Source organism: Scyliorhinus canicula, chromosome 2 (assembly GCF_902713615.1).
Source record: "Scyliorhinus canicula chromosome 2, sScyCan1.1, whole genome shotgun sequence".
Taxonomy (NCBI): Eukaryota; Metazoa; Chordata; class Chondrichthyes; order Carcharhiniformes; family Scyliorhinidae; genus Scyliorhinus; species Scyliorhinus canicula.
This window is the reverse complement of record NC_052147.1, coordinates 87,750,875-87,895,053: the sequence shown is the minus strand read 5'-3', so window position 1 is coordinate 87,895,053 and position 144,179 is coordinate 87,750,875. Positions and strand designations below refer to the sequence as shown.

The 144,179-nt window shown below is 47.6% G+C and overlaps 1 protein-coding gene across 6 annotated transcripts; it reads right to left on the bottom strand.

Annotated features, from left to right (window-relative positions):
* Window positions 1–49,600: 49,600 nt before the first annotated feature.
* On the bottom strand, window positions 49,601–142,341 carry mideasb (mitotic deacetylase associated SANT domain protein b). 6 transcript variants are annotated; one of them, XM_038782141.1, is made up of 14 exons: window positions 141,242–141,622; window positions 102,055–102,164; window positions 96,290–98,997; window positions 83,993–84,295; window positions 80,830–81,169; window positions 79,339–79,405; window positions 76,968–77,110; window positions 75,229–75,332; window positions 72,840–72,915; window positions 70,770–70,858; window positions 70,156–70,305; window positions 68,214–68,390; window positions 60,341–60,531; window positions 49,601–52,064 (listed from the first exon to the last, which is right to left on the bottom strand). In XM_038782141.1, the coding sequence occupies exons 3-14, from the start codon at window positions 98,672–98,674 to the stop codon at window positions 51,899–51,901; spliced, it is 4,191 nt and encodes a 1,396-aa protein (XP_038638069.1). In that variant the 5' UTR covers window positions 98,675–98,997; window positions 102,055–102,164; window positions 141,242–141,622; the 3' UTR covers window positions 49,601–51,898. The 6 variants fall into 6 exon arrangements, with proteins under 6 accessions (XP_038638069.1, XP_038638077.1, XP_038638059.1 ...); XM_038782149.1 differs by lacking the exons at window positions 102,055–102,164; window positions 141,242–141,622 and adding an exon at window positions 142,197–142,341; XM_038782131.1 differs by lacking the exon at window positions 102,055–102,164.
* Between the last annotated feature and the right edge of the window lie 1,838 nt (window positions 142,342–144,179).

Genomic DNA, 144,179 nt, shown 5'->3' with positions numbered 1-144,179 from the left:
AATATCCTTCCTAAGGTGCGGTGCCCAGATCTGCTCCCAGATTTGCATTGAGGCAATACATGCATGGGATATTAAAAAAGGAGGGGGGGGGGGGGCGTTTAATATAGAGGAGAAAGGTCTAAATCTAAAGTTGCTGAACTTAGTGTTACATAGAACATAGAACAGTACAGCACAGAACATGCCCTTCGGCCCTCAATGTTGTGCCGAGCCATGATCATCCTACTCAAACCCACGTATCCCCCCTATACCCGTAACCCAACAACCCCCCCCAACCTTACTTTTATTAGGACACTAGGGGCAATTTAGCATGGCCAATCCACCTAACCCGCACATCTTTGGACTGTGGGAGGAAACCGGAGCACCCGGAGGAAACCCACGCACACAGGGGGAGGACGTGCAGACTCCACACAGACAGTGACCCAGCCGGGAATCGAACCTGGGACCCTGGAGCTGTGAAGCATTTATGCTAACCACCATGTTACCCTGCTGCCCTGTTGAGTCCTGAGGGCTGCCAGGTACCCAACTGGAAGATGAGGTTCCTCTAACTCCTCCCTCTTCACCAATCAAGAACCCAAACGCTCCTTTCAGGTTAAGCAGCGTTTCACTTCCTTCAATTTGGTCTACTGTATTCGCTGCTCCCAGTGTGGCCTCCTCTATATTTGAGAGATTAAACGCAGACTGGGTGACCGCTTTGCAGAACATCTTCGCTCAGTCTGCAAATATAACCTCAACCTTCCTGTCACTTGCCATTTTAACTCAGCATCTTGTTCCCATGCCCACATGCCTGTCCTTGGCCTCCCACAATACTCCAGTGAAGCATGGCGTGGGCTGGGGGAGCAGTAAGGGGGTGGGCGGTGGGGGGGGGTGTGCTAATTACAAGGTTAGGTTGGATAGGCTGAGGTTGTTCTTCTTGGAGTAAAGGGAAATTTGATAGAGAGGTGGACAACGTTAAGACAGGCTTAGATAAGGTCAACAATGACAAACTGTTCCTATTAAGATTAGAGGATACAGATTTCAGATTTTAAACAAGAGAGGCCGTAGTGGGAGCAGCGAATACAGTAGACCAAATTGAAGGAAGTGAAACGCTTCTTTTGGAAGTTGGCTGGGCATGGAAGGAAATCAATTTTTAGGGCTACGAGATTGAACAAGGGAGGGGACTGACTGGATTGCTCCTCAAGGAACAGGTATAGACTTGATTAGCTGTCTGGCCTTCTTCTGTGGCAAATGACTCAATGTAGCAAAGGTCAGTCTGGTCCCATGGTGATGTTGAATCATTTTTCAATATCAGAATTTCACTATTCCAGGCACACACACAATGCAAGAAAATCTCCACTGTACAATACTTTTATTGTTGCATCAGCTTGGTTACTTCCGTTCTGGTACTTTGCATGTAATCTGATAAGCAAATCAGTCATCTTGGCACAGATATCACCTGCACTGTGCAATCTGGGATGGCGCACTGGTTAATTTTGTGTATGAGGAAACATGTAGACTACATTTTCTCTGATCTCAGCTTACATCACTGAAGAAGGTCATTTAGCTTGTTTAATGTGCTTGGAGAAGTCACACAAATATTTCCCAATCCAGCAATGGGTGGAATGAGATCCTTCCATGTAACATCATGCAGGCCTATAGCATAAAACAAGTGTGCTTGTAACCTGTTATTTGGCACTGGTCAAGTTGCAAAAATAGATCTACCACACAGGGTACTGTGTTCAGTTCTGATCTCCATATTACAAATAAAAAGGTTGAGTCTTTTTTCCCCAGAAAAGAGGGTTTATCAAGTGACCTCTTGGGGCAGCATGGTAGCATTGTGGATAGCACAATTGCTTCACAGCTCCAGGGTCCCAGGTTTGATTCCGGCTTGGGTCACTGTCTGTGCTGAGTCTGCACATCCTCCCCGTGTGCGTGTGGGTTTCCTCCGGGTGCTCCGGGTTCCTCCCACAGTCCAAAGATGTGCAGGTTAGGTGGATTGGCCATGATAAATTGCCCTTAGTGTCCAAAATTGCCCTTAGTGTTGGGTGGGGTTACTGGGTTATGGGGATAGGGTGGAGTTGTTGACCTTGGGTAGGGTGCTCTTTCCAAGAGCCGGTGCAGACTCGATGGGCTGAATGGCCTCCTTCTGCACTATAAATTCTATGATTCTATGACCTGATGGAGGTCTTTAAAAGTGATAGGGTTTGATAACAGTAAGAAGTCTTACAACACCAGGTTAATGTCCAACAGGTTTGTTTCAAACACTAGCTTTCGGAGAAACAAACCTGTTAGACTTTAACCTGGTGTTGTAAGACTTCTTATTGTGCTCGCCCCAGTCCAACGCCGGCATCTCCACATCAGGGTTTGATAAGGTTAACATAGAGATGATGTTTCCACTTATGAGGCAGTCCAGAACTAGAGGCCATCAATATAAGATAGTCACTTAAAAATGCAATGGAAACTGTTGTGTTTTGCTGCTTCGTATATCATAAGCTGCTTCCTGATGGAGGCTTTGTCAAAGGAAGCTCCAGACTATGAAATTAGTTCAACGTGTTTATTGAACTATTAACACAGTTCTCAAATGAGTTTGACTCTCTGCTAATCTAGCTGTTGTAACTCAATCTAACTGTACCAGCTTGCTCTAAGCCATGTGCTGGAGTGTGATACTGTTGATCAACCCTGTATCACTCTCTAGGTGTCTGTCTGTGGAAAGAGGCAGAGCATGTTCCCGTAACAGCCTCCCCGAACAGGCGCCGGAATGTGGCGACTAGGGGCTTTTCACAGTAACTTCATTTGAAGCCTACTCGTGACAATAAGCGATTTTCATCTTCATTTTCATGTGTGCCCTGTCCTTTTATATGGGTTGTGAAGTGCCCCCTTGTGGTGATGTCACCTCTGGGTGTCCTGATTACCCATTGGTTGTATCCTGTTCTAATGATCCATTGGTTGTATATCTGCATGTCATGACATCTCTGGCGCTCCCTCTAGTGGTTACTTAGTTGTAATGTATTTACATTAACCCCTTGTGTATATACAGTGATGCATATCACCACAGAAACATCATTACCCAGTGGGTGTTTGAACCATTGAGAGATACAGCACAGCAGGGAGCCTCCCAGTCCACTGTGCATGTCCTGTCTCTTTGAGGTCTATCCATTTAGTCCCACTCCTGTGCTCTTCCCCCATAACCCTGCAAAACGTCCCTCTCCAAGTATATATGCAATTTCCTTTTGAAAGTTACTGTCGAATTTGCTTCCATTGCCCTTTCAGCCAGTGGCAACATCCTGGAATTTTCCTCCAGGGATGGAAGTGGAAACAATCAATCATTTCAAATGGAAACTGAATGGAGCACTTGAGGGGAATGAACTCACAGAGCTACAGGGATTGAGCAGGAGAATCGGACTGACTGACTGGATTGGTCTTCAGGACACCTTGCTGTTCCAACCAAAATGAATCACAGTATACATCTCTGCGAGAAACCAATTATCACCACTTACGCCCTATTTCCATACAATTAATGAGAGCCACACCTTACCCAACTGCCTCCCGTCATTCAGTGACCTCCCCAGCAAGGGGCTGGTTTAGCTCACAAGGCTAAATCGCTGGCTTTTAAAGCAGACCAAGCAGGCCAGCAACACGGTTCGATTCCCGTACCAGCCTCCCCGGACAGGCGCCGGAATGTGGCGACTAGGGGCTTTTCACAGTAACTTCATTGAAGCCTACTCGTGACAATAAGCGATTTTCATTTTCAAGTGGTCACGCTGGCACTGATTAGTACTCCTTTTGAAAAATGTGAACCTGGTGGAAGGGCTTCTGTGGGGAGCCAAGGAGGTGAGTAGCCATCTTTGCTCACAGGCAAAGAACCCGGGAGTGCTGGGCTTGCCACCCCAGTTCTCGGTGGAGGGTGGGGGAGGCCCAGCAGGGGGTGGGGCCCCTCTGCAGGGGTGGGCCGCCATGGGGAGTGCTGGGGGGGTGCAACCGGTGTCAGCAACTGCGCATGGCACCAGCATGCCAACCCCTGGATCATGTGAACCCGTTCCGGAGGCAACCCTTATCCCTGCCTGTTTGTCCCATCAACCACCCATAATCTCCAAAGTCTGTGCAGCTGAAGGTTATTATAATAGGGAATTGGCAATCATGGTTCAGTGAGCACTTCACACAACCCAAGTGGATTCCCGTGGGTGGGCGGGCCATGTAGCATGTGCAGCTCATTGCCTAGCATCCCAATCACACCTTGGTGCCTGGACACTGCGGCAGGCAACAGCACGCATGCAACAGCCAACATCCGACCATCCAGGGGATAGGACACAGCTCCAGGGAACATGTCCATGTCCGGACGGTGGGCGGGTGCTATGATGATAGGTAGACTATCCTCAGTATATAATATGAGTAGTTCATCATCACTGTAAATTCTATGATCTGCATGTGTATTATAAGTTATATGTTTTATTGTTGTAGTTCTATCATCCGAACAGCAGGTGGGGCGAGTACGGAGTCCCAGGACCCGGGATGCACCATGTGCTCCATCAGAAGGTGTTTGTAAGGAGTTGATCACAGTCGCAGATACAACAGCTCTGTTGTATCTTTGTGTAAGTTAGTGTAAGACATTTATTTCCAACTGTATTCATCTTAGACATTTTAGTTATTCGTTAATGCATTGTTAATAATAAATAGCTTTGTTTATAAGACAAAGTCTAATGTTCTTTGTTCACATCAGCCCAATTCAAGAACATTACAAGTGCCACGGGGAGATGCCTGGAGAGTTGGGCCAAGGGTTCGGAGGTCGGCTTCATGCTAGTTGTGCACCAGAGCAGTGTTGGCCTCTGTGCCACACATTGCAGGCGACATCTCCTGCGCCCGTAGACTCTGGGACTCCTCCAAGTGGCTATGGATCTGCTGGAGTGTCGCTGACATCTTCCTCTGAATGTCCCAGCTGCTCCCTAACGTCTCCATCAACTCCGGTTCCACAGACGCAGCATCAGGCTGGGACCCAGCTGGGTCCTGGGATCCAGCAGCCCTCTGACTACTGTCTTGCCTGGAGCTTCCTGCCTCCACCTGATGTGCATCAGCAGCAGTGTGGCGCTCACCAGATTGTGCCCCAGAAGCCTGACCACTAACATTTCCCACTGAGGTGTGTGTATCTGCGCTGGTGGAGGGTGGGGATGACAGCTGTGATGCAGCTAGTACGGTGACATCCTTGGTGCTTCCCTCTAAGGTGGTCTCTGGGAGGCAGGAGAGGCTGCCGCCCGGGATGGGCCGTTGCTGTCGGCTGGAGGGCCTGTGGGAGAATGGACATGTGGTCAGTGGGAGGGATGAGTCAGTCAGTAAGGCAATCACTACTCACATTTGACAGGTCCTCCGGGTGGGGTCGATGGTTCCTCACCTCTGCGCTGTCCACCAGCCTCCGTGCCCCAGTGAGCCTTACTTCTGTTGTGGGAAAAGTCTTGGAAGGGTTTACAAGAGATAGGATGTATAATCATCTGGAAAGGAATAATTTGATTAGCGATAGTCAACATGGTTTTGTGAAGGGTAGGTCGTGCCTCACAAACCTCATTGAGTTCTTTGAGAAGGTGACCAAACAGGTGGATGAGGGTAAAGCAGTTGATGTGGTGTATATGGATTTCAGTAAAGCGTTTGATAAGGTTCCCCACGGTAGGCTATTGCAGAAAATACAGAGGCATGGGATTCAGGGTGATTTAGCAGTTTGGATCAGAAATCGGCTAGCTGATAGAAGACAAAGGGTGGTGGTTGATGGGAAATGTTCTGACTTGTGTCCAGTTACTAGTGGTGTACCACAAGGATCTGTTTTGGGGCCACTACTGTTTGTCATTTTTATAAATGACCTGGAGGAGGGAGTAGAAGGATGGGTGAGTAAATTTGCAGATGACACTAAAGTCAGTGGAGTTGTGGACAGTGCAGTAGGATGTTACAAGGTCCAGAGGGACATTGATAAGCTGCAGAGCTGGGCTGACAGGGGCAAATGGAGTTTAATGCAGAAAAGTGTGAGGTGATTCATTTTGGAAGGAATAACAGGAAGACAGAGTAGTGGGCTAATGGTAAGATTCTTGGTAGTGTGGACGAGCAGAGAGATCTCGGTGTCCATGCCCATAGATCCCTGAAAGTTGCCACCCAGGTTGAGAGGGTTGTTAAGAAGGCGTACGGAGAGCAGCACGGTGGCCTAGTGGTTAGCACAACTGCCTCACGGCGCTGAGGTCCCGGGTTCGATCCCGGCTCTGGGTCACTGTCCGTGTGGAGTTTGCACATTCTCCCTGTGTCTGCATGGGTTTCGCCCCCACAACCCAAAAATGTGCAGAGTAGGTGGATTGGCCACACTAAAATGCCCCTTAATTGGAAAAAAATAATTGGGTCATCTAAATTTTTTTTTAAAAGAAGGCGTACTGTGTGTTAGCTTTTATTGGTAGAGGAATTGAGTTTCAGAACCATGAGGTCATGTTGCAGTTGTACAAAACTCTGGTGTGGCCGCATTTGGAATATTGCGTGCAGTTCTGGTCGCCACATTATAGGAAGGATGTGGACGCATTGGAAAGGGATTTACAAGGATGTTGCCTGGTATGGAGGGAAGATCATATGAGGAAAGGCTGAAGGACTTGAGGCTGTTTTCGTTAGAGAGAAGAAGGTTAAGAGGTGACTTAATTAGGGTGGACATTGAGAGCCTTTTTCCTCGGATGGTGATATCCAGCACGAGGGGACATAGCTTTAAATTGAGGGGTGGTAGATATAGGACAGATGTCAGAGGTAGGTTCTTTACTCAGAGAGTAGTAAGGGCGTGGAATGCCCTGCCTGCAACAGTAGTGGACTCGCCAACACTAAACGCATTCAAATGGTCATTGGATAGGCATATGGACGATAAGGGAATAGTGTAGAGGGACTTTAGAGGGGTTTCACAGGACGGCACAACATCGAGGGCCGAAGGGCCTGTACTGCGCAGTAATGTTCTATGTTCTATGATCTATATGCTGGGTTTCACCTTGGGATGATGGGGCAGCTGGTTTGAGACCCGGCTGTCCCTGCATCATCTGGCTCTGCCAGCCCTGGAGGATCCCTGATGTCTGCACTATCGTGTTAACCCCTCAGCGATGCTCCTCGATGACTGGGATTTGCTCTGCAGTGTCTCGGCAATGCCCACCTGTGACTGGGGCAACTTCATAGCGCCTTGGCAATGCCCATCTGAGAGCGGGACATGTCCTGCAGAACCTTATCAAGGTCAGCCTGGTACTGAGTGACATCCACAGCGAGGCGGACATTCTGCCGAGACCCTCAGCCATGGCAGTCACCGACTGTGTGATGCCTTGGACACCTTCACTATTGGTGCCGACATTGTGCACCAGGCCCTCCACTGTGGTCGCCTCCCTAGCAGTGTTGCCCTCGGTGCCACGCATTGCCACCGACATCTCCTGCGCCAATAACCTCTGGGACTCCTCCAAGCGGTTATAGACCTGCTGGAGTGTCGCTGACATCTCCCTCTGAATGTCCCAGTCGCTGTGCTATGAAATCCTTGATAATGGGCTCTAGTAACTTCCTTACTGTTGACGTTAGGCTCAGTGGTCCATAGTTCCCTGTTTTCTCTCTACCTCCCATTTTGAATAGTGGGTTATATTAACTACCCTCCAATCTGTGGGAACCATTCCAGAGTCCAAAGAGTTTTGGAAAATGACCACAAATTGATCCACTAATTCTAGGGCCACTTTCTTAAGTATTCTGGGATGAAGATTATCAAACTCTGGAGATGTATGCCTTCAATCCCATCAATTTCTCCAAATCATTTAGCTACTAAAACTAATTCCCTTCAGCTCCTAATTAAAACCTGTGCTACTCAGAACTTCCGGTAAATTATTCATGTCTTCCTTTGTGAAGACAGAAGCAAAGTACAAATTTAGTTCCTCAGCCATTTCTTTGTTCCCTTATGGATTCCCCCTTTTCTGACTGTAAGTGGCCTACATTCATTTTTATCAATCTTTTTCTCTTTACATACCTATAGAAACATTTACAGTCAGTTTTTATGTTTCCCAAAAGCTTACTTTCAAATTGTATTTTCCCTTTCTTAATCAATCCCTTGGTCTGCCTTTGCTGAATTTTGCTGAGGATTAGACTCAACTATCCTAGACTGCACATCCCTGTTCGCTAAGGTACAATTTAGTATGGCCAATCCACCTAACCTGCACATCTTTTGACTGTGGGAGAAAACCAGAGCACCGGAGGAAACCTGTGCAGACACGGGCGAAAGTGCAAACTCCACTTAGATAGGGCCGGAATTAAACCCGGGTCCCTAGCGCTGTGAGGCAGCAGTACCACCACTGTGCCACCGTGGCGCCCTATAGTCCCTGCCCTTAAACGTGATCTGTCCAGAAGTGTGTTGTTCCTCGTGTCTTAATAAAGCTCGCAGTCTCAAGTGTGGAGAAGATGCTTTATTGTGGGTTCATTCAGTTTCCAGAGCTCGACCTAGAACTACCTTCCAGTGCTAACTACCAGCTTTGCTTGCTGTGTGTCCTGCTTACCAGCCCGCCTGCTGTGAAGAGTGTGTGTCCTCACTTCCTGTCCTGATCTATTTATATGGCTCTCCCGTGCTCCCTCTAGTGGTCGCTCAGTTGTGTTGCATCTGGTTAACTTGTGATCACCACATCCCCCTTTTTCTCTTAATGTGCTCCGACGCCATTTTATCGCGGATTTCAGCGTTTTTTCTTTCTAAAAGTTGTAAGTTACCTTTTCTTTCCGATCTGGACTGGATTTCAGCGTTTTGGCTTTGTGAAAAATTCATGTTATTTCTTCTTTTTGATTTGTTCTTTGCATTCGCGATTTCTTGTTCTTTTCGTGATTTTTTAAGTTTTGCATCACTCAGTCTCTGTGCAGTTTGGACTCTGAGTATGTCTTGCTGTTCAAATTTCTCACAGTACTCTTCAAATTTGTTTAGTACCGTTTGTAAGCTGTTTCTGTCTTCACCTTTTGAGTATTTAAATCCATTATAAACTTTCATAGCTTCATTTCCTTCGATGAGAATTGCTATTTTAATTTCGTCTGAAGCTGCTGCTGCATCATATGCTATGATACCGAAATCGAACATTTGTTTAAACCTTTCCCAGACACTTCTTACTTTTCCAGTCGTGTCCAGGTGAAGTGGGTATCCAAGGCACATCCTCTCATCAGCAATGTCTTCCCAAGTCGAATGTCCAGTAGGAGATTTCCATGCCATTCTTGGTTGAGATTTCCATGCCATTTTTTTTTTTTTTTTCTGTATCTGCAGCTGAGTTGTCCTGTCATAAGCGTCTGAAATCACTCCTGGGTACCATGTGTTGTTCCTCGTGTCTTAATAAAGCTCGCAGTCTCAAGTGTGGAGAAGATGCTTTATTGTGGGTTCGTTCAGTTTCCAGAGCTCGACCTAGAACTACCTTCCAGTGCTAACTATCAGCTTTGCTTGCTGTGTGTCCTGCTTACCAGCCCGCCTGCTGTGAAGAGTGTGTGTCCTCACTTCCTGTCCTGATCTATTTATATGGCTCTCCCGTGCTCCCTCTAGTGGTCGCTCAGTTGTGTTGCATCTGGTTAACTTGTGATCACCACAAGAAGGATTTGTGGGGATTATAAACTGACAATAAATCAAGCTGCCCAATCGATTGGTATCCGATTCCCTGAATTGAAGACCTCTGCACCAAAGGCGGGGGCCTCACCTATTCAAAATTGGACCTCGGGCACGTCTACCTGTAACTGTTGGATGAGGAGTCTCAGAAGTTCGCTACAATCAATACCCATAATGGCGCTTCATGTACAACATACTGCCGTTTGGCATTGATTCAGCCTGCGCTATCTTCCAGGGTACAATGGTAATTCGCCTCCAAGGAATTCCCAAGGAGATGGTTTAACTTGATGATATGCTAGTCACTGGCACTACATCAGAAGAACACGTGGCCAGCCTAGCAGAAGTATTAAAGAGGTTTTAAGATGGAGGTGTCCGCCTAAAATGTAAAAAATGTACGTTTCAGGCCTCTGGAGTGACGTACTTGGGATTGTGCGTTGATGCGACACCGTTGCACGCAGTGGAAGAAAAGGTCAAGGCCATGCGAGACGACCCTACACCCAAAAACGTCAGCGAGCTTAAGTCCTTCACTGGTACGGTCAATTACTATGGAAGGTTTATTTTGAATCTAGCCATAACACTGGTGCCATTACACCAGCTATTCAGGAAGAATCAGCAGTGGTAATGGGGGGAGCCGCAAGAGGAAACCTTCAGATTGATGAAGCAAGCATTCAAACCTCCTGGTGCATTTTGATCCGGGGAAACCAATCGTACTAACATGTGATACATCCCCTTACAGCACAATTTTATCCCACAAAGTGGGAGATGGTTTGCAACATCCCATCGCCTTTGCCTCAAGGACCCTTTCTGAAGCAAAATGAAACTATGCCCAGATCGAGAAGGAGGGCTTTGTGGTTACATTTGGTGTGAGGAAATTCCACCAGCATGTGTATTGTTGACGGTTCAAAATAGTGACAGACCACAAGTCGTTACTGGGCCTGTTAAGGGAGGATATGCCATACCGCCCATAGTCACGGCAAGGGTGCAGCATTGGGTCCTGCTGTTGGTCGCTTACAACCATGCTTTTCAGCACCAGCCTGGGACGCAATTGCTAATGTGGATGCGTTAAGTCGCCTGCCCCTACCCAAGAGCATTCCGCCACTACCGGCACCCCAGGAGATCGTTCTAGCCCTCAACTTCCTCGACACCCTGCCAGTGTTCGCAGGACACATCTGCAACTGGACCCAAAGAGACCCTGGGCTGGATTCTCCGATCCTACGGCTATGTCCACAGGATCTGTCTGGTCTTATGACCAGAAAGTCGGCGACACCCCTGCAGTGGCCCTCCATCCGGTGGGGGAGCTAGCAGCCGCGCGGTCCCGGCTTTACCTGCAGATACGGCCGGAGAATGGGTGGGTATGTGGCCGCGCATGCGCACGGCGGCGACATGTGGTGGCTGCGCTGTGTAACATGGCGCCGTCCACACACGGACCCGGCCTGTCAAAAACTGCCCCCTTGTAACCAGCCTTGCCCCCCCCCCCCCCCGGACCACCCCCCACCAGTCTCCCCAGCCCCTGCTCAAGCACCCCCCGCCAGCGGAATGGCTCTCCCCCCCCCCGACTGTGGCGGTGCTGGACACAGTCCGCAGCCGCCACACGAGGTCCCCGAATAGTGTGAGCACATGCGAGCGATGCCATCGGAGGCTTAACCTATTGAGGGTGGAGCATCAGGTGAGGGCCTCAGGTGATGTCGTGAGGCCGTCCATAGTATGACGTTTTGAGGGGGCGGAGCATCGTAAAATGGCGCTGCCCCGATTCGGCGTAACCCGGGATTCTCTGGCCGATTGCCGAGCGTAATTTCGGCGTCGGCAATCGGTGAAACCAGCCCCCTATTTTTTCAAAGTTCAAACGAATGATCCAGTCCGGCTGGTGATATGAGAAGCCTGGACAGCTTAGGCACTACTTCACTTGTCAAGACAAGTTGACATGTGATGACGGCATGATTCTGTGAGAATCGTGGGTGGCCGTGGTGCCTCAAGCCATGGTGCCCTTCCTTCAAGAGTTACACGGCGCCTACCAAGGGCAGACAAAGATGAAGATGTTGATGCGCAGTCAAATCTGGTGACCAGGCATAGAAAAAGCCATTGAAGAACTAGTACAACAATGTCACACTTGCAACATGCAGTAATCTTTGCCACCTTCCCTCACCCTTCACCCCTGGGAATGGCCAGGTTATCCGTGAACCAGGGTCCATGTTGATTTTGCTGACCCGATTATGAGCAAGATGTTTTTGGTGCTGGTAGATGCCCACCAAAGTGGCTATCAGTCCAGGAGATGGGGACCACTACCTTGGTGGCCACAGTAGATGCCTTGCCAGATGTTTTCCACTCATGGCCTTCCCGAGTCAATTGTTTCAGACAATGTCACCCCCTTCACCGGCAATGATTTTGTGAGAGCATACGACACACGAGGAAAGCCCCCATCACCCAGCGTCAACACTAAGCGGCAATTTAGCATGGCATTCCACTTAACCTGCAAATCTTCGGACCCTGAGTGGAAACCGGGGCCCCGGAGGAAACCCACGCAGACAAGCGCAGAACATGCAAACTCCACACAGTCACCTGAGGTCGGAATTGAATTCAGGTTCCTAGCGCTGTGCGGTAGCAGTGCTAGCCACTGTGCCACCGTGACACCGTGAGGGGTGTTGACCCCCAACGTGGAGTCAACAAGTCCAGCGAGCATTGTCAATACTGCTGTAACTCGGTCCAGCCAAGGGGAGCCAGGGGCTTCCATTTCTGTTCAACCTGAAGGTGGTGAGGCTAGTTTGCATGCTGTCGAAGTGGGCCCTCTTGAGGTGGCATCGACTGTGGACTACTCAATTGCCCAAAAGAGTGCTGAAACTGTGGCTGGTTTACAGAGGTCCAGGAGCACCTGGACGTCTCCGGACTGATTGACATTTTGACGGACTCTCTTTCCTTGGTTGTCCCTGTTAACAATTATAACTTTTGTACATAGTTTTGGGGTAGTGTGTTAAGGGACTTAAGGAAGCAAGGATGTGGTAGCGTGGTTCCTTTAAGCGGCAGGCTCCACAGACCACATGATTGTCCTGGGGTCAATTGCATGGAAGCGCATGAACCTCAGCCAATGGGGAGTTTGTGCGGGACCCTGGGCAGTGTGGACCAGGGTGCTGAAGTGTAAATACCTGGGACTGGATTCTCCGTTTTTGAGACTAAGTGTTGACGCCGGGGCAGGATTTGTCGACTTTCACGACAGCAAAACTGGCTCCGCATCAGTATCAATTCCGCTACCGTTGAAGGGCTATCAACGACATGGAATACAATCAATTCCAATGAAAAATGGTGCAGGATTCGCCGGGTCCGTGATTGACATTCAGGAGGCCGACAAACTGCAGCTGCACATACACATTACACTTGTGGTGATCACAAGTTAACTAGATGCAATACAACTGAGCAAACACTAGAGGGAGCACGGGAGAGCCATATAAATAGACCGGGACAGGAAGTGAGGACACACTTCACGGAAGGCAGAACTTGTAGCAGGACACAGACACACAAGCAGGCAGGCAGGCAGGCAGGCAGGCAGCACTTGAGGTAGCCGTATGTTAAGCTCTGAAGAGAGAACGAATTCACTATAAAGCATCTTCTCCACATTTGAGACTACGAGTTTTATGAAGACACGAGGAACAACACATGGTACCAGCAGTGGCTTCAGACGCTTACTACAGGACAACTCAGCTGCAGACACAGAAATAACAAAATGGCATGGAAATCTCCTACTGGACATTCGACTTGGGAAGACATCGCTGATGGGAGGATGTGCCTTGGATACCCACTTCAGCTGGACACGACTGGAAATGTAAGAAATGTCTGGAAAATGTTTAAACAATGGTTCGATTTAGGTATCATAGCAAATGATGCAGCAGCAGCCTCAGACGAAATTAAAAAAACAATGCTCATCGAAGGACATGAAGCTAGGAAAGTTTATAATGGATTTAAATACTCAAAAGGTGAAGACAGAAACAGCTTACAAATGATACTAAACAAATTCGAAGAGTACTGTAAGGAATTTGAACAGCAAGGCATGCTCAGAGGCCAAACTGCAGAGAGGCTGAGTGATGCAAAACTTAAAAAATCACGAAAAGAACAAGAAATCGCGAATGAAAAGTACAGATCAAAAAGAAGAAATAACATGAATTTTTCACAAAGCCAAAACACTGAAATCCAGTCCATATCGGAAAGAAAAGGTAACTTACAACATTTAGAAAGGAAAAACGCTGAAATCCGCGATAAAATGGCGTCGGAGCACATTTTGCAGACTCGGGCAAGCAAAGAACTACAAATTGCGTCTGCGCATGCGCCGGAACCGGAAGCCACGCATGCGCAGCTTAAAAAAGGTCGCGTTGCCGATCGTTATGCGCATGCGCAAGCCGCGCATGCGCAGTCTCAAAAAGTTTTGGTCGCGGATCGTTATGCGCATGCGCAAGCCGCGCATGCGCAATGGACACAAAACCGCACAGTGAAGGAGGACGGCCGATTTGCGCATGCGCAATTCATTTCTACGCGTGACGTCATGACGTCTGAGCATCCCGACCACGCCTACTTAAAAGGGCAATGCCCGAAAATTGAAAACAAGACACTTAAAGTGGTAAAACCAAATTTTCTTGCCTCAGAACACAAAAAAACGCCTGAACCTAAACCAAAAGTTAAAAACAACTTGCACAACACCCTGAAAAAAGCAGTCTGCACCACCCAAAGTGAAGAGAACAAAAAGAATTCCGAAACAACAAAAGATGATTTGTTTTTCGAAGATTACCTCTCAGACATGGCTGAGTCAGTCGGATATGCTAATCACAGCATCAGCGACACGGTCGCAAAGTTCAACACGAATCAACTCGTGGTAGATGAATCCAACCAAGATGATTTGGTTTTCGAAGAATACTACTCAGACATCGCTGAGTTAGTCAGATATGCTAATCACAGCATCAGCGACACGGTCGCAAAGTTCAACACGAATCAACTTGTGGTAGAAGAAGCCAACCAAGATGATTTGGGTTTCAAAGAATACTACTCAGACATGGCTGAGTTATTCGGATATGCTGATCACAGCATCAGCGACATGGTTGCAAAGCTCAACACGAATCTACTCGTGGTAGATGAATCCAACACCATGATGCCATGGCAGCTCGTCGATACATTGGATGTCAGCAATACCCAAGACGAAGACGACGCCACACAGAGAGCACAGAAAGACTCCACAGAGCGAGCGATGACAGGCTCCACAGTGCGAGTGATGAAAGACTCCAAAAGGGATGCAAGCAAACACTCCCTGGTGAACACCATGCATGAACAAGACCATGAAGGTAAACCCGCTGTATCTGAGCAACCGCAAGCAGACTATGAAAGTCTACCAAGCTCACATGAACAAGAAGAAGACAACGTACATCTACCCACTGACACCATGTATGAACAAGACCATGAAGGTCAACCCGCCGTATCTGAGCAACCACAAGCAGACTATGAAAGTCTACCAAGCTCACATGAACAAGAAGAAGACAATGTACCTCTACCCACTGCATGCGAAAACAGTGACAAGGTGATCACACTCAACGTACAGGATCACAGCGAGACTGACAGTTTTCAGCTTGTCTGTACAGAAGCGGGCCACCCAACAGTCCAGAGAGACAACGCCGAAAGAAAACATGCAGATTTTGACTCCAGAAGAGGAGCACTTGGAGTCCAGAGAGACCACGCCAACAGAAACCATGCAGATTTTGACTCCAGAAGAGGAGCACCTGGAGTCCAGTGAGACAACATCAACAGAAATCATGAAGATTTTGACTCCAGAAGAGGAGCGCCAAGAGTCCACAGACACCACGTCAATTGTAGTCATGAAGTTTTTGACTCCAGACGAGGAGCGCCAAGAATCCAGAGAGACCGCGTCAAATGAAATCGAGAAGAAGTTGACTCCAGAAGAGGAGCACCAAGAAAGCAAAGATGAGGAATCAAATCCTCCACAAATGATTGATGTCACCAGCACCGATGCAACATCAAATCATTCTCACCATTCTCGAGACAAAATGTTCAATGACTCAAATTATCCACACGGGACACTCATAGAGCATAACAAGAAAAACAAAAGCCAAAAGAAGCACAGCAGAAACGAGAACAACAACTGCAAGAACAAAAGCAACATGAAGCGCGACAAGAACAACAACAATAGCAAGAAGCACAGCAGAAACGAGAACAACAACAGCAAGAACAAAAGCAACATGAAGCCCGACAAGAAGAACAACAAAACCAACAAGAAGCATAACAAAGATAGCGACGGCAAAAACAGCACCAAGAACGGCAACAAAAACAACAAAGTCAGGATCAAAGATAGCGACAACACCAAAGACAGAAACAACAAAAACAGCAACAAGAACGGCAACAAAAACAACAAAGACAGGAACGACAGAAACAACAGCAATGAAACAACGACTTGTACACAATGGTACTACTCGGCACATGAAGGACAATGCCACAGCACACTGCAAAACAATGACAACACTACAAACATGCCATGGGATGACAACGAATCGCACAAACTCACATCTGCTCTAGAACAAGCAAGCACACCAGCTTTCAAGGCAGATGAGATAATACATCGATACCACAAGCACAGAAAAAAGTCCATGTCAGTCAATATCAGTGTTTCGACCATGCAAACACCTCGGGATGACGCATTGGTTACTTAAAATAACAAGGAACACCAACAACATTCACAACGGAGTTGCAATATAAATATCACCACGTCATCAACAACAAAAAAGAAAAAAAACTCTGAACAAATTCATCAAGTTTGGACTCATAAATGTTTTTATTAAGATTGGACACATAAATACATTGGCTTTGTAAAATATGCAATAGCACCATCACTTGTATAGATACGCATATCATAAGTAACTGTTTTGTGCAATTTTCTTTAACGATGTACAGAAAATATGTAAAGAGAAAAAGGGGGATGTGGTGATCGTAGATTGACTAGATACAATACAACTGAGCAAACACTAGAGGGAGAGCTATAAATACACCAGGACAGGATGTACAATTTTCTTTAACGATGTACAGAAAATATGTAAAGAGAAAAAGGGGGATGTGGTGATCACAAGTTAACTAGATGCAATACAACTGAGCAAACACTAGAGGGAGCACGGGAGAGCCATATAAATAGACCGGGACAGGAAGTGAGGACACACTTCACGGAAGGCAGAACTTGTAGCAGGACACAGACACACAAGCAGGCAGGCAGGCAGGCAGGCAGGCAGCACTTGAGGTAGCCGTATGTTAAGCTCTGAAGAGAGAACGAATTCACTATAAAGCATCTTCTCCACATTTGAGACTACGAGTTTTATGAAGACACGAGGAACAACACATGGTACCAGCAGTGGCTTCAGACGCTTACTACAGGACAACTCAGCTGCAGACACAGAAATAACAAAATGGCATGGAAATCTCCTACTGGACATTCGACTTGGGAAGACATCGCTGATGGGAGGATGTGCCTTGGATACCCACTTCAGCTGGACACGACTGGAAATGTAAGAAATGTCTGGAAAATGTTTAAACAATGGTTCGATTTAGGTATCATAGCAAATGATGCAGCAGCAGCCTCAGACGAAATTAAAAAAACAATGCTCATCGAAGGACATGAAGCTAGGAAAGTTTATAATGGATTTAAATACTCAAAAGGTGAAGACAGAAACAGCTTACAAATGATACTAAACAAATTCGAAGAGTACTGTAAGGAATTTGAACAGCAAGGCATGCTCAGAGGCCAAACTGCAGAGAGGCTGAGTGATGCAAAACTTAAAAAATCACGAAAAGAACAAGAAATCGCGAATGAAAAGTACAGATCAAAAAGAAGAAATAACATGAATTTTTCACAAAGCCAAAACACTGAAATCCAGTCCATATCGGAAAGAAAAGGTAACTTACAACATTTAGAAAGGAAAAACGCTGAAATCCGCGATAAAATGGCGTCGGAGCACATTTTGCAGACTCGGGCAAGCAAAGAACTACAAATTGCGTCTGCGCATGCGCCGGAACCGGAAGCCACGCATGCGCAGCTTAAAAAAGGTCGCGTTGCCGATCGTTATGCGCATGCGCAAGCCGCGCATGCGCAGTCTCAAAAAGTTTTGGTCGCGGATCGTTATGCGCATGCGCAAGCCGCGCATGCGCAATGGACACAAAACCGCACAGTGAAGGAGGACGGCCGATTTGCGCATGCGCAATTCATTTCTACGCGTGACGTCATGACGTCTGAGCATCCCGACCACGCCTACTTAAAGGGCAATGCCCGAAAATTGAAAACAAGACACTTAAAGTGGTAAAACCAAATTTTCTTGCCTCAGAACACAAAAAAACGCCTGAACCTAAACCAAAAGTTAAAAACAACTTGCACAACACCCTGAAAAAAGCAGTCTGCACCACCCAAAGTGAAGAGAACAAAAAGAATTCCGAAACAACAAAAGATGATTTGTTTTTCGAAGATTACCTCTCAGACATGGCTGAGTCAGTCGGATATGCTAATCACAGCATCAGCGACACGGTCGCAAAGTTCAACACGAATCAACTCGTGGTAGATGAATCCAACCAAGATGATTTGGTTTTCGAAGAATACTACTCAGACATCGCTGAGTTAGTCAGATATGCTAATCACAGCATCAGCGACACGGTCGCAAAGTTCAACACGAATCAACTTGTGGTAGAAGAAGCCAACCAAGATGATTTGGGTTTCAAAGAATACTACTCAGACATGGCTGAGTTATTCGGATATGCTGATCACAGCATCAGCGACATGGTTGCAAAGCTCAACACGAATCTACTCGTGGTAGATGAATCCAACACCATGATGCCATGGCAGCTCGTCGATACATTGGATGTCAGCAATACCCAAGACGAAGACGACGCCACACAGAGAGCACAGAAAGACTCCACAGAGCGAGCGATGACAGGCTCCACAGTGCGAGTGATGAAAGACTCCAAAAGGGATGCAAGCAAACACTCCCTGGTGAACACCATGCATGAACAAGACCATGAAGGTAAACCCGCTGTATCTGAGCAACCGCAAGCAGACTATGAAAGTCTACCAAGCTCACATGAACAAGAAGAAGACAACGTACATCTACCCACTGACACCATGTATGAACAAGACCATGAAGGTCAACCCGCCGTATCTGAGCAACCACAAGCAGACTATGAAAGTCTACCAAGCTCACATGAACAAGAAGAAGACAATGTACCTCTACCCACTGCATGCGAAAACAGTGACAAGGTGATCACACTCAACGTACAGGATCACAGCGAGACTGACAGTTTTCAGCTTGTCTGTACAGAAGCGGGCCACCCAACAGTCCAGAGAGACAACGCCGAAAGAAAACATGCAGATTTTGACTCCAGAAGAGGAGCACTTGGAGTCCAGAGAGACCACGCCAACAGAAACCATGCAGATTTTGACTCCAGAAGAGGAGCACCTGGAGTCCAGTGAGACAACATCAACAGAAATCATGAAGATTTTGACTCCAGAAGAGGAGCGCCAAGAGTCCACAGACACCACGTCAATTGTAGTCATGAAGTTTTTGACTCCAGACGAGGAGCGCCAAGAATCCAGAGAGACCGCGTCAAATGAAATCGAGAAGAAGTTGACTCCAGAAGAGGAGCACCAAGAAAGCAAAGATGAGGAATCAAATCCTCCACAAATGATTGATGTCACCAGCACCGATGCAACATCAAATCATTCTCACCATTCTCGAGACAAAATGTTCAATGACTCAAATTATCCACACGGGACACTCATAGAGCATAACAAGAAAAACAAAAGCCAAAAGAAGCACAGCAGAAACGAGAACAACAACTGCAAGAACAAAAGCAACATGAAGCGCGACAAGAACAACAACAATAGCAAGAAGCACAGCAGAAACGAGAACAACAACAGCAAGAACAAAAGCAACATGAAGCCCGACAAGAAGAACAACAAAACCAACAAGAAGCATAACAAAGATAGCGACGGCAAAAACAGCACCAAGAACGGCAACAAAAACAACAAAGTCAGGATCAAAGATAGCGACAACACCAAAGACAGAAACAACAAAAACAGCAACAAGAACGGCAACAAAAACAACAAAGACAGGAACGACAGAAACAACAGCAATGAAACAACGACTTGTACACAATGGTACTACTCGGCACATGAAGGACAATGCCACAGCACACTGCAAAACAATGACAACACTACAAACATGCCATGGGATGACAACGAATCGCACAAACTCACATCTGCTCTAGAACAAGCAAGCACACCAGCTTTCAAGGCAGATGAGATAATACATCGATACCACAAGCACAGAAAAAAGTCCATGTCAGTCAATATCAGTGTTTCGACCATGCAAACACCTCGGGATGACGCATTGGTTACTTAAAATAACAAGGAACACCAACAACATTCACAACGGAGTTGCAATATAAATATCACCACGTCATCAACAACAAAAAAGAAAAAAAACTCTGAACAAATTCATCAAGTTTGGACTCATAAATGTTTTTATTAAGATTGGACACATAAATACATTGGCTTTGTAAAATATGCAATAGCACCATCACTTGTATAGATACGCATATCATAAGTAACTGTTTTGTGCAATTTTCTTTAACGATGTACAGAAAATATGTAAAGAGAAAAAGGGGGATGTGGTGATCGTAGATTGACTAGATACAATACAACTGAGCAAACACTAGAGGGAGAGCTATAAATACACCAGGACAGGATGTACAATTTTCTTTAACGATGTACAGAAAATATGTAAAGAGAAAAAGGGGGATGTGGTGATCACAAGTTAACTAGATGCAATACAACTGAGCAAACACTAGAGGGAGCACGGGAGAGCCATATAAATAGACCGGGACAGGAAGTGAGGACACACTTCACGGAAGGCAGAACTTGTAGCAGGACACAGACACACAAGCAGGCAGGCAGGCAGGCAGGCAGGCAGCACTTGAGGTAGCCGTATGTTAAGCTCTGAAGAGAGAACGAATTCACTATAAAGCATCTTCTCCACATTTGAGACTACGAGTTTTATGAAGACACGAGGAACAACACATGGTACCAGCAGTGGCTTCAGACGCTTACTACAGGACAACTCAGCTGCAGACACAGAAATAACAAAATGGCATGGAAATCTCCTACTGGACATTCGACTTGGGAAGACATCGCTGATGGGAGGATGTGCCTTGGATACCCACTTCAGCTGGACACGACTGGAAATGTAAGAAATGTCTGGAAAATGTTTAAACAATGGTTCGATTTAGGTATCATAGCAAATGATGCAGCAGCAGCCTCAGACGAAATTAAAAAAACAATGCTCATCGAAGGACATGAAGCTAGGAAAGTTTATAATGGATTTAAATACTCAAAAGGTGAAGACAGAAACAGCTTACAAATGATACTAAACAAATTCGAAGAGTACTGTAAGGAATTTGAACAGCAAGGCATGCTCAGAGGCCAAACTGCAGAGAGGCTGAGTGATGCAAAACTTAAAAAATCACGAAAAGAACAAGAAATCGCGAATGAAAAGTACAGATCAAAAAGAAGAAATAACATGAATTTTTCACAAAGCCAAAACACTGAAATCCAGTCCATATCGGAAAGAAAAGGTAACTTACAACATTTAGAAAGGAAAAACGCTGAAATCCGCGATAAAATGGCGTCGGAGCACATTTTGCAGACTTGGGCAAGCAAAGAACTACAAATTGCGTCTGCGCATGCGCCGGAACCGGAAGCCACGCATGCGCAGCTTAAAAAGGTCGCGTTGCCGATCGTTATGCGCATGCGCAAGCCGCGCATGCGCAGTCTCAAAAAGTTTTGGTCGCGGATCGTTATGCGCATGCGCAAGCCGCGCATGCGCAATGGACACAAAACCGCACAGTGAAGGAGGACGGCCGATTTGCGCATGCGCAATTCATTTCTACGCGTGACGTCATGACGTCTGAGCATCCCGACCACGCCTACTTAAAAGGGCAATGCCCGAAAATTGAAAACAAGACACTTAAAGTGGTAAAACCAAATTTTCTTGCCTCAGAACACAAAAAAAACGCCTGAACCTAAACCAAAAGTTAAAAACAACTTGCACAACACCCTGAAAAAAAGCAGTCTGCACCACCCAAAGTGAAGAGAACAAAAAGAATTCCGAAACAACAAAAGATGATTTGTTTTTCGAAGATTACCTCTCAGACATGGCTGAGTCAGTCGGATATGCTAATCACAGCATCAGCGACACGGTCGCAAAGTTCAACACGAATCAACTCGTGGTAGATGAATCCAACCAAGATGATTTGGTTTTCGAAGAATACTACTCAGACATCGCTGAGTTAGTCAGATATGCTAATCACAGCATCAGCGACACGGTCGCAAAGTTCAACACGAATCAACTTGTGGTAGAAGAAGCCAACCAAGATGATTTGGGTTTCAAAGAATACTACTCAGACATGGCTGAGTTATTCGGATATGCTGATCACAGCATCAGCGACATGGTTGCAAAGCTCAACACGAATCTACTCGTGGTAGATGAATCCAACACCATGATGCCATGGCAGCTCGTCGATACATTGGATGTCAGCAATACCCAAGACGAAGACGACGCCACACAGAGAGCACAGAAAGACTCCACAGAGCGAGCGATGACAGGCTCCACAGTGCGAGTGATGAAAGACTCCAAAAGGGATGCAAGCAAACACTCCCTGGTGAACACCATGCATGAACAAGACCATGAAGGTAAACCCGCTGTATCTGAGCAACCGCAAGCAGACTATGAAAGTCTACCAAGCTCACATGAACAAGAAGAAGACAACGTACATCTACCCACTGACACCATGTATGAACAAGACCATGAAGGTCAACCCGCCGTATCTGAGCAACCACAAGCAGACTATGAAAGTCTACCAAGCTCACATGAACAAGAAGAAGACAATGTACCTCTACCCACTGCATGCGAAAACAGTGACAAGGTGATCACACTCAACGTACAGGATCACAGCGAGACTGACAGTTTTCAGCTTGTCTGTACAGAAGCGGGCCACCCAACAGTCCAGAGAGACAACGCCGAAAGAAAACATGCAGATTTTGACTCCAGAAGAGGAGCACTTGGAGTCCAGAGAGACCACGCCAACAGAAACCATGCAGATTTTGACTCCAGAAGAGGAGCACCTGGAGTCCAGTGAGACAACATCAACAGAAATCATGAAGATTTTGACTCCAGAAGAGGAGCGCCAAGAGTCCACAGACACCACGTCAATTGTAGTCATGAAGTTTTTGACTCCAGACGAGGAGCGCCAAGAATCCAGAGAGACCGCGTCAAATGAAATCGAGAAGAAGTTGACTCCAGAAGAGGAGCACCAAGAAAGCAAAGATGAGGAATCAAATCCTCCACAAATGATTGATGTCACCAGCACCGATGCAACATCAAATCATTCTCACCATTCTCGAGACAAAATGTTCAATGACTCAAATTATCCACACGGGACACTCATAGAGCATAACAAGAAAAACAAAAGCCAAAAGAAGCACAGCAGAAACGAGAACAACAACTGCAAGAACAAAAGCAACATGAAGCGCGACAAGAACAACAACAATAGCAAGAAGCACAGCAGAAACGAGAACAACAACAGCAAGAACAAAAGCAACATGAAGCCCGACAAGAAGAACAACAAAACCAACAAGAAGCATAACAAAGATAGCGACGGCAAAAACAGCACCAAGAACGGCAACAAAAACAACAAAGTCAGGATCAAAGATAGCGACAACACCAAAGACAGAAACAACAAAAACAGCAACAAGAACGGCAACAAAAACAACAAAGACAGGAACGACAGAAACAACAGCAATGAAACAACGACTTGTACACAATGGTACTACTCGGCACATGAAGGACAATGCCACAGCACACTGCAAAACAATGACAACACTACAAACATGCCATGGGATGACAACGAATCGCACAAACTCACATCTGCTCTAGAACAAGCAAGCACACCAGCTTTCAAGGCAGATGAGATAATACATCGATACCACAAGCACAGAAAAAAGTCCATGTCAGTCAATATCAGTGTTTCGACCATGCAAACACCTCGGGATGACGCATTGGTTACTTAAAATAACAAGGAACACCAACAACATTCACAACGGAGTTGCAATATAAATATCACCACGTCATCAACAACAAAAAAGAAAAAAAACTCTGAACAAATTCATCAAGTTTGGACTCATAAATGTTTTTATTAAGATTGGACACATAAATACATTGGCTTTGTAAAATATGCAATAGCACCATCACTTGTATAGATACGCATATCATAAGTAACTGTTTTGTGCAATTTTCTTTAACGATGTACAGAAAATATGTAAAGAGAAAAAGGGGGATGTGGTGATCGTAGATTGACTAGATACAATACAACTGAGCAAACACTAGAGGGAGAGCTATAAATACACCAGGACAGGATGTACAATTTTCTTTAACGATGTACAGAAAATATGTAAAGAGAAAAAGGGGGATGTGGTGATCACAAGTTAACTAGATGCAATACAACTGAGCAAACACTAGAGGGAGCACGGGAGAGCCATATAAATAGACCGGGACAGGAAGTGAGGACACACTTCACGGAAGGCAGAACTTGTAGCAGGACACAGACACACAAGCAGGCAGGCAGCACTTGAGGTAGCCGTATGTTAAGCTCTGAAGAGAGAACGAATTCACTATAAAGCATCTTCTCCACATTTGAGACTACGAGTTTTATTAAGACACGAGGAACAACACAACACTCACGACACATACTCATCCCAGCCAACAAGATGGCACTGGTTGTGATCGAGCACTCCCATCCCGCTGATGGGTCGGCTGGGGCCAGAGTGTACCCAGTGGGGTGCCCTGTGGAGACACCTATACAACCCTTGGCACTAAGTTCACAGTGGGCTATCAGCAGCGTGCACAGCTGCATGGCTGCCTTTCCGGCTCTGGCAATGGTGTTCCTTGCCCGTCCACCCCAACACCGCAGCCCACGTCCTGGCCACCCCCCCCCCCCCTGCTACTCCCCGGCCATCGGCACAACTGTCAGCAAACTATGGCGATGTTGGACACTTTCCGTACCCCTTCTGTCTCCCTCAGCAGCCACGACGCTTGTTTAATAGTTTATAAAAGCAGAAGTGAAGCTCGCCGGCTGGAATTCAGCCCATCAGTGGCGGAGATTCGCGGAGGCCCCGGAGAATACTGGGTCGGTGTTTACTGTACCTGTGTTCTGGAATGCATTGCGACGGAGAATTGGCGTGAAATCGGCGTCCGCCGCGATTTTGGCGTTGGAACCGATTCTCTGACCAATCGCGTTTTGGATTCCAGCGTCGGCCGATGGAGAATCCCGGCCATGTTGTATAGTGTTCTGTGCCTGTTATCTATCTGCCTTTGCATTTCATCAATAAACCTGGTTAGGCTCCAGTGTACGTCTTGAGCTATCAAATGGACATACCTGGGCAATGTTCCATATTGTCGGGTAGATCCAGTGTTGTCACTGTACTGGAACAGCAAGAGACATGACACATTCTGGAGAACAAATTGTTTCTACTATTGTCGAAATATTGTCAGGGCCTTCAGCCATTTATTGACATCATGTGGAGTGAAACAAATTTGCTGAAAACTGAGATATCTATTTTTTGATGCCTACTGAACCTCACCCTTCCTTTTACTACTTCTGTTTATACAATACTTTTGGTTTCTCTTTTATGTTATTCACTAATCTCTCATACTTCCTTTTTCAGAGTTCCCTTTTACTCTCAATATCCTTAGAACTAAGGAGCTCTAACTTTGTACTCCCTTCATATCCCCTGTTGTGATTAATCTGCACTTGAACTAGTTCCTCTTTAACCCTAACCATCCCATTGTTCATTTACTGTTTTATCTGCCAATTTTTGATTCCAATCTACCTGGGTGAGATCCAGTAAGCTGTCCTCCAGTTCAATACTTCCATGTTTGATTTTTTTTCCTGGTCAGTTTTCATAACTACTCTAATCCCGATATTCTGATCACGATTTCCCAAACGCCCCCCCCACGGCAAACTGCTCCACTTCCCCCACTCCACTCCGTGGAATGAGATCCATCACTATTTCCTTTGTCATGGACTAGAAGCACGCACTCTTTCTTTTTAAAATCATTTTATTCTCCTCATTTTCAACATTTTCAACAAATAAAAAAACAAAAACAAATGCAAGATCAGCCCCTAAACACAAACAGCACCGTGTTCAATATGCAGACCAAAATATCCACCGTACATTCCAGGTAAAAACAGCAATTAACAGTCAATCAGTAAAAATGTAATCAAAAACAACAATACCCAACTCCCCCTCTCCCCTCTTAATGTTCAATGGCAACCAATTCTCGAAAGTGCATAATCACAGTCCCCATGAATTGTGGAACCCTTTGTTCATCCCCCTCAGCTCAAACTTCACCTTCTCGAGAGTTAGAAATTCCAGCAGATCCCCCCCTCGCCAAGCCGGGGCACAGGGTGGAGAAGCTGACCTGCACCCCAACAGGAACCGTCTCCGGGCCAAACACACACTCTTTCAGTGAAAACGCACTTCCGGATGTCGGAAGGCCGAACTTCTCCTCCAGCGCCTGCACGCTGGGGAACGTCCCATCTATAAACAGGTCCCCCATCCTTCTAATGCCTGCCCTGTGCCAGCCTTGAAACCCACCATCTATCTTGCCCGGAGCAAACCTATGATTGTTCCGTATCGGGGTCCAAACTGAAGCCCCCTCCTCCTTCCTGTGCCTCCTCCACTGACCCCAGACCCTCAGTGCCGCCGTCACCACCGGGCTTGTGGTGTAGCGTGTCGGCGAGAACGGCAGCGGTGCCGTTACCAGTACCCTCAGGCTAGTGCCTTTGCATGACGCCGCCTCTAGTCATCCCCACACCGACCCCTCCTCCATTACCCATTTCCTAATCATGGCTACATTAGCCGCCCAATAGTAGCTACAGAAGTTTGGCAGTGCCAACCCTCCCCCTCCCCGACTGCCCTCCAAAAACAGTCTTTTAACTCGCGGGGTCTTGTTTGCCCACACAAATCCCGTGATAATCCTGTTCACCCGCTTGAAGAAGGATTTGGGGATGAAGATGGGAAGGCACTGGAAAATGAACAGGAATCTGGGGAGGACCATCATTTTCACGGCCTGCACCCTTCCTGCCAGGGAAAGCGGGAGCATGTCCCACCTTTTAAATTCTCCTTCCATCTGCTCTACCAGCCGAGATAGATTGAGCCTGTGTAGGGCATCCCAGTTCCTAGCCACCTGTAAACCGAGGTAACGAAAGCTTCTCTCCACCATCTTGAGCGGGAGCTCCCCCAGTCTCTCCTCCTGGCCCCTAGCGTGGATTGCAAACAGCTCACTTTTCCCACGTTCAACTTGTACCCCGAGAAGCTCCCAAAGTCCCTTAGGATCTGCATGACTTCCCCCATCCCCTCTAGCGGGTCTGAAATGTACAATAGCAGGTCGTCTGCATAGAGGGAAACCCGGTGCTCCTCCCCCCCGGACCCAGCCCCCTCCAGTTCCTTGAAGTCCTCAGCGCTATGGGCAACGGCTCAATTGCCAGGGCAAATAGTAGCGGGGATAGGGGGCACCCGGTCTCGTCCCTTGATGCATTCTAAAATACTCCGACCTCAGCCGGTTCATGGACACGCTCGCTATGGGGGCCTGATACAGCACCTTGACCCACCCTAGGAATCCCTCACCGAATCCAATCCTACCTAAAACTTCCCACAGGTACTCCCACTCCACCCTGTCAAAGGCCTCCGCATCCATTACAGCCACTACTTCTGCGTCCCCTCCTTCTGGGGGCATCATAATAATATTCAGGAGCCTCCTCACATTCGTGTTCAGTTGTCTGCCCTTAACGAAACCCGTCTGGTCCACCTTGACCACTCCAGGGACACAGTCCTCTACTCTGGTGGCCAGAATGTTTGCCAGCAATTTGGCATCTACATTCAGGAGCGACATCGGCCTGTAGGACCCACATTGGAGCGGATCCTTCTCCTTCTTCAAAATGAGCGAGATCAGTGCCTGCGACATCATCGGATGGTGGGCTCCTCACTCCTTCGCCTCGTTAAAGGTTCTGAGCAGGAGTGGGCTCAGTAGCTCTGAGAACTTCTTATGAAATTCTACAGGAAAGCCGTCCGGACCCGGGGCCTTGCCCGACTGCATACTTTCTAGGCCCTTAACTATCTCCTCAAACTCAATCGGGGCCCCCAGTCCCTCTACCAGATCTTCGTCCACCCTTGGGAACCTCAATTGATCCATAAATTGCTTCATCCCTTCCCCTCCCCTCGGGGGTTCTGACTCATAGAGCTTCCCATAGAACTCCTTGAAGACTTCATTGATCCTCTCTGGGCTCAACACCGTGTTACCTTCCTTATCCCGCACTCCCCCGATCTCCCTGGCCGCCTCCCTCCTGCAAAGTTGGTGTGCCAGCTACTTTCTACTTGCTTTCTACCCATACTCGTAGACTGCCCCTTTCACTTTCCTCAACTGTGCCTCCGCCTTCCCCGTGGTCAGCAAATCAAACACCGCCTGCAATCTCCGGCGCTCCTTCTCGGGAACGACGACCCTGGTACCCTGAGGGGGACACCATCCTCAACGGTCAACTCTGCCATCTTTGTTGATAAAGCCTTCAGCTCCACTGGGAGTTGTTGACGTGGGCCACGAGTCCAAACCAAATTTCGAACTTTGGATACAATGGGATTATACTGAGGTTGCATGTAGCTGTCGCTGGCAGGGAGACCGTGAAATTAAGAACCGTCACAACTTTGTCCGCATTGGGGGATTGTGTGTCTGTTCAGGCAACAGAAGGTGACTCAAAACTTATGCATGCGCAATCAGAGTTCCGGGGCGGTGCTCAAAGGAGTATTGCTAGGCTGCCAAAAGAAGGGGTCACCTCTGTAGGAAGGCCGAGGCATTTGGCGGTCCTGCTTTGTCTTCCTGAAACATGCCCAGCAGTGGTTTGTGGTCCGTTATAATAAAGAAATGGCGACCGTATACATACTGGTGAAAGCTCTTAACTCCAAAAATAACTGCTAAGCCCTCTTTTTCAATATTAGCATAGTTGCGCTCCGTTCTAGAGGCATAAGCGATGGGTCGATCGAGGCCATCGCCCATGTTGTGTGAAAGCACTGCACCAATCCCATAAGGTGAGGTGTCACATGTCAGGTATAGGGGCCTGGCCGTGGCATAAAGCGTAAGAACTTTGGAGGAAACCAATGCTCGCTTCACCAATTGGAAAGCCCCACATCCAGGGCCTGCTCTTCTGCAGCAACCATGGAGGGGGCCAAGGTCATGGCCAAATTCAGCAGGAAGCACCCATAATAATTAACTCGGCCCAAAAATGAACAGCATTCGCCAGTGTCAGAGCCTGATTAACAACTTGCACCTTGTCAGCCATCAGGCGGAGGCCATCATGGTTAACCTGGTACCCCAACTAAACAATGTTTCTTGCCTGAAACACACATTTCTCCCTACAGAGTTGGATACCATACTCAGAAAAGCATCACAGCACCGCCTCCAAATTCTGAAGATGTTCGGTCTCTGTTGAGCCTGTGTTTTTTTTTTATAAATGTTTTTTTATTGAGTTTTCATATTTTATATATGACAAATTACAAGTTATTAGAGAGAGAGAAAAAAAAAAGGAAAACACAAAAATTTAACATGAATATTTACAGGTAAGCATCTTCATAACAATAATTGTGGCCGCCCCCTTTAGCCAGCATACATATTTTACATTCCCCAATATGGCCGAGGCACATGTTTATAGGCATTTATTTATAGTTTGGTTTTGGGCCTTGGCTTGCCATCAAACCCCCATACCGAGCCCGTAGCCCCCCCCCCCCCCCCCCCCCCCCCTCCCCCCGGCTACCTTCCCCCGATTCCCGCCCATTTTCCCCTGGTTCTTGGCCACCCGACTATTCTTCCTCGTGTACGTTGGCCACAAACAGGTCCCGGAACAGTTGCATGAATGGCTCCCACGTTCTGTGGAAGCCGTCATCCAACCCTCGGATGGCGAATTTGATTTTCTCCATTTGGAGAGATTCCGAGAGGTCGGACAGCCAGTCTGCAGCTCTGGGTGGTGCTGCTGACCGCCAGCCAAACAGGATTCTACGGCGGGCAATCAGGGAGGCAAAGGCAAGGGCGTCCGCCCTCCTCCCCAGGAATAGATCTGGCTGGTCTGAAACCCCGAAGACCGCCACTATCGGGCATGGCTCCACCCTCACCCCCACCACTTTGGACATAGCCTCGAAGAAGGCTGTCCAGTACTCCACAAGTCTGGGGCAAGACCAGAACATGTGGGCGTGGTTGGCCGGGCCTCTCTGGCACCGCTCACATCTGTCCTCCACCTCCGGGAAGAACCTACTCATACGGTTTCTCGTTAAGTGGGCTCTATGTACCACTTTTAGTTGCGTCAGGCTGAGCTTTGCGCACGTGGAGGTGGAGTTGACCCTATGCAGTGCTTCGCTCCAGAGTCCCCACCCTATCTCCATCCCCAGGTCGTCCTCCCATTTCCTTCTTGTTGCGTCCAGTACGGTGTCGTCCCTGTCTACCAGTCGGTCATACATGTCACTACAGTTCCCTTTCTCTAGGATACTTGCGTCCAGTAGGTCTTCCAATAGTGTCTGTCGTGGCGGTTGTGGGTACGTCCTTGTCTCCTTTCGTAGGAAGTTTTTGAGCTGCAGGTACCGTAGCTCGTTCCCCCCAGCTAGCTGAAATTTCTCTGTCAGTTCGTCCAGTGTTGCGATCCTGTCGTCCGTGTATAGGTCCCTGACTGTCAGTGTCCCCCCGTCCTGCCTCCACCTTTTGAAGGTGGCGTCAGTCAGTGCTGGTTTGAACCTATGGTTGTTGCAGATGGGAGCCTTGTCCGACATTTTGTACAGGCCAAATTGCTGCCGCAGTTGGTTCCAGGATTGGAGGGTGGCTGTCACCACTGGGCTGGTGGAGTGTTTTTTGGGTGGGGATGGGAGTGCTGCCGTGGCGAGGGCCCGGAGGGAGGTTCCCATGCAGGAGGCCTCCTCCGCACGCACCCACTCGGCTTCTGGCTCCTGGATCCATCCCCTTACTCGCTCGGCTGTTGCCGCCCAGTGTTAGAATTGTAGATTCGGGAGGGCTAGCCCCCCCCGGATTTTGTTTTTTGTATGACCTTCTTTGGGATCCTAGCATTTTTACCCCCCCATACGAACGCCATGATATGTTTGTCCAGCGCTTTGAAAAAGGCCTTGGGGATGTAGATCGGAATGGATCTAAACAGGAAAAGGAACCTGGGCAGTACGTTCATTTTGATCGTCTGGACTCTCCCCGCGAGGGAGAGCGGGAGTGTGTTCCATCTTTGCAGGTCCTTTTTAACTTCCTCCGTCAGGCTGGTGAGGTTCCATTTGTGGATCCCTTTCCAGTCATGGGCTATTTGGATCCCCAGGTAGCGGAATTTATTTCGGGCTTGTTTGAACGGCAGGCCCTTTAGTGCTGCCCCCCCCCCCCCCCCCCCCCCCCCCCCTTGCGGGTGTACTGGGAAGATCTCACTTTTGCTCATGTTGAGTTTGTAGCCCGAGAAGGCTCCAAACTCTTTCAGGAGCGCTATGATTCCGTCCATGCTGCTTTGTGGGTCCGAGATATAGAGGAGCAGATCATCCGCATAGAGTGAGACTCTGTGCTCTCTACCTCCCCTTCGGATCCCCCTCCAATTTTTTGCTGCCCTGAGCGCGATTGCTAGCGGTTCGATTGCTAGTGCGAACAGCAGCGGGGACAGTGGGCATCCTTGTCTGGTGCCCCTGTGCAGCTGGAAGTATTGGGAGTTGGTATTGTTGGTCCGTACACTCGCCATGGGAGCGTTGTATAGGAGCTTTACCCAAGCGGTGAACCCTGTTCCAAGCCCGAACCGCTCCAGTACCTCTATGAGGTATTTCCATTCGACTCTGTCGAAGGCCTTTTCTGCGTCCAGGGAGACGATCACCTCTTGTGTTCTCTCCCCGGAGGGGGTCATTATCACGTTCAGCAGGCGCCTGATGTTCGCGGTAAGCTGTCTACCTTTGACGAAGCCCGTCTGGTCCTCTGTGACCACCTCAGGTACACAGTCTTCTAGCCTTTTGGCTACGATTTTGGCCAGTATTTTGGCGTCTGCGTTCAGCAGAGATATGGGTCTGTATGACCCACATTCCGTTGGGTCTTTGTCTTTCTTAGGTATCAGCGAGATTGAGGCCTGTGCTAACGTGGGTGGCAGTGTGCCCCTAGCTAGCGAGTCTGTGAACATCTCCCGCAGGTGCGGGGCCAGCGCTGTCGCGAATTTTTTGTAGAAGTCCGCCGGGAATCCGTCCGGTCCCGGCGCCTTCCCCGTCTGCATGGAGCTAATGCTCTCCATGATCTCTCCCAGTGCTAGTGGTGCTTCCAGATCCCGTTTTCTGCCCTCTCCCACGACTGGTATGTCCAGTCCATCAAGAAACCGGTTCATCCCAGCCTTCCCCGTTGGGGGCTCCGAGGTGTATAGCTCTTGGTAGAAGGCCTTGAAGGTTTCGTTAATCCTCTCTGGTTCTGTTTCCCACGTGCCTCTGGTACCTCTGATTTGCGCAATTTCCCTGCTGGCTGCCTGCTTTCTCAGCTGGTGTGCCAACAGGCGGCTGGCTTCGTCTCCGTGTTCGTACAGGGCCCCGCGTGCCTGGCGGAGTTGGTGTACTGCTTTCCTGGTGGAGAGCAGGTCAAAGTTCCTTTGTAATTCTTTTCTCTCCGCCAGGAGCTCTACGGTCGGGGCCTCGGAGTATTTACGGTCTACCTCCAGTATCGAGTCGACCAGCTTCTGCCTAGCCACCCTTTCCTCCCTATCTCTTTGCGCTTTGTAGGCAATGATTTCCCCTCTTAGTACGGCCTTAAGCGCTTCCCAGAACGTGGAGGGTGAGACCTCCCCGTTTTGGTTGTTCTCCGTGTATTCCGCTATGGCCCGCGCTATCCTTTCGCTGAAGGCCTTGTCAGCTAGTAAGGCACCGTCCAGCCTCCATGTGGGGCGCTGGGCCCTTCCCGTCTCCAGCCGCACGTCCATGTAGTGTGGGGCGTGGTCTGATATCACAATTGCGGAATATTCCACCTTGTCTATCCCTGGAAGCACCGTTTTCCCCACCACAAAGAAGTCAATTCTGGTGTACACATTGTGTACTGGGGAGAAGAAAGAGAATTCTTTCTCCCCCGGGTGGGCGAATCTCCAGGGGTCCACTGCTCCCATCTGCTCCATATAGTGACTGAGTTCCCTTGCCATGTTTGAGGTTTTCCCCGTTCTGGGGTTTGATCTGTCCGTCTTTGGGTCCTGTACACAGTTGAAGTCCCCCCCCATGATTAGTCGGTGCGTTGCTATGTCCGGGATTTCTGCCATGGTCTTTTGGATGAAGCTCGTGTCGTCCCAGTTGGGCGCGTACACGTTAACTAGAACTACCGGCGCCCCATCCAGGACCCCGCTGACCATGACATACCGTCCCCCTGGGTCCGTAACCGTCTTTGTCGCCCTAAACATTGTCCTCTTGCCAATCAGGATCGCCACCCCCCTGGCCCTTGCCCCATAACAGGAATGATAGGTTTGTCCCACCCAGCCCTTTCTTACCCGCAGTTGGTCCTGCTCCCTCAGGTGCGTCTCTTGGAGGAAGACTATGTCGGCCCTCACGTTTCTAAGGTGGGTGAGGACTCTAGATCTCTTCACTGGGCCGTTAAGTCCCCTTACGTTCCAGGTGACTATTCTGGTGGGGGGCTTCTGCCCCCTTGCTCCTGTGGGGTTAACCATATTTGTCCGGTGGACGCGCCCCTGCCCTCTGGGGTTTCCCTTTGTTAGGGGGCCGTCCAGGATGTCCACTATCACTGCTCTCCCCATGCGGTCGGGTCCCTGCGCTCCGGGGTTCCCCCTTGTCCCGGGGACACCCGCCATGGCCGTCCACTGTGTGTCCGCCACGCAGGTAGTCCCCTGCACTCCGGGGGGCCCCTTCACCCACAGACCGTACTGGGTGGGTGCTTGCAGCGGTTCCCTGTTTCGAGCCCTTGTCCGTGGCACTTTGTGGCCCTATTCCCTTTCTGGCCTCTTTTGTCCCTTCGTCCCTGCATTTCCCCTCCCTGGTCTCTCGCCCCCCGAGTGCCCCCCCCCCCCCCCGCTCTATCCCTTTTCCCCCCTCCCCTGTATACCCCTCCATTGCCCCTCTCTCCCCCATTCCTGTCCCCATTTGCTCTCCCACCTTTGATGGGTGATCCCCCCCCTCCCCTGCCTGGCGCCTTCCCCCCTGTTGGGGGTGCGCTGCGGCCCTGCTCTGTTGCTCGCCCCCGTCGCTAGCTTTCCTGCTAGCACGGTGGCTCCCCTCTCGGAGGTTGCTGTCCCGCTTCTCCTCTCCCCTCTCCAGTACTCCCGTTCCCTCGTGCCAGGGCCTGGCCTCCCACCTGGAGCGGGCCCTTGGGCATTGGGTTGTTTTTCGTTCTGGGTGTTCCTGCCAGGGGGGAGGGGGCTGGCTTTGCCTCGCCCCTCCCCACCCCCCCGTCGGCATGACGTTTCGTTGAGCCTGTGTTAAGGACATCGTCAAGGTTGATTGATAATGTTTGAAAAGAAAAAATGTAAATTACCCATCTATTGATTAGGATAATGTTAAAGAAGGGAAGGATCCTCCATGTTGAGTATGTTTTCAGCTCAAGTAGAAAAGAGCCATTGCTGGATATGGTTCTGGGAAATGAGGTGGGCCAAATGGACCAAGTAAGTGTCTGTGACAGAACATATAGGTAAGAGTGATCATTATATCATAAGGTTTAGATTAGTAATGGTAAAGCGCAAGGAACAATCTAATATAGAATTTCTAATTTGGAAGAGGACTAATTTCAGTGCAACTGAAAATGGAACTGCAGACTGCCCGGGCTCCTTGGGTGACAAGGGAGAGAGAGATAATGTTTAAATAAAAAATAGGGTGTATGATGCATGTCAGGTGAATTTTGCAAGTGCGAACCAGGTCAATATAATAGGTTGAGAAGGGAAGTGAAGAGGAAAATAAGACTGGCAAAGAGAGAGTCTGTGAATAGAATGACAGTCAGCATGAAAAGGAATCCAAAAATCTTCTACCAGCATGTAATAAGTGGGCAGTAAGAGGTGGAGTGGGTCCCATTCAGGACAAGTAGGGGTAATTATGCTTTGAAGTGCAGGACAAGGCTAGAGTAATTAATGATGGTTTAGTATCTGTGTTTACTGAGGAAGAGAAATCCGGCAGAGTTGGTAGAAGCAGTGGATAGTCTGATAATTGAAAAGGAAGTGGTACTGAAATGGAACCTATGGTTAAGATGGTTAAGTCACCTGGTCTGAATGGCATGTATCCCAAATTGCTAAAGGAAGCAGGGATGGAGATAGCGGGGGGCTTGTCTTAAATCTTTTAATCTTCCCGGGATATGGGGAGGTGCCAGAGGATCGGAGTGTATAAAATGTGACCCCAGTTGGTCTAACATCAGTGGTGGGTAAGGTTTTGGAATCCATGATGAGTGGAAAAAATGAACAGGCAATTGGAGAGGTTTGAGTTAATCAAGGACAAATTTGTAAAAGGCAGATTGCACTTGGCTAGTCTAATTGAATTTTTTGATGAAGTAAAAGAAAAGGTTGATGAAGGGAATGCAGTGTATGTTGCTTGTATGGATATTAAGAAAGCATTTGACGAAAGTACTGCATAAAAGGTTAATTAACAAAATTGAGCCTCAGGGAATAGGAGGGTCACTGTGCAGTTAGATAAAAATTATCTTAAGTACGAAGTAGTGAGTCACATAGATGGTTGTTGTTTTGGATTGTAAGGTAGTTGTCAGTGCGGTTCCCCAAGGATCAGAACTAGGACGACTGCTTTTTTTGCTATACTTGGATCACAGAGTAACTTGGAGGTCTGGCAAGCAGTGAGGATGATACAACCAGTCTGCAACAAGACATTGTCTAGTAGAATGGACAGACAAATGGCAGGCAGAATTCATTACAGATAGGTTTATAGACTCAATGGCACAGTTCTAAAGAGTGTGCAGAATCAGAAGGACCTGGGGTTCAGGTGCATAGATCCATAAAGGTGTTATGGGCAGGGGAGTGAGACAGACCGAAACCTTCTCATTCTTCAACCACTTTCTCAGCGTGATTATCAGCCCATTATCAGCGTGGCTTGATGGAGATAAGGTTTGGGCCGCATTATGGCGTAGTGATTAGCGCTACTGCCTCACAGCACCAGGGGCCCGGGTTCAATTCTGACCTCGGGTGACCATCTGTGTGGAGTTTGCACATTCTCCCCGTGTCTGTGTGGGTTTCCTCCGGGTGCTCCGGTTTCCTCCCACAGTACAAAGATGTGGCAGTTAGGTGGATTGACCATGATAAATTTGCCCCTTAGTGTCCAGAGATGTGTAGGTTAGGTTATTGGGATAGGATGATACTGTTAAAAGGAGTTCCACTTCTAAAAAACAGAATAGTTACTAGCTTATGTGTTTCTAAGATGAAAGGAACCTTTCCGTCCAGGAGTTGACGTTCCTATGATAGTTGAAGACTGGATTCTCCGTTTTGGAGAGTGTGTTCCCACGCCGGCGTGGGAAAGTGGCATTTTACAGCAGGAAAACTGGGGCAAACCGGCCCCCGAATCCCCGTCTTGCTGGGGGCTAGCAGGACGGCAGCGTAGAGCACCTGGCCCTAGTTGCCGATACAGCCTGGAGAATTGCTGGGTCCATGGCTGTACATGCACACAGCAGCGGCCATGCTTCATGACGGATGCCGCTCACGGACCCAGCCTGTGAAATAGTCCCCCCCCCCCCTTCGGCCGGCTTGTGCGCCCTGACAGTCCCACCACAGTGCGCCCAGCCCCAAATATGTCCACCCCCTGCCCACGGATCGACCCTCCCCCGACTGTGGCAGTGCTGGACTGAGTCCGCAGCCACCAGGCTGAGTTGCCGATGGGTGAGACCGTGAGAGACCCACGCCGTCGGGAACTCAGCCGGTTGGGGATGGAGCATCGGGGGGGGGCAGTCCTCAGGCAATGGCCTGAGGCCGTGATACATGGCGCAGTGCATTCTTGGAGGGGGCAGAGCATCGTGGAAGCGGCCCCGCCCCTGATTCTGTCAGGAACTTGGATTCCCCGTCGCAGATCGTGATTTTGGCCTCGCCCACCAGAGAATCCAGCCCAGGGTTTTGTGGAGTTTCTTCCGAATAAGAGAGATGCAGCAAATAGAGTTGTCAGCCTCGATAATACTTATAGCCAGAGAACCAGTTTCCCTTTTCCAGGTAAAGTCAAGATCTTACAGAAACAGGCTTTCAAGGAGGCTTCAAAACCTTAAGCCTAGAAAGCTAGATGTTCCAACCTGATTACAGCAGTGATGTTCCTTCTGATGTAGATTCAGCTACCATGCCTTCGCTCCTCTCATCTAAATCATTGATGTGAATTAAAACATTGAGGTCCCAGCACAGACCCCGCAGGACTGCCAATCAGACAAAGACCCATTTATGTGTACTCTGTTTTCTGCCAGCCAGCCAATCTTCTATGCACCCTAATACTTAATACTAATCTGGGGCAGCACGTTAGCATTGTGGATAGCACAATTGCTTCACAGCTCCAGGGTCCCAGGTTCGATTCCGGCTTGGGTCAGTGTCTGTGCAGAGTCTGCACATCCTCCCTGTGTCTGCGTGGGTTTCCTCCGGGTGCTCCGGTTTCCTCCCACAGTCCAAAGATGTGCAGGTTAGGTGGATTGGCCATGATAAATTGCCCATAGTGTCCAAAATTGCCCTTAGTGTTGGGTGGGGTTACTGGGTTATGGGGATAGGGTGGAGATGTTGACCTTGGGTAGGGTGCTCTTTCCAGGAGCCGGTGCAGACTCGATGGGCCGAATGGCCTCCTTCTGCACTGTAAATTCTATGATAATCTATGACTAAGTTACCCCCAACACCATGAGCATTTGATTTTCACAATAACCTTTGACGTGGCACCTTGTCAAATGCCTTTGGGAAATCCAAGGATAGTATGTCTACAGACAGTCTACTGTCTACTGCAGAAATCAAGGACGGCCTGTCATTAAAAGGTTTTCAAAAATTAGAGTTTTATTCATATGATGACTCGCCATTGATACACCATAGAAAGTAATTGATAGTCTGTTCCTATTGATAAAATAGATTCCACTTCCCAAAACTTTCTTGGTTTTGTTTGTGCTTCTTTGTAACCTGGCAGATCTGGAGTCTGAAAGTCTGAGGGCTTATTGTCCTTGTTGTTTTGGGATAAGTCGTAACACTGGCATTCCACAAAGATATTGTCCAGGCATGCTCATTGCAATCCACTTTTAGAAGATGTGAAGATGCCGCATTGGACTGGGGTGAGCACAGTAAGAAGTCTTACAAGACCAAGTTAAAGTCCAATAGGTCGAAACAAACCTGTTGAACTTTAACCTGGCATTGTAAGACTTTTTACTGCATGTTTAGAAGCTGAGAGAAGCTTCACCAACTTATAATTCCAAAAGTCAGCAGCCATCTTTTAAAAACAATATATAAATTTAGACTACCCGGTTATTTTTTTCCAATTTAGAGGCAATTTAACATGGCCAATCCGACTAGCCTGCACATCTTTGTGTTGTGGGGGTGAAACCCATGAGACACGGGGAGAATGTGCAAACTCCACATTCACAGTGACCCGGGAATCGAACCTGGGTTCTCAGCGCCGTATGCAGCAGTGCTAACCACTGCGCCACCTTGCCGTCCTGAGCAAGGTTGTTTTTTAAATTGTAATGTTCTCATATTTGCTCAGCAACGCATGACACTGTGTACCCAGGTTCTACCCCGGCCCCGGGTCACTGTCTGTGTGGAGTTTGTACATTCTCCCCGTGTTGGCGTGGGTTTCGCCCCCACAACCCAAAGATGTGCAGGGTAGGTGGATTGACCACGCTAAATTACCCCTTAATTGGATAAAAATGAATTGGGTACTTAAAACATATTTTTTAAATGTCTGCTTAGCAACGCCAAAGATGAGACAGCATACTGAGGGAGCAAAGCTTATGGGATCTTGGGTTTCATAAAAAGAGGCATCGAGTACAAAAACAGAGAAATCAGACTGAGGACGCGATCTAATGAGATAAGTTCACAGTGCCGTATTGTACACAGCTTCCCAGGTGCTTCCCGACGGCCGATCCAACAAGACTACAATCCGTATCTAACGACATTAGGGCTGGAAAAGATCCTCCATGAGCTTCATGGTGGAAATGGCTGTCCCGCCAGATGGACGGCAGGGTGCCAGACATCTGAGTCGTCTTCCCTTCTGAGGACCGGGCCCTGGAGATCGTGGGGATGACCGACTCACCAACAGTGACATTGGCCTGTGCCGCAGAGATGAGGATCCACTGCCCCTTCACCCAGATGACCTGCCTGGATATTGTTCATAGCAAACAAATGGTCCTTCCCTCTCACTCACCACGTCATTTTTCTCACAGGATCACCATGTGATGGGGCCGGACCATCCGGGGTCGCTACATCCCACCACCCAAGAGAACACTTCAGAGGAGAGCTTCGAGGATGCCACCATCGATGTGTCACAGCTCTCACCCCCACCTTTCACCAGCACAGAGACACACACCTCACTGTCACTGATCTGCTGACAGCGCTGACACAGGCCCATTAACCTGGGATGATTGACATGGAACAGGGTGGTTGAGGAGGTGGTGGGCAAGGGGTCAAGGAACGGGGGCAAATGGATGAGAGGATGGGGCAGGGTGGACATTGGGGGTGGGGGTGATGGGGAGAGAAGGCGGGATGGGGGAAAAGAGGGGGTGAAATGATGGACAAAGCCCCATCTTATGAAAAGCGGGCAAGGATGAGATTCTCCCTGGCCCCGGGCATGCGGGACCCTTGCCGTCATCCACTCTCCGGTTGCTCCCGCGGGTCCTCCCCGGGCTTGTCCTCCAGCCCCTCCTCATCCTCCTCAGATAAGGTTGCATGTTCCTTCTCCTCCAGCTCGTGACCCCACTTCTGTGCCAGGTTGTGGAGGGTACAGCAGACCACAACAAAGCGGGAGACCCTCTTGGGGGCTCTACTACAGTGTAGCATCAGATTGGTCAAGGCACAGGAACCACATTTTGAACAGTCCATTACCCCGCTCAATGACACATTGGTGGCTGCAATGTGCCTCGTTATACCAGGTCTCTGCCTCTGTTTCCGGCCTCCACCATGGTGCCATCAGCCAGGACCCCTTATCCCCCACAAGCCTACTCGTCATCCTGGGGTGGTCCTCGAAGACACCGTGAATTTTCTAGCGCCCCAGCATATAGCTCCCAGGGAAGCGTGCACACGTGCATGATCAGAGGTGGTAGTCGCACACGAGTTGAATATTCAGGGAGTGGAACTCTTTCCTGTTAATGAAGGGCATTCCCTGATGCACCCGTGCATGCAAGGCAACATACGTGTCAGCAATTGCCCCCTGGACGGACCTCTGGTGGTGGCATGTAGGTGGAGGTCGCACGTTTGGTGGCTCCTGCTAGAGCTTTCGTTTTTTTGTCCATTTGTACTCCCGTTTTTGGGGAGAATTTTACATGATCATTCGTAGGAAAGCCTGAGGCAACTAAAGGATGTCGAAATCCTAGAAAAAGAATACAGGGAAAAAGGAAACAAATGAAAATCCGCCGGTGAGTTTGGTGGGAAGTTCAGTGGGAATAAAGATGGTGGGAGCCCTGTCAATTGGCCTGCCACCCACAACAGTGATGGCGGGGGAGTTTGAGCGGCTGTTTTCAACACACTTTGAACAAAGACAAAGAACAAAGAAAAGTACAGCACAGGAACAGGCCCTTCGGCCCTCCAAGCCCGACCATGCTGCCCGCCTAAACTACAATGTTCTACACTTCCTGGGTCCGTATCCCTCTATTCCCATCCTATTCATGTATTTGTCAAGATGCCCCTTAAATGTCACTATCATCCCTGCTTCCACCACCTCCTCCGGCAGCGAGTTCCAGGCACCCACTACCCTCTGTGTAAAAAACTTGCCTCGTACATCTACTCTAAACCTTGCCACTCGCACCTTAAACCTAGTAATTGGCTCCTCTACCCTGGGGAAAAGCCTCTGATGATCCACTCTGTCTATTCCCCTCATAATTTTGTAGACCTCTATCAGGTCACCCTCAACCTCCGTCGTTCCAGTGAGAACAAACTGAATTTATTCAACCGCTCCTCATAGCTAATGCCTTCCATACCAGGCACCATCCTGGTAAATGTCTTCTGCACCCTCTCTAAAGCCTCCACATCCTTTGATAAGCATCGAATGGAGATGATGACCTTGCTCAGGAATGGGTGGGTGAGGCTCTTGCCCCGGTAAAGAAGGCTTTGGCAAAGACAACGTCAGAGGTACAGGAGCAAAGAGAGGTGTTGAAGATGGTGGAGGCATTGTTGCAGCACAGCGACCAGTTCACCTCGGTGGGTGAGGAGCTGCAGAATGTGCAGGAGAGTAACAAAGGGCTGAGGGCTAAAGCGGAGGACCTGGAGAACAGGTCTCAAAGACAGATCTGAGGATCGTGGGACCGATTGAGGGACTGGAGGGCCGGAAGCCAACGGAATATTTTACAGAGATGTTTGCTAAGTTGATGAGGGAGGAGGAGGAGCCCTCCTTCTATGAGTTGGACAGACCTCGCTCCGGCTCCGGCTGAAGCCAAAGACGATTGAGCCACCGAGGGCTGTGATAGTCTACTTCCACAGTTATCAAGGGGTTAATGTGAACAAACTACACCTAGCTAGACACTAGAGGGAGCACCAGAGACATCATAACACATAGACATTCAACCAATAGGCCAGTAAGATAGGACACGACCAATGGGCATTCAAGACACACACAGAGGTGACACTACCACAGGGGGGGCGTTACATCAACCCATATATAAGGACACAGCACATAGAACATAGAACAGTACAGCACAGAACAGGCCCTTCGGCCCTCAATGTTGTGCCGAACAATGATCACCCTACTCATCCACCCTATACCCGTAACCCAACAATCCCCCCCTTAACCTTACTTTTATTAGGACACTACGGGCAATTTAGCATAGCCAATCCACCTAACCCGCGCATCTTTGGACTGTGGGAGGAAACCGGAGCACCCGGAGGAAACCCACGCACACAGGGGGAGGACGTGCAGACTCCACACAGACAGTGACCCAGCCGGGAATCGAACCTGGGACCCTGGAGCTGTGAAGCATTTATGCTAACCACCATGCTACCCTGCTGCCCCTAATGATCTTCCTCTTTCCAGTGGAGACACTCCGTGTGTACACAGGGTTGATTGAAACACATCACACCCACCACGTGGATTGTAGCAGACTGGTTAGGTAGTCTGAGTAGCTATAGCAGGATTAACAGGAGAGTCGAATCCAAGTAGGAGAATCGCTAACAGTTTAATCAATGTGTTAAAGCTATCTCCAAGTCTGAATCTTCCTTTGTCAGAGAGCACATCAAGGAAGCGGCTTATGCTACGTCAAGAGCATGACAAAACACCGTGTTCACTGACTGCCTCGGGGTTGGGGTGGTGAGGAAGGGGGTGTGGGCGAAGATAGGGCTGCGATTATTTTTTAAATGTAAATTTAGAGTACCCAATTCATTTTTTCCAATTAACAGGCAATTTAGCGTGGCCAATCCACCTGCCCTGCACATCTTTAGGTTGTGGGGGCGAAACCCACGCAAACTCGGGGAGAACCCACAGAAACCCATGTGCAAACTCCACACGGACAGTGACCCAGAGCTGGGATTGAACCTGGGTCCTCAGCACTGTGAGGCAGCGTGCTAACCACTGCACCACCTGTGGGTGCGTTTTTGAGGGAGATGGGAGGTTGGGAGGGGTGGACCTGTGGAGGTATCTGCACCCTTGGGAGAGGGAGTATCGCTGAATATTCTGCCTTCCTCACCCGGCCAACAACGCCTTTCCCATAACAAAAATGTCTATCCTCAAATACACATTGTGAATTGGCGAAAAGGACAAATACTCCCTCTCCCAAGGGTGCCCCCTGTGTGGGCAGAGAAAGTGTGGGCGGCAATAGGGATGATGCAGACGGGTTAGGCACCGGGCCGGATGGTTTCCCGGTAGGGTTTTATAAGAGGTTTCTGGATAAGTAAGCACCACTGCTGGCGGAGATGTTCGAGGACGCGGTGGCAAAGGGGGCACTGCCAGACACAATGGGACTGGCATCCATTTCATTGTTGCTTAAAAAAGATAAGGAGAGCACGGTGGCGCAGTGGGTTAGCACTGCGGCCTCACGGCGTCGAGGTCCCAGGTTCGATCCTGGCTCTGGGTCACTGTGTGTGGAGTTTGCACATTCTCCCCGTGTTGCATGGGTTTTGCCCCCACAACCACGGTAGCATTGTGGATAGCACAATCGCTTCACAGCTCCAGGGTCCCAGGTTCGATTCCGGCTTGGGTCACTGTCTGCGGAGTCTGCACATCCTCCCAGTGTGTGCGTGGGTTTCCTCCGGGTGCTCCGGTTTCCTCCCACAGTCCAAAGATGTGCAGGTTAGGTGGATTGGACATGATAAATTGCCCTTTGTGTCCAAAATTGCCCTTAGTGTTGGGTGGGGTTACTGGGTTATGGGGATAAGGTGGGGGTGTTGACCTTGGGTAGGGTGCTCTTTCCAGGAGCCGGTGCAGACTCGATAGGCCAAATGGCCTCCTTCTGCACTGTAAATTCTATGATCTATGAACCCAAAGATGTGCAGGCTAGGTGGATTGGCCATGCTAAATTGCCCCTTAATTGGAAAAAATTAATTGGGTACTCTAAATTTATATTAAAAAAAGATGTGGACGCAGAAGAGTGTGGGTCGTGCAGGCCATTATCGTTATTGAATGTGGATGCCAAGGTTCTGGCAAAGGTGTCGGAGCGTAGGTTGGAGAAATGCCTCACGAATATGATTGGGGAAGAGCAGGTGAAGTTCGTGAAGAGCAGACAGTTGTCTAACGTGCAGCGTCAGTTGAATGTGGTGCTTTCTGTGGCAGAAGGGAAAGAGTTGGAGGTGGCAGTGGCACTGGTTGGAGAAGTAATTTGATCGTGTAGAGTGGAGCTATTTGTTTGCGGTGTTGGAGAGGTTTGGGATTGTGGCTTGGGTGAAATTGTTGTATCAGGACCCGATGGTGAGTGTGCTTACAAACAAGATTAATTCAAGGTGCTTTCTTCTGCACATGGGAACAAGGCTGGGGTGCCCCATGTCCCCCCTTCTGTTTGAGCTGGCATTAGAGCCCTTGGCCATTACGCTGAGGTGCTCAGATAAATGGAGGGGGATAGGGAGGTGAGGTGGAGCATAGGGCGTCCCTCTACGCTGATGATCTGCTGTTGTATATCTCCAATTCGTGCATGTGAGGATGGAGCCAGTCAGTTCCACAAATTCACCACCCACTATTCAACCTATATCTGTGACCTCTCATTCTAGATTGCCCCACAAGGGGGAACATTTGGTTTGCGTTTACTTTATCAATCCGCCTTAATACTTTATACACCTCAAACAGATCCCCTCTCATCCTTCTAAATTCCAGCGAGTAGAAGCCCAAACTTGCTCAATCTCTGCTCTGACATCAACCCTTTTATCCCTAGAATTCATCTGGTGAACCTCCTCTAAACTTCCTCCAATGCCACCACATCCTTCCTCAAATAAGGAGACCAAAACTGGACACAATACTCCAGATGAGGTCTCACCAACACCCTATACAATTGCAACAACACTTCTCTACTTTTATACTCCAGTCCTTTTGCAATAAATGTTAACATTCCATTTGCCTTTTTAATTATATGTTGTACCTGCATACTGACTTTCTGCAATTCATGAACAAAGACACCCAGATCCCTCAACCCAGACTCATCTTGAATCCGCTTTGCATTTAGATAATACTTTACCATGGTGGTTTAGCTCACCAGGCTAAATCATTGGCTTTTAAAGCAAACCAAGCAGGCCAGCAGCACGGTTCAATTCCCGTACCAGCCTCCCCGGACAGGCGCCGGAATGTGGCGACTAGGGGCTTTTCACAGTAACTTTATTGAAGCCTACTCATGACAATAAGCGATTTTCATTTCATCTAAATTAGCGATTTCCCTGGTCCTCCATGGTTCCCGAAACCTGCTTTCCTTTTTTTTAAAATAAACATTTAATTGAGTTTTTTTTTGGCATTGTAACAGCATAAACAATGTACATAAAACTATTAACATAGTGCAAATACCGCCTCCCTCCCCCACAGGTCCCACCATTACTTAGCCCCGTAATCTACGCTAACCTACCCCCTTCCCCCACTTCTGCTGACGATTAATTCTGTGCAAAGAAGTCGATGAATGGTTGCCACCTCTGGGCGAACCCTCTCATGGCGAACTTAATTTTCCCCAGACAGAGAAAGCTAGCCATGCCAGATAGCCAGGTCTGCAACTTCCGGGGGCTCGGAGTCCCTCCACGCTAGTAATATCTGCCTCCCGGCTACCAGGAAAGCAAAGGTCAGAATGTCTGCCTCTTTCTCCTCCTGGAATCCCGGATCCTGCGACACCCTGAAAATCGCCACCTCTGGACTCAGTGCCACCCTTGTTTTCAACACCTTGGACATGACGTCCACAAACCCGCCAAAATCCCCTAAGCTTCGGGCATGCCCAGAACATGTGGACATGATTCGCTGGTTCTCCCGCACATTTTGCACACCTGTCTTCCACCCCAAAGAATCTGCTCATCCGGCCACTGTCATGTGAGCCCAATGAACGACCTTGAATTGTATCAGGCTGAGCCTGGCACATGTTGCGGTCGCGTTGACTCTACTCAACGCGTCTGCCCATAGACCATCCTCTATCACTTCTCCCAGCTCCTCCTCCCACTTGTGCTTCAGCTCCTCGGTCTGCGTCTCCTCTGACCCCATAAGCTCCTTATAAATGTCAGAAACGCTCCCCTCTTCTATCCATCCTCTGGAAACTACCCTGTCCTGAATCTCCCTTAGCGGCAGGAGTGGGAAGGTTGGTACCTGCCTTCGCAGAAAGTCCCGCAACTGCAGATATTGAAATTCGTTTCCCCCCGCCAATGCAAACTTCTCCTCCAGCGCCCTCATATTCGGAAAGCTCCCCTCTTTATAGAGGGGACAAGTCCCCCATCCTCTCAATCCCCACTCCTCTCCATACTCGGAACCCCCCATCCATCATCCCCGGGGCAAACTGGTGATTATCGCAAATTGGGGACCAGACCGATGGTTCCACTGCTCCCACATATCTCCTCCATTGCCCCCAGACTCTCAAGGCCGCCACCACCACGGGGCTGGTGGAGTACCACGCCAGCGGAACAGCAGAGGCACAGTTACCAGCGCCCGTAAACTTGTGCCCTTGCAAGAAGCTACCTCCACACGCACCCATGCCAACCCCTCCCCCCACCACCCACTTCCTAATCATGGCTATGTTAGCCGCCCAGTAATAATTGCTAAAGTTCGGCAATGCCAGCCCCCCCCCCCCCCCCCCCCACCACCACCCACCCACCCACCGGACTCCACTCCAGCATTACCCTCCTCACTCGTGGGTACATGCCCCCTCATACAAAGCCCGCTCTAACTTTATTGACCCGCTTAAAAAAGAACCATGGGATGAAGATGGGGAGACATTGAAATACAAACAGGAATCTCGGGACGACCGTTATTTTCACCGTTTGAACTCTGCCCGCTAAAGACAACGGGAGCGCATCCCATCTCCGGAAATCCTCCATCTGATCCACCAACCAGGCCAAGTTCAATTTATGCAGCCGGTCCCAATCACGCGCCACTTGGATACCCAGGTACCTGAAACTGTCCCCTACCAATCTAAATGACAGTTCCCCCAGTTGCCTCTGCTGACCCCTCGCCTGGACCACAAACATCTTGCTCTTCCCCATACAGTATTAACCTTGTACCCCGAAAACCGGCCGAATTCCCCTAAAATTCCCATAATTTCTTCCATCCCCTCCATTGGATCCGAAACATACAAAAGCAGGCCGTCTGCATATAGCGAGACTCTGTATAGCTCCGAATCCTGCTTTCCTGTCCCCTTTTACCAGCATATGCCTATCCTGCACTCCCATTAACTGCTCCTTAAAAAATTCCCACATGCCAAACGTGGATTTAACCTCAAAGCTTCCGAAGCAACAGCCTCCAAATCCTGCCTAATCTGGTTGTACATTTCCCCAACTTAGCACCTTAACCCTGGGACAACACTCGTCCTTTTCCATGAGTATCCGAAAGCTTACAGAATTGTGGTCACTCTTCACCACATATGACAGTACGGTAGCATAGTGGTTAGCACAGTTGTTTCACAGATCCAGGGTCATGGTTTGATTCCCGGCTTGGATCACTGTCTGTGTGGAGTCGGCACGTTCGTCCCGTGTGTGCGTGGGTTTCCTCCGGGTGCTCCGGTTTCCTCCCACAGTCCAAAGATGTGCAGGTTAGGTGGATTGGCCATGATAAATTGCTCTTAGTATTGGGCTACGGGGATAGGGTGGAGGTGTGGAGCTTAAGGAGGGTGCTCTTTCCAAGGGCCGGTGCAGACTCGTTGGACTGAATGGCCTTGTGCACTGTAAATTCTATGATCTCCCACTGCGACTTGCTCATTCTCTAGTATTAGCTCCAATATAGCCCCCTCTCTAGTCGGACTATCCACATATTGTTCCAAAAAACCTTCTTGGACACACTTAACAAATCCCTCACCATTCAGACCCCGAGCCCTATGGGATTTTCAGTAAATATGAGGAAAATTAAAGTCTCCCACTACAACAACCCCATTATTTCTACATCTATCCAGAATTTGCTTACATATTTGTTCTTCAACTTACCGTGGGCTGTTGGAAGGCCTGCAGTACACCCCCAGAGTGACTGCCCCCTTCCTGTTTCTCAGTTCTACCCACAGTGCCTTGTTACTTCATTCTTCCATGGTGTCCTCCCTTTGTACTGCTGTAATATGTTATCTAACCAGTATTGCAACTACACCACTTCTTTTACCTTCCTCCCTGTCTCACCCAAAACACCTATATCTTGGAATATTTAGCTGCCAGTCCTGTTCCTTTTTTAACCAAGTCTCCATTACATCAACCACATCCATGTTCCGCGCGTGAATCAAGGCTCTAAGTTCATCTGTCTTACCTGTTATACTCCTTGCATTGAAGTAGATACACCTTCAGGCCCACTGAGTTCGACCTCCCCCAGCCTGCCCTTCCTCTTAGCCAGCCTGGCCCTGGTACCATGCTCATCCCCAGTCTCTACACTTGCTGGCTTACTGTTCTGATTCCCACTCCCCCCTGCCAAATTAGTTTAAACCCATCCGAACCAAACTAGCAAACCTCCCAGCCAGATATTGGTGTCCCTCCAGTTCAGGTGTACAGGCCCCACCTTCCCTGGAAGATATCCCAGTGATCAAAAAACTGAAGCTCTCCCTCCTGCACCAGTTCTCTAGCCACGTGTTCAACTGCACTATATCCCTGTTGCTAGCCTTGCTCGCTCATGACACTGGGAGTAATCCGGAGATTACTACCCTAGAGGTCCTGCTTTTTAATCTTCTACCTAAATTGCTGTTGCAGGACCTCGTTACTCTTTCTGCCTGTCATTCAAGCCAATGTGGACAATGATCTCGGTCTGATTTCCCTCCCGTTTTAGGATGCTTTGTACACGCTCAGAGACATCCAGGACCTTGGCACCAGGGAGGCAAACTACCATCCTGGAGTCCTTCTCGCAGCCACAGAAGCACCTATCTATGCCCCTGACTACTGAATCCTCTACCACTATTGCTTTTCTACATCCCCTAAAAGGCCAACATTCACTTTAGCTATTCTCTTCTTCTTTATATAAGCTTTTAGTAAGAGTGTTTATGTTTTCTGTTAGTTTCCTTTCATAATTCATCTTAGCTCTTTTGATTTTAGTTTTAGTAGCCTTTTGCTGACCCCTAAAGTTCTCCCAACCCTCCAGCTTACCACTAGCTTTTGCAGTATGGTACGCCCTAGTTTTTGCCTTTATGTCTTCCTCGACTTCCTTGTTTAGCCATGGAACATTTTTCTCCCTTTTATAATTCTCTTCCTCTCAGGAATATACTTTAATTGAGATGTGTTTAATATCTCCCTGAACATCGCCATTCTTCATCAACAGTCCTACCATCAATTATTTGTACCCAGTCTACTTAAGCCAACTCTTTCCTCAGACCTGTATAATTAACTTTAGCATGGCACTCTCGCTCAATCTGAATTTGAAATTCTAGCATGCTGTGATCACTCATTCCAAGAGGATCCTTAACAAGACTATTTATCAACCCTTTGCCGTTACATAATACTAAATCTAAAATAGCCTGCTCCCTGGTTGACTCCATAACATATTTCTATAAGAAACAATCCCTCATGCACTCAATGAAATCTCCCTCGAGGAGGGAATTTGATTAGTCCAGTCAATATGCATGTTAAAATCACCCATGATTACCACTGCGCCCTCTCACAAGCCCTCGTTATTTCTTGGTTCATACTATGCCCCCTTTGGAAGTATTGCTCGGGGGGGCTTATAAATTACTCCCTCCAAGGAGTTCTTTCCTTTCTTTCTTATTTCAACTCAGATCAGATTGATTCAACGTTTTGGCTTTCATTGCCAATATCTTTCTTAATACAGCCTTAATGTTATCTTTAACCAATAAAGCAACTCCACCTCCTGTTCCATCCTCTCTATCCTTTGGGAATACTGAGTAACCTTGGACATTCAACTCCCAGTCTTCCTGCGACCATGTTTCAGTAATCCCACCAAATCCTACCCATTTGTCTCTACTTGTGCCATCAGCTCATTGACCTTATTCTGAACACTGCGTGCATTTAGGTACAAGGTTTTAAAATATGTCCTACTAATCAGGCCTGTATAATAACCTCTGCCCAACGCTAGAGCTCTTGTATGGCACTCTTGTCTTCTGCCGCTCAATCTGAATTTGAAATTCTAGCGTGCTGTGATCCTGTGATCAATCCTTCCAAGAGGAGCCTTCTCTTTTACAACTTTTGTTTTAAAAAAATTCAACTGCATTTACATTTAATAGTGGCATATTTACAATTTATTTCCTTTGTAAAACAAAGCTTTGAATCGTTGATATAAAATAATACAAATATTACATTGCAGAAAGATTGATGTGGTCAGTAGGCGTTGAGGAGCGCTGACCCACCACTGACTAGTTTAAACTAGCTTCAAAGGGCAGGGGTAGAAGGGCATCGAAAAGAAACAAAATGTACAAAACCATTCACAGAAAACATTGTACAGGCCAGCCTTTAAGTCAATCACATTATAAATCTTATGAAGTTTATACAGAAATCAAATAAGCATAGTAAGAATAAATAATGTAATCTTTTAATATATTTACAAGGTCTGTGGTAAAACAGGCTGATAAAGTCAGTGCTGACAGCCTTCGCTGTAGCTCTGGATTATATAGTTACTCCTTGTGCTGTATGTACAATGGCAGAATGAGCAAAAGCAGCTTTAAAGGTGAACAAGTTGTAAGGTTAAGAGGATCATGGTTCCCCAGCTTCAGGGCTGGACACCCAGGAATCTCCTATTCATTTTCTTTTAACATTAAATAACAAAGATTGTACACTTGTACTAGTGTCAGTCTCTCGCACAACATATGGCCCTTCAGAATTGCCCTAAAGTCTCCCGAAATTAAATAATAATCTCCTTGGTGCTGCTGCCAGCAACTCTGGGAGAAGACTCTTCAGGGCACTAAAACTCTTTTGGAACACTTTCAGTTACAGTTATAAAAAATCATGGTCTCCAGGAACATGCCCAACCTGAACTGGCAACGGTACTGGAGCATAGCCACTGCTGTGATTTATTATGAACTTGCTTCAAATAAATAACAATTCAGGAAATGTGATTTAGAAAAGAGATGGCGGCTTAGGAAATTAGGGATCTTCTGTGGCTTGTAACGGGAATGGGCTAAAGATTTCCCACTTGCAGTAGCTGCAATGGTCAGAGACACGATGGGCAGAATGCCCTCCATCTGGTACTGCTAGGATTCTGTGCCAATGACACGGTGCAGACCAGGGCAAGACTATCACACGATTGATAACATCTGTGGAACTGTCTCATGCCAACAAGATGGTGGGGCCCTGAGCAAATCTCTCAGAAATTGCCTGGATGAAGTTACAAGTCCAGAATACTTGCTCTGCAAAGCTTTACAAAGCATATGAAGGGGAGAAGATGTAACAAGATTCAAGCTCCCAGCATTTCCTCTGGTGCCCGCACATTCCGGGGGGGGACGGGGGGGGGCAATGGGTGGGAGAAGCAATATTGATATGGACTATCCTGCGCCTGGGCACTATGGCACCTGAATGATTTGAGTTCATATAACAGAATATACTTTGTGACTCTACTCGATGAGTCTGAACGTTGTGCAGAAAATGCATCCAGGGTCGGGAACACTGACGTGTACATATAAACAATGGGATAGTGAGCAGCGAGACAGCTCTCAGACTCTAGACCCCAGATTAATGTATCAGGACAAGATTTCACTCAGTAGCAAGCTCAAAGAGCCTAACTGTGTAAATGAGGTTGTATTAAACTGACAAACAGTTCATCCTGGTTGTCCAATTTTAATATTGCAACCCAAAGTTATGCAGTAAAGTCGCCGTAGTCCCAGGTGACCATAGACTGCTTTCCCCTTTGAGGGGGGGAGCTGACTGAAGGTGATTTAACCTGAGGATCACCTCAGGCAAGGGGCAAGGTTGCGAAGGTGGGGTCCTCATGAATAAGCTCAGTCAGTACGGGAATTGAACCTGTGCTGCTGGTCTGGCTCTGCATCGCGAACCAGCTGTCCAGCCAACTGAGCTAAATGAAATTCTGTCTCGTGTGATGTAAATACACTGACTCCTTTCAGTTGAATATATGTTTAAAGCCAGTTTCTGCTGAGCAACAATAATATTTGTCTATCCACACTTAACTAACGTGCAACTCTGCTCCTGAGCAATCTTCGAATCTGTGCAAGAAATTTGTTGTGCAACGGTGAATAAAAAGGGGAACGCTAAGTGAAGGAAAGCATTCAATCAATTGGACACAATAGAACTGAAAAAGTGCATGCAATTTTCCAATGTATAACCTTAGTTTGCTAGAATCACTGCTATCACCCATTCGTTGTGCAATCAGCCTGGGGTGAGAAGCAACCCAAAAGCCCTCCACACTCGCCACTTGTCCATTTGCAGGGCTGAGGGTGAGGAATAGATGATGACAAAGCGATGCATAGCTTCCCAGAGGAGGTACGTCCAGCACCGCCCATGTCGACCTGGCGAGTCCAGTCAAGGCCGCAGACTGTTGAGGGGAGCCCAATCTCTTCACTTACTCTATACATCCTGGTAGCAATAGGAATAGTCCTCGTACTTGTCTGTCTCCACCGTCTGCTCTTCCTCTGCCATAATACGGCTCTTCAATTCCGCTTCCCGTTGCTTCTTTTCTTGGACACTGTGACTCTTCATGTGTGCACTCCGACTCTTCACTTTGGAGAAAACCCTGGAATGGAAAGATCAGGTCAGAGTTGATGCTCCTAACCAAGTTGGCAGCATCGCCAATGGAGCTCCCTTTACACAATCATCCAAGAATTCCCCAGACTTGTTCTGCAGGAAAATCTGGAACACTCACCCACTAAAAGATCAACTGGAATTTTCAACACAGACCAATGAATTCTTGTTCGGTGGGGCAAAGGCAGGTAAATTGAGGCGAGGTATAGATCAGCTGTGATCTAATTCAACAATAGAACAGGCTTGACGGGCCAAATGGCCTCCCACTCTGGTCTTTCTGTTACGATCAAAAATGTTATTTCTCCTTTCTCTTATGTCTGAGGGGATTGTATTTCTAGGGGGTCTGAGGTCTTGCCTTTTCTGCATATTCTTAATTAGGAATTTGCACAATAGATGAAGAATACCAACATGAAGTGAGGTGGGGGAAGAGAGGGAACAAAAGATGTGCTATCTTAATTTAAAGAGGGAGCGAGAGAAGAATGCCAGTGTCAACTGGAGAGGGAAGAGGCATTAAGAGTGTTGGCATCAAGGGAGGAGGTAAAGTGCCTTCAAGGTAACAATGGTTAAACAATTTGAAACAATTCATCTGACGTAACAAGACAACATACAACTTGTATCTACAACAGCTGCAGTTTTTCAGGATGAAATAAGACTGAATCCTCGCAATCTTTCTCAATACGAGCAATGGTATGTTGAGGTACACCTTTTAACTTAAATTTGACAATCCTCGGGTTGTGTTTTTGCGTCTTACTCTGAGCTGGACTGATGCTTAGGTTTCTTTGTTTCAGAAATCTGAAAATAGATGGCGCATCTGGATGTCCTTCCAGAGGCCCTCAGGGAAATGGGACACATCACATGTAATCCCTTAACCCATCTTTTGAAGAGCTCACTGCCCTCTGGGGTGGTATCTGCAGACTGGAAGGAGGCCCAACAAAGTCCTCATATTTTAAACAGGGTGACAAGGTGGACCTCAGTAAGTATAATCCATTCATTTGACATCAGTAATAGGAACAATATTTAAGGGAATCATAGGGGTGCTTTTTATGATTAGGATAGAGGAATGAATCGCTTCTCGGCCTTTTGGCTAAGATCAAGTGTAGGATAGAGGAATGAAGGGAGGCACAGTGGCGTGGTGGTTAGCACTGCTGCCTCACACGCTGAGTTCCCGGGTTCGATCCCGGTTATGGCATACCCATCTCATCATATTTATGGAGTCAGTATGGCACAGAAGGCCATTTGACCCATTGGGTCCATGATTGCTCTCTGTAGACTAATCCAGTCAGTCCCATTCCCACCCACTCTATACCTGTGGCCATAGAATCCCTACAGTGCAGAAGGCAATTCAACCCATCGAAGCTGTAGCAACCATCCAAAAGTGCACCCGACCTAGGCCAATTGCCCCACCTTATTCCTGTAACCCCACCTAACCTGCACATCTTTGGACTGTGCAAGTAAACTGAAGCACCTGGAGGAAATCCACGCAGATAGAGGGAGAACATGCAAACTCAAGACAGTCACCCAATACTAGATTCAAACACCCAATGCTGGATTCCAGCTCAGTTTAGGTGTGGCACCTTGCTGCCCTATTATAAAATGTCTGCCCACCCAATTTCCCTTTGAAATCATTATTTCCGCTTCTGCCATCCTCAGAGGTGGCAGGTTCATTATCATTCCTTGCGTAAAAACATTCCACCCTATCCAGAGCCTTAAATTTGTACCATCAGCTAATGGGAACAGCTTCTCTTAAGTCTACTATATTTAAACCTGCCATATTGTTGTACACCTCGATCAAATCGCCCTTCAATCGCCTTTGTTCCAAGAACAACTCTAGCTTCTCCAGCCTAAACCTTGCAAATAAAATCCCTCATCTCCAGGGAAACACTGGTAAATCTCGTTTGCATCATTTCAATAACTCGCACCTTCTTCCTAAAATGTGATGACCAGAATCGGAAGCAATACTCCTAGTTGTGGCCCAAGCAGAGTTTTATTAAGCTTCAGCATGACTGCCGTGCTTTTGTACTTGTAACCTCTTTTGCCATGTGAGAGTACCTTTAAGAAATAGATCAGAAACGGGTGTTTATCAGTGATGTCAGAGTGTAGGTGGAGCTGGGCTGTCTGCCTGCTTTACTTTCGTTTTTGAGCAGCTGCTACAGAGTGAGTTATTAGTTTCATTTTCAGAGAGAAGAGCTGCAGTGAAAGCCAGCAGATGTGCATGGAACTCTCTATATGCTAAAGAGTGTTCTTTGGGTGATTTCAAAGGGATAACTGCTCTCATTAGAGAATTTAAACCTGATCTCTGTGTTAAAAGGGTTTTTTGTCTTCTGGATGTTGATTGGGAATTTATCAAGGGTTATCTATAGAGTACTGTATTCTTTGGGGATTTATTGGTGTTGATAGTTGTTAAGATGTTTACTGTGAGTTTATAAAGTGTTAACTAGTTTCATGAATACACATTGTTTTAATTTAAAAGTACTGTAACACTCTGTTGAATAACACCTGAAAGGCAGGCCCATGTGCTTCTCATAACCACAATAAATTTGAAGTTAAGGGTCAGGTGAACTCCATGATACACTTTGGGGTTCTCTTAAACCCTGGACCTTAACACTTTTATGAAACCCAAAATTCTATTTACTTTGCTGGAACAAAGAAGAAGAAAAGTACAGCACAGAAACAGGCCCTTCGGCCCTCCAAGCCTGTGCCAACCATGCTGCATCTCTAAACTAAAATCTTCCACACTTCCGGAGTCCGGTATCCCTCTATTCCCATCTTATTCATGTAATTCTCAAGATGCCCCTTAAACATCACCCTCCAGCAGCGAGTTCCAGGCACCCACCAACCTCTGTGTAAAAATCTTGCCTCGTACATCTCCTCTAAACCTTACCCCTCGCACCGTAAGCCTATGCCCCCTAGTATTTGGCCCCTCTACCCTGGGAAAAAGTCTCTGACTATCCACTCTGTCTATGCCCCTCATAATTTTGTAGACCTTTATCAGGTCGCCCCTCAATCTCCTTAGTTCCAGTGAGAACAAACCAAGTTTATTCAACCTCTCCTCATCGCTAATGCCTTCCATACCAGGCAACATCCTGGTAAATCTCTTCGGCACCCTCTCTAAAGCCTCCACATCCTTCTGGTAGAGTGGCGACCAGAATTGAACACTATACTCCAAGTGTGGCCTGACTAATGTTCTATACAGCTGCAACATGACTTGCCAATTCTTATACTCAATACACTGGCCAATGAAGGCAAGCATTCCGTATGCATTCTTGAATACCTTCTCCACCCGTGTTGCCCCTTTCAGTGACCTGTGGACCTGTACACCAAGATCTCCCTGACTGTTACATTTTCCTCCAAATCATTTATACTACGAACGGCAAAGGTCCCAACACAGATCCCTGCGGAACACCACTAGTCACAGCCCTCCAATCAGAAAAGCACCCTTCCATTGCTACTCTCTGCCTTCTATGACCTAGCCAGTTCTGTATCCATCTTGCCAGCTCACCTCTGATCCCGTGTGACTTCACCTTTTTTACTAATCTGCCATGAGTGACCTTGTCAAAAGCCTTACTGAAGTCCATATAGACAACATCCACTGCCCTGCCTGCATCAATCACCTTTGTGACCTCCTCAAAAAACTCTCATCAAGTTAGTGAGACATGACCTCCCCTTCACAAAACCGTGCTGCCTCTCGCTAATACGTCCTCTTGCTTCTAAATGGGAGTAGATCCTGTCTCAAAGAATTCTCTCCAGTATTTTCCCTACCACTGACATAAGGCTCACCGACCTGTAGTTCCCTGGATTACCCTTCTTCAACAAAGGAACAACATTGGCTATTCTCCAGTCCTCCAGGACATCACCTGAAGACAGTGAGGATCCAAAGATTTCTGTCAAGGCCTCAGCGATTTCCTCTCTTGCCTCCTTCAGTATTCTGGGGTCGATCCCATCAGGCCCTGGGGATCTATCCACCTTAATGTTTTTCAAGACGCCCAACACCTCGTCTTTTTGGATCTCAATGTAATCCAGGCTATCTACACACCCTTCTCCAGACTCAACATTCACCAATTCAATCTCTTTGATGAATACTGATGCAAAGTATTCATTTAGTACCTTGCCTATTTCCTCTGGCTCCACACTCTGGATGAACAGGGATATCCACTGCTTGCTGAAGTCTAGGTCTGAGGAGTTCAAGTCAGGCGACCCTGAACTCTACAAGAAAGCCAGATATGATCTAAAGAAATCCAAAGATGCCAAAAGACAATACCGGACCAAGCTTGAGTCCCAGGCTAGCCACAGGGATCCCCACCGTCTATGGTAAGGTCTGCAAGACATTACGGGCTACAAGATGAAAGCTTGTAAGATCGTCGGCTCCAATGCACCCCTCCCTGATGAGCTCAAAGCATTCTATGCCCGCTTTGAGCAAGAGGTCAGCGAGAGCGAGCCCTCCACCCCAGAAGCCGCAGATGAACTTGTATCTGAGATCACCACGGCAGACGTCAGAGCAGCCTTCTCGAAGGTCAACTCACGGAAAGCCACTGACCCGGATGGGGTCCCGGACGCGCACTCAGGTCTTGCACGGATCAGCTGGCGGGGGTATTCGCAGACATCTTCAACATCTCTTTACAACAATCTGAGGTCCCTATCTGCTTCAAGAAGATGACCATCATCCCTGTACCAAAAAAAGTCAAGCAGCGTGCCTTAATGACTATTGTCCAGTGGCTCTGACATCCATCATCATGAAGTGCTTTGAAAGGTTAGTCATGGCACGAATCAACTCTAGCCTCCCAGATTGCCTTGATCCACTACAGTTCGCCTATTGCTGCAACAAGTCCACAGCAGACGCCATCTCCATGGCCCTGTACTCTACCCTGGAACACCTAGATAACAAAGCCACCTATGTATTGACCATAGCTCAGCCTTCAACATCATCATTCCTACAAAACTCATCTCCAAACTCCATGGCCTTGGCCTCGGCTCCTCCCTCTGCGACTCAATCCGGAACTTTCTAACCCACAGGCCACAATCAGTAAAGATAGGCAACAGCACCTCCTCCACGATCATCCTCAACACCGGTGCCCCACAAGGCTGTGTCCTCAGCCCCCTACTATACTCCTTATATACCTTTGACTGTGTCCTCAGCCCCCTACTGTACTCCTTATACACCTATGACTGTGTGGCCAAATTCCCCTCCAAATCAATTTTAAAATTTGCTGATGACACCACCGTAGTGGGTCGGATTTCAAACAATGATGAGACAGAGTACAGGAATGAGATGGAGAATCTAATGAACTGGTGCGACGACAATAATCTCTCCCTCAATGTCAACAAAGTGAAGGAGATTGTCATCGACTTCAGGAAGCGTAGTGGAGAACATGCCCCTGTCTACATCAATGGGAACTAAGTAGAAAGGGTCGAGAGCTTCAAGGTTTTAGGTGTACAGATCACCAGTGTACAGCCTGTCCTGGTCCCCCCCCATGCCGACACTATAGTTAAGAAAGCCCACCAATGACTCTACTTTCTCAGAAGACTGAGGAAATTTGGCATGTCAGCTATGATCCTCACCAGCTTCTACAGATGCACCATAGAAAGCATTCTTTCTGGTTGTATCACAGCTTGGTATGGAGCCTGCTCTGCCGAAGACCGCAGGAAACTACAAAAGATTGTGAATGTAGCCCAGCCCATCACGCAAACCAGCCTCCCATCCATTTACTCTATCTATAATTCCCGCTGTCTCAGAAAGGCAGCCAGCATAATTAAGAACCCCACGCACCCCGGACATACTCTCTTCCACCTTCTTCCATCAGGAAAAAGATACCAAAGTTTGAGGTCACGTACCAACCAACTCAAGAGCAGCTTCTTCCCTACTGCCATCAGAGTTTTCAATGGGCCTATAACTGTAACATTATATTCTGCAGTCTGTCCTTCCTTCCTTATATACGGTATGCATTGTTTGTAAAGCATGCAAGAAACAATACTTTTCACTGTATACTAATACATGTGACAATAATAAATCAAATCAAATCATAGATTCCCTCCCCTGTCCTTCAATGGGCCAATCCTTTCCCTGGGTACCCTCTTGCTGGAGGCCTGTTTAGCTCAGTTAGCCAGAAAGCTGGTTTGTGATTCAGAACGAGGCCAGCAGCAGGGGTTCAATTCCCATACCGGCTGAGGTTATTAATGAAGGCCCACCTTCTCAACCTTGGCCCTTGCCCGAGGTGTGGTGATCCTCAGGTTAAATCACCACCAGTCAGCTCTCCCTCAAAAAGGGGAAAACAGCCAATGATCAACAGGAACTATGGCAACTTTAGGGCAGCACGGTAGCGCAAGTGGCTAGCACTGATTTCAACTGGGTCGGGGACTCTACCTATTGAGATACAGGTTTCACAATTGTGTGCGACAGGTCGGATAGGACCTGTCCATCATTGCTCAAAGGCTGACTGTTAAGCGGTCAGCTTCTAGAGGCCTGTGCCAGCTCTGTAGTTAGACCCGGTCCCAGCACTCTGTTCTGGACACGGTGTCTCAGAAAGGATGCACTGGCTTTGGAGGTGATTCAGCATAGACTTAGAAAAATGGAGACCTGGATTAGGAGTATAGATTGCATACACTTGGCCTGTAGTACCCTGAGTTTAGAATATTATGGGTGATCGCGCGGAGGATATTTAAAAAGATGAATGTTCTCCAAAGAACAGATACAGAGAAGTGGCTTCTTCTGAAATCCAGAACAAGGGGGCATGATCTTAAAATTAAAACCAAGTTACTTAGGAGTGAAATCAGGAAGGCCAAGCGGAAATTTGGGACACTTTTTCCCCCAAACATCTGTTGATCTGAGGATCAACAGAAGTGTTCAAGACAGAGACTGATTGTTTTTTGTTGAGTTTGGGTATCAAGGGGTGTGGGACAAAGACAGGCGAGTTGAGGAACAGACCAGCCATGGTTCAAAGGGCTGAATGGCCTCCTCCTGTCGCATGTCATAACCAATGTGTGCCACATGGGGGCACTGTGGCTCCAACTAGGGGAACTGGCGTGTCCAGTTTACCACTGCAGAATGATTCGGTGATATTTTTCCAGTATATCAGGTATATATTTAGAATTTCAACCGCTCCTTCAGTGCATTGCAACTCTGTAAAATAGATGTGATCATGGTATCATACAAACAACATAGTTAATATGGTGCCCCTAACACGGTAAAACACCTTGAGGTACTTCACAGGGGCATTTTCAAACAAAGTTTCACACCAAGCCAAAGAAGGAGACTTTAGGATATAGAACCAAAAGGTGCGGTCAAAGAGTTAGGTTTTAAGAAGCACGAAGAGGAGAGATAGGGGCAGAGAGAGTTTTAGCCTCAATTGCTTAGGGAGGGAATTCGAGAGTTCAGGACCCTTGGTAGCAGTAGTGGTGGAGCAATTAAAATGGGGGAGGAGTAAGCAGCCAGAAAGGGACGTTGGAGGGTTACAGGGGTTGGAGGATATTACAGAGATTGGGAAGAAGCACAGCAGATTTTTTAACCTGTGGCGGCTCCTCAAGAAGGGTACATGTCTGGGCACAGCACCATTGGAAGGATATTTGAGGCATCGAACAAGAACAGCAAAGATTTACCAGCAATGGCGCCCAAAATGAATGGGTATAATTACAAAGAAAAGCCTGAAAAACCAGGACTTTTTAATGATTAGAATAGAGAAGATTAATGAAGTTGGGGGGGGGGGGGGGGGGGGGGGCACAGACCGGTGGGATCATTAGTAAAAGAAAGAAGATGGAATCAATATAACTTTGGAATATTTTAACACACGCAACTACTGAGAGGTAGGCAAGAGCGTCATTTCAACAAGATTTGGATCGGAGGAGATTGACATGGAGTTAGGTAGTTAGGGTTAGATCACCCTCACTTTGTCTAAGGCTCGAGTATGGCAACTGGTCTCGATAACTATGGCTGTTAACCAATAAAATCTCAGACAAGATTCAAAGAATTATCTAATTTCCAGGAATTGAGCCATTTGGCCCATCAGTCCTCTGCCAGTGTTAGCTCGTCAGTTGGAGCTGTCTGCTTTCCATTGGCTGGAATAGTGTAAATGAAAAATGAACGAGGTCACGATCATGATTGGCTGCCATGCAACATGGAATTGATTCGTGCACCAGCATGCATGGGCTGAATGGCCACTTGGGTGAAGCACAAGAGGGCACCCAACCGCAGCACAACTATACTGTTCCTTTAGGGAGCAAGGATTGCCAAGTACTTGGCACCAACGCCTCAGCTTCGACTCTGAAACTTCCACTTACTTCCCACACTTCTTGCAAGGGAAGATATTTTCTTGACTCTGCTTGGCGGGTTTGGCTGTGACGCCCGACTGTGCCTGCTCACTCCTGGACGGCATGCGGGGTGCTGCTGTGGGTACTGCAGGTTGTCGCGGTCTGTAGCTGCATCGGTACGTGGGGTCAGGATTCTTCCGCAAGTGAACGCCTTGGGAGTGCTTCAAACAAAAAAAAAAGAGAAAGAGTAGAGTAAGTTTGGTCAGCGTGGTATTACGATCCCGGATCAGGCCCAACAGTTGCTAGGATATCGGACACAAACCCCAATACTGTATTTAATTTGTAAAACTACTGTGAGGAAAGGATACTTTGCTCCATGAGTACCTTCACACACAAATAGGAATATGGTTTATTGAAACAAACTTTATTACTAATACAGTATTACTAACTTTATCATACGAAAATAGCTTATAACTACCATTTAAACAATACTTAACAATGACAATGAAACATTAACTCTTAACTGCCATATTTTATCACCATTCTCAGGTCAAAATCCACTTTTAAATACAGTTAGCCAACCCAGGAATATTTTCTGTAAAGATATGTCTTGACAAACCTCTTTGAAAAAGAGAGATTCTTCAGGAAACCAGCTTGCAAATTCTTGCCTGTGTCAAACTACTGTTTAACCTACCCACCTTTCAGAAACTGCTGTTCTGCTCAAAAATCTTCGCAACTAAATTGCTTTGAGATAAACTGCTCTTCTGTCCACAGTCAAATCTGAACTCAACACTGAAACACATCTGACTGCTTCAGCCTCTGGCTCCTACCATTAACTACATCACCTTACTAAAGCTAAACACAATGGGCACGATCTACCACCATGCTGCGGCCGAAAAGCAGTGTCGCAGCGCAAAGTGGCTGGTAAATGACGGGAGGCCACAATGTATCCGGCTTTCCACGCCTCTTGAAATCCAACGTGATCTCGCGAGACGTTGCAATGTGAAGCCCGCCCGTTGTGGGCGGGATCACTTTTTGGCAAATCTGGCATATTAAAGTCTGACTTTAATATGCAGTTCCCTGAGGCAACAAAGACATTGGGATCTATCCCCTTCAGGTTGGAGACTTCGGGCCAGCACCATTCCGTACTGGTCTCCACAAACGGGGCCTAGATGGAAATGCACACATGGGGGTCTCCCAGGGGATCAGAGGCCCCCAGGGGCGTGTCCTCTGGGCAGGGCGATACCTCGGTACTGCTGGTGATACCCAGGCCCCCCCTTGCACTGCCAAGATGCCCAGATGACACTGCCAGCCAGCAGAAGCACTGCCAGTTTGCCAGTCTGGCACTGTCAAGATGTCAAGTTGGCATTTTGTGCGCGGCAGGGATCGGAAGGGTAGGGGCTAAGGACTCCCTTACAGCGAGTGGGGGTCACATTGGGAGCTCGAAAGATAGGGTGGGCATTTAAAACTGGAACCTGCTCTCTCCCTTCACTGAGGCGTTTCAGTGGGTGGGGCTCCTCAGTGCAGGAAATGGGACTAAGTGCGACTTTGGCTGCGCATTCCCCGCGGAGGCCGCATATCTAACCCAAGTGGCATTCCCCGCGGAGGCCGCATATCTAACCCAAGTGGCATTTGATAGTGTTGTGTCTTTTGAAGCTGCAAGTGCCAGGAAACACGCGGCTGAACACATTTGCTATGGGACTTTGCTCCATTTGGTTGAATCGGGCTGAATGTCTCGAATTATCTACTCCCGAGGGAACCTTCGTTATATAAATAAAATTCCATTCGCCCAACTTCAGGTAAACAATACACATGGTTGGAATGAATGATTGTTTCCTTCTTACAATGCCTCTGTGGCTGCTGGTCTTGTAAACCAGGATTTAAAAAAACACGACTACAGCAGTCATACACACACTATACCAGGTACCAGGCTTCTAACCCCCACCAAATACATGTAATACAACATATATCTGAAATTCCTCCATTCATCAGAATTCTCTTCGCTCCTTTCACAACCTCAGGAAGTTTATACAATGCTGTTTATTGCACAGAAATACTTTACAAACAGCATAGCACATTTTTGAAGGGTACATACAATTTACATCTAGCAAGGTATCACAAACAGATACCACAATGAGAAAATGATCGGATAACCTGTTTTAGTGATATTGTACGAGGGATATTTATTAGCCAGTACATTGGGGAGAACTCTCCCACTCTTTTACCAATAGTGCCTTGGACTCTTTTTTAATTCCACCCGAGGGAAAACATGGCACCTCTGACAATGCAGCACTCCCTCAGTACTGCACTGGAGTGTCACCCTTTATTATGTGCTCAAGTCTCTGGTCTAGAACCAGAACCCACAATCTCCTGACTCAGGGGGAAGAATTTAATGCAGATCATGGTCCTCAAAAGTGGACATGAGACCTTGTCGAAATCAGTTCCTGGAAACAAAAATTTACGATAAGTTAAGATGGGCAATCTGTCATTGAGGAGGTGTAGATGTTCTCAGACTAGATTAATAGTCGTTTTTTATTTGATTCATTTACGGGATGTGGACATCACTGGCTAGGCCAGTATTTATTGCCCATCCCTGGTTACCTTCCAGAAGGTGGTGGTAATGGGGAATCGCCTTCTTGAACCGCTGCGGTCCCCGAGGAGCAAGTACACCCACTGTGCTGTTAGGGAGGGAGTTCCAGGATGTTACCGCAGTGACAGTGAAGGAGCGGCGATATATTTCCAAGTCAAGGTGTTGAGCGACTTGGAGGGGAACCTCCAGGTGGTGGGGGTTCCCAGGTATCTGCGGTTCTTGTCCTTCTGGATGGTAGTGGTCATGGGTTTGGAAGGTGCTGCCTAAGGAACCTTGGTGAGTTACTGCAGTGCATCTTGTAGATGGCACACACGACTGCCACTGTTCGTCGGCGGTGGAGGGTTTGAATGTTTGCGGAAGGGGGAGCAATCAAGCGGGCTGCTTTGTCCTGGATGGTGTCAAGCCGAGTAGTGTTGGAGCTACGCTCATCCAGGCAAGTGGAAAGTATTCCATTACACTCCTGACTTGTGCCTTGTAGATGGTGGACAAGAGTTGGGGGGGGGGGGGGGACCGGGTCAGGAGGCGAGCTATTCGCCGTAGGATTCCTAGCCTTTTTCCTGCTCTTGTAGTCACAGTATTTATATGGCTCGTCCAGTTCAGTTTCAGATCAATGGTAATAGCGGGGGATTCAGTGATGGTAATGCCATTAAATGTCATGGGGCGGTGGTTAGATCTTCTCCTGTAGGAGATGGTCATTGCCTGGTATTTGTGGGGAGCAAATGTAACTTGCCACTTGTCAACCCAAGCCTGGATATTGTCCAGGTATTGCTGCATTTGGACACGGACTGCTTCATGCTCTGAGGAGTCGCGAATGGTGCTGAGCATTGTGCCGTCATTGCAAACATCCCCACTTCTAATCTTGTGAGGAAAGGGAGGACATTGGTGAAGCAACTGAAGATAGTTGGGCCCATGAGACACTGCCCTGAGGAACTCATGCAGTGATGCCCTGGAGTTAAGATGATTGACCTCCAATAACCACAACCATCTTCTTTTGTGCCAGGTATGACTCCAAACAGTGGAGCATTTCCCCCTGATGCCCATTCAAGGACTCCTTGATACCACATTCGGTCAAATGCTGCCTTGATATCAAGGGCAGTCAATCTCACCTTTGGAGTTCAGCACGTTTGTCCATGTTTGAACCAAGGTTGTCATGAGGTCAGGAGATAAGTGACCCTGGCGGAAAGCGGAAGGTTTTTGCTAAGTGCTGCTTGATGTCCTCTTCCATCGCTTTGCTGATGATGGAGAGTAGCCTGATGGGGCAGTAATTGGCCTTGCTATATTTGTCCTGCTTTGTTTCGGGTACAGGGCATACCTGGGCAATTTTCCAAATTGCCAGGCAGATGCCAGTGCTGTAGCTGTCCTGGAACAGTTTGGCTGTGGAGGCAACAAGTTCTGGAGCACAAGTCTTCAGTACTATTGCTGGAATATTGTCAGGGTCCATAGCCGTTTCTTGCAATCACGTGCGCTGAATCGTATTGGCTGAAGACTGACTTCTGTGTTGCTGGGGATCTCAGGTGATAAAAGTGGATATTTAATAGCTATGCAATGTCCATAAATTCAAATAATACACAAACGACTTTATGCCTGGCAGTGGAATGCAGATCCATTTCAGACATTGTGTCTCGCTACCAGGCGAGATATTAGGACAGGCCAAATGCAGACTGCATTTCTCCTCTCAAACAATGTACCTTAGCCAAGTACAAGCATTAGGAAAAGGAAGAAGCATTCATTCTCTAGAACTCATTGCTCCATTCAGTTCAACCATACCGGAGTTGTGTCTTAACACACTCTACCCACCTTAGCTCCGACACCCCGGGAAACCTTTAGCCAACATAAATGCATCAATCAGCTTTAAAAGCTCAAATTGATCCCCAGCCTTTTAGTATATAGAGACTTCCAGATGTGTGACCTTGAGAAGTTAGTCAGTGGCCCGTGTATACATTCAGGGCGAGGTGTCAGTGGCCTGTGTAAACATTCAGGGCGAGGTGTCAGTGGCCTGTGTATACATTCAGGGCGAGGTGTCAGTGGCCCGTGTATACATTCAGGGAGAGGTGTCAGTGGCCCGTGTATACATTCAGGGCGAGGTGTCAGTGGCCTGTGTAAACATTCAGGGCGAGGTGTCAGTGGCCTGTGTATACATTCAGGGCGAGGTGTCAATGGCCCGTGTATACATTCAGGGCGAGGTGTCAATGGCCCATGTATACATTCAGGGCGAGGTGTCAGCGGCCCGTGTATACATTCAGGGGAAGGTGTCAATGGCCCGTGTATACATTCAGGGGAAGGTGTCAATGGCCCGTGTATACATTCAGTGGAAGTGTCAATGGTCCGTGTATACATTCATGGCAAGGTGTCAATGGCCCGTGTATGTATTCAGGGCAATGGATCAATGGCCCATGTATGTAGTCAGGGCAAGGGGTCAGTGGCCCGTGTATACATTCAGGGGAAGGTGTCAATGGCCCGTGTATACATTCAGGGGAAGGTGTCAGTGGCCCATGTATACATTCAGAGAAAGGTGTCAATGGCCCGTGTATACATTCAGGGGAAGGTGTCAATGGCCCGTGTATACATTCAGGGGAAGATGTCAATGGCCCGTGTATACATTCAGGGGAAGATGTCAATGGCCCTTGTATACATTCAGGGGAAGGTGTCAATGGCCCATGTACATATTGAGGGCAATGGGTCAATGGTCCATGTATGTATTCAGGGCTACGGGTCAATGGCCCGTGTATACATTCAGGAGAAGGTGTCAATGGCCCGCGTATACATTCATGGCAAGGTGTCAATGGTCCGTGTACATATTGAGGGCAATGGGTCAATGGTCCATGTATGTATTCAGGGCTACGGGTCAATGGCCCGTGTATACATTCAGGGGAAGGTGTCAATAGTCCATGTATATATTCAGAGAAAGGTGTCATTAGCCCATGTATACATTCATGGCAAGGTGTCAATGGCCCGTGTACATATTGAGGGAAAGGTGTCAATGGTCCGTGTATGTAGTCAAAGCAACGGGTCCATAGTGCGGGTATGTAGTCAGGGCAAGGGGTCAATGGCCCATGTATGTAGTCAGGGCAAGGTGTCAATGGCCCGTGTATACATTCAGGGCAAGGTGTCAATGGCCCGTGTATACATTCATGGCAAGGTGTCAATGGCCCGTGTACATATTCAGGGAAAGGTGTCAATGGCCCATGTATACATTCAGGGCAACGGGTCCAGGGCCCGTGTGTACATTCAGCGAAAGGTGTCAATGGCCCGTGTGTACATTCAGGGAAAGGTGTCATTGGCCCGTGTATACATTCATGGCAAGGTGTCAATGGCCCGTGTACATATTCAGGGAAAGGTGTCAATGGCCCATGTCTGTATTCAGGGCAATGGGCCAATGGCCCATGTATGTATTCAGGGCAATGGGCCAATGGCCCATGTATGTATTCAGGGCAACGGGTCAATGGCCTCTGTATACATTCATGGCAAGGTGTCAATGGCCCGTGTACATATTCAGGGCAACAGGTCCAGGGCCCGTGTATACATTCAGGGCCACGGGACCAGGGCCCGTGTGTACATTCAGGGGAAGGTGTCAATGGCCCGTGTATACATTCATGGCAAGGTGTCAATGGCCCGTGTACATATTCAGGGAAAGGTGTCAATGGCCCGTGTATGTATACAGGGCAATGGATCAATGGCCCGTTTATGTATTCAGGGCAACGGGTCAATGGCCCGTGTATGTATTCAGGGCAATGGATCAATGGCCGGTGTATATATTAAGAGCAAGGACGAGGAGTCAATGACCCGTGTACATATTCACGGCAAGGTGGCAATGGCCCGTGTATATATTCAGGGTGAGGGTGAGGAGTCAATGGCCCGTGTATATATTCAGGGTGAGGGTGAGGAGTCAATGGCCCGTGTATATATTCAGGGTGAGGGTGAGGAGTCAATGGCCCGTGTATATATTCAGGGTGAGGGTGAGGAGTCAATGGCCCGTGTATATATTCAGGGTGAGGGTGAGGAGTCAATGGCCCGTGTATATATTCAGGGTGAGGGTGAGGAGTCAATGGCCCGTGTATATATTCAGGGTGAGGGTGAGGAGTCAATGGCCCGTGTGTATATTCAGGGCGAGATATCAATGGTCCATGTGTTTATTCAGGGCAAGGATGAGAAATCAATGGCCGGTATATATAGTCAGGGAGATGAGTCAGTTTCCTGTGTATATATTCAGGATGAGGAGTCACAAAGAGCTGCTCTTTAACACTTGATTAAACCCATTTGCACGGTACAGAGTGTATTGATTGGCCAGGTCACAGGAACCTTGCGGGCCTCCTAGAAACAGCAGTTTGCAGGTCCTGGTCCAGGACGGGTGGACTCTATTGGAAGTCACTCTGGCTGCCCTCAGCTGTCTTGCCAACGCTGAGTGACCCTGGAGAGGAAGCATGTGGTACCCAATGGTACACTTGATACCTTCCATGACCAGTGGATACCTCAGGGTGCATAATGTTCCGAGCTCCGTTCAGACGCTATGAATTAGATGGGAAGATTTCTTTTGCTTTTGTTGAGACTTCATTGCTCCTTTTATTCAATTAACTGGATAATGGTGCCCAAGAAAGGGTACTTGCGCTTATGTTTGATGAGTGCTGGACCAGTCCACAGATTGGAGCACATACTCAGGGCTGACACTCCAATACTGAGGGAATGCTGCACCGGGGGAGGTGTTGTCTTTCAGATGTGACCCTTTTCCCTCTCGGGTAGGCATAATAGATCCCATGGCACTATTTTGAAGAAGAGCAGGGGAGTTCGCTAAAGTGTCCTGGCCAATACTTATCCCTTAAATTAACGTCGCCAAAGCACATCATCTAGTCATTTATCGCACCGCTGTTTGTGGGATCTTGCTGTGCACGAATTGCCTGCCTCGCTTCCCACAAAGCGATAGTGTACACAGTTCAAAAGTACTTCTTTGGCTGTGAAGCGCTTTGAGATATCGGAGGTGGTGAAAGATGCTATAGAAATGCAAACCTTTTGTCTATCTTTTACTACACCTCTGTGGTATTTTCCTGTCGCACCAAGTCCCTGGCAGGTATCCAACACAGATCTGGAGTTCCTCAGAATCCCAAAGTCCATCCTTACCTGCAACACCGCAAGGCATCTCACTGACTGAGATACGAGGGCAAAACAAACAACGGTTTCTTTATAAAACACTGCTTAACCACAATGGATAAATGCCCTCTAGACTAACACTCCCAAGACTCCCTCAAACCAGATGAACCAGAATTAATAAATGCTCTCTAGTCTAACATGCCACAACTCATAGAAACCAGATTAACTTACAACTGCTGAGTTCTGTTCATTCTTCACAACCTTAGCTTGGGTCAGGATTAGTTTCTTGTGATCTGGGTTGTACTCCTCCTCCTGCCCCTGTTCATCCTCCTCCTCGTCCTCCTCTTCGTCCTCTTCTTTCTTTACTTCTGTTACGATAGGTACTCGGGCTCTACGAGGGAGAGAATCCTGCAAAATCAAAGTGCAATATTATTCCACTAGCCTGCAGAAGTACTGGTTGAGAGCTTCAAATTCCTAGGTGTGCACATCACCAGCAATCTATCCTGGTCCACCCACATCAACGCTACCACCAAGGAAGCACAACAGCACCTATACTTCCTCAGGAAACTAAGGAAATCGAGCATGTCCACATTGACTCTTCCCAACTTTTACAGATGCACCATAGTAAGCATCCTACCTGGCTGCATCACAGCCTGGCATGGCAACTGCTCGGCGTGAATGCCTCCACCTCGTGCGCAAGGTTGGGGCTGATACAGCTGAAAGTGGTACACGAGGGCGAGGATGAGCCGATTCTTCAAGGAGTAGAAGATGTGTGTGAATGTTGCGGGGCGAGGGGGGGGCGCTAATCACGTTCAGATGTTTTGGTCCTGTCCAAAGCTAGAGGATTACTGGAAGGAGGCTTTTAGGGTAATTTCTAAAGTGGTGCACGTGAAACTGGACCCGGGCCCCTGGGAGACAGTGAGCGGAATTCTCTGACCCCCCGCCGGGTCGGAGAATCGCCGGGGGTCGGCGTGAATCCCGCCCCCACCGCCCTCCAAATTCTCCGGCCCCCCAAAACTCGCCCCGGCGTGAATCGCGCCGCCCGCCTCGAAGAATAGTGGGGACCAGCGCAACTCAATGGGCTCCGGGGCCGCCCAAATTCTCCGGCCCGCGATGGCCCGAAGTCCACAATTTAGAAATAGAAACCGAGAAATACAGCACAGATCAGGCCCTTCGGCCCACGATGTTGTGCCGAACTTTTATCCTAGGTTAATCATAGATCATAGAATTTTGGACACTAAGGGCAATTTATCATGGCCAATCCACCCAACCTGCACATCTTTGGACTGTGGGAGGAAACCGGAGCACCCGGAGGAAACCCACGCACACACTGGGAGGATGTGCAGACTCCACACAGACAGTGACCCAAGCCGAAATCGAACCTGGGACCCTGGAGCTGTGAAGCAATTGTGCTATCCACAATGCTACCGTGCTGCCCCATTTTAGCCCAAGAGCACCAAAGATGATGCTTCACTGTGCGAACGGAGATCAAAGGCTGGAATCTTTCACCTTTCATGGCTTAACACATTTTCACGTTAGCCACTAACTCAGAGGAGGGAGCCTCAGCCATTCATTGGTTTCTTTGTAGCCCGTGCCTTTATGCAGCAAGACCAAGTTGGGTTGATTGTCAGGTAATGACCATCTCCAACAAGGGAAAGTTGAATGGTCGCCCTTTGAAATTCAAGTCAAATATCCCACCATCAACATCCTGGGGGCAAATCCTGACCAAAGATTTAACAAGATCAACCACATAAATATGGTGATAACAAGAGCAGGTTAGAGGCTGGGAATCCTACAGTGAGTAACTCACTTCTGGACTCCCCAAAATCTGTCCATCATCTACGAAGCACAAGTCAGGAGTGTGATGGAATACTCTTGACTGGATGAGTGCAGCACCAACAACACAAGAATCTCAACGTCATCCACCACCCAACATTAACTCTCTCTACTATCAATACACTACCAGGCCCCAGTTAGTCTCTTACTTTACAAAGAGTACATACCTCTTTATTTTGCCTACCAAAATGCACCATGCCGCACTTATCTATATTGAAATTTATTATCCATTCTATAACCTTTTGACATTATTCAGGTGTGGTCCAGACAAGAAATAATTGCTTTCCTTTCAGGAAATCCCAAACACCATACATCCAATGAAGTAACCAGGCCTTACCTTTCTGTCAATTTCAACCGGCTCCTCCTCATTCTTGCCATTGCTATCAGAAACATCGCCAAATATCAGGACTCCATTCCTGCCGATCTTCACCTGTTTCTTGTACGTGTAGTAAAACTCAACGCACTGGGCCACAGTTTTTGTGTTCACCTGCAAGACACAAGGAGGCATTTCATATCTTCTCCCCGCATAGTAAAGGGGCTATTGTGCCTCTGCTAACTCTTTGAGCTATCCAATTAGACCTAGTCCCTTGCTATTTCCCCAGAGCCCTTTAACTTTCTCCATTTCAACTATTTTGAAAATGCCACTCAAATCTGCTTCCACTCGTTTTCCAGCAGTGCATTCCAGACTAGTCCCTTGTCAATTATATTAAATCTGTATTGTCCTACAAACAGTTTGTCCTCATCTACTCTCACAAAACCCTTCAAGATTTTGAACAACCTTTTCAAATCTCATCTTAACCTTCACTTCTCGGAGAAGAACAATTGCATCTTCACCAGTCTCTCCACATGGCACCATGCTAGCAAATCTCCACTGAACCTCGTCTGTCCTCTCTCCCAGCACATCCCTCCCCCCCACCCAAGTTGGCAGGCATGCAGCTCATTGGGTCTTACCAGTTTCTGAACGAGGAAGAAATCCTTCCTATGTGCTGCCAGCCCTTTGTTGAACATCTTCTTCTCTGCAGATGTCCATTTATCGGACCCTGTTAACGATATATTTTTAAAAAAGAGTCAGACATGTTGTGTTTCTTTGGAAGGCCCTGGTTGAACACTGTGGCACGATTTAATCTGCTCACTTGATCCTCTCGCCGAAGGCAGTCACCGAGGGCTGTTCTGCACTGCAACCTGGCGCTGACCCTCCCCCCTCCTTCCAGCGGGTGTTCAGAGGAGCAGAGGACCCCCTCCCCCAGGGAAATCACGGCCAGTTTTGTTCATCGGCCTACTCCTTTTCCCGAGCTGAAGCCAATTGCTGTGAGCCAGAACTTCATCCAGGCCCTTCCCCAGGTAATCTCACTATCTCTGCAACCCCCTCCAGTCCCACAACCCTCATTCCCGTACCCAGAACTCTCCCCTCCTCAGCACCCTTGATTTTAACTTCTCTACCATTGGTGATAGTGCTTTCAACTGCCACAACCTAAATTCTGGGCGGCATGCTGGCGCAGTGGTTAGCACTGCTGTCTCACAGCTCTTGGGGACTCGGGTTCGAAATTGGACCCGGGTCACTGTCTGTGTGGAGTTTGTACATTCTTCCCATGTCTGTGTGGGTCCCACCCCCACAACCCAAAAAGATGTGCAGGGTAGGTGGATTAGCCATGCTAAATTGCCCCTTAATTGGGAAAATAAGATAATTGGGTACTCTAAATTTATTTTTTAAAAGACCTAAATTCTGGAATACCCTCCCAAATGCTCCTTAAAATCCACCTTTCTGGTCAAGCAGTTGACCACCCGTTATCTCCTTATGTGTCTGAGTGTCAACATGCCCTCACAATGCTCCTGGAACAGCTTTGGAGCGGTTGCCATTTTAAAGGTGCTGTATAAATATATATATAGGAGCCACCTTAGGTCCAAGACAGGCAATGAACATAGACCATTACAGCGCAGTACGGGCCCTTCGGCCCTCGATGTTGCGCCGACCTGTGAAACCATCTGAAGCCTATCTGACCTACACTATTCCATTTTCATCCATATGGCTATCCAGTGACCCCTTAAATGCCCTTAAAGTTGGCGAGTCTACTACTGTTGCAGGCAGGGCGTTCCACACCCCTACTACTCTCTGAGTAAAGAAACTGCCTCTGACATCTGTCCTATATCTATCACCCCTCAATTTAAAGCTATGTCCCCTCGTGTTGGTCATCACCATCCGAGGAAAAAGAAGGAAAAATAAAGCATCAGAAACACTGGACTGTCATTTTTATTCCTGATGCTCTGCCTGTGCACACAGAAAAGTTCCCAGAAACAGCAATGTGACAGTCTGTCTTAGTGACGGAAGGATGAATATTAGCCAGGAGACAGCCCCCTTGCTCACCTTTGAAATTATGCTGTGGACCATTTTGAGAGAGGGGTCCTTGGTTTAAAGTTTTATCCCAAAGGCCAGCAGTGTAGCATTCTTTCAGTATTGTACTGGGAATATCAGCCTGAAACATCTGTTCACATCCCTGGAGTAGGCCCTAAGCCTAGCCTATTGTGACAGAGACATGAGCACTCTCACAGAGCTGTGACTGAAATAGAACATAGAACAGTACAGCACAGAACAGGCCCTTCGGCCCTCGATGTTGTGCCGAGCAATGATCACCCTACTCAAACCCACGTATCCACCCTATAGCCGTAACCCAACAACCCCCCCCCCTTAACCTTACTTTTAGGACACTACGGGCAATTTAGCTTGGCCAATCCTCCTAACCCGCACATCTTTGGACTGTGGGAGGAAACCGGAGCACCCGGAGGAAACCCACGCACACACGGGGAGGACGTGCAGACTCCGCACAGACAGTGACCCAGCCGGGAACTGAACCTGGGACCCTGGAGCTGTGAAGCATTTATGCTAACCACCATGCTACCGTGCTGCCCCTATCTAACTAGAAGCATTTCCCCAGCTGGTTGGGAAATACAGGCCTTGTCAGAAGAAGAAAAGTACAAAATCAAACTAGTGGAGAGTCAGAATCGGAGGGTAAGGCTCTCATGTACCTGCGTAGTGATAATTGAGTAGCGCCTTGCTCCTGCCCCGTGGAGTCTTTTTAATAAGTAGCATATTCATGGCTGCCTGGTGGGGAGAAGCAAAACAACATGAGCAGCAGGAACAAAAATGAATGGATACATGTTACAGGTATAAATATATGGACCGGGATTCTCCGACCCGTAGCAGGGTCGGAGAATCCCCGGCGGGTGCGAGAATCGCGCCCCGGCGCCAGCTTCCCCAATCTCTGGTGCCGATTCTTGGGTGCCCGCGGGATTCCCACCGTGCCGGTCGGGGGCCGTTGGCAGCGGCCCCCCGGCGATTCTCCGGGCCCCGATGGGCCGACGAGTTTGGCCGAGTCCCGCCGCTGGTGGGGGGGGGGGGGGGGGGGGGGGGGGGGGGGGGGGCCTGGCCAGCGATCAAGGCCTACCGATCGGCAGGCGGGCTGGTTCCGTGGGGGCCTATTTTACTCTGGGCCGGGCCCCTGTATGGCTCCACCATATTGCCTGGGGGCCGGTGCAGAGAAGGGAACTCCCACGCATACGCGGAAATACGCCGGCCGTTCCGCGCATGTGCGGAATCGCGCCAGCATTTCTGCACCGGCTGGAGCTGCGGGGACGACTCAGGAGCCAACCTAGCCCCCGAGAAAGGGGAGAATTCCTCACTTGTGGGAACCGTTGACGGGGGGAGTGGTTAGCACCAGTTTTCACGCTGGCGTGGGGACCTGGCCCCATTATTAGAGAATCCCGCCCGTGATGTGTAAATGTACATTGGAAAGACTGTGAACTGTGTGCAGGATAATGATAGACTTCAAGAGATCGTGGACAGGCTTGTGTAATAAGCAGACATGTGGTAGGCACAATTCAATGCAAAGGTGAGGTGCGATGTGTGACACATTTTGGGAGGGAGAACAAAGAGAAGCAATATAATATAATGGAGACAACTCTAAATGGAGTGCAGGAGCAGAGGGACCTGGGGTACATGTGCATATAGAGGCATTGAGTATAAAAGCAAAGAGGGGCCATGGTGAACCTTTGGAAGACACTGGTTCGGCCTCAACTGGTGTAGTGTGTCCAATTCTGGGCACCACACTTTCAGAAAGACGTGGACCAGTGGTGGGTAACCCGCAGTCCGGGGGCCACGTGCGGCCCATCTGAGTTCCGAGGGTGACCCACGAGTAATTCTGTTGACTGTTTCTCTTGCGCAGAGTCGTCACATTCCACTGATCTCCATCCGTGTATATTTTTTCCTACCACTATGACTGAAGTGATCCAGACGTAAAGCAAGGGCAAGTGAAGTGAGGTGCGGCTGATTGCAACAACATTGACTGTTAGACCCAGGCACACCCTCAACATCCAAACCATAACAAATCATTTTCTTTCTATCATTTGAAGTTGATGAAAGTTCATAGAACATAGAACAGTACAGCACAGAACAGGCCCTTCGGCCCTCAATGTTGTGCCGAGCCATGATCACCCTATTCAAACCCACGTATCCACCCTATACCCATAAACCAACAACCCCCCCCCTTAACCTTACTTCTTATTAGGACACTACGGGCAATTTAGCATGGCCAATCCACCTAACCCGCACATCTTTGGACTGTGGGAGGAAACCGGAGCACCCGGAGGAAACTCACGCACACAGGGGGAGGACGTGCAGACTCCACACAGAGTTCTGTTAATATATGAATGATTTAAGCATATATTTGGCAAGTAGTATAATAATAATAATAATAATAATAATAATAGCTTATTGTCACAAGTAGGCTTCAATTAAATTACTGAAAAACCCCTAGTCGCCACATTCCGGCGCCTGTTTGGGGAGGCCGGTACGAGAATTGAACCCGCGCTGCTGGCCTTAATTTGCATTGCAAGTCAGCTGTTTAGCCCATTGTGCTAAACCAGCCTCATTATTTTAATAATAAATATTAAAAAGTATTTTATTTTATTCATAGGGTCATGGTTAGTGAACATGTCTAATATCAATCTGATGGCCCACTGAGGTAAAAGAGGACCACTCATGCGGCCCACTTACTGGTTTAGGTTGCCCAGGACTGGATGCTACAGAGAGGGTTTGAGAAAAGATTCATGAGAATGATTCCAGGGTGAGGGACTTCAGTTCCATGGAATAGAATTAGAGAAGTTGGGACTGTTCTCCATGGAGAAGATTGAGAGGAGATTAATGCTCAAAATCATGTGGGGTCTGGACGGAGTGGAGCAAGAGAAGCTGCTCCCATTGTTGGGAGAGTCAAATGACAAAAGAACTAGAGGTGACGGGAGGAAACTTTCTTTGCAAAAGCAGCAAGTTGTTCAGTTCAGGATTGCACTGCCTGACTGAAAGTGTGCTGGAGGAAGATTCGGGTTGGGTTGGTGGGTAATAAGAGTTTGGATTGCTTACCAGTGTGTTGCCCTTGGACTCATGCAGACAGTGTAAGACAAGCTCCTGGTTTGTACCTCCTCCTGGTAAAATGTTGGAACAGGCTAGTGTCATCAGGTCATCCACTGCAGGGGAAAACCAAAGAAACGTAAACGTCAACTCTGGGGAACAATGACGCAAATCATGGGGCGACTGCACTTTCTCTCCCCCTCTCTCCGAATTCATTACCTCTTCTCCTGTGATGATGGGCTTTCAGCCCGTCAGCTACTGAACACTAGCAGGTCATCTCAGAGGTAGGTGAATGGCAGGGGCCTATCTTAGTGTAAAAGAGGGGGGAAAACTGGGTCATTCCTCTCATTTGCAGATTTTCCAGCTGGATAGTGATCAGGAGCCAGAAGCCTGGCTGTTTGGGGTTTCTCTACCCCACTAGACCGATTGTAGTGGGGCCATTTTAGCAAACTTTTAAACCCCCCCCCCTCCCATCCCAGAAGAATCAGGCTCAGCTTGGAGATTGAACAGCAATTTGTATTCACACAGTGCCTCTAACATTGTCACAAGGACCCAATGTGCTTCACAGGATGTGTCAGACAACAGATCTGAAAATAGGTGCGGGAAGAAATGCTTAGTCAAAGAAGTAGGTTCTAAGGAGCATCTTAAAGAAAGAAGGCGAGGCAGAGAGGTTTAGGAAGGAGATTCCGGAGCTTAACGCTAAAGCAGCTGAAGGCACAGCTCCCAATGGCAGAACGATTAAAATTGACGATACTCATGAAGCCAAAATTAAAAGGAGCGTAGATTCTCTCAGAAAGTTGTGGAGCTGGAAGAGGTTGCAGAGACAGGGAGGCGTGAGGACTTGGAGGGCGAAAATGAGGGTGTGAATTTCAAAATGGAAATGCTGTCACACTGTGTGGCCAGGGATAAGTGAATGGGACTTGGCACGAGTTAGGATATGGGTGACCATTGTGGTCTGTTTGGGCCAACATCACTAATCCAAATGGCAGAACTCACTGTCATTATTAGCCTAGTAAGAAGTCTTACAACACCAGGTTAAAGTCCAACAGGTTTGTTTCAAACACGAGCTTTCGGAGCACGGCTCCTTCTTCAGGTCACCTGAAGAAGGAGCCGTGCTCCGAAAGCTCGTGTTTGAAACAAACCTGTTGGACTTTAACCTGGTGTTGTAAGACTTCTTACTGTGCTCACCCCAGTCCAACGCCGGCATCTCCACATCATTATTAGCCTAGTATTACATTTAGCCAATCATCGCCTGCTGTGTGGCATCATCTCCACAACACCAAGGTCACTGGCAACTGGATCTGCACCAGTGCCTGAGGGTTCAAAACACAATGAACGGAGGAGTAACTGCAGCAAAGAGGTATGCTTAATAACAAAACAAGTATTCACACCGTGTGTCAGTTATTAAGGTGAAGGCAGGATAAGACTCAAGGAAAAGTGAACATTAGACAGAAAATAAAATCTATTTACTGTGCACTTACGGCACGCTTATCATGTTGTCTGTTCACTCAGGAAGCGGAATCAAAATTCTCTATAAACTACAGCAATGTCTCCCAATGAAAGCAGGATTACTTCTGCAGCAAAGCGTAGTGAGTGGGGGATAGTTGTACCTATAGTTGCCTGTGTCAAATCAATGCCAGTCATCAGAGGGGGCACCAAGTGTGATCGACAGGTTCATTCTGGGCTTGGATTTGTTTTAACTTTGATTTATTTTTATATTTTGACTCAGTAGATTCAATGCACAGTCTCACCTCTCTGCTGATTCAGCCGATTGGTTTTATGATCCTCCCACGGCTTGAACACCAGATCAGCGTGGTTGGCATCTAACGCAGCCAGAAACCGGTCCTGCAGCTCGGGTATGGCAGCTTGGAACTTTGGGCCGATGTTGATCCGCCTGAGAGACAAACGGGATGGAAAAAGCTATAAAACGGCCAGGCCACCTCCCTGCCCCCAATTCATCCTTCCCCCACCTTTTAATTCTGCCCCCCGCCCCCGAGAATTACAAAAGCCTAGGAGGTGAAAGGTTATTGTTGGGGAGGCGGGAATGTGGAGTCGAGGTTACAATCAGATGCAGCACGGTAGCACATTGGTTAGCACAGCTTCACAGCTCCAGGGTCCCTGGTTCGATTCCCGGCTTGGGTCACTGTCTGTGCAGATTCTGCACGTTCTCCCCGTGTCTGCGTGGGTTTCCTCCCAGTGCTCCGGTTTCCTCCCACAAGGCCAAAGATGTGCAGATTAGGTGGACCCTATTACGGGGATAGGGTGGAGGAATGGGCTTAAGTGGAGTGCTCTTTCCAAGGGCCAGTGCAGACCAAATGGCCTCCTTCTGCACTATAAATTCTATGAACCGTGATCTTATTGAATGTCAGGTTTGAGGGGTGGATTACTGCTCCTAATCGGTGTGCCCTCATTTTAACATGATACTTCCACCAATGACAATGGTTTCTGCCCATCAACTATGTCCAGACCCCTCATGATAGTGAGGACCTCCATCAAATCTTCTCTCAACTGTCTGTTCTCTCAGGATAACAGTCCCAACTTCTACAATTTATTCCACATAACTGAAGTCCCTTATCCCTGGAATCATTCTTGTGAATCTCTTCTGCACTCTCTCTAATGCCTTCACAGCCTTCCCAACGTGTGGTGCCCAGAACTGGATGTAATTGATGCAAAACCAGCTTTGAGACAGGTTTACAATAACCTCCTTGCTCATGTACTCTCATGTCCCTATCGATAAAGACTAGGATACTGGACACTTCAGTAACCCCGCTCTCAATCTGTCCTGCCACCTTTAATGATTTATGCACAAATACACCCAGGTCCTTCTACTTTACAACTGTATCCTTTATTTTAGATTATGTACCTTTTTAGAGTATCTACCAAAATGAATCACTTCAAACTTCTCTGCATTATATTGAATGTCATTCGTCTACCCATTCTACCAACGTGTCTATGCCCTTTTTGAAGGTTCTACATTATTCTCCTCATAGTTACAATATTGCCAAGCTTTGTATCATCTGAAATGTTTGAAATTGTACCCTGTACACCAAGATCTAGGTCATAAATATATAACATATACACACCCGGTTAGAGCTGTGTTTCCAACACTGATCCCTGGGGGACCCCCACTATAAACTGGCCCTCAATCCAAAAATAACAACCATTAACCACAACTTTCATGTCACTCAGCCAATTCATCTTTATGTCACTGCTGCCCCTTTTATTCCACGAGCTATAACTTTGCTCAGAAGTCTGTTGTGTGGCACTTTATCAAAAGTCATTTGGAAGTCCACGTACGTCACATCAACACCATTTCCCTCGTCAATCCTCTCTGTTAACTCATCAAAAAACTCAAGCAACTTAGTTAAACATGATTTGCCTTACAAATCCATGCTGGCTTTCCTTAATTAACCCACATTTGCGCAAGTGATTATTAATTTTGTCCCAGATTATTGTTTGGAGAGGTTTAACCACCACCAAAAAAAACTGATTGGACTGCAGTTGGCGGATTTATTCTTATAGCCATTTGTGAACATTTCAAATTCTCCAGTCCTCTGGCACTTTCCCAGAGTCTAAGGAAGACTGGAAAATTATGGCCAGTGCCTCTGCAATTTAAACTCTCACTTCTTTCAGTATCTTGGATGCATCTCATCTGGTCCTTTTGCCTTAGTACAGGCAGCTTATCCAATACCTTCACCGTATAAACCTTCTGTGAATCACCTTTCTTTCACCATTACCTGTCAGAATATACTTTTGTAAATTTACAATAATTTATACCTCAACCATGCTCCCTGCATCCATCTGTAGATCTCCTTTTTGGTCCCCAGTTAGACCCACCCATCCTGGGACTATTTTTTTGCTTATAAAAACTTTTAGATTCCCTTTTATGTTAGCTGCCTGTCTCTTCTCATGTTCTCCCTTTGTTTTTCTTATTTGTTTTCTCAATTCGCCGCTGAACCTTCTATACAGTATTCAACCTGGTTTCTGTTGTATGATCCACCTGACATCCATTCTAGGCATGCTTGCTTGGTCTTGTGATGTCCTGTGCCACATTTGATCAGGATACCCGTGTTGTGTGTATAAAATAAAAAGGAAAAGACAGCGCCTTTGGCAATTACTTACGGTTCAATGCTTGCCGGTGTGGTTTCGTTCATGAGGGAGAGAACTGGAGGAGGAGTCTCAGCATTGTCTAGAGGAGAGAGAAAATATTCCAATCTTCAGAGCCACTTTAAAGGTCCAGAGCGAGATGTGATAGGTGGGGGCAGCTCCATATGAAATCTCACTACCCTCTTCAGCTTATACAGATTTACAACTTTGCATTTTTGTAGCGCCTTTCGGGTAGCGAAACGTCCCAAGGTGCTTCACAGGAGTATAATCTGACAAAAATCAAAAAGGAGTTGCATACGGCCTTGTTCTTTCCTAGCTCTGTAAGAGCCTGTCACCCTACAACCCTTTAAGAGATCGCTGCGCTGATCCAATTCTGGCCTCCTACACACCTTCCGGATTTCCTTCACTCAGACACTGCCGTCAGATTTAAAGAGTTCCATCCCCAAACTGCTGCACTCTCTTACTTCCTTAAACATTGTCCTTAAAATCAACCGCTTTGACCAAGGTTTTGACTACCAGTCCTTTTACCACCATAATTGGCTTAGTGCAAAATTGTGTGTGGCAATTTTCCTTGAGACGTTTTACTATTTTGGGGCGGCACAGTAGTTAGCACTGCTGCCTCAAAGTGCCAGGGACTCGGGTTCAATTATGGCCTTGGATGACTGTGTGAAACTTGCACTTTCTCCCCCCGTCTGCGTGAGTTTCCTTCGGGTGCTCTGGTTTCCTCTCACAGTCCAAAGATGTGCAGGTTAGGTGGATTGGCCACGATCAACGAGCAGGGTTACGCGGATAGGGCGGGAGAGTGGGCCTCGATAGAGTGCTCCTTCGGATAGTCAGTGCAGACTCGATGGGCCAAATGGCCTCCTTCTGCACTGTTGGGATTCTATGGACTACACCATATTGTTGTTGTCAGGCCGTGAACGGATTTGAACACAAGGTTGTGAAACACACATTGCAGCAGTGGTCATGAATATTGACCAAGATTGTATACAAATAGTGTAACAAATATACAATGTATCGCTGCCATTGTACCAAATTCTGCGTGCAGAAGTTAATCTCTGTTAAGGTGCGGAGGTAAGGCAGGGTGCTGTGTGCAGCCAGTGTGCCTAGGGCAGGAGAGGCAGACACCAGCAATGTGGAAATCGATTGTCTGGCCACTCTTAAACTGGGATGTGTTTTATCGGGACATCCCGAGGTTCTGAAAATACTATACAAATCCAAAGTCAGAGGAGTTATCACCACTTTATCTCATTCTCTGCATACACACACAAAGCAGTTACAGATAGACATGCATCTAGAATAGTAACCGTCCACTGGGATGTGGGGATGGTTGTATAGGTTTGATATAAAAATTCCACACCGCCACCACAAAGGTACCCTAAAATTGCAATATCAACAGTCTTAGACAAGGAGAACTTGTTCTTCGGGGTTTACATTCTTGAGCATTTAACCCCAATTTATACCACAGCAGGGGAAAGGAGAAAAGTCAATGGACAAAGAACTCACTTGATTGGTTTAAGGAGGTTTTAGGAGTAGACCTTGGCGTGACTGGTTGGGATGAGTTGCTCGTGGAAGACAGGAAGGCGTTGAAGTAGAGTCCTGAGCCCTCCCGCATGGGGCTGAGGATCGGTGGTGGAGTGTAGGGTGGAGGCTGGAAGTTCTTGTCCAGGGGATGATCTAGCAGCCGGACTGGTGAGCGCAGGTTGCTTTGGTAGAGGGTGCCAGGTGGGTAAGTGATGACAGAGACATGATTGAGGGGCTTGGGTGGAATGAAGAGGGGCTCCGGTCTGGGCCGCCGTTTCAGTTTGGCTGTTGGGTTCACATGACCTCTGGAGCTAGCATTCTCCTGAAAAGATAAGCATCACATTTTATTCAGATACAGAACAGACACTATTGCGAAAGCTGTAAATTTGCAGACATCTTAAGGACGGTCATCAGCTGTCTTTATTTTCAAAATGTTCTCAGTAGAACGTAGAGGGGCTTTTATCTAGCATCCATATCAACAAAGAAAGTGCTCTATGCCTGGGTGGGCCATTGACACATTCAATCCCAGAGATAGGGCGGTTTCCTTGCCACACTGCATGCTGGGTAAAGAGCTGCTCTACGCCTGGGCGGGCCATTCACACATTCAATCCCAGAGATAGGGTGGTTTCCTTGCCACACTGCATGCTGGGTAAAGCGCTTGCCATTCCACAAAAGGAGTTTCTTTCAGGTCGCCCCTCAGAAGGAAACCCATCCATTTCTAGCATCATCCTTGTAAATTTTCTCTGTGGTGTCTTTAGGGGGCCTCACGGTAGCATGGTGGTTAGCATCAATGCTTCACAGCTCCAGGGTCCCAGGTTCGATTCCCGGCTGGGTCACTGTCTGTGTGGAGTCTGCACGTCCTCCCCGTGTGTGCGTGGGTTTCCTCCGGGTGCTCCGGTTTCCTCCCACAGTCCAAAGATGTGCGGGTTAGGTGGATTGGCCATGCTAAATTGCCCGTAGTGTAAGGTTAATGGGGGGATTGTTGGGTTGCGGGTATACGGGTTACGTGGGTTTAAAGTAGTGTGATCATTGCTCGGCACAACATCGAGGGCCGAAGGGCCTGTTCTGTGCTGTACTGTTCTATGTTCTATGTGTCTCCAGTGCATCGATTTACATTTTCTAAATGGTGACCAGAACAGCACAGACTAAGGGCTGGGCATATTGAAGGCTGCCCGTGGTTTGTAATTTGAGAGTGTCTACGGCTTCAGATGCCCTTTGCCATACATGCTATTTGAGTCGGTTTATACGGGTTTCACTGTACTTGCTCCCTGCAGCATAGCTCGGTCTGTAACCGAGCCATAGGCATGTGTATAGAAGATTAAGGGGCGATCTAATTGAGGTGATTATGATTATCAAAGGAATCGCTTCTTGGACTTTTGTCTAAGCATCATGTCAAGTCCAAGATGAGATGCAATAACTTTCCTGTCAGCTTGAATCTTGCACATCTCTCTTGTGGAGGCCATGAATTGGCTTCAATTTGAATTTCAGAGCAAACTATGAGATTGATTAAGGGTTTGCCTTGCCCACTCTACGCATTGTAACTTTAATGATGGGATTAAAACAAAAGATTATTGAAAGAATTTAATAGAGGAGGTGATGAAAGTTTTGTTCCCCTATAGGGGGGAATTCAGGACACGGAGATATAAAATCTGAGCCCAGCCTGGGGGATGAGGATATGTCAAAACACACCCACACAAAGGGCAGTGGAAATTTCCAAAATCTCCAAAAAGTGGTTGAGCTGAAATTTTCAAACCAAGATCAGTTAGATGTTTGTTTGTTCAGATCAACCACAACCGACTCAAAGGGGCAAAATGCCTCCTCCTGTTCCCATGTGCCAAGCAAACCTTTTGTTTAATATAAATTTAGAGTGCCCAATTCATTTTTTCCAATTAAGGGACAATTTAGCGTGGCCACTCCACCTAGCCTGCACATCTTTGGGTTGTGGGGGCGAAACCCACGCAGACATGGGGAGAATGTGCAAACTCCACTCGGACAGTGACCTGGAGCCAGAATCGAACCTGGGACCTCGGCGCCGTGAGGCAGCAATGCTATCCATTGCACCACCATGCTGCCCTGCCAAGCAAACCTGACTAGTAAACTAGCGATGAACATAAAGGCAGACTGCAAAAACTTTTTTAGGTATGTGAAAAAGAAAAGACTAGTTATGGTCAATGTGGCAGGCAACACAGTGGTATGTGTTGCTGCCTCAAGAACGCCAGGGACCCGGGTTCAATTCTAACCTTGGTGACTGTGTGGAGTTTGCACTTTTCCCCCCTATGTCTGTGTGGGATTCCTCCGGGTGCTCCGTTTTGCTCTCACAGTCCAAAGATGTGCAGGTTGGGGGATCGACTATGATCAAGGCGTGAGTTACGGGGAAGACAGGGGAGTGGGCCTAGATAGAGTGATCTTTCAGAGGGTCGGTGCAACCCGATGGGCCAATGGGGTGATTACAGGTGGGGTCAGGAGAATTTATTATGGAGGAACTAAACAGTTACTTTGAATCGGTCTTCATGGACGCGACCAAGGGGCTTATGAAATTGAAGAATTAAAAAAGATTACTATTCGTACAGAGGTAGCACTCCCTCAGCTGGTTGAACATTTGGTTTGTGATGCAGAGCGAGGCCAACAGCTTGGGTTCAAATCCCATAGCGGCTGAGGGTATTCATGAAGGCTCCGCCTTCTCAACCTTGCCCCTCGCCTAAGGTGTGATGATCCTCAGGTTAAATCACCACCAGGCAGTTCTCCCCCTCAAAGGGGAAAGCAGCCTATGGTCATCTGGGACTATGGCGATTTTACTTTCGCTTTGGGGAGTCGAGAGGGGAGGTACTTGCCACAGCATTCCTAGCTTCTGACCTGCTTTTGCAGTCACAGTATTTGTATGGCTAGTCCAGTTAAGTTTCTGGCCAATGGTCAACTCCACGATGTAGCCTTAATTCACTCTGGTGTGTACCAGGCCCCACATGCTACAGCTGCAATATATCACCTGCCTTCCATCTTTATTGTGTCTAATTAGGTTTCCTCAATTAACTATAGTTGAGCTATAGTTGAGCTACAATAGTTAAACAGTTGGATATATTTATAGTTGAGCTGTACATTTAATGACTCTATGACTCTACAAATGCACATTGTTAACAAGGGATGTTACCTGGACTGAGTGCTCCATTCCTGAGCCTCGACTCAATCTACGCCTGCGGCTTGTTAATAGGGATAGACTCAAATCGGATGGATCCTTTTCACTTGATAAATTCCTTTGGGATTCCCCTTCCCCTGTCCTGTCAGTGTTTGTTGTAACAGAGTCCATTTTTCGGACTGGCACTGACACTGGTATCACAAGTGGCATCAGGCAGCCGTCATCAAGCTGACCCTTGGTGGTGGCAGATTCCACAGTGGCCTTCGAGTGCCCAGCGGTCCTTCTCTTACTTTCTTCTTGGGAGTCACTCGCCAGAGTCTGAAAGAGAACAACAGCAATCAATTTTTACCTTCTCTTCCCAAAATATACCATAGAGGGAAAAGGCTTAGAGAGGAACTATTTCATACAAACAGTTAACTAGTCCATGCTGACGTTTATGCTCCTCCCGAGACATCTCCTGGTCTGCTGCATATCACCAAACCCTCTATTACTTTCTCTCTCATCTGTTCATCCAACGTCCCTTAAATGCACCTATGCTGGTCACCTCAACCACTCACTATGGGAGCAAGTTCCACATTATAACCCAAAAACAGGAAGTGCTGAAAATACTCAACAGGTCTGGCAGCATCTGTGGTGAAAGAAAGAGTTAACATGCCGAGCTGATTTGATTCATTATTGTCACATGTATTAATATACAGTGAAAAGTATTGTTTCGCGCATGCTGTACAAACCATGCATACCGTACATAGGGAAGGAAGGAGAGACTGCAGAATATAATGTTACAGTTATAGCAAGATGTAGAGAAAAGAGCAACTTAATACGGGGTAGGTCCATTCAAAAATCTGATGGCAGTAGGAATATCATATATTCCTACTACCTAATGAGACTGAATATCATTCTCCTTGAAGGATGAGATTTATGCCATTGAAAGGTGGGGAAAGTGGAGGAAGAACAAAAGAGAAGGCCTGGGATAGGTTAGAAGACAGGAGAGAATATCATGGAACAAAAGGCAAAGGGAGTGGTTGTAATTGAGAAACAAATCATTTGTCCAGAGCCAGTGCGAATGGCAGAATAATGAGCAGCTATCCAAAAGCAAAAATATCAAAAACAAGTTTCCGACTAGCACATGGTAAAACAAAAGTCAAAATGGTGGACAGAATTCATGGTCTGAAGTCGCTGAACTTAAATGTCAAGTCCAGAAAGCTGTGAAGTGCCGAATCGGAAGATAAGGTGCCACTCCTCCTGTTTACATTGAGCTTCACTGGAACAGTGCAGCAGCTCGAGGACAGAGATGTCAGCGAGAGCAGGGTGGTGAATTGCAACGCCATGCATGCCAAAAGCTTAGGATCATGCTTTCGGAATGCAGACGGAGTGGAAGGTGTTCGCAAAGCGGCCGCCCAAACTGCTTTGGTCTCCCCAGTATACAGGAGACCGTATTATGAGCTGCACAAATTGAAAGAAGTGAAAGTAAATCGGTGTTTCATCTGGAAAAAGTGTGTTTGGGGCAGTGCATGGTGAGGAGGGAGAGGGTTAAAGACCAGGGGTGAGATTCTCTAGCCTGCCAGTTTTCCAGCACGGCACACACCCGCCGACAGCAGGAGTCTCCCTTCCCGCAGCCGGCCAAAGGCGTTCACACCAGGAGATTAGAAATGGTTGAAATAACGTAGATGTCAGAAGAGTTACAGATGTGGTTGGGAAGAACATACAAACTAGGAGGAGTAGGCCACTCGGCCCTTCGAGCTTGCTCTATCATTCAATAGTATCAAGACTGATCGGACCATAATCTCCTGCCTAACATAGAACAGTACAGCACAGAACAGGCCCTTCAGCCCTCGATGTTGTGCCGAGCCATGATCACCCTACTCAAACCCACATATCCACCCTATACCCGTAACCCAACAACCCCCCCCTTAACCTTACTTTTTAGGACACTACGGGCAATTTAGCATGGCCAATCCACCTAACCCGCACATCTTTGGACTGTGGGAGGAAACCGGAGTACCCGGAGGAAACCCACGCACACACGGGGAGGACGTGCCGACTCCGCACAGAGAGTGACCCAGCCGGGAATCGAACCTGGGACCCTGGAGCTGTGAAGCATTTATGCTAACCACTATGCTACCGTGCTGCCCTTGGTAACTTTTCACCCTGTTGTTTATCAAGAATCTAATTACCTCGGTCTTGAAAATATTCAAAGTCAATGTTTCCACCGCCTTACTCAGGGCCCTCAGAAAATGTTTCTCCTCATTTTGCTCTTAAATGGATGAACCCATATTTAAAAATAAAACCCCCTGATTCTTCCACAAGAGAAAACATCCTCTGCACACTCACCCTGTTAAGACCACTCAGGACAATTAAGCCCATTAAGAATCCACAGTGCAGAAGGAGGCCACTCAGCCCATCAAGTCTGCACCAGCCTATTGAAAGAGCACCCTACCACGGCCCTGTTCCCGTCCTATATCCGCAATATCATGGCCAGTCCACCTAACCTGCGCATCTCTGGACTGAGAAACCTCTCGTCAACAGTTTTACATGGCCTGCCCACTTTAACAGTTGGCAGGTAGCTATTCAGCAAGGCAACCGTCACGGTACAAAGTCCATCCATGTGGGTCTGAGTAAATGTCCGAGGATAAATAAAGCAAAAGACGATGTTTGAGAGATGAGAACCTATGTTGTCTGCTATCGGGTGCAGCATTAACACAGTTAGCAGCAGTTTATTCAGCTCATTTGTTTTTCTGACAGCTCCCTCAGGCAGCTCCAGAGCAGCTGTCAGCTTTCAGGGAGTGCCCACCTACACCCTCAAGTCACTCGCCCACCAGTCCTTTTCCCATCTCCCCCCACCCCGGCAGCACGGAGCCTCTCACACCTTGCATTTCACGCTGGCTGCCAGTTAATTGGCTAGCCAGGGTGCAATCAAGATCGGAGGCCGGAAGCGCATATCGCGTCTGCTTCCGGGCCCGCTGATCACATGCGTCTGACGCACGCAAGATTCAAGCCAATACGTTTCAATCAAGTCGCCTTTTACTCTTTTCAATTCCAGTAAATTGCCTGTCAAACATTCACACAAAATAACCTGTCCATTCCTCGTATTAGTTTAGAAAACCTTCTCTGAACTGTTTCTAACACGTTTACATCATTCCTTAAATAAGGAGACTAATGTTGTACACAGTACTTCAGATGTGGTCTCAACAGTGCCTGTATAACTAAAGCATAATCTCCCTATTTTGGTAATCAATTCCCCTCACAATAAACAATAACATTCTATTTGCTTCCCTAATTACTCGCCGTACCTGCATGCCAGTCTTTTGCAATTCATGCACTAGACACCCACATCCCTCTGCATCTCAAAGCTCTGCAATCTCTCACCTTTTAGATAATATGCTATTTTATTCTTCCTGCCAAAATGCACAATTTATCTTTTTCCCACATTATACTCCATTTGCCAGATCCTCGCCCACTCACTCAACCCCTTCCCCTTTGTAGTACTCGCCTGCCCTCTCCACAACTTACCTTCCCACCGATCATTGTATCAAAAGCAAATTTAACAATTGTACTTTCGATCTCTTCAAGTCATTCATACAGATTGCAAAAAGTGGACGCCCCATCACTGATCCTGTGGCACATCACTCATTATACCTCAACAACCATAACAATACCTATTTATGTGATTGAGGTATACGGAATTGTGAGGGGTAGAGTTGGAGTAGAAAGGAGGAACCTATTTCCCTTGGCACAGAGTTCAAAAATCAGGAGTCATGGGTTCAAGAAGCAGAAGGTGTAGAGGGAACATGAAGACAAACGTTTTTACGCAGAGGGTAGTGGGAGTCTGGAATTCGCTGCCCGAGTTGGTGATGGAGGTAGAGACCCTAAACTCTTTAAAAAGTACCTGGATCTGCACCTTAAGTGCTGTAAGCTGCAGGGCAATCGGCAAGAAGATGCGATTAGAAAGGGCGCCTGGACGTTTTTGGTTGGGCATGGACAAGATAGGCTGAATGGCCGCCTTTTGTGTTATACCATGTCTATGGTTTAATGTTAGCCCCTACGCGATGAGCTTTATTTTCCGCAATAACCTTTGATGGGTCACCTTATCAAATGTCTTCTGGAAATCAAAGGACAGTACATCCACCAGTTCCCCTTTATCCACAGCACATCTGATTTCTTCAAAAAGACTGGACGAGGGGAACAAAAATAGAGTCAAGATAGGAAGAAACGAGTTGGTGGGGCAGGAACAGGTTGAAAAGGTGGGTCGACGAGGACAGTCCTGTTTTTTGGGAAAGAGGTAAACGTGGGTTCAGTGTGGGATTGGGTTTGAGGCAGGAAAAGTTGTGGAGGGAGACGAGGTCAGCAACAGTCCTAGAAACAATCATGATGTTTGGTGGTATGGTCATTGTCTGGGGGTGGTTGGAATGGATATTGGAGAGTTGCTGCTCAGTCTCTGCAAGTTAGAGGTCAGTACGCCAGAAAACAATGGCGCCACCTTTGTCAGCAGGTTTGATAAACAGTATCGGGGTGAGATCGGAGTGAACAAAGTGCAGAAAGTTCAGGTGGCAATGGGCTACAGTGAATGAGGGGAGCAGGAAAATGATGATGCCCGATGTCAATTTGACAGTTCTCAATGAAAAGATCAAGAGCAAATAAGAGTCTGGTGGAGTGAGAATATTGGAGGCAGGTTGAAGGATCTTCTGGTCAGGGTTTGGGGGGGGGGGGGGGGGGGCACCTGGACAGAGAAGAAGAGCTCAAAGTCATACCGAGTTCCAAACTCGTTGAGGTGTGGGTGTAAGGGGATAGAACTGAACCCTGTGCTGAGGACAGATGGTTCAATGTCAGAGGACATTACAAGTACACAGCAAAAGGCAAGATGAGAAGGAGGAATGGAGTCAGAGGGAAGTGAAGGAGAAGAAAGATCTGGAGAGACATTCGCACCCAGACTCTCTCTTTTAGTTTTACAGACATCGGTGAGAACACACCTCGAATACTGTGTGCAGTTCTGGTCTACTTATTCAAAGGAGGATGTAACTGCATTGGAGGCAGTTCAGAGGAAGTTTACTAGATTGCTATCTGGAATGAGCGGGTTGCCTTATGAGGCTAGGTTGGAGAGGCTTGCCGTGTTTCCACGTGAGTTTAGAAGAGGAAGGGGTGACTTGACTGAAGTATACAAGATCCTGATCAATAGTGGCACGGCGGATGTTTAAAGGATATTTCATCTTGCAGGGGAATCCAGAACTAGGTAGCACAGTTTTAAAATTAGTGGTTTTCCTTATATGACAAGAGATAAGCAGAATGATTTTCTCTTAGAGGGTTGTGCGACTGTGGAACAGGGTGAAGCAGGGTCGCTGAATATTTGTTAAGGCGGCGATAGATTGATTACCTTGCCCAGCAAGGGTTGACGGTTATCGGGGGTAGATGGGGAATGTGGAACTCGCACATACAGATTAGCCATGATCTTATTAAACGGTGGAGCAGGCTCGAGGGGCTGAATGGTCTCCTTCTGCTCTTGTTCCGTATATTTTATTCTTCCTCCTCCCTCCTTTCAACCGCATGAAACCCATCACATTCCTACAATCTTTCAAGAGTCATATTCAACTCAAAACTAACTCTCACTCACCACAGATGCTGCGAAGCTTGCCAAGTATTACAAACACTTTCTGTATTCATTTCAGATTGCCAGGATCTGCAGTATTCTGTTTTTATTTATCCACATTCTGACCACTCCCTGGATAAAGTAGTTTCTCCTGAATTCGCTTTTAGAACTATTAGTGACTATCTTCTATCTATAACCTCATTCCTGGATTCCCCACAAGATTAAATATATTTTCTACCGTAACAAGCCCTTTCATCATAACCTTAAAACACCGCCATCAGTTCACCCCTCAGCAACCTCTTTTTAAAACGGAGCAAAAAAATTCCCAGCATGCTCATTCTTTACTGGTATAACTACCTCAATTCTGAAATCATCTTTTAAAATCTCTTTGCATTTCCTCCAGTGCTATATATTTTACATTACTGAGACCGGAAAAGTGGTGCGCAGCCAAGAATTAAGATCTTGCGTTTTTATTGTTTTCTTCAGGTCGTCGGGGCACTTTCCAGCCAATCTAATACTTTTGAACGGTCGTAGTTTGGGAAGTTGACAGCCAATTAATGTACAGCAAGATCCCACAAACAGCATGGCTAAATAATCTGATTTAGTGAGGTTGGTTGAACAATGAATATTGGCCCAGGAATGACCACACAGGAAGTTAAGACTTCAAGTCACTTTAAGACGTGAAACTGCTGTAAGAAAAGAAATCCATCTATCAGAATCATTTGAGACATCATGGGTTTTTTTTTTTTGCAGAACTATTCATACTTAAGAAACCAGATGAAGAGTTTCTAAAAAAAAAAAGCAACAAGTTATTATGATCCAGAATGCACTGTCTGAAAGTGTGGTGGAAGCAGATTCAATTTGGAGGAGGTGGTGACGCAGAGGTATCGTCACTGGACTAGCAGCGCCGGCCCTAGGGTTGCTGGCGCCCCGGGCAAGCTGAACTTCGGCGCCCTTGGGGGGAGGGGGGAGGGGGGGGGGGGGGCTAGGGGGGGGCCAAGGGGGGGCGGGGCCGAGGAGCAGGGCGGGGGGGCGGACACGAGGGGGGCCGCCCTGGGGGAGGGCGGCCACCGCGGGGGAGGGCGGCCACCGCGGGGGAGGGCGGCCACCGCGCATGCGCTGGTTGGCACCGGCCCAACTGCGCATGCGCGGGACCAGAGTCTCTGGCGCCCCCTAGCACATGGCGCCCCGGGCGACTGCCCGAGTTGCCGGTGCCTTGAGCCGGCCCTGTGGACTAGTAATCTAGAGATCCAGAGTTCCAGGGTAATGCTCGGGACCCCGGTTCGGATCCCAACATGCCAGATGGTGAAATTTGAAATCAATAAAAATCTGGAATTGAAAGTCTAATAATAACCATGACAACCTTTGTTGATTGTCGTAAAACCCATCTGGTTAATTCATGTCCTTTAGGGAAGGAAATCTGCCGTCCTTACCTGGCCTACATGTGACTCCAGATCCACAGAAATGTAATTGACTCTTCAGTGTCCCCTCAAGAGGGCAGCACGTGGCACAGTGGTTAGCATTGCTGCCTTACGGCGCTGAGGACCCGGGTTCAAATCCCGGCCCTGGGTCACTGTCCGTGTGGAGTTTGCACTTTCACCCCGTGTCTGCGTGGGTTTCACCCCCACAACCCAAAGATGTGCAGGATAGGTAGATTGGCCACTCTAAATTGCCCCTTAATTGGAAAAAATTATTGGGTACTCTAAATTTATAATTAAAAAATAAATAAATAAAAAAAGTGTCCCCTCAAGAACAATTAGGGCTGGGCAATAAATGCTGGCCCAGCTAGCGATGCCCAAGCCCCATGAACAAAAAAAAATGATAACTTTCAAAAGGGAATTGGATAAGGGGCGAAGGGGAAAGAGTGGGACTAACTGCAAAATTCTTTCAAAAATAGCCAGCAGGGGCACAGGAGACCAAATGCGCTCTGTACACTGGATTGTAGGTAGGGACACTGGAACGCGTTTCAGGAATGAATGTGCCTGTAAAAATGTTTTAATCCTCAAAGTAATTTGGGTTTTGGTCCTGGCCATTAAAAGAAAGGGTCATAAAGGAATTATGACTGTACTGATCACTCGTTTGGATCACCATTAGGCTTTGAATTATTGACGGATGTCCTGAAGTCGCGAAAGGCGCTATATAAATTTCAGTACTTTTTCCTTTGATTGCGGCCCTTCAGATGCACTACCGCGCATCTACCGTAACAAACCCTTTCATCATAACCTTAAAACACCTCCATCAATTCACCCCTCAGCCTCCTCTTTTTTTAAAATTTATTTATTTATTTATTTTTTAATAAATTTAGATTACCCAATTATTTTTTCCAATTAAGGGGCAATTTAGCGTGGCCAATCCACCTACTCTACACATCTTTGGGTTGTGGGGGCGAAACCCACGCAGACACGGGGAGAATATGCAAACTCCACACGGACAGTGACCCAGAGCCGGGATCGAACCTGGGACCTCAGCGCCGTGAGGCGGTTGTGCTAACCACCAGGCCACCGTGCTGCCCTGCCTCCTCTTTTTAAATGGAGCAAAACAATTCCCAGCATGCTCATTCTGTATTGGTATAACTGCCTCAATTCTGAAATCATCTTTTAAAATCTCTTTGCATTTCCTCCACTGCTCGAATCAAGCCTAAAATGCATTGAGTTAATCGGAGGGGATGCTCAGTTGTTGACTATATTCAAGTCTGAGATTGATGGAATATCGGTAACTGAGGAGATCAGTGCACTGACAGACCACTACCCATTCTGAGGTAAGCCTCATGCAGCCAGAGGTCATCTTTCAATCCATTCAATTTCAGTCCCGAGGGTGGAGGAGGCCGAGTATTCGGCTATCGTGATTTCTGACCATGCTCCGCATTGGGTGGATCTGGAGATGGGGGAGGTGCGGGACCATCGCCCGCTTTGGCGTTTGGACATGGGGTTGTTGGCTGATGAGGAGGTGTGCAGGAGGGTCCGGGGATGTATTGAGAGGTACCTCGAGGCCAATGATACTGGGGAGGTCCGAGTGGGGATGGTGTGGGAGGCTCTGAAGGCAGTGATTAGGGGGGAGCTGATCTCCATCCGAGCCCATAGGGAGAGGGGGGAGAGGGAGAGACTGGTGGAGGAGCTGTTGAGTGTGGATAGGAGGTACGCGGAGGCCCCGGGGGAGGGATTGCTGGGGGAACGGCGTAGCTTGCAGGCCAAGTTTGATTTATTGACCACCAGAAAGGCGGAGACACAGTGGAGGAAGGCGCAGGGAGCGGTCTATGAGTATGGAGAGAAGGCGAGCAGGATGCGTAAGCGGGACGCGGCTAGGGAGATTGGTGGAGTGAAGGATAGAGATGGGACTGTGGTGCGGCAGGGGGCAGAGGTCAATGAGGTCTTTAGGGACTTCTATAGGGAACTGTACCGGTCGGAGCCACCGGCGGTGGGAGGGGGAATGGAGAATTTTCTGGACAGGCTCTGATTTCCAAGGGTACAGGAGGAGCAGGTGGAGGGACTGGGGGCGCCGATCGAGTTGGAGGAGCTGGTCAGTGGGATTGGCCACATGCAGTCGGGGAAGGCGCCGGGACCGGATGGGTTTCCGGTTGAATTTTATAAGAAATACGCGGACCTGCTGGGCCCCCTGCTGGTTCGGACCTTTAACGAGGCATGGGAGGGGGGTGTTCTGCCCACGACGATGTCTCGGGCACTAATCTCCCTGATCCTGAAGCGTGATAAGGACCCGTTGCAGTGCGGTTCATACAGGCCGATTTCACTGCTGAATGTAGACGCCAAGTTGCTGGCCAAGATCATGGCCACTAGAATAGAGGACTGTGTGCCGGGGGTGATACATGAAGATCAGACGGGTTTTGTGAAGGGGAGGCAGCTGAACACTAACGTGCGAAGGCTGCTAAATGTGATAATGATGCCGGCAGCAGAAGGAGAGGCGGAGATTGTGGTGGCATTGGATGCGGAGAAGGCCTTTGATAGGGTTGAGTGGGGGTACTTGTGGGAGGTGTTAGAGAGGTTCGGGTTTGGGGAGGGGTTTATTAAATGGGTGAGGTTGCTGTACGAGGCCCCGCTGGCGAGTGTAGCGACAAATGGGAGGAGGTCCGAGTACTTCAGGCTCCACCGTGGGACGAGGCAGGGGTCCCCCTTGCTTTTTGGCGCTGGCAATAGAGCCTCTTGCCATGGCTCTCAGGGAGTCGAGGATGTGGAGGGGTTTGGTGCGAAGTGGGGAGGAGCACCGAGTGTCGCTGTATGCGGACGACTTGCTGTTGTATGTAGCAGACCCGGTAGGGGGAATGCCGGAGGTGATGGAGATTCTTGCTGAGTTCGGGAGTTTCTCGGGATATAAATTGAACCTGGGCAAGAGTGAGCTGTTTGTCGTACACCCGGGAGATCAGGAGGAGGGGATTGGTAGGCTCCCGCTAAAGAGGGCAGTGAGGAGTTTTAGGTACCTGGGGGTTCAGGAGGCTAGGAGCTGGGGGACTCTGCACAAGCTCAATTTTACTAGGTTGGTGGAGCAGATGGAGGAGGAATTTAAAAGGTGGGACATGCTGTCGTTGGCGGGTAGAGTAGAGTCCGTTAAAATGACGGTGCTCCCGAGGTTTTTGTTTTTGTTTCAGTGCCTCCCCATTTTTGTTCCGAGGGCCTTTTTTAGGAGGGTGAACAGCAGCATTCTGGGATTTGTTTGGGCGCACGGGACTCCGAGGGTAAGGAGGGTTATTTTGGAGCGGGGCAGGGATAGAGCGGGGCTGGCGCTGCCCAATCTCTCTGAGTACTATTGGGCGGCTAACGTCTCGATGGTACGTAAGTGGGTAATGGATGGGGAGGGGGCAGCATGGAAACGGATGGAGATGGCGTCCTGTGGAGGCATGAGCCTGAAGGCACAGGTAACGGCGCCGTTGCCGCTCCCTCCAACGAGGTACACAACGAGCCCGGTGGTGGCGGCTACCCTCAAAATTTGGGGGCAGTGGAGGCGACACAGGGAGGAAGTGGGGGGCTCGGCGGAGGCCCCACTGCGGGGGAACCACCGGTTTGTCCCAGGGAACATGGATGGCGGGTTCGTGGGGTGGCACAGGGCGGGCATTAGGAAGTTGGGTGATCTGTTTATCGACGGGAGGTTCGCGAGCCTTGGTGAACTGGAGGAGAAGTTTGGGCTCCCCCCGGGAATATGTTCAGGTACCTTCAGGTCAAGGCGTTTACTAGGCGACAGGTGGAGGGGTTCCCTTTGCTGCCCCCGTGGGGGGTAAGGGATAGGGTGCTTTCGGGGGTGTGGGTCGGGGATGGGAAGGTGTCTGACATCTACCAGGTAATGCAGGAGGTGGGGGAGGCGTCGGTAGAGGAGCTGGGGGCTGGGTGGGAGGTGGAGCTGGGGGAGCAGATTGAGGGGGAAACATGGGCGGACGCCCTGGAGAGGGTGAACTCCTCCTCTTCATGTGCGAGGCTTCGTGTCGTCCAGTTCGGGGTGCTGCGCCGGGCCCACATGTCCGGATCTAGGATGAGTGGGTTCTTTGGGGGCGAAGACAGGTGCGTCGGGTGTTCGGGGGGTCCGGCGAGCCATGCCCATGTGTTCTGGGAATGCCCGCCGCTGGAGGGGTTCTGGGGGGTGGGGGGGGGGGGGGGGGGGGAGGCGGTGTCGGGGGTGGTGGGATCCGGGGTCGAGCCAGGTTGGGGACTCGCGATATTTGGGGTTGGGGTGGAGCCGGGAGTGCAGGGGGCGAAAGAGGCCGATGTCTTGGCCTTTGCGTCCCTAGTAGCCCGGCGGAGGAACTTGCTGCAGTGGAAAGATGCGAGACCTCCGAGTGTGGAGACCTGGATTAATGACATGGCGCGATTCATTAAGTTGGAAAGGGTCAAGTTCGCCCTGAGGGGGTCGATACAAGGGTTCCTTAGGAGGTGGCAGCCTTTCCTCGACTTTCTGGCTCAACGATAAGGTACTAGGTCAGCAGCAGCAGCAACCCGGGGGGGGGGGGGGGGGGGGTGGTTTAGGGGGATAGTGTTTAAGTTAATTTGCTTATTGTTAATTTATTCTGTTGTTTATTGGGGTTGGGGGGGGTTTGTTATATGCGTTGTTACGGGTGCCGGGGGGTGTTCATTATTATTATTGTTATTGTTATTATTGTATTGTTTTGTTGATATATATTTTTCAAAAAATTTCAATAAAAATTATTTTTAAAAAAAAAGATTTATCTTCTCAGTCCGAAGTGGCCGACTCCTCATCCTGATTCCAACTCTAGGCTCCGCAGCCACAGGAAAGAACATGTGTCAATATCAGGATAACAGGTCAGCGCTGTTTGAAAGCAAAACCATGAGAAGAAGATGCAGACTTGGGGGAGGGGGGAGGGTTAGATTTAAAATGGAGGATCGAGTTGATGGTCTGAAGTGTTGAACTCAATGTTGAGTCCAGAAAGTGTCTAAATCAGGAGATCTTAAGCCTCGTACCCCGCCCAATAATGGACCCTTAACTAACATCGCTACAACAGATTCTCTAGTCACTGTGTGAATCTCATTGTGTGCAAATTGGCTGCTGCATTTCCTATGTTACAGTGACTACATTTCAAAATGCATTGAATTGGCCTTTAGGTTGTGGAAGGTGCTGTATAAACGCAAGTTCTTCCTATGGAGAGGTGGGATCAGGGGTTGTTGGGTTTTCAGGATTTTTGGGAGAAGTTGGAGGGAGGAGAGAGCTACACACCTTTGAAGTGTTGGGTGAGGTGGAGTTGGAATTAGAAGGTTCAGGAGCAGTTAAATGCTTACCTCCACCGAGGAGTTCCTGCTGGGTAGGGGCTCCGTGGATACGTGTTGTGGCTCTAGTCCATTGGTTTCATTCAAAGTTCTCCCTTTTCTTGTCGTGCTGTGCACAATGCCATCAGCGGCCTCGTCAGCCGGTGAGGCAGGTTCCTGGGCAGCGACCTGAGCAGGCCTTTTACCGTCTCGAGACAGCTGGGTTTTCCCCTGCTCTTTCTGACTCCAGCCGTCCACTTTATCTGCCTGCACGCTCTTTGGGGGAAGTGAATCCACCTCAAATAGTTTGAGCTGGTTCTGCACGCAATGGTTCGGCGGCACATTCAGCAGCTTCTGGAGCTCAGGCCCATAGGCTTGTGGCCAGTGTTGCCTGGCGTTCTCTGCAGTGCCGGGTGGATTCTCAAGTCTCTGCAACTCAAACTGGGAGAGTTTCGTCTTCCGTTCCTTGAAAGAGTATTGTGCCAGTTTTGCTGAGGGTACTTGAAACTCAGTCACCAGCTGACGTGGTGGGGGTTTCGGTTTGTGGCCCACCACAGCGGACTTCTGAAGACTTTTGCGAACCTGAGCCTCAGAAAGTTGCTGGAACTGAGCTGCAGTTGAAACTATATGTTGTGATGGATCTGACCCCTGGCTCACCTGAACCCGCCGGAGGCCCAGAGACTGAGGTGGCTGTTGGTGAGGGAAGAACTGCTGGAATATGTGTTGTTGGCACATATTTTGTGCCTGATGACTGTAAAGAGGAAGGAGTGATGGCTGGTGAGGTTGATGGAACACGTTTAATACTGTTTTTGGGGGCAGCTCTTGCTTCTGGCTCTGGCTGAATGAATACTGGAAGAACTGATGTTGAGGCAAAGCTTCATTACTTTGTTGCTGATGTTGATGGAGCAGTTGGGCCTGTTGGTGTTGGAGCTGCTGCTGCAGTTGGTGTTGGAGCTGATGCTGCTGGAGTTGATGTTGTAGCTGATTCTGCTGTTGGTGTGAAGGCTGGATCTGCTGTTGGTGTGGAGGCTGGATCTGCTGTTGGTGTGAAGGCTGGATCTGCTGTTGGGGTGGAGGCTGGATCTGCTGTTGGTGTGGAGGCTGGATCTGCTGTTGGTGTGGAGGCTGGATCTGCTGTTGGTGTGGAGGCTGGATCTGCTGTTGGGGTGGAGGCTGGATCTGCTGTTGGTGTGAAGGTTGGATCTGCTGTTGGGGTGGAGGCTGGATCTGCTGTTGGGATGGAGGCTGGATCTCCTGTTGGTGTGGAGGCTGGATCTGCTGTTGGGGCGGAGGTTGGATCTGCTGTTGGGGCGGAGGCTGGATCTCCTGTTGGTGTGGAGGCTGGATCTGCTGTTGGTGTGAAGGCTGGATCTCCTGTTGGTGTGGAGGCTGGATCTGCTGTTGGGGCGGAGGATGGATCTGCTGTTGGGGCGAAGGCTGGATCTGCTGTTGGTGTGAAGGCTGGATCTGCTGTTGGGGCGAAGGCTGGATCTGCTGTTGGTGTGAAGGCTGGATATGCTGTTGGTGTGGAGGTTGGATCTGCTGTTGGTGTGAAGGCTGGATCTGCTGTTGGTGTGGAGGCTGGATCTGCTGTTGGTGTGAAGGCTGGATCTGCTGTTGGTGTGAAGGCTGGATCTGCTGTTGGGGCGAAGGCTGGATCTGCTGTTGGTGTGGAGGCTGGATCTGCTGTTGGTGTGGAGGCTGGATCTGCTGTTGGTGTGGAGGCTGGATCTGCTGTTGGTGTGGAGGCTGGATCTGCTGTTGGTGTGAAGGCTGGATCTGCTGTTGGTGTGGAGGCTGGATCTGCTGTTGGTGTGGAGGCTGGATCTGCTGTTGGTGTGAAGGCTGGATCTGCTGTTGTTGTGAAGGCTGGATCTGCTGTTGGTGTGGAGGTTGGATCTGCTGTTGTTGATGTTGATGCTGTGGTGGTTTCTGCTGTTGATGATGCTGCAGTTGTGTCTGCTGGAGTTGCTGTTTCTGCAGCTGGGTCATGTGTGAGAAGGGGCCTGGGGTATTGGAATTGAGGATGCTCCCGATGCTGCCACAGAATGGGGCAACGTTTTGAGTCCAAGAGCAGGGTGGTTTCCAGTTTAGGCTCCCCTTTGTAGGTAGATGGTCAATCAGAACAGAGGCAGCCCAGTTTGGGGGCACGGTGTTCTCTGTGGCTGCACCACTCTCTCGATTTATTCCCAAACCAGAGGTGACAGACTGGCATTGCCCGACATTTGCAGGGTCCTCAAGTACCATGGGGGGCTGCGTGTTGACCAGGCCGCCCGAGACCTCTGCTTCACTACGGATCATTCCGTTCTTCCTTTGGAGAGGTTGGCTTGATTGAATAATGCCAGTGTTCTCACCAAAGAACGAGATCTGCTTGCCTTTTCGCTTGGCTGAGCTTTTGCCCGGGGCCTGGACGTTCATGCTTACAGCAGCATCGAGGCGGGTAATTGATGTCTTGGCTCTTTGTGGTTTATTGTCCACTACTACCTGCCCCCACCCCTCCACCCTCCTACTCCCACTCCACCCGCCTTTCACTTTTGAAAAGTTGTCTCGGGTGAGAATCTTAGAGTCTCTGGTTTAAAGGGAGCGAGTCAGAAAGCTGGAAATTAATCATGGATACTTGCTCTCCACCAATGTATCAAATGAGCACACCACCAAATCGAACCGTGCTGATGACTGATGGCCAAGCAGGTAGTTTTCACAGTTGCTTTTCACGCGCAGAGGTCCAGAGCAATTCTGTTGACCTGTAAGTACAATAGAGGTTAAATATTAGCAAGAATAAATCATCATGTTTCATCCTGCTCTATCTGAAGGAAGAGGGGTACCTTAACCACGACAAATATTGACAGTGACTGCACAAAGGCACGGTTCCACCAACTGTGCAAAGCTATCAGTGATCGGTGTCATAAACATACAAGAACTGTGCTCTTGCAAAATCTTTTCCAGATCATAAGTCCCATGACGTGCGTGTTTATAATTTCACACATTCAAATCCCCCTTTTGCTGCTGCCAGCAGTGCACCCAGTTCCTGCCCGGGGAGTTGCAAAAGGTTCATTCGGCTAAGAGAAGACAATGGTCCTGTGGTTTTAAGTCTCCCCTCTTGGCATGTTCACTCTCAGCCAGCCTGTGCAGTTAAGTCAGTCTCTGGAGGTCGGAGCCTCGCTGAAAAAAAAAAGTTCCACCCGTCGAGAGGCAAAACAACAACTGCTGCCAGATCCTCCCAACATGCTCATTCAGCCAGCAGATGGAAAAAGATTTTGGAGAAGCTAGTGTTGCTTGTGTGATTGCTCTGGCCTGTCACTGCATGTACTCTGGAATGTTTCACATTGCCACGGTGCTGCTGTAATATCTTAAAAAGTAGTCCGAAAACATCAAAACTAATGCACGCACACACTTCTACCAAAGTTAAAAGGTTTTGCAGGGTACTTAGTAAAATAAAACTGCGGCACAAAGGAGTCAGTGCAGCTGCAACTCTTCAGTCACGATTTGGGATCCCAGGTTTGAATCCTACTCCGACTTGTCACTCGCACTCGGCTTTTCCTCACATGACAAAGCACAATTCCACTCCGTGGGAATTAAGGGGCGGGGGCTGGTCATGAGAACAGGGATTTGTGTCTTCTGGCTGTTGACCTCCACTTGGTTAGTCAACCAACCAACACTTAGCAGTTAATTAACAATATCTGCAATTTAACCCTTGGCTAATAGCCTACGTAGTTGGAAAACAACCCTCAGTCACAAGTACATGCAGTGTTGAGCTTAACCCCAGTTCATAGTGTGTGCAGGCTTAACTCTTGGTTTACATTACAATGTCGAGATCCAATTCACTGCTGAAAAATACTGCAATATTTACCAGAAAACTGCACCAAGAAATTGGTGTAAAGATTGCACATCCCTCATTTCAGTATTAAGCATGTTAATGTCATCAATTACATACAAACATAACGAATTAGGAGCAGGAGTAGGCCACTCGGCCATTTAGTGGAGGAGACCACCATGGCTGATCTGAATTACATTGTTATGGTCTGTTAATGTCAAGTATATTATTGCAGTTAATTACATTTTTTTACAGTTAAAAGAAATAGCTGATGGGTATTAATAATACATAGAAATAGGGGATAGCTGGGACACTGGCTGGCATGGGAGGCGAGCTGGGAGACTGAACAAGTCACCAAGCTCGAGCTTGGTCTCTCAGTTTCAGTTTAACCATTTAGCTTGGATCCTATGAACAAAAGCAAGACGGTGATGTTCATTATCACTCCAACAACAGTAACTCTACTTGGAGGGCTGAAGGGCCTGTTCCTATGCTGTACTTTTCTTTGTTGGCCCAGAGACTGGCAATTAACATGCCTTCACTCATATCAAATGTTACTGCAAAACAGGTCATCTTTACGTATGCGTGGGCGGCACGGTGGCACAGTGGTTAGCATTGCTGCCTACGGCGCTGAGGACCTGGGTTTGAATCCCGGCCCTGGGTCACTGTCCATGTGGAGTTTGCACATTCTCCCCGTGTCTGCGTGGGTTTCACCCCCACAACCCAAAGATGTGCAGGATAGGTAGATTGGCCACTCTAAATTGCCCCTTAATTGGAAAAAATAATAATTGGGTACTCTAAAAAAAAAAATTTTTTTAATTTTTACGTATGTTTTAACTTCGATGTTTTGGGAGGGCAGCATGTGGCGCAGTGGTTAGCACTGGGACTGCGGCACTGAGGTCCCAGGTTCGAATCCTGGCCCTGGGTCACTGTCCGAGTGGAGTTTGCACATTCTCCCCATGTCTGCGTGGGTTTCACTTTCACAACCCAAAGATGTGCAGGTTAGGTGGATTGGCCACACTAAATTGTCCCTTAATTGGAAAAAATAAATAATTGGGTACTCTAAAATTAAGAGAAAAAAAAAATCAATGTTTTGGGAACTTGCTCCACACAAAATCTCTGTCCCCTTTCTGACAATACAATGGTGACAATTGCAAAAGGTTCTTCACTGGCTGCAAAACGCCATAGGAAGTCCCACGGTCGGGAAAGCCACAGCAGAAATTAATCTTTCCTTTTCTGAAGTGCAGATAAAGATAGGTGCAGTGTGATGGTGGTGTCTGGTTTGGGAAGAGGTGGAGGCTATACTCATATTTAGCGGCTTTTAAAGAAAGATTTATGTTCAGTGTCTTTCGCAACCTCTGGGCACCACAAAGTGCTCTTCAGCCAATGAAGCACTTAAAGTGCAGTTACTGTGGTAATGTAGGAAACACTGTCACAGAGCAAACTCCCGCATGTAGCACTATGGCCTTTTCTACCAGGCAGATCCACAGTTTAATGTCCAGGACTTCCGCCAGCCCAGCATTCCTTCAGAACTGCACTGGAGCGTCAGCCTAGATTTTTGTACTAGTCCTGGAGTGGGACTTGAACCCACAACCTTGTGATTCTAAGATGACAGTGCTACCCACTAAGCCATAGCTATTTTACATATTGTCAGCACTGTTGTACAAGGATCTGGCAAATATAGGGTTACAAGGATCTGGCACATATTAGAGATAGTGATATAAGAGAACACATGATCCACACCTCGGGTCAGCTGAGTGTTGGACAGATCAGTGTGTAACAGCAAGCATGAGGATAGTTTTTAGCTTCTACCATTTACTGTACATTTGTAAATAGTTCTGAGTCAATAATGACTTGCCTATGACTGCAAACATTTCTTCAGACCTATCAATCTGTAACCCACACCCAAAACAAGCACTGTCCTATCACTGCCAATATTTTCACGAGCATACAAACAACAGTTTTGACAAGTAACATGCTTCACACATACTTCTGATCAATTTTGTACACAATATTCTTTTGTGCGACCTCTTATGAAAAGGATGATTATAGACGGGCCCTCGGGGAAACATGAACATTACCACCAGCTCGTCGATATTCCTGTTAAAGAGCCAATATCATGAGGTTAAAAACAAGTCACATGGTCCATTTTAGCCAAGTCATCTTGGAAAGCCAGCGTGGGCAAGCGAATTACGCGCACATGTTTTGGGGATGTGAAAAATTGGGAAGATTCTGGGCGGAATGTCTTAGCCAGCATAGTGGAGGAGGGACCCGGACTTTTGGTGGCGATATTTCTGGTTTCAGAGAAGCCGGAGCTCATAGAGAGGAGGAAAGCCGATGTCGTGGCCTTTGCCATTGCATGGTGGCGAATTTTACTGGAGTGGCGGTCGGCATCACCACCAGGGGTAGCGGCTTGATTGGGTGACCTGTACGACTTCCTGCGGTTGGAGAAGATAAAGTATGTGTTAAGGGACTCGGCAGGGGGATTTGAGAGAAGAGGTGGGGGGTGTTTGTGACCGTGTTGGTGGAGCTGTTCGCCGCAAGAGGCGGGGGGTTGCAGGGAGAAAATCTGTACAGACTGTATAGTTCAGGGGTGGGCAAACTACGGCCCGCGGGCCGCATGCGGCCCGCCAAAGGTATTTCTGCGGCCCACCAAGTCATTAAAAAAAAAAAAAAAAAAAATTTAAAAAAAAAATTTTTTTTTTTAAATTTTTTTTTAAGGTTAATGGGGGGGGGCTGTTGGGTTACTTACTGGTATAGGGTGGATACGTTGACTTGAGTAGGGTGATCATTGCTCGGCACAACGTCGAGGGCCGAAGGGCCTGTTCTGTGCTGTACTGTTCTATGTTCTATATGAGTCGCCCAGAATCATAACCGGGTGAAGTAATTATTTTACTTAATATACTATGCGGCCCTTTGTGAATTGTGAATTTCTGAATGTGGCCCTTGCACGGAAAAGTTTGCCCACCCCTGGTATAGTTGATTCCTGGGAAGTATGTTTCCCAGGGTGTTTATTTGCTGCAGCCTGTTTTGATACATATGTGTAATATGATATGTTAAAAAATACGTCATTCTTCCCACCCCTCCTCAAACACAACCCATTCCGCAAACCATTCCAGGATTTGACACCAATTCACCCAGAAATCCATATTGCCGGCAGACTGATCCAGCAGGGAGAAAAACTTAAAATGGGAATTTGACTTCCTGTGAAACATGACCTATAGTCATGGCAACTTATAAAACCCATCGGTCTCGTGATCCACTCTACAGATAACCGTGTCATTTCTCACCAATGCACTTTGTCGGGAGCACTTTGCATTTTACAGAAATTACGATAAAAAGTCAACACTTTTTAAATGAACGCTATTTGGCAATCACTGGGGGGAGAAAAAAGCTCAATGGGTTATCAATTTTACTTCATTCAATGCAAAACACACCCAAAGCATTATGTTCACAGTGTTGTGAAGAGTTCCTTCAGCCAGTCCCACCCACTTCCAGCACCCGCCATCCCCAAAAATCCCCTGACAGCTAGAGAAACCAAGATAATGGCATAATCTTCAGTCACTATCGAATCATCATTTTTGGTTACAGTGTGGAAAGATACCCTTCAACCTATCGTGCATAAAGTTTGTTGAAAAGAAATACTTGCATTTAAATAGCACCTTTCACATACGCCGGACATCCCAAAGTGCTTTTGCAGCCAATGAAAATAATCTGAAGTGGAGACATTGTTATGCAGGAAATGTGGCAGCTCATTTATGCACAGCAAGCTCCCACAAACAGCAATGAGATCATCGGCTTGATATTTTGTTTCATGTATGGTTTAAAAGATCAATATTGGTCAAGAGATGCCCTGCTCTCCAATTAATAATTTGAAATATTTTAACTCCAGCTGAAAGGAAAGGTTCAACATGGTTTAACCTCTCACCCACAATACAGCATCTCGTTTTTTATAAATTTAGAGTACCCAATTATTTTTTTCCAATTAAGGGGCAATTCAGTGGCCAAGCCACCTAACCTGCACATCTTTGGGTTGTGGGGGTGAAACCCACGCAGACACGGGGAGAATGTGCAAACTCCACACTGACAGTGACCTAGGGCCGGGATTCAAACCCGGGTCCTCAGCGCCGTAGGCAGCAATGCTAACCACTGTGCCGCCCCCAATACAGCATCTCTGACAGCGCTGCACTCCCTCAGTATCACAGAGGAGGATTACGGCCTCCTCTCTGAATCGGGACTTGATCCTTCGGCTTTGTGACTCACTGGAGTACCTGAGATTTTTAATTGCTTGTGTTACTGCCCTAAGTTAATTCGAGTACACTGACCTGGGTGGTGGGGAGTGGAGAGAGAAAAGACAGAGACACACAGAGAATCGACTAGAACTCTTGTTTCTGATAACCAGTCAGGAACTCCTGCTAGAAAGCAGGTGGAAACAGGATCCAACTAAGGGTTGACTCCTACCTGGTCAACTAGCCTACACTCACTGCCTATGCTCACGGACACCAGAGAGGAGTTGTTACTTCTGGAACCTGGAGGAGACAGGGACATACCTTGCAATGGGCAAGGAGGAGGGGAATAGGCCAGTAAAAATCAAAAATAGACACAACTTGCATTCATATAGCACCATTATCTTATTAGACTTATCAAGGCACTTGACATGAGAGTTATCACGCAGCATTTGGTATTGAACCACATAAACGAATATTAGGATATTAACCAAATGTTTGGTAAAATAATAATTTTCAATGAGCTTCTTCTACCTCACAGTTCCAGGGACCCTGGTTAAATTCCAGCCTTGGGTGACTATCTGTGAGGAGCTTGCACCTTCTCCCAGTGTCTGCGTCCGGGTGCTTGGATTTCCTCCCACAGTCCAAAGATGTGCAGGTTAGGTGGGATTACAAGGATAGAGCGGGGGAGAGGGCCTGGGTGGGGTGCTCTTTCAGAGGGTCGGTGCAGATGGGCCGAATGGCCTCCTTCTGCACTGTAGGAATTCTATGGTACTTAAGAGGATAGGGAGGTGGAGAGGTTTAGGGATGGAATTCCAGAGCTTAAAGCCTCTGGTACAGCCACCAAAAATGAGGCAATAGGGACGTATCAGAAGCCAGATTTGAGAGAACAGAGTTCTCAGAATTGGAGTGGGTGACAGGGATAGAGAGGGGTGAGGCCATGGAAGGATTGCAATACAAATGGGCATCTTCCGACACCATCACCAAGAGTTTACAATTATTTGGAAGTGCCACATTTTTATTTTCAAGTCCCTTTTCAAGGTCACCAGCAGGTGACTCCCCAGTACTGCAAAACAGACACAGTCAAAAGTCCATGGGATAAATTGGGAATGAGTCAGCTTGGCTGATTGGGTGGGTGGAAAAATACCAATAGTCCTACAGTGCACAACATGCAATATGTGGCTGCTTAATAAATCTTTTTTGCATCGGAAAAAGGAGATAGAGGCACTGGAGTGCGTGCACAAAAGATTTATGAGGATGCCGCCAGAACTGAGAAGTTATACGAATCGGGAAAGAACATATTGTGGTGCTTTTAGCTGGAGAAAAAAAGGTCACCGAGTGATGACCTGATAGAGTTCTTAAAATGTATGAAGGAGTTTGATGGAGTAGAAGTGGGGAAATCAAAAGTAGGGGCTATAAGTATAAGATGGGCACTAGTAACTCAATCAGGAATTTGTGAGAAAATGTTTTACCCAGAGAGTGTTAAGTCACTACCACAGGGAGTAGTTGAGGTGAGTTGAGGCACTGGAGTGTGGCACGGTGGCACAGTGGTTAGCACTGCTGCCTCGCAGAACCAGGGACCTGGGTTCAATTCCGGCTTCGGGTGACTGTGAGGAGTTTGCACTTTCTCTCAGTGTCTGCATGGATTTCTTCTGGGTGCTCCAGTTTCCTCCCACAGTCCAACGATTAGGTGGTTAGGTGGATTGGCCATGCTAAATTACCCCTTAGCGTCCAGGGATGTTCTGGTTAGGTAGCGTTTATGGGTGTAGGGTGGGGGCGCGGGCCTAGGTAGAGTGCTCTTTCGGAGAGTCAATGCAGACTCAATGGGCTGAATGGCCTCCTTCTGCACTGTAGTGATTCGATGAGTCCAATATTGATGCCTTTAATAGGAAGCTGAATAAACACAAAGGAAAAAGGGAATTGGGGATTTTCTAATACAGTGAGATGAATTAGAATCGGAGGAGCTCATGCAGAGGAAAAAACGCCAGCATTGGATAGTTTGACCGAATGGCTAGTTTCTGGGATGCAAATCCTATGCAAAACATCCCAAGGCTTTCCACAGAAAGGTAATGCAGAAAGGTAATGCCATTAAACCACACTAGCCGATATAGGGCGCTGGGTCGAAAGAGATGGAGAGGGTTAAGAGAGATTATTCCACCGCTTAAAGCCTTGAAAGCTGAAGTCACAACCCTAATGGTGGGGCTAAAGATGGGGTCAGAGTTGGAGGAACGCAAGATATTTGTGACAAGTATGAACAATAGTGCTCGTTAAAGTAAACTCCCTATTTGCACCAGCTGCATTGTAACAGTCCAACATAACATTACAAACCAAAATATCTGACGCAATATCACTGGATAATCAGTAACTGTCACGCCATTTGACATTCACATTCATCAATGAATGCACTTATCAAATCGTTGGGTCAGAAGGTCAAAATCCGCACTGTTATGCGCAGAAGTTGAAACTCATTTGTGTCCTTTCCAGCAGTTTATATTCAGCAGGAGGGACGGAAGGGCGAATGTGCACGCTACAATGTGAATATTAGTGAGGAACTGCCAAATCCCCAACCCCGTCCCAAAAAAACCTGAACTCATTCCAGAAATACCAACCATTTCCCACTGTACAATATTTCTGATTCAAACACCAAGAACATGGGAAATCTATCCTGGCAATCTTCCACAATTAGCTGCTGCTTCAGTGTCATTTTAAATGCTTGTTGCAGTCAAGACCTTTCAAGTTAGTACGGCAGATTTTTGTATTTTTGCCCCAGTCTAATTGCTTCTGTAGAATTCCACTGCGTCTGTTCAGTGTTTAATGCTCACATTTGCGTTGCTTCACTCAGTGAATGATTTAATTGGGAATGTGAGGAGCAAGCGGGGAGAGAGAGAGAGAGAGAACACATCAAGTCTTTTGCTAGATGTGGTCTTTCAGTTGCCTCTGACTTTTTTCCATGTACTTTCCTCACCCACCTTTCAGGATCTAACAGCATCCCTCTGCGCCCGTTCTTCATGCGTGAGCCCAAATGCTGCATGTCAGCAAGCTATTCAACCACAGTGGCCTCACAAACACACAAACCCCTACCCATAAATGGGAAACATGGAATTTTTACGGAAATGTGTCATCCTTCAGGCCTAGGTTAGGATTGTTCTCCCTGGAGTTCAGAAGAACGAGGAGGAATCTCATAGAGACTTATAAAATTCTAACAGGACTAGACAGGCTAGATACTGTATTACCAATGATGGATGTCCCCAGAACCAGGGATCACAGTCTGAGGATTCAGGGTAAACCATTTCGGACAGAGATAAGGAGACACTTCTTCACACAAAGCGCGGTGACCCTGTGGAATTCATTACCACAGGAAGTAGTTGATGGTAAATCATTGAATATATTCAAGAGGCGTCTAGATGTAGTACTTGGGGAGAATGGGATCAAAGATTATGGGGAGACAGCAAGATTAGGCTATTAAATTGGATGATCAGCCATGATTGTGATAAATGGCGGAGCAGGCTCGAAGGACCAAAAGGCCTCCGCTTGCTCCTATCTTCTATGCATCCATGTCGAGATGCAGCTTTGGACCTTTCATTTTTATTTATCCCTTCCCCTGATTTAAGGCAGATCCCCAGTTGAACATCCTGACCCAATACATTACCCCCATTAATATTCATAGAACCCGCAGACAAACTATAGTGCAGGAGGCCATTTGGCCCACCGAGTCTGCACCAACCCTCCGAAAAAGCACACCACCTAGGCCCATGCCCCCGCCCTATCTCTGCAACCCCACCTAGCCTGCACATCTTTGGTCACTAGGGGGAAATTTAGCATGACCAATCCACCTAACCTGCATATCTTTGGACTGTGGGAGGAAACCGGAGCACCTGGAGGAAACCCATGTAGATACTGGGACAAAGTGCAAACTACACACAGGCAGTCACCCAAGGCAGGAATTAAAACCGGGTCCCTGGCGCTGTGAGGCAGCAGTGCTAACCACTGTGCCACCTGATTATGGAATAAAGAAACAAAGTTCTGAAAATCCACTCAGGTTGATGCAAGAGATTCTAAAAGAAGAACGGTAGACGGGGCTGGTTTAGCACAGTGGGCTAAACAGCTGACTTGTAATTCAGAACAAGGCCAGCAGCGCGGGTTCAATTCCCGTACAGGCCTCCCCGAACAGGACCCGGTATGTGGCGACTAGGGGCTTTTCAGAAGCCTACTTGTGACAATAAGCGATTATTCTCCCAGGTGTGCTGACCAACATTTTTCTCCCAACCAACATCACTAAAACAGGTGACCTGGTCATGATCACATTGCTGTCTGTGGGAACTGGCTGTGCACAAAATGGCTGCCATGTTTCCCACATTACAACAGTAGTACCTCAGTGGCCGTAAAGTACTGAGACGTGTGAAAGAGTGCTAAAAACAAATTGCAGCTTCTCAAGGACAATTAGGGATGAGCAATAAATGCTGGCCTAGCCAGCACCGCCCACGTCCCATGAACAAATAAAAAAAAAAGAGCCAAATTCTTTCCACATGTTTGAATGTAAGTTAACTTTTTGGGTTAAAAACTCTGGTAGTGACCTGCTGTCAGTTTACACCAGAGACATTAGCACGTCATTTTAGTGAACGTACTTGTTGCATGTTTCAGGCAGTTTTGGAATTTGCTGCAAAATTCCTACATTTTCGTTTTTATTATTCGCTGTTAGATTTTTAAAAAAATCTTGTGTGCACTGTTTTAAAAACCACCAATTGAAGAGTCAACTTATCATGCCTGTGTTTTCTTTAATTATCTTTGAAAAGCCTTTTTGCCCTTTCCATTGATCTGCCATGCCAGGTGTCCTTTCTCGGACTGCTCTTGGTTCTGTAAATCTATTTTAAACGCACTGGTGTTTGGAACGGTTGGCAGTCAGCAACAAGCCAGCGAATCTCAGAAAAATCTGCAGTCAAGTCCACTCATAGAACTCTCTCTCTCTCTGCTGCCACACACAATCTTCCAGCAGGAGTTAAGGTGGGAATCAGGCTAATTTGAGTCACATCTCAGCACCAAGGACCCGGCCTCGGGTGACTGTTTGCACTTTCTCCCAGTGTCTGCATGGGTTTCCTCCGGGTGCTCCGGTTTCCTCCCGCAGTCCAAAGATGTGCAGGTTAGGTAGATTGGCCATGATAAATTGCCCAATCGTGTCCAAAGAAGTGGGCTTACAGAGCTAGGGTGGGGGATTGTGTCTAGTTATGGTGCTCTTTCAGCACAACGTGGCCGGAAAATGTCGGGAGAAGGCCTACAGTGAGCCTCCCGACAGCCTCCTCGCCTCCCGGGATTCTCCGAAGTCTCGCGAGACGTCGGCGTCGGAACCCCGACCCAAATGGGCGGGACTGAATGACGCTCACTGAAGAAGGTCTTAAACCTACTTACGACCTACCTGCGCGGGATCCAGCAGCCTCCTGCGATTCCTCGGCCTCCCCCGCGAGGCTGCAGCTGGGCGCCAATCAGTGCTGGCCCACACAAACGTGGATCAGGCGGAAAATCATCCTTTGGTCTCCCGGGCCACCGGAGACCCCAGGGAGGTCAGGTGGTTCCCTGGCCCTCCCCTGGAACGCAGGTACCATGGCACTGACCAGCTGGCACCTTGGCAGTGCCACCCTGGCATTGTCAATGTGCCCAGATGCTACTGCCAAACCAGCAGGAGCACTGCTTGGTGCCAGTGCAAAGGTGCCAGGATGGCACTGCCAAGGGTCAGGGGGAAAGGGCGGCCATGCCCATGAAATGAGGGTGAAGGGGGAGTTTGGAGGGTGGGGGGAGTGCAGGGCAGGTAAGCAGGGGCCTTCGGGAGGTTGGGGGGCCTGAAGGGGGGGGTCACCCAGGGACCCCATAGTGGGGTGCCCTCACTTGGGAGATTTGGGGTAGTGTCCATCTGTGTGTGGGGTGACATTTCCCATGGGTGGGGGGGTGTGGGGGACCCACCAGCTCGATTCGAGATTGAAGCACCCTTTCAAAGTAGCGGAGAAACTCCCCAAGGCCCAAAAAAGTGACTAAGCATCATTAAATAGCAGTCGGGGACTCGCCGGTAGAGCTGGCGGGAAACTCCCTGAAAATCCCTCTACAAATTAACTTATTACATTTTTTTGGGAGATTCGGGCCCCAAGAGCCTCTCCCTACCTCTATAGCCTCTTCAAGCCCAACAAATCCATAGATCTCTACAGGCCTCCAACTGAAACCTTTTCCCAAATTTCTCCACTCCACCATTGGATAAGGTTGCCAACTGGAATTAAATATATTACTATAGGTTTCATCACATGACTTTGCCCATACTCCAACCATTAGTCCACGTACGGCACTTCCAACAGCAATTAGAAAGCAAAAGACTCATTAGCCGAACTGGATGATGCTTAACTGTCAACCAAACAGCCTTCCCCCCCTGCCCATTTTCAATATTTTTTATACCTGGTAAAAAGAAATGTTCAAAGAAAATGGCAAAAATACCAATATTTCTGATGTCCTTATGATATTTCTCCACGGCTGCACGCGCCGGTGTCCGAGACTCCTGGCTTAACCCTAGTGACATATGCCTTCACCTAGCTGCTTGGTCCCAAGCTCTGGAATTCACTCCCGAAACCTCGCTGTCTTTCTACTTCTCTCCCCCTTGAAGATGTTCCTTAATAGCGGCCACTTTGACCAACCATCCGGTTACCTTAACTTTGGACAGGTGTCAGTTTTTGTCTGGTCACATTCCTGTGATATTCCTTGGGATGTTTTACTACATTGAAGGTGGTATAGATAGGGAGAGGTGGCATGGGTGATGATGGCGTTGGACTAGCAGCCCAGGCTAATGCTCTAGGGGTCACTAGCTCAAATCCCAGCACGACAGCTGGTGTAATTTGAATTCAAATAACAGGGCAGCGCGGTGGTGCCATGATTAGCACTGCTGCCTCATGCCGCCAAGGACCCGGGTTTGATCCCGGCCCACTATCCGTGTGGAGTTTGCATATTCTCCCTGTGTCTGCGTGGATCTCACCCCCACAACCCAAAGATTTACTGGGTAGGTGGATTGGCCACACTAAATTTCCCCTTAACTGGAAAAAAAAAGAATTAGGTACCAGAATTTTTTTAATTTATTTTTTTAATTGAATTCAATTAATACATTTGGAATTAATAGTTAGTCTTGGCGATGGTGAACATAACAACCATCATCATTTGTTCTAAAAAGGGCAGCACGGTGGCCTAGTGGTTAGCACAACCGCCTCACGGCGCTGAGGTCCCAGGTTCGATCCCGGCTCTGGGTCACTGTCCGTATGGAGTTTGCACGTTCTCTCCGTGTCTGCGTGGGTTTCGCCCCCACAACCCAAAAATGTGCAGAGTAGGTGGATTGGCCACGCTAAATTGCCCCTTAATTGGAAAAAATAATTGGCTAATCTAAATTTAAAAAAAAAAAATCATTTGTTCTAAAGCAACATCTACTCACTACGGCCCTTTATGGGAGAAAATGTGCTGTCCTTGCCCAGCCTGGCCTACATGTGACTCCAGATGCACAGCAATGTGATTGACCCTTAGCTGCCCTGTGAAGAGTTCAGTTCAAGGGCAATTAAGAACGGACAATAAATGTTGGCCTTGCAAGTGCCACCCACAATCCACGAAAGAAGAAAGAAAAAAAAAATTGAAATGCCAATATATATTCCTTAACCAACATTTTAAAAACCTGGTTATTATTTATTGCTATGCCTAAATCAACTTCCGTTCTTCCTATGTTACAACAGTGGAACCAATTCAACATTTACGTCATTGGCTGCAAAGTGCTTGGAGGTTGTGAAATGTGCTCTAGAAATCCAAGTCAGTCTTTCTTGAATTGTATCTACCCACTGAGCCACCTATTCAATGAGCTTCGCATTGGAGGAAGTTGCAAAATAAAACACAAGGCAATTAATTCAGTCTTCAGGCCCACAACAACTTGCACAGTGTGTACTCATTGCATTCCTGGACTCAGAGACCTGTTCCCGCTGCCAAGGCAACACACTGTGGAAACAAGGCATCACAGAGTCGCTATGGTACCGGCTGTAACCACTTCAGATGCTTCTCTGGTTGCAAGAATTTGATTTCCCCCTGCCTGATACGGGGTATCAGGAGAAAGTGGGTAAGTGCAGCCACAGACAATAATAACTTGAGAAGCGATTCACACCGAAAGGCAGGACCACGGTTAGATTCTCCTTTTAACCTCACCACTACCACCCCCTAACCCTCAAACACACGAGTTTCCTCCGGGTGCTCCAGTTTCCTCCCACAAGTCCTGAAAGACGTGCTATTAGGTGAATTGGACATGTACCCGAACAGGCGCTGGAATGTGGCGACTAGGGGATTTTCACAATAACTTCATTGCAGTGTTAATGTAAGCCTACTTGTGACAATAAAGATTATTATTATAAATGAACAGTGCAGGAACAATGGAGACTTGAATGAGCTGTAGGGTTCAGGTGGAATCAACAGGTGACAATAGAACTGAAACCCATGAATTCATTAGGAAACAAGTTTGAAGCTCACCTTACATCCCCCCCCCCCCCCCCCACTTTTCTCATTCCACATTACATAGGAATTAGGAGAAGTAGGCAGTTAATAGGAAGAAACTCACGCAGGCACAGGGAGAATGTGCAGACTCCGCACAGACAGTGACCCAAGCCAGGAATCAAACCTGGGACCCTGGCGCTGTGAAGCAACTGTGTTAACCACTATACTACCGTGCCGCCCATTCAGCCCTTCAAGCCTGCTCCGCCGATTCAGTCAGATCATGGCCGATCTGTTCCTGGTCTCTCCACCTCCCTACCTGTTCCCCATATCCCTTTAACCCTTTCTGGGTAACAATGTAGCTACAGCAGTAACTACACTTCTAAAATACTTCACTGGCTGCAAAGCAACAATAATTGATATTTTATAGTGCCTTTAACATCATTTTAAAAAGCCACGGCATTTCCCAGGAACATCATTAAAGGAATAACCTTTCCTAAATCGCAGGGATTTAGGAGGTAAAGAGATGATTTGATAAAAGTTTTCAAGATGTTAAAAGAAACAGATGAGGTAGATAGAGCAAAAGTATTTCGGCTGGTTAGCAAACTAGAAGATTGGTGAGCTTAGACTAATACGAGAGTCAGACCTTTCAATAATAAGAAGAAGAATCTTTATTGCCATAAGTAGGCTTACATTAACACTGCAAGGAAGAGGGGCAGCACGGTGGCCTAGTGGTTAGCACAACCGCCCCACGGCGCTGAGGTCCCAGGTTCGATCCCGGTTCTGGGTCACTGTCTGTGTGGAGTTTGCACATTCTCCCCGTGTCTGCGTGGGTTTCGCCCCCACAACCCAAAAATGTGCAGAGTAGGTGGATTGGCCACTCTAAATTGCCCCTTAATAGAAAAAATAATTGGGTAATCTAAAAATTTTTTTAAAAAATAAAAAAAAATAAATAAAAAAAAAAAAACACTGCAAGGAAGTTACTGTGAAAAGCCCCCAGTCGCCACATTCCGGCACTAGTTCGGTTCACAGAGAGTGAATTCTGTATAGGCCTCCCGCTGCCTCAGGAAAGCAGACAACATTATCAGAGACCCCTTCCACCCAGGCATTGCCTTCTTCCAGACCCTTCCATCAGGCATAGGAACAGCCGCTTCCCCACAGCTACAAGAGTCCTCAACGACTCCCCCTCGGACGGATCTGTTCCCTGTAAGAACACTATTCACGACGCCCTATGCTGCTCTTGCTCATGTATTTGCTTTGTTTGGCCCCTTGTTCCGCACTGTAACCAGTCACTGTTTGTTGATTATTCTTTCTGTCTACTATGTACATACTGTGTACGTTCCTTCGGCTGCAGAAAAATACTTTTCACTGTACTTCAGTACATGTGACAATAAATCAAATCAAATCAAACTCAGAATAGTTACGTAATAGCACGTCTTTCGGGACTTGTAGGAGGAAACCGGAACACCCGGAGGAAACCCACGCAGACACGGGAGAACATGCAGACTCCACACAGACAGTGGCCCAAGCCGGATATCGAACCTGGGACCCCGGTGCTGTGAAGCCATAGTGCTAACCACTATGCTAACATGCTGCCCAGAAGAGAAATTAGGATCTTCTGCACTATAGGGATTACTACAAAAAAAAATTACCTTAAAGTTCCGTGCAAAAAAGGAGGTAGAAGTTTGAAATTTTCTTCTACAAACTGCAGTTGATCCAAGATTGCCATGGCATAGTGGTTAGCACTGCTGCCTCACAGCTTCAAGGGACCTGGGTTCACTTCTGGCCTTGGGTGACTGTGTGGAGTTTGCACTTTCTCCCAGTGTCTGTGTGGGTTTCCGGTTTCCTCCCACAGTTCAAATATGTGGGTCGGTGGATTGGCCATGCTGAAAATTGCTCCTTAGGTGTCGAAGGAAATGTTGTTGAAGAAGATGTACATGTTCGGTGGGGTTACAGGGATACGACGGGTGAGGGTGCTCTTTCAGAGGGTTGGTGCAGACTCGATGAGTCGAAAGGCCTCCTTCTGCACTGTAGGGATTTCTGAATCTGAATCATTCTGAGCCACAAAAGGAGCTGAGGTCAAGATGACCAAGAGCTTGGTTAGAGGCAGGTTTCGTTTTCAAGGAGGGAAACTGAGGCAAAGGCATGGAGAGGTCATAGAATCATACATCACAGAAAAGGGCCCATCGAGTCTGCACCGGTCAAATAACCACCTAACCATTCTAATCCCATTTTCCAGCACTTGGCCCATAGCCTTGTATGTCTTGTCATTGCAAGTGCACATCCAAATACTTCTTGAATGTTCTGAGGGTCTCTGCCTCCACCACCCTTTCAGGTAGCGAGTTACACACTTCACTACCCTCTGGGTGAAAAGTGTTTCCTCATATTCTCTCTAAACCTCCTGCCCCTTACCGTAAATCTATGCTCCCTGGTCATTGACCCCTCCACCAAGGGGAAAAGTTTCTTCCTCGTACAGAAGAGAACATATAAAGCACATACCCCCAACGTTCCCCACATACCCCACACCCATACCCAACAGACAAACCCACCCGGAAACAGAGCAAAAAGAAAAGCAGCATAAAAAAAACACGTGTCAAAATTGAAGAACAGCAACAGCGAAAACAGCAACGGCCATAGTGTGTCTCCAGATCCTAGTTCGAGTCCAGTTTCTCCGCCTGTACAAAGGCCCACGCCTCCTCCGGGGACTCGAAGTAGTGGTGCCGGTCCTTGTATGTCACCCACAGACGCGCAGGCTGCAGCATTCCAAATCTGACCTGCTTGGAATGCAGCACCGCCTTCGTCCGGTTGAACCCGGCCCGCCGCTTTGCCACCTCCGCACTCCAGTCCTGGTAGATTCGCACTACCGAATTCACCCACTTGCTGCTCCTCTCTTTCTTGGCCCAGCGCAGCACACACTCCCGGTCACTAAATCGATGGAACCGCACCAGCACCGCCCGCGGGGGTTCATTTGCCTTACGCCTCCTGGCCAGCACTCTGTGAGCTCCCTCAAGCTCCAGGGGCAAATGGAAGGACCCCGCTCCCATCAACGAGCTCAACATCGTGGTCACGTACGACGGGAGATCCGACCCCTCCAGCCCCTCCGCCAGGCCCAGGATCCTCAAATTCTTTCGCCTCGTGCGAACGTCCAGCTCCTCCAAGCGGTCTTGCCACTTTTTGTGAAGTGCCTCGTGCAACTCCACTTTCCCCACGAGGCCCACGGCCTCCTCCTCCCGCTCAGCGGCCTGCTGCTGCAACTCCCGAATGGACACCTCCTGAGCCGCCTGAGCCCCAAGCAGCTTGTTGGTAGTCGCATTCAGGGAGTCCAGCAACTCAGCCTTCAGCTCCGCAAAACAGCGCAGAAGAGAGGCTTGCTGCTCCTGCGCCCATTTCCACCATTCCTCGGGTGTTCCGCCGGCCGCCATTTTGTCCTTCATCCCCCGCTTTTCTTGGGGAGCTGCTGCAGCTTTTTCCTTTGCCCCACTCCGGGTGAGCACCATAAATTATGGGGAATGCGCCTCTAGACACCTTCCCCCACCGGGATTCGTCGAGACAGCGCCGTTTGGGGCCCTCAAATCGGCCCAAAAGTCCTTAAGTAGCGGGAGCTGCGGTGTGGCTTAGCCGCACCTGCGAAGCCGATTTTCTGACCGCTCCACTCCTAGTCCAGGCCATCCACCGGTGGAGAATCTGAGAAGGAGTGTTCCCACACGGGGAAAAGTCCAAACAGCACCACTACAAGCCCTTAAAAGAGCCCCAAAGTCCGAAAATAGTGGGAGCCACTGAACGTGCGGCTTAGCTCGGCATCACCGCTACCAGAAGTCCGTCTCCGCTTCTTCAATGGCCTTGGTGAGATCTTTTCACCGTTCTTCCCTCTGCTGCTAGAATTCAGCTTTCATAAAGGCCCTCAGGTCAGCTTGAGACCTATAAGCTGGCCCTTCCCCCGCTTGCATGCTTGCAGAGGCTTTTGTTTGCTGCTGCTTCAGACAAATCTTGCACTGTTTCTGAGGGTCTGATAACCAGGAAACATCCTATTCCTGGGGGAAAATACTCCTTGAACATTCACCCACGCCTTTTAATCGAAAATCCAACCCGTGCTGCCCAAAAAAGAGCTCTTTTCTGCAGCCTTAGGCAGGAGCTGCCTCTGTGTGATCACTCACTCCATGATGCACACCGGAAGTCTTCGAAAAGTTTCTTCCTGTCTACTTATAATTTTATACATCTCAATAATTTCCCCCCTCACTCTCCTCTGCTCCAAGGAAAACAATCCAAATCTATCGATAAAACCATAAGACATAGGAGCAGAATTAGGGCACTTGGCCCATCGAGTCTGCTCCGCCATTCAATCATGGCTGATATTTTCTCCCCCCCATTCTCCTGCCTTCTCCCCATAACCCTGGTTAATCAAGAAACTATCTATCTCTGTCTTAAAGACACTCAGGTGATTTGGCCTCCACAGCCTTCTGCAGCAAAGAGTTCCACAGATTCACCACCCTGTGACTGATGAAATTCCTCCTCATCTCTGTTTTAAAGGGTCATCCCTTGAATCTGAGATGGTGTCCTCTGGTTCTAGTTTTTCCTACAAGTGGAAACATCCTCTCCACGCCCACTCTATCCAGGCCTCGCAGTATCCTGTAAGTTTCAATAAGATCCCCTCTAATCCTTCTAAACTCCAACGAGTACAGACCCAGAGTCCTCAACCGTTCCTCATATGACAAATTCTCCATTCCAGGGATCATTCTTGTGAACCTCCTCTGGACCCTTTCCAAGGCCAGCACATCCTTCCTTAGATACGGGGCCCAAAACTGCTCACAATACTCCAAATGGGGCCTGACCAGAGCCGTATACAGCCTCAGACGTACATCCCTGATCTTGTATTCTAGCCCTCTTGACATGAATGCTAACATTGCATTTGCCTTCTTAACTGCCAACTGAACCTACACATTAACCTTAAGAGAATCGTGAACAAGGACTCCCAAGTCCCTTTGTGCTTTTGCTTTCCGAAGCATTTCCCCATTTAGAAAATAGTCTATGCCTAGATTCCTCCTTCCAAAGTGCATAACCTCACACTTTTCCACATTGTATTTCATTTGCCACTTCACTGCCCACTCCCCTAGCCTGTCCAAGTCCTTCTGCAGGTCCTAGCTTCCTCAATACTACCTGTCCCTCTACAGATCTTTGTATCATCTGCAAACTTAGCAACAGTGCCTTCAATATCTTCTTCCAGATCATTAATGTATATTGGAAAAGGTTGTGGTCCCAGCACAGACCCCCGAGGCACACCACTAGTCACCGGGTGCCATCCTGAAAAAGACCCTTTTATCCCCACTCTTTGCCTTCTGCCAGTCAGCCAATCCTCTATCCATGCTAGGATCTTATCCTTAACACCATGGGCTCTTACTTATTTAACAGTCTCTTATGCGACACCTTGTCAAAGGCCTTCTGGAAATCTAAATAAATCACGTCCACTGATTCTCCTTTGTCTAACTTGCTTGTTACCTCCTCAAAGAACTCTAACAGATTTGTCAGACACGACCTCCCTTTAACAAAGCCGTGCTGACTCAGTCCTACTTTATCATGCGCTTCCAAGTGCTTCGCGATCTCATCTTTAATAACAAACTCTAAAATCTTATCAATGACCGAAGTCAGGCTAACCGGCCTATAATTTTCCATCTTCTGCCTCTCTCCCTTCTTAAACAGGGATGTTACATTCGCCACTTTCCAGTCCTCTGGGACCCTTCCTGCCTCCAGTGATTCCTGAAAGATCATCACTAATGCCTCCACAATTTCCTCCGCTATCTCTTTTAGGACCCTGGGGTTTAGTCCATCCTGTCCAGGTGACATATCCACCGTCAGACCTTTCAGTTTCCCCAGAACCTTCTCCTTAGTAATGGTCGCTGCACTCACCTCTGTCCCCCGATTCTCCTGGAGCTCTGGCATCCCATCGGTGTCTTCCACCATGAAGACTGATGCAAAGTAACTATTCAGTTCATCTGCCATTTCTTTGTTTCCTATTATTACTTCTCCAGCCACATTTTCTAGTGGTCCAATGTCAATTTTTGCCTCTATCTTACCTTTTATATATTGAAAAAAATCTCTTCCTATCTTCCTTTATATTACTAGCTAGCTTGACTCGTACTTCACCTTCTCCCCCTTGTTGCTTTTTTAGTTGTCCTCTGCTTGCTTTTCAAGGCTTCCCAATCCTCTGGTTTCCCAGTAATCCTCGCCACTTTGTATGCTTTTTCTTTAGCCTTTATGCTGTCCTTGACATCCCTCGACAGCCATGGATGCCTTGTCCTCCCCTTAGCATGTTTCCTGCTCCTTGGGATGAATTTCTGTTGTGCCTCCCTAATAACCCCCAAAAACTCCTGCCATTGCTGTCCCACTGTCTTCCCTGCTAGGTTCCTTCTGCAATCAACTCTGGCCAGCTCCTACCTCATGTCTTTGTAGTTACCCTTATTTAATTGTAATACCGTTACATCTGATTGTAGCTTCTCCCTCTCAAACTGCAGGGTAAATCCTATCATATTGTGGTCACTGCTCCCTAAGGGTTCCTTCACCTTAAGTTCCCTGATCCAATCTCTCTTCATAGCTGAAACTCTCCAGCCCAGGCAACATCCTGGTAAATCTCCTCCGAGCCCTTTCCAGTGCTATCACATCCCTCCTGTAATGTGGATTCCAGAACTGCACACAATACTCTAGCTGTGGCCGAACCAATATTTTATACACCAAAGAGAAAATGCTGGAAAATCTCAGCAGGTCTGGCAGCATCTGTAGGGAGAGAAAAGAGCTAATGTTTTGAGTCCGGATGACCCTTTGTCAAAGCTGTTTATACAGCTTTAATGTTTTATACAGTTTCAGCATAACCTCCCTGCTCTTAAACTCTATGCCTCTGCTAATAAAAGCAAGTATACCATATGCCTCATTAATCACTGTATCCACCTGCTTTGCTACTTTAAGGGACCAGTGTACATGCACACCAATGTCCCTCTGATCCTCGGTGCTTCCCAGGGTCCTGTCGTTTATCATGTATTCCCTTGCCTTGTTTGTCCTGCCCAAGTGCATCACCTCACACCTATCCGGATTGAATTCCATTTGCCATTGATCAGCCCATCCCGTCTATATCCTCCTGTAATTGAAGGTTATCCTCCTCACTATTTACCACCCCCACCAATATTCATATCATCCGCAAACTTATTGATCATCCTATCCAAATCGTTTATATAAACCACAAAAAGCAAGGGTCCCAACATTGATCCCTGCGGAACGCCAATGGACACAGGCTTCCAGTCAGAAAAAACACCCTTGACCAATTCCCTCTGCTTCCTGCCACTCAGCTAATTTTGAATCCAATTTCCTTGGATTCGAGGGTCTCTTACCTTCTTTATCGCTCTCCCATGTGGGACCTTATCAAAAGCCTTGCTGAAGTCCAAGTAGACTACGTCAAATACACTGTCGGGAGGGAATTCCAGAGATTAGGATGAGGCATGGAGAGGTGTGGGGACGGAATTCCAAAGATTCGGATGAGGCATGGAGAGGTGTAGGGAGGGAATTCCAGAACTTGGGACCGAGGTAACTGAAGGCACCGCCCACCAATGGTGCAGCAACTAAAATCAGGCTGTTTACGATGCCATATTAGAGGAGCGTTGATATTTTGGAGGGTTGTGGAGCTGAAGGAGCTTAGAGAGCTAGGGAGAGGGCGAAGACATGGAGAGATTTGAAAATAGGTATGACTGGCTGTGTGCAGTTTGCACGTTCTACTGCGTCGGCTTCCTCCGGGTGCTCCGGTTTCCTCCCCGAGTCCAAAAATGGGGTTAGATGGGGTTATGGGGATAAGGCGGGGAGTGGGCCGAGGTGAGGTACTCTTTCAGAGTGTCGGTGCAGACTCGACAGGCCAAATGTCCTCCTTCTGCACTGTAGGGATTCTATGGTTCTAATTTTAAAATCAGGTTTAACTGAGTATCAAGGCGAGTGTGCACAGGGGTGATAGGTAAACAGGGCTTGCTGCAAGTTACAACATGGGCAACTTTGGGATGTTTCAAGGTCACAAAAAAATACTATATACGTGGAAATGATTTCTTCATGGCCTCAGCTGCATGGGCTAGAAATTCACCTTGGCTGGCAATGCAGAATGGGATGGGGCTGGCTGTCCATTCTGGGCAGCTCCAGTTAGCCAGTTCTGCTGTAGTCAATGGATTTAAAGGGAAGGTACTGCATATAATAGGCACCCAATCCCATATCACCCACCGAGGTGTCTTTCTATCGCTGTAGCTCTTACCTCAAGTTAGTATTCCCTTTGTTACAATAATCTCTATGCTTCTTAAACCGGTTACTTCTCATCTCTACTGCTTGATATACATACTTCGCCTCTTACTCATTTCGTTATTCGTGATGTTCCATACTGTGGCTATTGCCAAACATTTTCCTTGTGTATTTACAACCTTGACTTTGTCCTGATGGCATTTGTGCAAACCCAGTGTCAAGGCCCAATCTGACTCCAGAGGGAGGTAGAGGAAGTAGTTAGCCTCGTCTCACACCCAAAACCCAAAGATGTGCAGGGTAGTTGGATTGGCACGCTAAATTGCCCCTTAATGAATAGGGTACTTTACATTTTTTTTTAAATGAAACATCCAAGATCCCGAGGGTCGATGTAGAAAGGATGCTCCTTCAAAGGCCTACGGCAGAGAAAAGGCCATTTGGCCCATCACGTCTGCGCTGGTCAAAAACAACCAACTAACTTTTTTTTTAAATTACTTTTTCTGAGCTACATAGCTAGGTCTCAGAGTGTGGACAGGGGTGAAACCCCAATCCAGCTCCTCATGCTCCAAAAACCAATTCAAATTCAAACTGAATCCAATTCATGGTCTCCACAAGAGAGACATAACAGATCTGAGCCAAAAGGCTGAAAAGCGATACCAGCTAACTATTCTAATCCTATTTTCTATCACTTGGCCCAAAGCCTTATATGGCTTGGCATCGCAAGTGCACATCCAAATACTCCTTAAATGTTATGAGGGTCTCTTGCAGGAGAATCTAGAACTAGGGGCCACAAATAAGGGGTCACCCATTTAGGACAGAGATGAGGAGTGGGATTCTCCACTCCATCAGCGTGTTTTCCTGGGCAGTACGCCGTCGCCAGCAGCAGAATTCTCCGTTCCTGCAACTTGCCAATGGGATTTCCCATTGTGACTACCAGGAAGGGGTGCACTGCCAGCACAACGGAGAATCCAGCCGGCGGAGAATCCAGCTCGAGATGTTTTCACTCAGGGAGGGTCGTGAGTCTTTGGAACTCTTCTTCAAAAGGTGGTGGAAGCAAAATCTTTGAATATTTTTATGGCGGAAGTAGATAGATTCTAGATAAGCAAGGGGGTGAAAGGTCATGGGGGTAGGCGGAGTTGAGGTTACAATCAGATCAGCCATGATCTTATTGAATGGAGTAGGCTTGAGGGGCCGATTCCTGCTCCTAATTTTAACATTTGTATGTATGTAACAAGCGCCCGTGTTTAATAAGTTCACATTAACTAGAATCATTTCAAATCTGGTTATTCCATTTGCCAGAGGAAGCAGTTTCTTCTATCAAACCCCCTTCATAATTTTGAATACTTCTATTTAATCTCCTCTTAACCTGCACCGCTCTAAAGGGGAACAATCCAAGCGATTAAAATCTCACCATATAATCAGAGTTCCTCTTTTGGTAAAATGCTGCTGAATACCTTCCTCAAGGCCTCTGTGTTCTACCCGAATTGTACACAACATCCCAGCCGAGGACTAACCAGAGATTTATAAAGCTTCAGCCTTGCTTTTGCATTTAATGCCCCTATTTATAAAATAAAGTATCTCATACGCTTTCTTAATTAATTTATCCACTTGCCCTGCCATGGTCAAGGATTTATACATATGCACCCCAGGTTTACTATCTCCCCCACTCCACATTAGAACATAGAACAGTACAGCACAGAACAGGCCCTTCGGCCCTCGATGTTGTGCCGAGCCATGATCACCCTACTCAAACCCACGTATCCACCCTATACCCGTAACCCAATAACCCCCCCCCTTAACCTTACTTTTTAGGACACTATGGGCAATTTAGCATGGCCAATCCACCTAACCCACACAGCTTTGGACTGTGGGAGGAAACCGGAGCACCCGGAGGAAACCCACGCACACACGGAGAGGACGTGCAGACTCCGCACAGACAGTGACCCAGCCGGGAATCGAACCTGGGACCCTGGAGCTGTGAAGCATTTATGCTAACCACCATGCTACCGTTTCTGCTATTTGGATTATTTCACACAACGTGCATTGCTTCACACTTATCCACATTAAATTGCATCTGCCACGTGTCTGACATTTCACCAGTCTGGGTCCTCTTGAATTCTGCTCTCTCTTACTCACTCTGTCACCTTAATATGTACTTTTCCCCAAATTGGTCTGTTATGTGCTAATTCAAGGAGGAGGGGCGTGAGGTCACGGAGGAATTTGAAAACAAGGATGCAGATTTTCAAACGGAGCTCTTGTCGAACGGTGGGGGAGGCAACAATGAAGGTCAGCGGGCAGCACGGTGGCCTAGTGGTTAGCACAACCGCCTCACGGCGCTGAGGTCCCAGGTTCGATCCCGGCTCTGGGTCACTGTCCGTGTGGAGTTTGTACATTCTCCCCGTGTCTGCGTGGGTTTCGCCCCCACAACCCAAAAATGTGCAGAGTAGGTGGATTGGCTGCGCTAAATTGCCCCTTAATTGGAAAAAATAATTGGCTAATCTAAATTTATAAAAAAAAACAAAAACAAAAACAATGAAGGTCAGTGAACACGGGGGTAATTGGTGAATGAGAGTTGGGAAAAATGAAAAGTAAAGGCAGCAGAGGTTTGGACAAGAGTCCACAGTGAGAGGTAGGTCTGGTAAACATGGATGAGGGTGGGGAACGGGCTTCAACTCAACTCTAGTATTGTCCCCATTTTAGGAAGAATGCAAAGATCTCAGAGAGGGATTTACTAGAATGGCACCAGAAATAAGACTGGACTTATGTGGAGAGGCTGCGATTATTCTTCTTGGAGCAGAGAAGGATAAAGGGAGATTTTATAAATCTGTTCAAAACCTGACCGAGTTTTGATAAGAATAAATGTTCTATCAGGAGAAGGCAATCATACGGAACAGATTTAAGAAAACTGGCAAATAGACAAGGGGAACGAGAAGGAAAAAGAAAAGTTTTACATAAATGTGATTTAGAATGCAGGAGCTGAAAGGAAGCAGATTCAGTAGTAACCTTCAAAAGGGGAGGGGCAGCACGGTGGCTAGCACTTCAGTCTACGGCGCCGGGACACGGGTTCGATCCCGGCCCCGGATCACTGTCCGTGTGGAGTTCACACATTCTCCCCCGTGTCTGCGTGGACACAACCTAAAGGTGCGCAGGTCACACTAAATTGCTCCTTAATTGGGGGGAAAAAAAATAATTTGGTGCTCTAAATTTATATTTTTAAAAAACTTCAAAAAGGGAATTAGACAAATACTGCTCAAAGGAAAATTTGCACGGGCATGGGGAAAGTTCAGGAGAGGGGAACGATTAGAGCCAGCACTCTGCTGCTGTGCTTTTATTTTCCTTTATACTTTCATGGCATATGGGCACCACTGGCAAATGAAAAAAAAAATCAAAATCGCTTATTGTCACGAGTAGGCTTCAAATGAAGTTACTGTGAAAAGCCCCTAGTCGCCACATTCCGGCGCCTGTTCGGGGAGGCTGGTACGGGAATTGAACTGTGCTGCTGGCCTGCTTGGTCTGCTTTAAAAGCCAGCGGTTTAGCCCAGCTCTAAACAGCAGTCACCCATCCCGAATTGCTATTGAACTGAGTGGCTTGTCGGCTACTTCAGAGTCAACCGCATTGCTGTGGGTCTGGAGTCACTTGTAGGCCAGACCAGGTCAGGGCGGCAGATTTCCTTCCCTAAAGGATTTTTTTCACCACAATCGATGATAGTTGTTACAGTCACCATTACGGAGGCTAGTTTTATATGAATTGAATAATGAGGACTGTCAGAGGATACAGATCGATTGAAGACTTGGGTGGAGAAATGGCAGACGGAGTTTAATCTGGACAAATGTGAGATACTGCATTTTGGAAGGTCTAATACAGGTGGGGAAAATGGCAGAACCCTTAACAGTATTGACAGTCCGAGGGACCTGCATATACAGGTCCACAGGTCACTGCAAGTGGCAATGCAGGTGGAGAAGTTAGTCAATAAGGCAAAGGGCATGTTTGCCTTCATTGGTCAAGGCACTGAGTATAAAAATGGGCACGACATGCTCCAGCTGTACAGCACCTTAGTTCAGCCACATTTGGAATATAGTGTTCAATTCTGGTCGCCACACTACCAGAAGGATGTGGAGGCTTTGGAGAGGCTACAGAAGAGGTTTACCAGGATGTTGCCTGGTATGGAGGGTATTAGCTGTGGGGAGAGGTTGGATAAACCCGGAATGTTTTCACTGGAATGATGGAGGTTGAGGGGCGACCTGTTAGAAGTAGTCTACAAGAATATATGAGTGGCATGGACAGAGTGATGATGTGGAGATGCTGACGTTGGACTGGGGTGAGCACAGTAAGAAGTCTTACAACACCAGGTTAAAGTCCAACAGGTTTGTTTCAATCACTAGCTTTCGGAGCACTGCTCCTTCCTCACCTGAGGATGGACAGAGTGGATAGTCAAAAGCTTTTTCCCAGGTGGACGTTCAATTACTAGGAAACATAGGTTTAAGGTGTGAGGAGCAAAAGTTTAGAGGAGTTGTGCGAGGGAATTTATTTTATTTTTTTTTAAATCAGAGGGTTTGGGTGCCTGAAACTCGCTGCCGGAGGAGGGGGTGGAAGCAGGTACGATAGGTGACGTTTCAGAGGCATCTTGACAAATACATGAATAGGGTGGGTATAGAGGCATTACAGACATTGGAAATGCTGAAGGCTTTAGTTTAGACAGGCATCATGATTGGTACAGGCTTGTAGGGCTGAAGGGCCTGTTCCTGTGCTGTAATGTTCTATGTTTTTTGAATATAATTCCCCCAGCTGTTTGCAGGACCATTAGCCAGGCCTCTGGATTACTCAGCCAGACTCTTGTGTCACCATCTTCCTGCCATTGAATGGTTCTATTTATTCAATACAGACACACTGTCATGTATATGCACATATACAATTGTGCACATAAATATATACAGGGATACATAAATACACAGAGGCACACACTACCTCTGTTCCTTTATGCAACAACAACTTGCAATTATATAGTGCTTTAACTTTTAAAACGTCGCAAGATGCTTCACAGGAGTGTAATCAGTCAAAATTATACACTCCTTCAGAGTAATAAATGCACATTTGCTGCTACATAAAATTATGGAGATCGCTGTATTTGAAATCATAATCCCTTCAAATGAATAATGCCAGTGCCGAATTATTATTTCTTTAATTGCATGTGATTTACAAAATGTTCAGTCCATTTCCTTATGTTCATGCAGTAGGCAGGGATTGAACCAAAGGAGGCCATTCAGCTGATGGGCAGCACAGTAACACAGTGGTTAACACTGTTGTCTCACAGTGCCAGGGATCCGGGTTCAATCTGACCTTGGGGTCACTGTCCTGTGCAGAGTCTGCACGTTGTCCCAGTGTCTGGGTGGATTTCCTCCCACAGTCCAAAGATATGCAGGTTAGTTGGATTGATCATGCTAAATTGCCTCAGTGTCCAAATGATTAGGTGGGGTGATGGCGTAGGGTGGTGCAGACTCAATGGACCAAAAGGCCTCCTTCTGCTGTAGCAATTCTATGATGTCTGCTCTTGGGCAGAGTCGATTAGTCCCACACCCTGCCCTTTTCTCCACAGACCTGCTAAACTATTTCAAGTATTTATCCAATTCCCTTTTGAAAGGGACAATTGAATCTGCTTCTACCACCCTTCCAGATCAAAGATCTAGATTGGTGTCTTACGTTTATCACTCTCCTGGCACTAAGTGTTCAAAATTGTATTCATGGTTGTAATGTGGAATGTAGTAACCAATTTGTACATAATAATATCCCACAAACAGCAATGTGATAATAACCAGATAATCTGTTTTAGTGTTGTTGGTTAAGCAGGAATTATTGGCCAGAACACGCAGGAGAACTTTCCTGCTCTTCAAATATTGCCATTAGATCTTTTAGATCCCCCCCAGAGGTGGCAGGTCAGTCCTCGGTTTAACATTTTATCCAGAAGACCCGATTGTGCGGTGCTCCTTCAGTATTGCACTAACGTGTCAGCCTATTTGCTCAGATTTCTGAATGGAACTTGAACCAACATCCCTCTAATCCAGACACAAGAATGTTCTCCAGTGAGTCACGGTTGATTACTCACTATACCAATTGGGGAAGCCCATTATGCCAAGTTGCCATGACTCTCTGGGGGACTTTATTCAATAAAACGCCCAGTCCAGGGGCAGGCCACATAATGTGAGCACAGGACACAGTTGCACTTTTTCTGAGTTTTGGCTCCATCTTTTGATCCTTTTTAAAATCCTGACGCACAACCCATAATTATTTGTTCCTGATGTGTGTGTGTGTATGTCAAATGCTTTGTTCCTGGAAGATCCTGGCTAGATTTTGACCGTGTGGAGCAGAATTAAATCAATAACATTGTTTTATTTAGGCTGTCAGAGACAGCTGGGAGTTGGGGGGCTGCTTTCAGTGACGGTTTCGCTGGTGAGCAGGCTTGCGCTTTGGCAATGCTGTCATAGATGATGGTCTTGGCCCCCTAGCAAAGGTTGTTGGTGCTCACACTGATGAACTGTGAGATATCCTGAAGAGAATGGGTGAAGCAGAGGAGAGAATCCTGGCAGTCAATAGGGCAGTTTCCTTGTTGAGGGCGTAGCTCCAGTCCTCGAAAATCCTGATTCATGGTGTGTCGAATATCCTGGTCGATTCAGAGAGATGGCGCCAGAGAAGGAGTTTTCATGCACGGTCTTCTGAGGGGAGTTGGGGGCAATTTCCCGGCCACATTTGAGAGCTGGCTACCATGCTTTTGCAATTCCAATTTGAAGGCTGGGTGTTGAGTTCGACATAGCACATTGTATCCAATCTTCAGGGCCTGGGGTTGGTTGGAGCCGAGCCGAGCCCCCCCCCCACCACCACCACTGGTGAATCATAGAATTTACAGTGCAGAAGGAGGCCATTCGGCCCATCGAGTCTGCACCGGCTCTTTGAAAGAGCACCCTACCCAAGCCCACACCTCCACCCTATCCCCATAACCCAGTAACCACACCCAACACTAAGGCCAATTTTGGACACTAAGGGCAATTTAGCATGACCAATCCACCTAGCCTACACATCTTTGGACTGTGGGAGGAAACCGGAGCACCCGGAGGAAACCCACGCACACACGGGGAGAACGTGCAGACTCCGCACAGACAGTGAACCAAGCCGGGAATCAAACCTGGGACCCTGGAGCTGTGAAGCAATTGTACTAACCATCATGCTACCGTGCTGTTGTCTTGTCCTCTATGTTCATTGAGACAGGTTGGAAGCGGCTGGACACACATCACAAGCCCCCCCCCGAACCTAGTTTCACTCTACCTGGACTTCGGTACAACAACATGGCAAAGATAGAGGGGCTTCGATGGACCTCTGGAGGAATCCGGAATGCTGATCGGGTAATGACTTTGGTTCTTCCAAGCTCCGTACATCCTTCAGTTCACCAATAATCATGAACTTGTCTCCTTGTGATTATGCCATTGTCTTTATCCAGACTAGGGTGTATGATATATGAGCATACGTAGCTGTTGCCTGTTATATAGCAAAAATCATACTGCGTCAGTTGTGTGACATGAGGGTTGTGCAGTATTTGCTTAGTTTTGTAAATCCTTGGAATACATTTTAGGTACCTGTCACTTTGTTTATAGGAAAATGAGTAGCGTCACAGCAGGGCGAGGAATAGATGGTTTGGTGTGGAGGTGGTTTGGTGTGGAGGTGGTTGGTATGGCCTTGTGGATGAGGAAAGCCTCCAGTTAGAACTAGCAGTGCTATGTTTTTCTTTTGCATTTTTGTTATTTTGGGATTATGGAATCCTTGCTGGTCTCCTATGAAAGTGCTGACAGGTCATGCACCCTAGAGGTTCTTCTTTGTGGTTGGCATCTCTGGCGTTGTTGGGGTAGGAGGAAATATATAATAGCACATGTCCGGATAGTGGTTGGTTAATCCTTGATGGGTTAGTCTTCCTTGGGTTGGTCTTCAATATTTACTTGGCTGGGTGGGTAGTGGCGACTTGATTGAGTAGGTTAGGGCAGTTGTAACTGTGTTTATCTAGGTCGGGTACAGCAGAGTTTTTGAAACTGAGGGTCGCGACCTGCGGGTGGGTCACAGAGTAATAGGTGCATGCAGCGTTCCCAATCACGGGCGAAGTGCCCAACGGCCACGACAAGCTTTTAAGAATGCCGCCCATGACTGACCTTTTAATGCAAACAATTACATCTTCCCACCAGAAGTGGCGGCAGAGAGCAGGTTACACTCCCAGAACATATACTGATATCACACACCCTGTGCATCCGTGCTTTGGGCGTGAAATCACAGAGAGATTCCTCCATTTTGTAGCGGCCAACAAGCAAGCAACAGGACTGTGTGAAGAACTGAAGATGGGTCATTTTGTAATAAGGAAGAGAGGGTCAGAGACACAAACAGGTGAGAATCTCACAATTGAATCTGCTGGAGAGAGCTTCTCAGGAGAGTCCACAGCAGGACAAAGCAGAGCTGGTGTGAACTGTATGCAGAGCCCCAGGGCCTCTGGTGAACAAACAATTAAGAAACTAAAACCAGGAACGAAGCAGTATATAAAGATGATTTCTTGAGGTGTGGCTTTGTTAACGATGCCAATGCAAATCAGGATGCAAAACCCATGTGTGTCATATGCAGGGAAGAATTGGCAAATGAAAGTTTAAAACCCTCACAACTTCAAAGGCAGTTGAAGACTAAACATTGCGAGTTAGAGGACAAACTTTTGATTTTTGTTTCAAAGGATGCAGCGAGAACTTAAATTGTCAGCTCAAGTCCTTAACAGAAAAGTAACATTGAATGACGAAGCAAGTGAGATAGTGAGGACCAAGCAGGCTCACCTGTCACATTGTAAAAAATACTGGTGAGTCGCGAAGGTCAGCAGCATGGGTCGCCAAAGTTGGCTGGCTGGTAAAAGTGGGACACGGAAAAAAAGTTTGAAAAACACTTGTGGTGAAGGGTACAGTGGACAGGGAGTAGGTCACCATTCCCCAAGGTGTCCCTTTTGGAAGGTTTCTGGACTACTCTCCTTCTTGAGATTTGGGAGGTAGTAACCTGTGGGCTGTGGGATCTGAGTGCGACTCTCAAATGTAGATGGATCTACAATAGAGTCTCTCTTCAGTTGGAGGGTCAGCTGGTCAGGGAGTTAGGTACCCTCCTCCAAGTGGTCTTATATGGAGACTTCCAAATTGTCCTCCTTCTTGAGGTCTGGGTGCCTCTGGAGATGTAGTGTCCCATTTCTTGTGAGGCTACGCTGCTCTGCCCTGATATCCTTTTTGCAAAGGTGTACGATACTAGACCTGTCCTGGCATTCTTTGGCTAATCCTGGTGTTCCTCTCTTTTTGGGGTTTCCTTTCCCTACTTGGCTAAGGACGGCGATACAGGCTCCAATTTGATATATGGAGTTTCAGGGGTTTCCCTTATAATGTCGGATAGGCGTCATACCCCTCCCAAGACCCCAGTTGGTGGGAGTCTTGAAGATTCTTCTTCTCCTTGTTGACAGGGTTTCCTTGGATGCAAATCTTCTAGTATCGATGGGGCTGGAGTGGTGCCTCTGATGGTGCTAGAGAGGCGCGAGGTCTGTTGTGTAGCTAGTTGGGACATGGTGTGGGTATCCTTGGTTTACTGGCTCCAGTATATGTCTGTACTGTGCCAAACTATGTCTTGTATTGAGGGCGGCATCTCATTGTTCCCCTTTGCTTGTTCCATCTTGGCCCTGGATGTCTTGGGAGGTTTCCAATGTGCAGCTTTTTCCTTTTTTGTCTATGGTGAGGGGCGTGCACCAGAGGGCCATGTGCTCATGGCAATATCCTGTTATCCTGAGATCCTCTTGATAATAACTTTTTCATCCTGTCATTGTGATAGGAAATGTCGACCGCATTAGTTACAATCTGAAGCAACTCTTTGAATATTTGCTGGTCTATTGTGTGGAATGATGATTGTTCTGTGCTGGATCTTGGGGATTTTTTGCCTCTTAGAACATAGAACAGTACAGCACAGAACAGGCCCTTCGGCCCTCAATGTTGTGCCGAGCCACGATCACCCTACTCAAACCCACGTATCCACCCTATACCCGTAACCCAACAACCCCCCCCCCCTCCCCCCCCTCCTTAACCTTACTTTTATTAGGACACTACGGGCAATTTAGCATGGCCAATCCACCTAACCCGCACATCTTTGGACTGTGGGAGGAAACCGGAGCACCCGGAGGAAACCCACGCACACAGGGGGAGGACGTGCAGACTCCACACAGACAGTGACCCACCCGGGAATCGAACCTGGGACCCTGGAGCTGTGAAGCATTTATGCTAACCACCATGCTACCCTGCTGCCCCTCTTGTGGTCATATGAAAAATATCCTCTTGGGGCTAATGTCTTTGCAAACTTTTCTGTAATTTTTCTCTTGTTATATTGGTGTTAAAGAATGGTTGGCTGGCTCCTGGAAAGATACATGCAGGTATCCGAGAAAAAGGCGTCATAATGTGTTATTGATGCTTCTGGTATGATTGGAGTTGGGGTGGGGGGGGGGGGGGGGGGGTCTGTTTTGGTGTCCATCTGAACATGACGTGAAAATCTTATCCTATATTTTTGTTGGCTGTAGGAGCATTCGCTACTTGTGACGGTGTGCACATTTTACCATGTTTTTATGGTTTTCATCCTCTCCTCCCTCATTCCCTATCTTATCTGTTGGTACATGCGGAGACACCAAGTTTGATGATTAATCTGAACCAACTGTACTATTGTTCGTCAGTCTTTTTCTGTATTCACGTATGCTGAGGCACTTCGCTGTACTGTACCAATCCTAAGAATTTGTTGCATAATTTGTAAAAAAAAAAATGGAAAAACTCTAATAAAAATACATTTTTTAAAAATGCCCAGTCTCCCTCTCCGGCAATGAGACTCAACCACCCATCTCCTCAATTCCTCAACCCCATTACTCCCAAGATCTCACCAATGTCTCCTGTCACAGCACCCAAGATTACCCAGTGCCGCAATCTTAGCAACCATCTGCCCCTTGCATACTGTGTAAAAAGTCCACGTTAACAGTTTAGTCAAATAATAATATGTAATTATCATCCAGGCTACTGCAAATGGAAACATATCCATGCAACTCAAAGCCAGAAACATTCATACAATACCATGCTGTAAAAAATCAGTCACCATACGTCAGTGGCCCTGACAACATATTGTATAATAAAACAATGCATCTTCCAGCTCACTGCTGTGAACAAACCACAGGAGATCCACTTGTAATATATTAGATAACAGTTCAGTATGTGACAGGTGTTACATAACATTGCACATACATATCCTAACGCTGTCTGCTGCTGCTGACCCACACTTCGGAATGCCACCTTGAAACAGACAAGCTGTGAAGCTTGCTGACAAAGCAACTCATCTCGGGAGTGGCGTCTATAGCCAGGGACATGGAGGGGAGGTGCTGGAATTGTCACTGGGCTAATAATCCAGAGACCCAGGGTAATGCTCGAATACCACCTTGGCAGATCTGGAACTAAGGACGCAATCAAACGGCCTTGTTGTGTCCGACCTTTAAACCTCACGAGAAACCTTTCGCGTGATTTGCGATGCTCGGACGCCTCATGCGATCTAGCAAGACGTCATGATCTGCATTTCGCAATCGCGGGACGGGATCCAGATTGACATATTTAAATGACCAATATGTTGGCACTGATTATCCTGAGGCACATTGTCTAACACCCATGCCAGGGAGACCTCGCCATGGCACTGTTACACAGTGGTCCAGACAAATGTGAACCAGGCATAACGGAACCTGTGAGGTTGGGTTCCCTGGGGGTCGGAGGCATCCAGGTGGTTGGATTCTGGGCAGGGTGGTACCTTAGCACTCCTGCTGCCAGCCTGGCACCTTGGCACTGCCAGCCTGGCACCTTGGCACTGCCAGCCTGGCACCCCAGCAGTGCCACCCAGGCACTGTCAGGGTATCAGGGGCAATGAGGGTGCCAGGCTGCCCGTGCCACGGATCGGATCTGGGTGCTCTGCTCTTAAGAGGTGGGGTAAGGGGTGGGACTCACGGACCCCTAAGAGGTAGGTTGGGGGAATCCAGAGGCCACAGTGGGGTGGCTGAGGGGACAAGAGATCAGGGTACCATTGAGCTAAGTGCGGCGCAGCTGGACATTCCACGCCAAGGCCCAAAAGAAAACAAAGCCTGGTTTGATAGCGGACCATTCTTGGCATTGCAGGGTCCAAGAAACATCCCACTACTCGCGCCGAAAGTGGAACTTTTCTCTCTCTCTCCCCGCCCCCCCCCCCCCCCCCCCCCCCCCCCCGTTAACTTTCACCCTAAAATTCGAATGATGATGACCATGAAACCATTGACAATCATCACAAAAATCAATCTGCTAACATGAAATAGCATACATAGCACCATGCCACCCCAACAGGTCCAGGTTGGAAGATCTAACCAACAAAGAAGGTGAGGGGGATCAGGAGGAATGGGGGGAGTTGGGAACAGGAGGCCTAGCCAAAACTAGGCACTTGCTGAGAAATGTCAATTGTAACTGATGTACATAGTGAATGGTAACCAATGTTTATAGTTTCTGTGTATGTTCACATTCATCTTTGCTTTGTATAAAAAGAAAAACTCTAATAAAAAACGTTGAAAACAATAGGAACCCATCTGGTTCACTAATGTCCTTTAGGGGAAGAAATCTGCTATCCTTACCTGGCTTGGCCTACATTTGATGCCAAACCCACAGCAATGTGGTCGACCCTTGACCACCCTTACAGGCGACGCCCACATCCCATAAATGAAAAAAGAAAAAACCCCAGAAGCAAAATAATACGTCATACATTACACGGTATAACACTGTAAAACAGTTGAGAATCCAATGAGTAAATACCATTCGTAATATCTAAACAAAAGTACAACATGCCACAGATACTTATTACAGATTCGAAGCAATAGCAACAGACTAGGTCTTTTTAAGATCCAGCTTGTGACTGACAAAACATCTTCAAATTTACAAAATTGACAAACTAAACTCAGAATACCCTCAGGTTACCTTACTTGCACCAAGTCACATTCACCTATCACCCTTGTGCTCACTGACCTACAATGGCTCCTGGTTTAGCAATGCCGCAGGTTTTAACATTCTCTCCATGGCCTGGCCCCATCCTTATTTCTGTAATCTCCTCCAGCCCTTCCAGTCGCTAATATCTGCACTCATCTAAACCTGGTCTCTTGAGCACTCTGGATTTGCCTACCTTTCAATGCAATGAGTAAAAAGGTGAGTAAATGAATTGACATTCAGATGAGGCATAATGTAAATGAATGATGGAATAGGGGCTTGAGGGGTCGAATGGTCTACTGCTGCCCCATTATCCCTATTCATAAAACAGTAACAAGTTACCAACAAGCAACTTTAAAAGAATGATTTTTGAATACAGCTTTCTGACCTTGCTAATCTGACCAGCACTCCAAATGGAATTGCCAACCTAAGCAGATTTGCCTCAATAGGAATTAATTGACATCAGGATGTGACCTTTTAGAACAAGGCCCTGAGCATTAGCCTTATAGGGAAGGGCTAGTTAACCACAACTCCACACATAGCAGCTAAATATCACAAGTGTGCTCCAACCTAACTTCCTATGAGCAACACAAAAAAGGAGACTTGTATTTACATCGACTTTCACAACCGCAGGATGTCCCAAACCTCTTTGCAGCCAATGTAGTACTTTCTAAAGTGTGGTCACAACATGTAGCCATCGCCTACAAATAAAGAACAATATGACTAAATCATCTGACAGTAGTGATGTTGGTTGAGGAATGGCCACAGGATACTGGAGGTGGGGGGGGGGGGGGGGGGGGGGGAAAGAGGTGAGGGTGGGCAGGGAGAAGGGGGAAATCTGCTTGTTCCTCTTCAAAATTGTGTGTTGGCAACTCTTACGTCCACCTAAGAGGACAGTTGGCTGGGCAGCGCAGTGGGTGAGCCCTGCAGCCTCACGGCGCCGAGGTCCCAGGTTCAATCCCGGCTCTGGGTCACTGTCCGCGTGGAGTTTGCATATTCTCCCCATGTTTGTGTGGGTTGCGCACAACCCAAAAGATGTGCAGGCTAGGTGGATTGAACATGCTAAATTGCCCCTTAATTGGAAAAAATGAATTGGGTTCTCTAAATTTATATAAAAAGGACAGTTGAGGCCTTGATTTAATTCCTCGCTTGAAAGTCGACACCAATCGACAGTGTAGTACTCCCTCAGTCCTACACGGAGTGTCAGCTTAGACTGTTGTCCTCAAATTTCTGGAGTGTCACTTGAAGCCAGAGCTCTTTGACTTGGGAGGAGAGTGTGTGCTATCCATATGGCTGAGACTATCAGAGAGAAGTATAAACAAAGACTCAAAAAACTGAAATTAAAAACTTCAATGCAACAAGAAATAGCCTTGCAATCTGACATGGGATTGCCAACCCTGATTCACTCCACCTTAAAGAAATGTACATGTTGCTGCAGAAATGTGACCTAGGCAATCTTAACTTCTTCACCTGACCTCACTGGCCATTGTGATGCACAAAGGCCCCATTTAGAGCCGGGGGGGGGGGGGGGGGGGGGGGTAGTCCTCTAGCAAGTCATTGTGAGGGATGAAGAAAGATTCATGGACCATCTTTTGAAACTTATAAAAAAACACGATCAGGTATCCTTTCTTTCTGCCAGTCCCTTTCCAACTTCCAGCAAGGTGCCATTAGAAGCCAAATTGAATTTCAGGGATCAGCTCCTGGGGTGGGTCTTGAACCTGCAACCTTGTGGCTCTTGGACTTACACTTGGAGGCCATACCTCTCAGCGACAAAAAAAAATTAAATTTTTATAGAACCCTTCATAATCTCAGGACATCCCAAAGCACTTCATAGCCGATAAACGTACCTCTAAAGCACAGTCATTATTGCAATGTAAGAAGGAGGGCAGCCAATGGGCACACAGCAAATTCTCACCAACAGCATGGCGATAAAGGAGTGGATAATCTGCCTCAATAATGTTGGTTGTGGAGTAAGTATTAACCAGAAGTTTGGAGTGAATTCCCCTGCTCTACATATAGAACATAGAACATTGCAGCGCAGTACAGGCCCTTCGGCCCACAATGTTGCACCGTCCTGTGAAACCCTTCTAAAGTCCCTCTACACTATTCCCTTATCGTCCATATGCCTATCCAATGACCATTTGAATGCGTTTAGTGTTGGTGAGTCCACTACTGTTGCAGGCAGGGCATTCCACGCCCTTACTACTCTCTAAAAGAACCTACCTCTGACATCTGTCCTATATCTATCTCCCCTCAATTTAAAGCTATGTCCCCTCGTGCTGCACGTCACCATCCGAGGAAAAAGGCTCTCGATGTCCACCCTATCTAATCCTCTGATCATCTTGTATGCCTCAATTAAGTCACCTCTTAACCTTCTTCTCTCTAACGAAAACAGCCTCAAGTCCTTCAGCCTTTCCTCATATGATCTTCCCTCCATACCAGGCAACATCCTTGTAAATCTCCTCCGTACCCTTTCCAATGCTTCCACATCCTTCCTATAATGTGGCGACCAGAACTGCATACAATACTCCAAATGCGGCCGCACCAGAGTTTTGTACAACTGCAACATGACCTCATGGCTCCGAAACTCAATTCCTCTACCAATAAAAGCTAACACACCGTACGCCTTCTTAACAACCCTCTCAACCTGGATGGCAACTTTCAGGGATCTATGGACATGGACACCGAGATCTCTCTGCTCGTCCACACTACCAAGAATCTTACCATTAGCCCAGTACTCTGCCTTCCTGTTATTCCTTCCAAAACGAATCACCTCACACACCTCATATCATGCCAAATAGGATAATTTACGTTCACCCGAGGGGTAGAGGTCAAAAGACAAGCCTAGGATTGTGTGGTACTCCCCCAGGTGTGGCTTGAGAAATTGAATCATCTTCCCCTCGGGTAAGTATAGCAAGAGCCCACTCAAACGGTAAAACCAAAGGTTTGGATTGACTGAATTCTGTTCAGAAAAACCTCGTCACTGCCTTGGGGTAAAGAATAAGCACATCTTAGGAAAATGTGAAGCAACAGAAAGGGAGAGAGACACAGAAGCGACAAAGCACTTTGACAGTGAAGCACTGTAACACTAGATAACCCTTTTAAGCTGCTTATGCTACTCTATCCACATGTATCTATTACAGTCCCATTGCATTTCGGCTGACCAACACTAGTGCTGCCAGTACTTGCTTCTGACCTTAAAGAGTACAAGAGAGGAATGAGTCACTCTTCTACCTCCTGCTTCAGAAAGCCCAGATGCCTTCATACAGCTGATGTTTACACTCTTGACTTATTTTTTTTTTTTTTTTTTTTAATAAATTTAGATTACCCAATTATTTTTTCCAATTAAGGGGCACTTTAGCGTGGCCAATCCACCTACTCTGCACATTTTTGGGTTGTGGGGGCGAAACCCACGCAGACACGGGGAGAATGTACAAACTCCACACGGGCAGTGACCCAGAGCCGGGATTGAACCTGGGACCTCAGCGCCGTGAGGCGGTTGTGCTAACCACTAGGCCACCGTGCTGCCCCACTCTTGACTTATTACAGAGAAGTTATGATAAGCTTGCATCGTACATTGCTTAAGACCACACTTGGAATATTGTACACAGTTCTGCTCTCCATATCATAAATAAAGATATAGTAGCTCTGGAGAAGGCTCAGAAGATATCCACAAGGGCTGCAGCAGCAGTGAAGGGACATACTTATCAGAAACAGTTGAAAAGGCTGGGACCCCTTCCTCTAGAAAAGAGAACACAGAGGAGCAACCTGGATTATTAAAGGACTACATAGATGTAGAAAATATTTTTCCACTTGTAGGAAAGACTAAAACTCGGGGCCTATAATGTAAAAGATCTACTACTAAATCCAAGGAGGAATTCTGGAGATTTATTTGATCCAAATCATAAGATGATACAGCGCAGCATATCATTTAGCTCACTTTGACTGTGCTGAACCATTAAAAAGAGTTTTAGTCTCAACTCCTGATCTTACCCAATAGCCACCCACATTTTTCTCCTTCAGAAATGTATCCAATTCCTTTTGGTAGTTTCTGTTGAATCTACTGCCTCCGTTTCTGTAATCACATCAGCTGTGATCGAAAGGCGGAGCAGACTCGATGGGCCGAATGGCCTACTGCTGCTCCTATAGCTTATGGCCTGATGGTTCCTTCAGACAATACATTCCAGGTCACAGTGATATATTGTGTAAAATGGTGCTTTCCAGATCCCCAAGTCTTTTGCCAATTATCTTAATTCGAATTTTAATACCAAACTGTGCTTAATTCATTCTACTGACAACCCACACAGCTGACACAGTTCAGTGACATCCATTTTGCTTTGAGTCAGAGCAAAATCCAACTATCAGAGGTAAATAATGGGCGGGATTTACCGGCTGTTCACACCAGCAGGATATTCCAGTCCCACACCAGCACACGGGTTTCCCAGTGACAAGGTGTGCAGTCACTGGGAAATCCCACTGACAACGGCAGATTCGGTAAATCCTGCTGGCGGGCTGCCTCCTGCCAAAAAACACGCGGTGGGTTGGTCGGTAATCCTGCCCAATGTGTTCTGTCATCAGCATACGCATATGCTGTTTTATGGAATCCCAACAGTGCAGGAGGTGGCCATTTAACCCATCGAGTCTGCAGAGTACCCTATCCAGGCGATGCTCAATCCCCATAATCCCACCTAACATTTTGGACGCTAAGGGGCAATTTAGAATGGTCAACCCACCTAACTTGCACATGGGGCAGCACGGTAACACAGTGGTTAGCACTGTGGCTTCACAGCACCAGGGGCCTAGGTTTGATTCCCGGCTGGGTCTGCGAGGGTTTCCTCCGGTTTCCTCCTAATAGTCCCGAAAGACGTGCTGTTAGGTAACTTGGACATTCTGAATTCTCCCTCTGTGTACCCGAACAGGTGCCGGAATGTGGCGACTTGGGGCTTTTCACAGTAGCTTCATTGCAATGTAAGCCTACTTGCGTCAATTAAAGATTATTATCTTTGGACTGTGGGAGGAAACCGGAGCAGACGGAGGAAACCCACACAGACACTGGGAAAACATGCAAACTCCATACAGTCACCCAAGGCCAGAATCAAACCTAGGTCACTGGTGCTGTGAGACAGTAGTGCTAACCACCATGCCACCACAACTAAAGTTTCTATTGAAGTCAGGCCTAAGATTACATGCTGTGATGAGGATGAGTTACATGCCAGAGATACCTTCTTTTAGTCAAGACATTAAATTGGGGTGTGCGACACTGTGCGCCAAGATGTGCATGTATGGGAGTTGGCGGTGTTAGTAGTAATGTCAATGAACTAGTAATCTGGGTTCCCAGGCTAATGCTCTAGGGTCATGGGTTCAAACCCCACCAGGACAGTTGGTGGAATTTAAATACAACTAATAAAATCTGGAATATAAAACTAGTAATTGTGACCATGAAATTATCAATTGTTTGAAAAATCCATCTGGTTCACCAACATCCTTTAGGGCAGGAAATCTGCCGTCTTTACCTGGTCTGAGCCTCATAAGCATCAGACCCACAGCAAGACAGCACAGTGGTTAGCACTGCTGCCTCACAGCTCCTAGGTTCAATTCCAGCCTTGGTGACTATATGGAGTTTACATGTTCACCCAAAGCCTGCTTGAGTTTCCTCCGGGTGCTCCAGTTTCCTCCCAGTCCAAAGTTGTGTAGGTTAGGTGGATAGGCCTTAATACAATTGCCCCTTAGTGTCCAGGGATGTGTGGGTTAGGTGGAGAGGCCTTAATACAATTGCCCCTTAGTATCCAGGGATGTGTGGGTTAGGTGGATAGGCCTTAATACAATTGCCCCTTAGTATCCAGGGATGTGTGGGTTAGGTGGATAGGCCTTAATACAATTGCCCCTTAGTATCCAGGGATGTGTGGGTTAGGTGGATAGGCCTTAATACAATTGCCCCTTAGTATCCAGGGATGTGTGGGTTAGGTGGATAGGCCTTAATACAATTGCCCCTTAGTATCCAGGGACGTGTGGGTTAAGTGTGGTTACGGGGTTAGGATGGGAGCCTGGTTAGGGTGCTCTTTCCAAGGGTCATTGCAGAATCAATAGACAGAATGGCCTCCTCCTGCAGTGTAGGGATTCTATGACTCTTAAATACCCTCTGAAATGGCCTAGCAAGCCATTTGGTTCGAGGGCAATTAGGGATGGGCAACAAATGCTGCACTTGGCAACAAAACCCTGTGCGCAGGGATGGCTGCAACTGTACACTTATCTGTGTTGTGGAACAGCTGTGTGCCAACATGGGCATACTGTATACCTATGCACCAGGATGGCTAAACTGTGCCCCTGCCCGTTTGTCAGGGCGTGATGCTCCATTACCAAAAGAAAGGTTTTGAAATAAATAAACAAGCAGAAGCAAACTCCACGTGATCCAGCTCAACGCAAGAGGAAGTTGTAAACCACACGGCAACTAGTTCCCCAGCGTTGAGGCTCTCCCTCCCAGCACTGACCTAAATACACTAAATCCCTGAACAAAATAATGCAGCATGGAGAAAAAGCAAACAGCAGCGGACAAGGTTTTTAATATTAATTCTGTTCGGTATTAACCCGCCTCTGCAACACAGCAGGGAACTTTTATTTTGCAATGCAACACGCAGAAACCACTTCCTCCGCCCCCCCCCCCCCCCCCAATTAAAATCTCAATACCACTTTCAACACGAAAGCAGCCACCCACACAACTGTACAGTGAGTCCAGAGAGCTCTGAGCCCAGTGAGAGAGCTCTTGGTGTGTAAAAGGCTACCGACCAAGTATTGGGTGTCCCTTGTCAAAGGGGAGTAAGGATGGTTAAAACTACAGTAGTGGCAAAGGGTCTGTGCAACTTGGATGCAGGAATACGCCAGGTCAGCTCATCAGGTGGAAGCCAGCTCACTGAAAACGTGGCTTCGCTTTTTGAGGATAGTGTCAACTGCCATTTTAAGCGAAGGTTAGAGCACATTATTTAAAGCAATATTACTCCGTGCATTAAAACCAAGGTGTTACATCATTAAATATACCTGAATGATATAATCATTCCTGTTTACTTATAAATAGCTAGGCTAGATAATCAGTGTGTGTGGATCAAAATTTGTTTTTAAAAAAAACTAACGATTGATGAAGATGCACTGATCCTAATGGGAGCTCGTTACCTGTATCTGTGCACCCCAGAGCCACGCAGCGGCTGCATGCTGTCTTCCCTCCCAGCTGAATAACACTTTGGAAATGTAACCAACCCCCTCAGATCGTCGCTGCGTCCGCCTCTTACCATCGCAATGCTGTGGTGAGCTTGCAGGCTGACTCATAGAGTTTACCTCATCGAGGGCTGAGCAGACAAAACTGCAAGGTTCCTTCTGGGCTCTGGAGGAAAGCGACATGACAATTGCACAATATCTGCCCACAACACAATGCAAGCTGGCTGCACGCACACACACTCTGCCGGGTGCCTTTCTGCAAATAAATCCACCCACCCAATCCTGCTGCTCAATGCAAAAAATAAAGAAAGAAAAACAGATTACTCCCACAACTTCCAAGTACAAATGATCTCTACTTCCTGCTGCCGACTGAAAATATGGCATGGTGCCCCTTTAAATCCCACAAATACGCCGGGACTTTCCGCTGGGTGACTTGCACGGGTTGTCCTGTCCTAACAGGAAGAGCGAGTGGAGCAGGGTTAAATGAAACAGATTAAAAACGAAAGCGGTCAGCATTTCTACTCCCTGAAGTACATCGCAATTTTTTTTTTTTAAAAGCACAAAACATGACTGCATGTCATTTTAACTAACAACAGTCTGGCTTGTTTTGCAAACATTGTTTTTTTTTAAACCCCAAGTAATACCCAGAGTTGACACGTCCCAGAATAAAAGGGGGAATGCATTAGCTACAATGAAATGTCAAAGCAATGATTTGAGCACCCTCCCTCCCAACCAACCAACCCCCCCCCCAATTCCGATCTGCAGGAGGGAGGGTCATCACCTGCTCGCGTCAGTTTCAGCCGGATGGACACTGACCCAAAGTGAAATCACTCGGTGCCGGTTTTAAACCATGCCCCAACCCAGCATTAGTGTCCGGGGGAGAGAGCTTTGAAATGAAACTTCCGCAACTTACAGTCGCACAGTGGTTCCCTGCAAATCGCCACAAGTTCTCCCGCAAACACTGCTGCCTCACTTCCTAGTCAAGAAACTGCGTCTTCATAAAAGTTATGCAGTGACGTCAGGACCCAGCTTGTCAGCAAATCATCATCCTCCAAGATCAGATCTTAATTCTTACTTTTATTTTTTGTTCTCTTTGATTTGATGCATCTTAATTTTTTGGCCCCTCTACTGTACCTCGACCCCTCTCCCCTCCAAAATATAAAGGACTATTTTCTGGTCTGTTGGCATTGGGCTCATGCAGATTTGTCTCGAGTTCGGAGCTGCAGTTTTGCTGCATTTCGCAACTTGGACTTGCCCACGTTTTCATAAGGGGCTGAAGTCGGAAATTGTTACACTGCCGCGGCGACGTGACTGTCCCATACACTGCCTGGGGAGTTTTGCTTTACCTTCGTTCTGCGTTTGAAGTTGCAAGGGACTTTGTTATACTTAAATTGCTCTGGTTTGGACTTTCACGGGGGTGTTGCACTGGGATTGGAGTTTCACTGGATTTGGAATTTCACGGGGTTTTACACTGGGATTGGAGTTGCACGGGGTTTTACACTGGGTTTGGAGTTTCACGGGGTGTTGCACTGGGATTGGAGTTTCACGGGGTGTTGCACTGGGTTTTACACTGGGATTGGAGTTGCACGGGGTTTGGAGTTTCACTGGATTTAGAGTTTCACGGGGTTTTACACTGGGATTGGAGTTTCACGGGGTGTTGCACTGGGTTTTACACTGGGATTGGAGTTTCACTGGGTTTGGAGTTTCACGGGGTTTTACACTAGGATTGGAGTTACACGGGTTTTACACTAGGATTGGAGTTGCACGGGGTTTGGAGTTTCACGGGGTGTTGCACTGGATTTGGAGTTTCGCTGGGTTTTACATTGGGATTGGAGTTGCACGGGGTGTTGCACTGGGATTGGAGTTTCACGGGGTGTTGCACTGGGTTTTACACTGGGATTGGAGTTGCACGGGGTTTGGAGTTTCACTGGATTTGGAGTTTCACGGGGTTTTACACTGGGATTGGAGTTTCACGGGGTGTTGCATTGGGTTTTACACTGAGATTGGAGTTTCACTGGATTTGGAGTTTCACGGGGTTTTACACTAGGATTGGAGTTACACGGGGTTTTACACTAGGATTGGAGTTACACGGGGTTTTACACTAGGATTGGAGTTTCACGGGGTGTTGCACTGGATTTGGAGTTTCGCTGGGTTTTACACTGGGTTTGGACTTTCACGGGGTGTTGCACTGGATTTGGAGTTTCGCTGGGTTTTACACTGGGATTGGAGTTTCACGGGGTGTTGCACTGGATTTGGAGTTTCGCTGGGTTTTACACAGATTGGAGTTGCACGGGGTTATACGCTGGGTTTGGAGTTTCACGGGGTGTTGCACTGGGATTGGAGTTTCACGGGGTTTTACACTAGGATTGGAGTTGCACGGGGTTTGGAGTTTCACGGGGTGTTGCACTGGATTTGGAGTTTCGCTGGATTTTACACTGAGATTGGAGTTTCACGGGGTTTTACACTGGGTTCGGAGTTTCACGGGGTTTTACACTGGGTTTGGAGTTGCACGGGTTTACTCTGCAGATTGCATATCACTGACTCGGCTGGAAGTCGTCATTCTTTGGTTGGGACGAATGCAAAAATCAATTGAGGGAAGACAGTTGCAATAACTTATTTTAAAACAGGGGGTGGATATTTCCAATGGAAATACGAGACCTTCGGTTGCCTTGAGATTGCAGCTGTTTGTGTTTGTGTGTGTATGCGTGTCTCTCTCTGGTACATAGCGACTGCTGGGAAAGCTCTGTGAAGTGAGGAACCGAATGTATCAGTTGGATAGAGCGGGGCAGAAATTGTAGCCCTACCCAGTGAGATCCTGGGATGATACTGTCTTGTATTTCTTCTTGAAAAGCATGTTGTTTTATATTTAGTTTGTTTTGCTTCCTCTGTGGACAGG

What these genes read in the sequence shown, in the direction of transcription:
- mideasb (XM_038782149.1), bottom strand. Translation starts at nt 98,674, where the DNA reads ATGAACGTCCAGGCCCCGGGCAAAAGCTCAGCCAAGCGAAAAGGCAAG. An exon ending in AGTCCAAGGGCAACACACTG is followed by an intron (nt 72,916 to 75,228) that starts GTAAGCAATCCA and finishes TCTCCCCACCAG; the next exon opens with GCAGCCATGAATATGCTACT. An exon ending in TCTTCCTCGTTCAGAAACTG is followed by an intron (nt 70,306 to 70,769) that starts GTAAGACCCAAT and finishes TGTGTCTTGCAG; the next exon opens with GTGAACACAAAAACTGTGGC.